The sequence below is a fragment of the Mus caroli genome, unplaced genomic scaffold (genome assembly GCF_978045245.1).
Source record: "Mus caroli unplaced genomic scaffold, Mus_caroli_1 scaffold_11, whole genome shotgun sequence".
NCBI classification, from domain to species: Eukaryota; Metazoa; Chordata; class Mammalia; order Rodentia; family Muridae; genus Mus; species Mus caroli.
In genome coordinates this window covers 101,564,337-101,708,515 of record NW_028227266.1, presented here as the reverse complement: position 1 = coordinate 101,708,515, position 144,179 = coordinate 101,564,337, and the positions used below count along the sequence as shown (strand labels likewise).

Below are 144,179 nucleotides of genomic sequence, written 5' to 3'. Positions count from 1 at the left end.
AGGTGGTCGGACCTGGGAGAGTGGAGCCAATAAATCAGGCAGACTAAGTCTCATGCAATAACCATTTTTTTCCTCAGACTCCTAGACAGTTTATACTCCGAGGGTTGAGAAGGGTCACCTGAGTAAAGTTCTCACGAGGCTGAGCTGTATACAACCACAAGGACAAGCCACATGTGGCAAAAACATGTTTTTCCACAGAAACCTAGAGACATTTAGTTGAAGGCCAGCGGCAAGCAGTAATGAGTAGTCTGCAGTAACCTCACTCCTGTCCACCACACCTGGGAGGAGCACGGAAACACATTCCAAGGACAGGTCCGTGTTCTGAAGAAACTGAGACCACAAGATTCTTGTTTTCTTGGAGTGTTCTCCCAAGCACTCAGAATTCTCACACGGTTCCATTCTTGGACTGTGTTTTGACATGTGTGTGGGGGTGTGTGCATATGTATATACATATGTGTGTGTGTGTGACCTCTGGCTTTGGCAAGCACCTGCATTCACACATACACACTGGCATACGTGTATGTGTATATGTGTATGTGTGTGCATATGTATATACCTATGTGCATGTGTGTGTGTGTGTGTGTGACCTCTGGCTTTGGCAAGCACCTGCATTCACACCCACACACCCACACACTGGCATACATGCATACACATAATTAAAACTAATGAACATTTTAAAAATGTGTGTGAGATGGTGAAATACTGAATGGAAAGTTAGAAATACATAGAAAAACAGGTCCATGAATTAAAGAAAGAGTTTTTCAGTCCTTCTTAGAAGGGGGAACAAAATACCCATGAGAGCAATACAGAGACAAAGTGTGGAGCAGAGACTGATGGAAAGGCCATCCAGAGACTGCCCTACCTGGGGATCCATCCAATATACAGTCACCAAACACAGACACTATTGTGGATGCCAAGAAGTGCTTGCTGACAGGAACCTGATATAGATGTCTTCTGAGAGGCTCTGCCAAAGTCTGACAAATACAGAGGTGGATGTTCACAGCCAACAATTGGACTGAGTACAGGGGCCCTGAAGGAAGAGTTAGAGAAGGAACTGAAAGGGATGAAGGGGTTTGCAACCCATAGGAAGAACAACAATATCCACCAACCAGACCCCCCAGAGCTCCCAGGGACTAAGCCATCAACCAACCAAGAAGTACACATGGAGAGACCCATAGCTCCAGCTGCATATGCAGCAGAGGATGGCCTTGTTGGGCATCAATGGGAGAGAAGAGGCCCTTAGTCCTGTGAAGGCTTGCTGCCACAGTGTAGGAGAACTGAGGGTGGGGAGGTGGGAGAGGGTGGGTGGGTGGGTGGGTGGGGGAGCACCCTCCTAGAAGCAGGGGCAAGGGGATGGGATAGGGGATTTCCAGGGGGAAAATCAGGAAAGGGGATAACATTTGAAATGTAAATAAAGAAAATATCCTATTAAAAAAAAAAGGCTTTAAAAAAAAGAAGAAGAAAGTTACAGGCCACATAGTGACATGGAATGGGATCTAATAACAAGCCTAATGAGACATTAAATAAGGTATGTAATAAAGATTACACTCAGTAACAAGAGCACACAGCGATTATAAGCCTTTACACCTGAACATGTTTCATACTCAGATGAAGATCGCAGGTGTGCATCGCAACTGTGTTACTGTTAGTACAGAAACAGGACTTCAAGGGCGCTCCTCAGCTTCCCTCAAATGTCTCTAAGGAACTAGGGCTCAGGCAGTTTTACCATAAGAGGTCATGGTTCAGAAAATTAAAAGGCAAAGTTGAGGGAAACCAAGATAAAGTTGGGAGATTTTACTCAAAAGAAAATGAACACGCTAATAAACAAACAACAATGACAACCAGCTGGCGTCATCACGAGACTTAGCATTATAGCAAAGCTTCTGAAAATAAGTCATGACCCCACCTGAGGTCACACAACCCACTGTGGGGGGTGTGAAAATCTGGCCGAGGTTAAAGGTTTCTGAATGCACACGGACTAAACCTGAACCCCAAGCCAACACGACATGAAACCCAAGCTGCTTCTGATCATGCGCACCCCTTCCGATCACGCTCACCCCTTCCGATCATGCTCACCCACGCTGCACAGGGCAACCTCCAACCTCCCGGAAGCTTTGCACCTTGCACTGTGCACACTACACACGACGACAAGGTCTCACTGAGATGCCTTGGCTCGAGTTTGACGCTACTGTGCTTTTCTGCTCTTTTAGAAACACATCGGTTTAATTATGTAATTAAAAAAAAAAAGACTAATTTTTTCACTGACAGTTCTTAGTGTGTATTTAACCGTTTTTTTTTAGATCTTCACACTGGAGTGTGTTAGACCTCTATACACACATCCCATTAGTATAATTTTGTCTTGAATAAGTGTCAAGGAATTGTTTTAAAATGATCTTCCTTATGATCTATTATTGATAAATGTCGATTTGGACACTTGTACCAATACACCCTGGGTGATCTAGAAGGAAATGATGAAGAGAGGCATGAATAGCAAATCCTATAATAAACTAATAAGAAAATCCTATAATAGACTACAAATCTCTTAAGCCCCACCCATATTCATGAATGGTAATTAAACATAATTACAAATTAGTAATAAAATTATAGCAAGGCACAAGCATATGGAAAAAATAATCTTCTGTTTCTTGTTATTTTTAGGTTACAAAAAAAAAAAAAAGACAAAACTCGCCCAAAATCATGTTTAAAATTATTTTGAAACTATTTGAACACTTTGAGGGAAATGATACGAACAAGATGTCGCACTAGGGTGCCTCAGCCACAACCACAGTCACAGCCACAGTTAGTAACAAGCCATGGGCCCGAATGCCTTTGGGAGAACGCCAGTGAACAAGGAGAAGCTACGGGCACACTGGCTGTCAGAAAACCAAAACCTCATTCCAGTGAAAGAGGGAGGGGCACTTTCGGAGATGGGTGGATTCGATCACGCCCCTCCCTCTACACGGCACAGCACAGGTTATCCAGGCAGACGCCCTACCAAGGTGTAGCTCCTCCCTGAGAAGGAAAACAAAAAGACGGACCTTACACCCAACGTCATGGATTATCTGAGGTTGCCTCTAAAGGTCTGCTTAAAAGGACTGCGGAGCAAAAAAGCCAGTCTGAGTACCGCTGAACAGAGCGTCACGTGACCACGGCAGTTCTTCAGACTGATAACACCAAGAACAAGAGATAAGAAAGATCTGTGAGGCCCTAAAACCCTTAAATTGGGCCAATCGACTCAAGAATGGAACTAGAAGGCTAGCTTAAAACACACACACACAAATATACATAAATAAGTAGAGCACAAAGAATACAGAGAAACAGAGAGACAAGGTCCAATGAAGCCCTCTGATGGGAAGAGGGCGGATGGAAGTTGTCCCCGCTAATGTTTGAGAACTGTCCTAGACAGTTTTCAAACAGGAATGAAGAAGCGGCGTGTCTGTCCAGACTATACAAACAAAGTTATCTGTTATTGTTGGCAATAAAATCACATACATTGGAAAGCCCCGTAAAAATAAACCACGTACTCAGAACAAGAGGTAGGGCAGCCTGACACAGATATGAGTTTGGAAATATAATGGAAAAATTACTATTCCATTTTCCAAAAATCTGTAAGACTTCTAATTCTGGGCCTTTAAAAGTATTATTATAAAATACTACTTAGACTTGTTGGCATTCCTTTATATATATGTAAAATAGACTGCATTTTTGAAGGACATGGGCTGGCAAGATGACTTGGTGGGTTAAGGCCCTTTCTGTATAAGCCTGGGGATCTGAGTTTGATCTCCAGACCCCACGGTGGGAAGAGGTAGACTACTCCTGCAAGCTGTCCTTTGACTGTGCACATGAGATAACATTACATGTGTGCGAGACACACAATAATAAATATAACGATAACAATAACTTGTATATAAAAGGTAATTTGTTATAATGGACAGTCACCATGGCATTGAATAGCATGGATATATGTCACCATGCTAACTCTCTAAAATGTCCTTGCAATGTTGCTTAGGCTTGGCTCCAGAATTCTCTCCTACGCCTTGGAAGCTCAAAGTCCTTTCTACAGAAGGCATGAGTGTTTGCATATAATTCTTACAAGTCCTCTCATGTTATTGAAGCCATCTCTAAATTACTTACTATGCCTAATGCAAATGCTAGAAGTAGTCGCTATACTGTATAATGGATACTGGCAAAAAAAAAAAATGTCCATATTTGGTACACATCCTTTTTTTTTTTTTTTTTTTTTTTTCAAAAAAGTATTTTAGACTGACATAAGATCCTGGGCTCATCAAGTAAAAATTTAAAAATCCATAAGGGCAGAATGAATCTTATAAGAAAGCATATTAATCAAGCTATAAATGTGTGTTTAATGCTGATTTGGGTATAAATAAGTTCCTAGTTAAAGTGAACATAAAACACAGAATTGAATTGATCTTGCGCACGCCTGACTGGCCAGCAAGAATGACGCTGCAACAGGATCCTTCTGCACATGTTTATTGGGAGAGCTTGATTGTAGAGGCGAAGAGACCCCAAGCCCAGAACTGGTGCTGCTTATATAGGCCTAGGAGAGGCGTGTCTCACACCTGGATTGGTTGTGCTTGGGTTATGCTTACCACCTCATTTGCATGCCTACATCTGATTGGTTAACTTGTCTCTCATCTGATTGGTTAACTTCTCTCTCATCTGATTGGTTAATTTTGGTTAATTCTCAAAACCTCATCTTGGCAAAAAAAAGACTTTACTGCCTATGTATGCGTGGTGGCCAGCGGTAGCCAGCGTCACCCTGCAACAGCTCATGTGGCTTCCCACAAATTGACACATAAAAGAGAAGTGAATTTATTAAAGGTGGTATGGCAGATGAGTTTTTCATTTTGCTTTGTGAGGTAGAGTACTGCTGTGTTGGCCCCAGAACTCACTATGTAGCCCAGGCTGACCTCAAATTCAGGATCCTTCTGCCTCAGTCTCCCAAGTGCTGGCATTATAGGTATCTGTCATCATGGCTGATGCTAACAAGCAGGCTATGTAATATTTGTAATATTTGATTTAATATCTAGTCGTTTGGGAACAATTGGATATAGAAGAAAGGGTAGGATAAATTCGCCTTCATCAATGCAATTATCCCTCCATCAATCAAAACTCTGGGAGAAACTGAGAACTAAATATAAAACAAAGCCAGAAAAAAATCTATAAAGGGACCCAGAGAAAATTTAGATTATTTATAGTTAGAAGATGAGAGAGAGAGAGAGAGAGAGAGAGAGAGAGAGAGAGAGAGAGAGAGTTCTCCGTGGCTAGAAATGAAGTTCTGTCGGCAGAGGCTTGCCCAGCATATACAAGGCCCTGGGTGCAATCCATGGGACTGTGTCAGCCATCTGAGACATCTGTCAAGAGAGAAAGGAAGGAAGGAGGGAGGGACAAAGGAAGGGAGGGATGGAAAGGGGTGCTGGAGAGATGGCTCAGTGGCTAAGAGCACTGCTTGCTGTTCTAGAGGACCCTGGTTCAATCCCCAGCATCCACAAGGCGCCTCACGACCATCTGTATCTCCAGATCCAGTGATTTCACATCTTCTCCTGCTTCCCATGTCTACCAGGCACTCACAGGTTGCTCAGACACACGCAGATGAAACACCCATATACATGAAATCATTTTAAAAAATAAGGATGAAGAAAAGAATTCATTAATTCCCACTACAAAAATTGGGAGAGAAAACCAGCGCGGTTTTTCGCCTACTGTGGTGGTATGTGCCTTTAGTCCTTGCACTTGGGAGGCAGGGGCTGGCAGATCTTTGTAAGTTTGAAGTTAGCCTGGTCTACATAGTGAGTTCCGGACAGTTAGGGCCCTGTCCATAGATAGACTGTGTCTCAAAAAAAAAAAAAAAAAAAAAAAAGGAAAACCACAAACAAATAAATGTAATTAAAAACCCTGACAGACTAGGAGACAAGTATTTTCATCATACAGATCAGATAACAAGTAACAGCCAAAAAGTATATCAGAAATTTTAGTGAAAAGAAGAAACAAAAGGTACCGACTCAAAAGGAAAATAAGCAAGTGTGACTACCAGACAGTCCTTAGGAAAAGACTCGGAAGGGGAGCAATCTACTTAGTTTTTAACTAGGTTTATTTTATTTTTTCTTTATGACTGTTTTGCCTGCACATATGTACGTTCAGCATATGCTCGCCTGGTACTTGAGGAGGTCAGAAGGAGTCAGATCCCCTGGAAATGGAGTTACAGAGTTGTAAGCGACCATGTGGTGCTGGGAGTCAAGCCCAGGTTCTCTGCAAGACCAGCCAGTGCTCTTAACCACCGAGTCATCTCTGTACCCCAGGAATATTATTCTTTTATTAAAGTGCTTAAAACTGTCCCCAGAGGATGAGAAACTCCAAATTGTTCTTGTCTTTCTGCGTTTTGGCCTAAACCAGGAGTGCAGCTGTGGGAAGTAGGAAACTAAAAGAGGGGCTTTAGTCATAGCCAGAAAACCAAGAAGAGAGGCTCTGGGAAACAGGACGTCAGAGGAAGGGTGCAAAGAGTAAGGAGCCTGGGTGCAGAGCCCCACAACACTTATAGATTATAGTATACAGTAATATAGTATATAGTAATATAATATACCAATAAATATATAATAAGATATAATAGAATGTTTTATACATTATACATATATAGTATATTATGGAATACACATTATATAATTATGTTAATAATTATATATTATATAATACAATAATAATACTGCTTATAGAATCTCATGTTTACATCTAACTGTGAGTGAATGGATATGACCTTAAAATCCACCAAAACATCTGGGTATCACAGGAAGGGTGGAGCTGGCTGTGCCAGGGTAGAGCACCTCACTAGCAACAGCAAAGTTTTGAAAACGGAGCTCGTTTCAAAACGCAAACACCGGAAGCTGGGTCGGAACTTGCAGGCAAAACCCAACTGAGTTGATTAACTCTAAAAGCCAAGAACAATGCATTCCAGAGAACTTAAAGCAGACTTGGAAGGAATCTGACATATTAGATTCAAAATGCCCAGAACACAACTGACAGCTCGCTCTCTCTCTCTCTCTCTCACACACACACACACACACACACACACACACACACACGAGAAGCTGAACTCTTTCCAAACGGTGTAAAACTTTAACTGTACAGATTGAAACTCGGTGAATTGAGAAAGGAAGCAGCAGGAAGTTGTCTCACCCAATTGCCCCAAGCTAATGACAAGGGGGGAAATCTCGCTATCAGCAAGTGAAAAAAAAAAACAAACATTTTTTTTTCAAAAACAGAAGATCAAACTGAATGTTTGTTTGTTTGTTTTTTAAAATCAAAAATCAAAGCAACATGGAGGGAATGGAATGACATTTTGAATGTTATGTGTCCTGATGGCACAGACGATCCTGAACCTCTGGCTATGTTGAAATTCATAAAATGACACACAGAAAAGAAGTAAAATTCTCTCGTGTTAAAAAAGGTAAATAAATAATAAAAGTCCATTCAAGTAGTTTTCTCCATCAAGCAAACATTATCATAACTCATAAAGAAGTATTTCTGCAGTTTCTACATTTACACTGTGGTCTTCCCGAGTAGATTATCAAACCTCCTAGAGGCGCTGGAAGCCACCTACTGACCCTTTTTGCATTGACTCTGGACACTGACACAGGGGATTCTGCCTTTTCTCTAAAGGCCTTCCCATATTACTAAGACTCCATTTTTAATAATAAGAAAGCTTGCCTCCTACAGCTTCAATGCACGAATGCACTGGGGCAAATCGTGCCCAGACTAATAGACATTATGGATTATTCTGACATCACCCCTCATCCATCACATGTGTGCTAACTGCTGTGAAGGAAATGTCTCACCGTGGAACAGCCTGCGCCTGAGAACCATGGGAAAGGAAAAAATGGATCTGAGAGCTGCAGAGCCACTGCCCAGGGAGTGGGTGAAGATGCTGATTAATATTCATTTTCAGAAAACCAAAGACGGCTATGATTGCCTGAAGAATGACTAACAACACACATGTGTACAATTGAAACCCTGCTTATTAAAACGTGCCCAGACGAGAGCAAGGAAATAGATACAGAGCACTGGGGCATGGAGTGAGAACTCAGATGTGAGCTATGTAGAAACAGGTTAACAATTAAGTGTCATACGGTAGCAAACAAGATACTTCTTAAAAGTAATGGATGCACAGGCACAGAAAGTGACTAAATCACCCATTATAAAGTGGCTTGCCACTACCTATAATTCTAGTTCTAGGGGACTTAACACCCTGTCCTGGCTGCCATGGGCACCTGCACATATGTAGCACACACACACACACACACACATACACACACTGAGACAGAGATACAGAGACAGAGAGACAGAGTGAGAGAGTGTGATAGAGACAGAGACAGAGAGACAGAATGAGAGAGGGTGAGAGACAGAGAGGGAGAGAGACAGAGAGGGAGAGAGAGCAATAAATTATTCTTTTAAAAAGGAAAGAAAGGGGCTGGAGAGATGGCTCAGTGGTTAAGTGCCCTAACTGCTCTTCCAGAGGTCCTGAGTTCAAATCCCAGCAACCACATGGTGGCTCACAACCATCTGTAATGAGATCTGACACCCTCTTCTGGGGTGTCTGAAGACAGCTACAGTGAACTTACATATAATAAATAAATAAGTCTTTAAAAAAAAAAAAGGAAAGAAAGAAGAAGCTGGCTTAGACTATTTTTAACTCATTGTACCTCTAACAGCTCTAGGATACCATCATCAACAAGATTCTGAGCTGATTTGAGCAATGCAATTAGCAAATGTGTAGCAACGGGCACATTTTGATGCACATTCTTTTCAAGCACACTTAGAATACTTGCTAAAATTTACCATTAAAACCATAAAAAAACAACACATTTTCTGTGACTAGAAATAGAGACTAAAAAACATTCTGTAGTCATTATGTAATTATTCTGGAAATTGATAAACTATAACTGAAATTTTTGTTTATTTGGTAATTAATTAATTAATTCACTTATAAATAACCAATATGTTAAATAATCACATTAGAAATCAGACATTATTTTGCATAGCAATGAAAATGAACAGCGAAGTCTTGGGATTCAACTAAAGCAACATGTGACAGAAAAGACAATGACTACAATAAATATATTTAAAAACACGAAAGGTAAATATTTTGGATAAGGAAAAGATATAAAATTAATTCAAATGAATACAAAGAAACAATACGCAATATGAAGGACAAAAAAACTATTATTTGATAGAATTTTTAAAAGTGATCAATTTTGCTAAGATCCATTGTTGAAGAATTGAATTTTTTTTTTTCCGAGACAGGGTTTCTCTGTGTATCCCTGGCTGTCCTGGAACTCACTTTGTAGACCAGGCTGGCCTCGAACTCAGAAATCCGCCTGCCTCTGCCTCCCAAGTGCTGGGATTAAAGGCGTATGCCACCTATGCCCGGAGAAGAATAGAAAATTTAAAACTACAATAAAATAATAAAAAAAAAGATGAAATAACCATGCCATAGACATTAAAACACAGTAAATATTAAAACTATATCACTTTGAAATTCTTAGAGGAAACAAAACAAACAAACAAACAAATAAACCCATAGCAAGAAGAAATAGAATGCTAGGGTAGTCCTACATCCTCTGAGAAATTAATCAGTAGTCATAGAGCTTGCCATAAAGAAAACTCTAGATCTAAGTTACTAATTAATCTAGAAATAAACAATTCCAGTACCTATTAGCCTTCTTCTAGAAAAAGAAAAACAAAAAATATTTCCATTATCCAAAAGAAGAAACACTTTTCCTTCGGAGGTGATACCGTAACCGGGACACCATGACCTGACAAAGTATAAGGAGAGAAACTAGGGGCCACTATCCCAGGAACAGAATCTCCCCCCAAAAGCATCCTTTCAAAAAATGCTACTGTATCAGATTCAACAATAAAATGATGTAAGCATAAAAATGATGTAAGGTGACAAAGTTGCATTTACCCACAGAATGTAAGATTGGGATGTTACTGTGTTACCAAGAAACTAGTCAGTAAATTGCTTCTCCATCTAAAAAGCTAAAAGAAAGACTATATGATACAATTAACAGGTGTGCAGGTAGAGAAGTTCATGATACATTCCTTCTGTTAGTCATTTTTCCTCCATCACTGTGGCACTAAACCCCTGAGCAAACCAACTTAGAAAGAGTTAAGATTTCTTTGGACCCGTGATTGTTTGGTGCCACTGTTGTGGGTCTGTGGGGAAACACAGCTCGGCAGAAAGGGCTTCGAAGAGGCAGAGCTGCTCGCCTCCTGTGAGCCCAGAAGCAGAGAGACCATGAGAAAGAAAAAGGCTAGTGAGACCTTACTATAAATTGAATTTTACTACATGTTTGTTTGAGTCTGTCTAGTTGGGTGGTGGTGGTGCACGCCTTTAATCCCAGCATCCAGGAAGCAGAGGCTAACCTGGTCTACAGAATGAGTTCCAGGTCAGCCAGGGCTACACAGAGATACCCTGTCTCGAAAAACAAAACAAAGCTCATTGTTTATTGCTAGTTGTACTGGCTGACTCTGTGTGTTAACTTGACACACAAGTTAGAGTCATCAAAGAGAAAGAAGTCTTAGTTGAGGCCAGCTGTAAGGCATTTTCTCAATTCATGATCAATGGGAGAGGGCCCAGTCCATTGTGGGTGGTGCCATCCTTGGGCTGGTGGTCCTGGGTTCTATAAGAAAGCAAGCTGAGCAAGCCAGGGAAGCAAGCCAGTAAGCAGCACCCTCCATGGCCTCTGCATCAGATCCTGCCTCTAGGTTCCTGCCCTGTGTGAGTTCCTGTCCTGACTTCCTCCAGTGATGGACTACATGATCTGGAAATTTAAGTTGAATAAACCCTTTCCTCTCCAACTTGCTTTTTGATCATGGTGTTTTCATCATAGCAATAGAAACCCTAACTAAAATACTAGTATATACGATATAATTGATTCTTGTATGTTGACCTTGTATACAGCCCTCTTGATATAAATGGTATTGCTTTCTTTTATATTGAACTTGTAGCCAGCAAATTTGGTAAACTCTTAATAACTCTACTACTTTTTCTTTGTATTATTTGGATTTTTTCTAAGTAAATTAGACTTACAAATATTAAATTTTGTTTGATCTATTCCATAATTACATACATAAATTAAATATACTACATTCAATTGCTCTCACAGTGAATGAGGGTGTACAAATACCTCATCTAGATCTACAGATTCAGTGTGATCACAGGCAAAGTCCTAGTTGGGTTTCCCCCCCACTCAGTAATTGGCAAATTGATTCTAAAATTCATATAGAAATGCAAGGGGCTCAGAATATCTCAAATAATCTTGCAAAAGGCTTAGGAGGCTCATGCTTTCTGGTTTCAGAAGTTACTATATGGGTTAGCGAGATGGCTCAGTTGGTAAAGCGCTTGCCTACAGATAATGAGGAAGTGAGTTCAATCCCCGGGACCTAAATAAAGATTCGAGTGTTCTGGCACATGCTCTTTACCCCAACACTGGGAGGGCAGAGTCTAGAGTCTGTCAGGTTGATAATTAACACTAGCCATCCCAAGAGTTTCTAGCTTGTTAGAGGCCCATATCCCCAAAGCCCAAGACTGATGGCCCCTGAACAACACCCTAGGGGTTGACCTCCAGCCTCCCAGACCATGTGCACTCCCACACATGCAAACTTACATATGGTAGTAAGATAATAACTGTGTTGGCAAAAGGATGGGCATATGGATCAACACAAGAGTCAAAAAGGGATCCACTCAGTTTTTCAGTCAAGAGAATCAAGAAAGAAAAATAGAATTATTTTAAACAAATAATGCATTGGAAATAATGAGATATGCACAGGACCTAGAGTTTTCACTTCAGGTCTTAAGTAAAAGCTAGTTTAAGTGGATCATGGTGTAAATGTTAAGAACTGTAAAATACTTAGAATTGAACTTAAACTGTAAAATTCTTAGACGGGAGCACTGGAGTAAGCTTAGCAATCCTGACATAGCAACTAGAGTAAGTCGGGAAACATTGTCATACACACATCACATAAATATAAGTAAATAAAGTAGATCAGTAATTAGGTGAATTAAAAATTAAAAGACGTTGTCTTCAAAGAACATTATCAAATAAATAAAAAGGCAACCACAAATTGAGAAAAACATTTGCAAATTATCTCCTGACAGAAGTTTCATATTGTGAGATATAGAAAAGAAGTCAGCTGGGTGTGGTAATATGTGCTTTTAATCCTGGCTCTTGAGAATCAGAGGGAGCTGGGTCTCTGTGAGTTGGAGGTCCTCTTGCTCTACATCGACAGTTCAGGGCAGCCAGGACTACATAGAGAGACCCTGTCTCAACAAAACAAAACAATCACAAACTCAGAAATAAATAAAGTAATTGTGGTAGCTGGTGTTAGTTGTCAACCTGACAATCCAGAGGCACCTGGAAGATGGACCTCCAGACATTCCAGTGGGCCCTTGGTTGCCATGATCACATCAAGTGATAGGGGAGCCCTTCCTACTGTGGGCCGTGCCATTCCCTAGCTGGGATCCCAGACTGCATAAGGGAGATGAGCAGTACCATGCATTCACGGCTGACGGCTTATTGCTTGTGACCCAACGTGCTCAGCATCTTCAAGCTCCTCCGGCTGCTTGGACTTCCCTGCTGTGATGGACTGTATGTAACCCTCTGGGACCCAAACTAAACTTTTTGTCCTTGAAATTGCTTTCCTTAGAGCATTTCATCATAATAGCAGGAAAAGAATGCAAGACACTAGTTTTAAGGTGGGAAAAGAATTGGAAGGCATTTTTTGAACAGAAATATACAAAGATAGTGATATACATGCTAGTCACATTTCTGTTGCCGTGATAAAAATACCATGACCAAGGCAACTTATAGAACAGCTTGTTTGGCTTATGGTTCCTAGGGGATAAATGTCCATCATGGTGGGGAATCACGGCAGCTGGTGACTACAGAATTGGAGCCATCAACCGTTGGTACTGGGTCAAGTCAGCAGTGATGAAGGCAGTGATGTCAGTCTTCCAGAGTCTATACAAAGCCAACAGTGCACAGGGAAAGGTTGGGCCCTGTGAGTCTTGCCCTTTCCTTGGCTGATGGTTGATATGCCCCAAGTTTTTAAGTAAATCCATTCTTTCACGTCTTTCTCTTCCCTTCCTCCCCCCTCCCTTTCTTTGTAGTTAAGAAGCACCCACTTTTAAAGAGTAAAACAACCTTTTGTTGTTCACTTGAAAAATTTAACCTGGCTTCATCTTTGACATGAGTACATTTTTTTTTTTTTCTGGGACAAAGAGTGTCGTCTGTAATTAGATTCCAGTAATGGCTGCACAAGTGTGTAAGTGTGTGTCCAAACCACTTAAGTTGTCCAGAGAAAATGACAAAGCTATGTTTAGAGAATTTCAAAAGGCCTTTTTAAAAAGCCATCTATATATATATATATATATATATATATATATATATATATATATTTGTTTTCTAGAAGGGCTTTTTCAAAAGAGACTTGTTTATTTTTATTTATGTGTATGAAGGTTTTGCCTGCATGTATGGATGTGAACCATGTGTGCCTGGTGCCAGAGAGGCCAGAAGAGGGCATTTATTCCCTGCAGTTACAGATGGTTGTGAACCACCATGCGGGTGCATGGCATCAGACTCAGGTCCTGTGCACGAGGTCTGTGTTAAAGCTGTAAGCGCTCCTAACCTCTGAGCATCTCTCCCCGTCTGACACAAAGATCATTTGTTTCTCTCATCCTCAGACAAAAGGATCAGACTGGATGTCAACCACTGTTCTTAGATCCATCATAGAAATGAAGCAACAGAGCAAGCTGTACTGAAAATCAAGGAGATGGACAAGTGGATTTGGAGGTCCACAGCTCGATAGGAAAGGCCCGGAGGTACAAGCCACAGCTGGAATCCGCAGGGGAAGGAATATTTAAATAGATGAGTTGGTGGACACTGGCACTGGTCAATTCCAGTAGGGAGTCTGGAGGGAGAAGAGAGTTGATACAGTGACCCGGATATAGCATAGACCACACCTGGACACCAGATTCTCACCACAGAGATTTTATTATTTGGAGGGACAAGGCAGTGGGGGTGGGGTGGGGGCGGACTCTGGATTGGACAGAGACAAGGATGACTGACTGGCACGTGGCCAGTTTTAAGGGCTCACGTGTAAGAAAGGCAAAAAAAAAAAAAAGGGGGCTGTGCTCCACACCCGGCCCCCCAGAGAGTTGGGCTTCTCAGACTGGCTAGGAGGAGAACAAAGCAGATGAGGTAGCAGCGGGCTTTCTGTCCTGTATCCGGGTGTTTTTCATCACGCAGCTTGGTGGGCTAGAGAGGACCAACAGTTGGTAGAAGTGATAGTGGCTAGTGATGGTAGTATATACTATTATCTTATTAGAGATAACAAGCTGGAAGATCACATGGTTGATGACATCAATGCTAGGAGACAATGAGGCAAATAGCCTGAAGCAATAGCCTGGCTCACTGGGGCCCAGGAATGTTGATTAGGTTTACCGGAGTCTTCAGGCTCAACAAGAAGTTGCCTGAAGGAATTTGGGCCTGTGGGGAAGCCCCAATCTGTTCCCTAATCTCCAACTGGCTTCCCGTCAGGCCCTGTAGCAGTTAGGTTGGTGATGGTGGTGATAGCAGTGGTGATAGCAGTGGAGGGAAAGAATGTGGCTGGGACCATGGAAGCCACAAAGGCTCGGCCAAAGAAACTCAGCGTCCTATCACACTTTGCTAGAGCCAGGGAACTAAGCCCAGGATTCCAAACAGGTAAGCAAGGTGTGCACTGCCAAGTTAATGAGGCTGCTAAGGTCTTATGAGCACAAAAATGGAATTTCAGGCACAAGACGGTTAGGGTAGCTGTGAAACCGCACCAGCAACAGCAGATGTGGGAAGAGGTCCCCAGAGCTCGCCCTCTCTCCTTCTGTGAATATCCCCAACTCGGGCATCCTGAGACAACTCCTTCTGGCTGTGTTGGTTTGCTCGAGCTGTTGATGATATCTACAGCACCTGTTTCCTTAAGAGGCCTCTCCCCACATAGTCCACAGCATTCCAATCTATGGTTCCCCGCAGCCAAGAACCCAGCTATCTCAGCCAAGAGGATTATAGGAAGATCTGAGGAGGTAAGAAGACACTTTACGCTGGGTCCTTAGGTACTTGTCCCAGGAAGAAATCAGCACATCAGGCTGTGGTCCCACAACATCCCGGTCATAGACTTTATAGCCCCCGGGGCCTTAGAGAAAGACAGTCTGAGACTGATGCCTGTGGGGAGTGTCCACAGAAGGGAAGGCGAGTGCTGAGAACTGTCTTTCCAGGCCAGTGTTCTTCTGGGTAATCTTCCCATTGGAGCACGTGGTTCCTATGAACTGAGCTCAGCCCTCCTGGGCCCCGCAGAGCCAGGCTATCTTAAGCACAGGTTGCAGCCGAAGGAAACAACAGCACTGCTTCGTTCTAGGGCTAAGGCGTGGCAGATGTGGCAACTGTCTCCTCACTGTCGCAGAAGGCCTTGTCTCAAGAGGCTGCGCTGCAAAGGGCTGGGGTTCCTGATGGGAATGTTGCTATGTCCTTCAAGGTCAGGCCACACTGCCTCAGGAAGTCCCGCCGGCCTGCCCATCTGAGTACCTGTTCTGTCTCACAGCTAGTTCTGTCTTCTGGGTTGTAACAAAGCCAGCCATCATGTGTGCATGTTGCTCTATTCAATCCTCCCTTCTCTCAGCTCCCTGAACTGGGCTGCGTTGTATACCAGGGATCTGCCCAGCTATGCCTAGCAGCCTTTTTACTTTGGGTTTGGCCTTTGTCTAAAGATTTGGGGGTGGAGGCTACATGGATACATCTAACATTTTGTATGCTCAGCATAGATTTAGTCCACAGGACAAACAGGTGAGGTCTACCTCCAAGCCCACAGGTCCATCCCACTAGGTTCTCCAGCTACTCCCCAGGGAAAAGTTGGCGAATACCATCTGCTCCACCATCACACTGAATTCAATATAACCCAGATGATCAGTGCAGCCGGTCTTCACTAAGGACACTTGGTGTGGTCGTGGGATTTGACTAAGATCTCAGAGCCCTCGGGAGAGGAAGAGAAGTCTTCATCCCATGACCTCTCCTCTCAGGCCTCAGGTTGGCCTCCAGCAAAGCAGGCTCTCATGACGACCAGAAGCCATTGCCAGCACTCATGAGTCCAGACTTGTGCTGTCACTGAGGCTATAGTTGGACCATCGCTAGGAGGCATTGAGCCCTCCACTTGCATAAACTCCCAAACTAGCTCAACTAAAACTCCTCAGCTCTCACAGTTATGTAAAGTGGGGATGGAGCACACTGAGAACACTTGGCTATTTTTGTAAGTCTGTGAACTCAGAAGAACAGAACGCTCTCTGCAAACCAGCCCTGCCGATCTCGGGGTCCCCACCACCCGCAATGCTGCCCAGACATTCTGACGCTGACATGGGTCAGCTAACACATTTTTCAACCTCAGAGCACCATGTACTTCTCAGGGATCTTTATCACCTGTAAGCGGTTTACCATAACAAGCAACACAGGTACGGAGCAAGTGCTCTTATTCCGGTTGGTTCCCAGATGCCGATCTCCAGCAGGCTGGCTCCCCTGGCTTTCCAACCATTTTAGAATAACAGTCACTAGTCACTTCTCTGGGCAGTTCTGGTTTTAAGGATCTTGTAACAATGACTACCAACCCAATGCAATCACAGAAACTCTAAACTCTGTGAACTGGAGATCTCTTCTCTCAGTGCCCCACCTCAACCCTCTATCAGCTTCTCTCTCCTGGGTTGTCATGTCCCCGAAGTGTTTGGGAAATGTGCCCTCTGTGTCTCAGTTTCCTAAGCTCCAAGACAGAAGTGTTAGGAATTGGTTCTAATGCTGTCTTGATTCAATTCCGTTTCCAAAAGCCGCCTTCTTCCCAGAAGCTGAGGGTCTCTGCCCTCAGCTAGATTTGATTGGCAATAAATAATTGCCATATAGCCAATGGCTGGGCAGGTAGACTGAGGTGAGACCAAGGGGGGTGGGGGAGAAAGGAGGAGATGGCCATGATGGGGAAGAAGGAAGACCAGACCTAAAAGTCTGCCGACATGTGAGAATCAGGGAAAGAGGCCACATGGGCCACTTCCCCAACATGTTAACTCAGGAGTACCAGAGCCAAGTGTTTTCTAGCAGTGGGAAGGATTAGAAATGCCCAACCTTTGAGCTAGTCAAGGCATTTTAAAATAACTGGCGCACGCGCACGTTTGTGTGTGTGTGTCTTTCATTTGCAAATCCAGATAGCTCCTGGGTGGGTGCTCGCATGGGACCCGCTAGGAGCCAGAGCGGTTAGCCAAAATTACCACTACACAGAAGAATTGCCATGTGCACTGTTTTACTGACCGGTTTCTCTTCCTGATAAATGTGAGAAGGCGTTTGCCAAGTCCGTGTTGTAACTAGCAAACTCGTGAAGGAGTGACGTGTTTATGATCTTGGATCTCCCCATCAGAAACACAGTCAGCATCACCATGTAATCAGAGCTGGGTTTGGCTTGCTAAGCCCTGCATGTGCTGCACATTCGTTCACTTGTTTATTCCTTATTTCTATCTGGCTGTTTTAAAAGCTATCTTTGCCCAGTTCGGTTTTTGTTGTTGTTTGTTTGTTTGTTTGTCTTTAATTCTACTATTATCTATTGGAAAGTAAGGCACTTAGGTAAATTCTCTTTGCCAGGTCTCTTAGTTATTAATATTTTAAATGTACTCTGATAGATGGTTGTTCCCCCCCCCCCTTTCTGGGCTCATTACGGAATCATCTGCAAATCACCCCGACCCCCATCACTTCTTGATCATGTCTCATCATCAGGATGAGTGTGCTGGCTAGTCTCATGTCACCTTGACACAAACTAGAGTTTTTTGCGAAGAGGAAACTGAGAAAACACCCCCCCACCACATTGGCCTGTGGGGCATTTTCTAACTAACAGTTGTCCTCCGGCCTCCACACATGCACCATGGAACACACATGCCCACACATGCTGTGCTCACTTAATCTCTGTCTGTTTGTCTCTCTTTTTCTTTCTCTCTCTGTGTCTGTCTGTTTGTCTCTCATAAACAAAAGTTGAAGAATAAAGAACTATTATATCAGTTATCAAGTTTGGCTACACATTGGAATTATGTAGGATATATATATGTGTGTGTGTGTGTGTGTATATATATATGTATATATATAATATAAAATACTGATATATTTATATAAATAAAGATGTCTAAAATTCTGATATAAGTGTTCTAGGTTTATAAAAAATTCTCTCAAGACTTTAGAAAAGCTGGCAGCTGTTGCACAGTGGCCATTGTGGTTTTCAGACTAACACAGCGGCAGCCTGGCACAATGGAAAGGCTAGCAGGCAGGCTCCATCCCAGACTCGAGGGTGAGGCTCAGGGCTCTGGGTCTAAACAGACTTTCTGGGTGGCTATGATGTTCACTCCGGTTTGAAACTACAGATCTAATAGATAGAAAACACAATCCTTGAGAAGGCAAGAAGGAACAAGGGCCAGACTGGCCTTTCTCAGGCTTTCTCACCCTAGGAGAGGCAGATGTGAAAGCACAGGCTGAGGGTGTTAGCATCTCTTCTAGGCTCTGCCCAAGTTACCTAGCAACAGTCAGGTAGGAGCCTGGTTTGCTATAAAAGGACTGTTTGCCCTCCCCACCCCATTACTTCCCCCACCCCATGTGTTCCTGGTCAGCCTCTTCCCTTCTTTCTCCTGTCCCTTTCCATCCCTCTCTGTCTGCTTTCTTCCCCTGCCCTCCATGCCCCAAATAAACTTCATTTCATACTAGACCCATCGTATGGCTGGTACCTGGGGGGGGGGGGCAGAAATGCCTCAGCATGGGTCTGCTAAAGCACCCCCTCCTGCCATACCATGCCACAGCAGCACAAAACATACCAATAGGTCCAGACATCTGGTAGCATAGAGAGCAAAGATATGCTTTCTGGTGTCGCCTACAGCTCCAGAATGACAAGAGGCTGAAAGTGAAGAAGGGAGCCAGGCATGCTGGCTTTCTTGGGAGGTTTTGAGGTCAGCCTGGGTAATACAGAAAACTGCAGAACAGCTTAAGGTGCAGAATAAAACTTGTCTCAGAGAGAGACAGACAGACAGACAGACAGATAGACAGACTAGGGAGAAGTGAACAGACTCCCCAGCGGCATGCCCAGTGATCGGTCTCCTCCAGCTAGACGCCACTTCCTGAAGTTCCTAAACCTTCCCAGGCAGCACCAGCAGCCGTGGACTGAACCTTCAACATGTGAACATTTTGTGGAGACATTCCAGATGCTAACCAGAGCAGCAGTGATCTTGGACAAGGATGCTAACGGCCATGGGAAGCTTGAGGTCTTTATTTGAAAGGAATGCTCCTAACCCAGGCTTGGAATTCCCAGAAATGTTCAGGCTGGGTTAGCCTCTTCTCTCCAACTGCCATTTTTCCCTTTTGTGTTTTCTATTTGTTTTGGTGAGACACGAGGCTTCCTTGTAGCTTGGGGTGGCCTCCATTAGGTTCCCTCCCGGGCTGGTGAGATGGCTCAGTGGGTAAGAGCACCCGATTGCTCTTCCAAAGGTCCAGAGTTCAAATCCCAGCAACCACATGGTGGCTCACAACCATCCGTAACGAGATCTGGCACCCTCTTCTGGAGTGTCTGAAGACAGCTACAATGTACTTACATATAATAATAAATAAATCTTAAAAAAAGAAAAAAAAAAAAAAAAAAGAAAGGCATAGGTTCCCTCCCTCCGCCTCTAGAGTTTCGGGGTTATAGACATGTGTAACTATGGCTGGCTTTCAAGATGGTTTTCAAGGCAAGGTGTAGATTCCAAGCACCTCACTGAAAGTGACCCAAGGAACCTGACCTAGCAGGAGTAAACAAACAAATGAAAACAAGCCTTCCTGGGCCTAAGTTATTGGTCGGGGGTTGGGGGTGGGGCAGGGCGAGGATAGAGGGTGGCCAGTGTCTAGGTTTCTTTTTCTGCCGTCATAAAATATTCTTGACAAAAGCAATTTATGGGGCTGGACGGTGGTTGCACACACCTTTAACCCCAGCATGTGGGAGGCAGAAGCAGGATGATTTCTGTGAGTTCAAGGCCAGCCTGGTCAACCAAGGGAGTTCCAGGACAGCCAGAGCTGCTTGATGAGACAGACTCTGTCTCTAAGTAAGTTAAGTGCAGCCTTTATTAAAGAAACAACCACTGAATTGTAAGACCTAAGTGTATTCTCTGTTAGTGGATAAGGAAGAGCTGAGGCAGACAGCTGATTATTGTCCCTCTGAAGGCAGAGTGAACATGAGGAATGGTATTTTAAAATAACCCTGAAAGGCAGGGTTGCTGTAATAGGAAAAGGCCATACCAGCCTTCAAAAATAGGTTTTTTTTTTTCCCTCACTGTTAAGATTTTATTGACCCAGCCATAAATCCCTAGCCTATATTCAGAGTTTGACATTTCCTCTCAAACAGGAAAGAAATCAAATGCTTATTGTAGTAAGTTCACAAGTGTATTTCAGTAGAACTTCAGTCAACAATTTCAAAGGAATTTCCTAGTAGCCTGTGCCTGGTAAGAAACTGTGGTTGTTAACTATGTAACAAGGTACCCTGCACTCATTTCACTACAAAAAAAATAAAATAAAAAAGTGACAAGGAACCTGATTTCTGAGATATGGAGGAGCCAGGCCACGAGTTTTCAACAGGGAGCCATGTATAGGGGTTTGTCTTTATTTTTTTATGAAAACCCTCCTGGTAGGAGCCTTTCCCACAGCCTGTCTTTACAGTACCACTCACACACCGGCCCCGTAATCACTCGGCCTACATACACAGTCCATAGAGCTGCTCTCCTGTGAAAGCAGAAACTTCCGCATATGACCTGATCTCTGCTTCCAGGCCTGAGACCACAGGGTGCCTGCTGGGGGTGAGCTGCAGCCTGTGGGCTGGGTGCCACTGAGGAAATGGCCTGTGACCTGATATCAGTCATGTCCCGCTTCATTGGCTCTCTCAAAAAACATCACCTAGAATGCTTCCGAAGAGGCGACACTGCTGGCTGACCTTCCCTGGGGCGGCCCTGAACCTACAACACGAGTTTTCTTTTCTTTTTCTTATTTTTTATTTTTGGTTTTTCCAGACAGGGTTTCTCTGTGTAGCTTTGGCTGTCCTGGAACTCACTCTGTAGACCAGGCTGACCTCAAACTCAGAAATCCGTCTGCCTCTGCCTCCCAAGTGCTGGGATTAAAGGCATGCGCCACCATGCTCAGCGTCATATGGCTCCCTCTGAAGGTCATTATTAAGGATAAAAGTCCATCTCTCTTTTTTTGGAGGTTTGCTAACTGTCTAGATAGATTCCTCTAAGCCTTTGGAGTGTATTTAGTTTTTGTTTTTTGCCAATACAAACTTTCAGAATATTGAACTCCATAAGTGTATTTTCTCAGTGAGAAGTAATGTTTAATAAATTCTAGGCTAAAGGAAATTGCAGAGGGGGTGGAGTAGCCCTTTGTTTCAGGAAAGACAACAATAGACAGCACACACACATATATATTCCCTACACACACAGACACACACACAGACATACACACAGACACACACACAGACACACACACACACACCTCTTAGTTCACATGGTCCTATGTATCACTGGATGAACAAAACTATCTCCCATAACAATTTTTCAGAGCCTGAGTGATTATCAAAACAGATAATCAAAAACCATGTATAACCAATGTGGGCGTAGAGGAGGGAAGCTGGCTGGGGCAATGGAGTCTGGAGAGAACTGGCAAGAGACCACAAGTTCTACCCACAGATAACTCAGGAAGCACTAGGAAGCAGTAAGGGTGGCTTCATGGTGGCCCTGTGGAGACTAAGGAGGGACTAAGTTCAATGTTGGGATTGAGGGGTGCCAGATGGTCCTGCAGAGGTGCTGAGCACAGAAAAGACCTGACGGGCAGGTGCTCAAGACTGACATCGGAACCATAGGAACCCAAAATTGGGGGGCTGGGGTGGGGGGAGGTAGACGCTTGAGCCGCAGAATTACTAAGTGTGGAAGGAAGGCTGAAGTGGAAACGTGGTTTTCTTTGGAAAGTCAGTTATGTCAAAGAATGTTTCACTGAAGCAGACACAGGTGAAAGGACATTTTACTGAAGCAAGCACATGAAAGGATGTGTGATGAAGAATTCTTCGCTAAGGACACACACGTATTGGCCCACATTACGTGCATTGTTGAGCACCATTTATCTTGACTCCACAGAGAAAGATGCACCAAAGAACTTGAGAGGCTCCTGTGGCTTCTTGCCGCTTCCACGGGCCGATCTGCAGAGTGATGTCAGCTGATACAGACCCATAGGGAGTTTTGCTAAGACAGACTTATGTGCTAAGGCAAGACGTGTGTAGGACACATGCCTGTGTAGGACACATGATGTTTGGGGGGAGCATACATAGGACTCAATGGACAGTGACGCCGGCTTGCTGTGCAACCCTTCTTCTCGAGTCTTCACTGATCTTGGCTTCGTTGGGAGAGGCACAGCCAAGAACTTCTGGTGTCCCTGCTGGTCTTGCTCCTTCCTGCTGACTGGTGAAGCCTTGCCTGAGGCCTGGCTGTCACTGCTAGGTTGGACTGCTGCTATATTGGTGAAGTGTTTGCGAGTGGATCGAGCTGCCCGCTGCTGATTCCTGTGAACTGAACTGCTGGTTTCCTGACAACGCAGATGGGATTTGCTTCAAAGAACAATTTCTAAACAGGCCCACTGCCCCTGTATCATAATAAGCTTTCTTTCCCATTACCTCTGGTGGGTGGTGGGCTAGAAGGGAGGTTGGAGCGTTTAAGAACAACTATTCAAAGTAGGATTTGAAAAGCCAAAGTTACAGAAGGCACTTCAAGGATGATATGCTGACACATGCCACGGAGAGAATGTCACTAAACCTGACACCTATGGTGTCTGGGGCCCGCAAAGGGAGCCATTACCCCAGGAAGGAAGGACCCTGGGCCCATGTCAGGGCAGACGCTGAGTGGAGTGGAGGCAACTCACTGAGAAGTGGTAACTCAATGCTAACAAGAAGGCAGGGAGGGAGGGGCGCAGGAAGCTGAGAAAGTCATTGGCAGAGAAAACCATGCATACAAGTCTGAGGGGTCCAGGAGAAGCATGGGAGGCTCTGACAGAAAGGATATCTAGGAACACTCTGTCCAGCAAGAAGGAGGAGCTGTTGACTAGGACGGAGTTCAAGGAAAGCTGGGAGCGGCTAGAGAGGAGGATGAGAGTGGGGAACAGGGTCAGAGTGCAAGAGAGAGGGGAAGATAATGACAAGAGTTGGGGTGCCAACTGGATAGTCCTGGTGATAAGAGGGCCAAGGGGCCTCTAGCATAGCCAGCTGCTTAGAAAACACACCCAAGCTTACAGCAGGCTTGCTGCTTTTGTGGTCTAAATGTGAGATGGCCTCCCATCTGCTCAAGTAACACTTATATGCTATAAATAACCTGATGATGGTGGGTGTGTGTGGATTTGATGGTGGTCAGACTGCAAGCAGAGGCTAAGGATACTGAAGGACCTGAGAGGTGGGTTTTCAAGAACAGGGAGCTTTGCTAGACTGCAGTAGGTATGGAACACCATTACAGACGAGATCACAAGTGAAAGCACAAGGCGGGTTGTGCGTATGTGTGATAAAGTAGAAAAGAAACCATATGTGAGGTAGAAGGCCAGGGACCAGATGATGCTAACGTTTAGGCTAATGTCCCCACAAAGGTCCATGTGTTAAAGCTTGATCCCCAGTTGAAGGCACTATTGTAAGGGGGTAGAGCCTTTAGGAGGTGGGGACTGCTTAGAGGCCTTCCAGTCAAAAGGGGGTATGCCTTTCAAGTAAGCATTCCGCGTCTCCTTTCTCTTTTGGATTCTGGCTCCCATACAGAAACTATTTAGTCCACCATGTGTGCCCTGCCATTCCATACTGCCTTGCTACTAACTCAAAAGCAAGAGGGTTGGTCCTGTGTGAACTGAAACCTCCACAAAACTGTAAGCGAACATACACTCTTCTCTTTCCTTCAGTCACCTCAGGTATTGTGTTAGAGCAAGCCAACATAGAGTAGAGGGTGCTGTTTGTTAGGATACCACTTCTGACCACACCATGCTGTGCCTGTTCCACTCCAAACCCTTGCCTCCCACACCATGACTGCAAGGGAGCTAGCTTATCTTCTGGAACGAAGACACTCTGGGCTCAAATCCAGATTCTCCTCTAGCCATACATGCCAGCTCTCATTCATCTACTTTCTGTCTCAGTCCAAGATTTACTCTGGAGACTTAGGCCCAAGGTATTCAGATCTTCAGTATCTTGGACCAGATACTTAACTGGAGCCCATGGTCAGGTAACACCTTTCCCCTATCAGCCTACACTCCAGAGTGCTGCTAGCTTCATACCTATCCGGAAAAACACAGCTTCTTGATTCTTCTCTCATTTCTCTTTGACAGACCACTGTTTGCAAACTGTTTTTTTTTTTTCCCCCAGCCAGCTGCCTAGGGAGACTCTTTTCTAAATGACGTCCTTGCTGCTGGTGCCCAAGTCTTTCCTGATGGATATCAGCAGAAGTGTCTTGGTGGCCTTTCTATCACTTACTGATAAAGGCTCCCTCTTCTGGGAGCCGCAGTGATGTGGTTGGAACCCAGCGCTGGCCATGCAGCCACATTAAAATGGCTGTTGATAGGAAGGGCAGGGCGAAAGGATGGCGGGTCCTTAGCCACCCTCCTCCCTTTGGACTACCATGTAAGAAGGAAACAATGACTTAACTACCATTTGTTATAGCAGACTCCACTGTAACCAAATTTCTGAAGAAAAATGCGCTGACCAACCAGGGCAGCCCCAATGTGACTTACACTGGCTGTGTGCCATTTGCTTCTAGGCAGCTCCCGTTTTAATTTCCCTCTACAACACTTCAAGTTCCTACGTAGCCCATCCCCAACCTGGTACTCCAAACACTAACACTACCTTTTATATCACTAGAAACGTTGGAGCCAACAAGCAGGGTCTCCTAAGGTGTCCTGCCTCCCTTGCAAACCTGTTCCTCCCGTCTCAGTAGCACAGGGTTTGGGGACAGTCTCCCTGGATTAGGACACAGCATTCATTACTTACACAACTAAGCTCAACTTTCATTTCCTCAATTGTAAAATGGGAGTAAGGCCACTCTGTAGGGCTTTTGGTGATTAGTACCATGCCTGATGTACGGTGGCAACATCTGCCTACCACAAACACGGCTAAAACACATGTGGGTGTATCTCTGATGTGAGCCTTTTACTGAGTTTCTATTACTCCAGACCAAAGTCGGAATTTCTTGACGTTAGACCCGTACGGCACTTCTGCCCATTTACCTTGGAACCTTCCCTCCCAGCAACATCATTTTTGAAGGTTTTTGGCCAATTATAGCACTCTGTTCACGGGTTCAGGAAACAAACAAACAAACAAAAATGCCTATTAACAGAGTGTTTGTTAGTCAGTGTCCTACCAAATTAATTTTCCTTCCTGAAAAGCACACCCACCTCCTATAATACACCAACATAAGAAACAGCCTGCTATACATCTTAGGTTTGCAACCAAAAGCGCCTTTCATTTCCTTCATTTGTAAAACAAGGGAGTTGCATTATCAGTTTGCCATCTCTACAACACAGCACTACACTGAGGCGGTGATGGGAAAATCCAGTATTTCTATCTACTTCCCGATCTTATGTTGTTTTAATGCACCTAAGGGCCACATCCTGTGGAAAGATATCAGTGTTCCTTCAATAGGGACATGCAAAGCGTGAGCCAGCAGGGCAGCCTAGAGCATGCAGAGGCCCGAGTGGCCAGCGGAGGAGGTACGGGGAGCTTCCCACCAAGTCCAGCAGGCCAGGCCCCTGTCTCTTCCTTTTCCTGCCTTCCCAGAAGGGGCGAGGATGACCATAAGGGAGCATTTATCACAGACCGAGAATCTGTTTAGGTGACGAGAATACACAACCCTCTCCTTCAGTGAAGGCAACTGTGGGTCCTGAGGGGAAAAGAGGAGCCAAGGCCAGAGGGACACTGCCTAGAGACTCCAACACAAAACTTAAAACACTCGCACTACGCACTCTGCTTCCTGACCCAGTCAGGCCAAGGCCATTCTGGCTCCAGACAAGATGGAGCCAAAGGATCTTTCCTCATAATAGTAACGCTGGTGATTATGTGAAGCCAGAGAAACACTGACTAACACCCCCGAGCCCACTGGTCACAGAAGCACCAGGATCTGAGTTTGATTCCCAGCACATACAGAAAAGTCAAGTGTGGCTGGAGAGGGAGAGACAGGAGAGTCCGCTTCCCAGTCAATCGGACTAGACTGAACTTCAGGTTCAGTAAGAGAATCTGCCTCAAAAAAATGATGTAATGGAAAGCCACCGAGGAAGACATCTGATGTTGACGCCTGGTGTGTGCACAAACACACACAACACACAAAGTTAATTTAAAATTAAATGTCGAGCTGGGCGTGGTACTGTACATCTGTAATTACGCTGCCCAGGAGGCTGAAACACACTCGTGGAGAGGAGGTAGGAGATAAGAGTTTAGTCTATACCATGAGATTTGGTCTCCAAAAGAAAACGTTAACAAACCTCTTATACATGCAGATAAAGACTCAAGACCTAGTCCAAGATTTGTATCACTAGACACAAGCTTAAGCCCATTTACCTCCAATTTTTGCAGAGGCATACGGCTGATTTCTACATTATTTCCATAGGCCAAAGGTCCTAGGTGGTTTAGGTCAGAGCCAAAGGGAAAGCACCCTGAGGTAGACTTTATAGACCAAGTACAGAGAACAAATTTCACTTTGCAAGCCCGAGGACAGGTTGGTACAAAAAGAGCAGAGGTCAAAGTGGCAGCAGCCATGATGTACTGTAGGGCTTTCAGGACCAGGAGCCAGAAGTTAAAAGCTCAGATGGTGGCTCCGACCAAGTTTTCTCCTCAGTAGTGGTCTCTGCTAACTTGAATCTTCCTAGACTCACCCTGCTTCCCTTCAAGTCTGACAACTCGTGGAGTGCGAAACCCAGTGCTGAAGGAAGCTGGGTCAAGAGTCCATCTCTACACTGTGGCTAACCCTGCTAGGAGCCACCTACAGCCATTCCCCACCCTTACCCACGGAAAGCCTCCTTTTTTGTTTTTTGTTTCCAGGTGACGATCTGATTAAACGAAAACTCAAGTGTCCCCAAGCAAGTGTCAACTGAGAATGTGGCATATCCTTACAAGGGAATACTTTTCAGTAGAACGAAGCATTTGCTGGCCATGCCACAACATGGAAACCCTGAAGACCATGTGCTAAGTAGAAGACAACAGACACAAAAGACCACTTACCACATGACTCCATGTAATGCAAAGTTCCGAATAGAGATCAGGAAATCAGTTACTTCCGGAAGCTGAGAGTGAGAAAGGAAGCGGGGTGACCACAAATGGGCATTGGGCTTTTTCTAGGGGCCACACATCTCAACAGGGGAGCTAGCACAGTGGTGTCCCCCTTTCTTCCAGCATTTGCAGGCTAAAGCAAGAAGGCTGCCAGGCAAGAGCAGCCTGGGCCACAGTCTGAGAACCTCCTGGACTACACAGTGAGGTCCTGCCTCAAAAATAAAACCATATGACAAAACCCAAAATGAAACAAATTGAATTCGACTGTGGTAATGACCGTTCAACACTGAATATATCAAAACCCATCTAGTTTATGGCGCAATGTTAATTATATCTCAGCAAAGCCACTTTTAAATTACAAAATACAACTTCTGGGCTGGAAAGATGGCTCAGTAACTAAGAGCACTCAATGCTCTAGCAAAGAAACCAGGTTTGATTCCTAGCATCCACAAGATGGCTTACAACCATCTGTAACTCCAGTTTCAGGGAGATCTGACACCCTCTTCTGGCCTCCACAGGTATCAGACACACACACTGTGCACATACACACATACATACATACACACAGGCAAACACCCACACACATAAAATAACTCTTAAAATGCTTTTTTCCTAGAATGTTTCATAGCCAGGCGTGCCCATGTGATACAGTTCCAGCGAGATGCTGTCAGAAACATCCTACAAGAACGTTAGTGGCATCCTCACACAAGGACTCAGCTAAGTGGTATTCCCATTTTCCTATCACAGAACATGAGGCTGGGGAGATGGCTCAAGTAGTAAAGTCCTTGTCATGCAAGGACAGAAAACTGAGTTATTGTCATAATCCTCTTTATGATATTCATCTGTTTATGTTCACAGGCATGTATGCTACGACACACGGGAGGTCAGAGGACAACTTGCAAGAGGCAGTTTTCTCTTGCCTAACGACTGAACTCCGGTCATCAGGTTTAATCAGAAGCCCTTTCAGAAAGTGAGCCACCTTACCAGGCCAGAGGTTCTAAATTCTATCCCTAGCACCCACCAAAGTAGAGAAGCAGTGTGGTGGCTTCCAGGACTGGGGAAGCACAAACAGCTGGATCCCCGGGGCCTATCTAGCAAACTGGTAAGTTTCAATGAGACACTCTGTCGTAAGAAACTAAGGCACGTGTCTTTAATCCCAGGACTCACTGTAGAGCGGGCAGATTTCTGAGTTCGAGGCCAAACTAGTCTACAAAGTGAGTTCTAGGACAGTGCTACACAGAGAAACCTTACCTTGAAAAGCCAAAGGTAGGTAGGTAGGTAGGTAGGTAGGTAGGTAGGTAGGTAGATAGATAGATAGATAGATAGATAGATAGATAGACAGACAGACAAAAACTAAGATGGAGAGATAGGAAGAAATTTAACATCCACCTCATGCTTTTACACACACACACACACACACACACACACACACACACACACACACACACAGAGACAGAGACAGAGACAGAGACAGAGAGAGACAGACCTAGAGAGGAGCCATCTATCTTCAGGGGCTTCAGCATCTGTGGAGTGAATAGTTTCTAGTCACCATGACTACGATGCAAGCCCCTATCTAGTATTAGTGCTAATTCTTGGTGGCAACAAAACAGAAGGCCAAAATATAAAGATAACTGGAAACATGGATTCCAGACGTAACTTTAAGGCACCATGGTATTTTATCTTAGGTTTTTGCTTAATGATGATGATTGTCAAGGTCAAGCTGTGTTTTTTGTTTTTTTGTTTGTTTGTTTTGTTTTAAATCCTGGAGCTCTCCTTACTACTTTAGAAACAAATCTTACTTTTAGCCACACATGGTGGTGTTTACTATCCTAGCACTTGTTTGAGCTTAGCCTGGGCTACACAGCAAGATACTGTATCAAAAAAACTTTTTAGTGTTGTCAGCAGAGACAGCTTATGGTCGCATCCTGCACTCCATCAATTTGCTTCTTAAAAACCTACATTTTTAGTGATGTGGGGGGCTGTGTTCGGCAGTATTCACAAGCTATACAAATCACTGGAGGAGGATCGGCCGTGGAAAGCGGACTCTTTCTTTCTTCCCTTGTCACTATCTCCACATAGTTCAGTAGAACAATCTACTGAAACGAGAGAGCATGCACATGTGTACAGGTAGCAAACCCCCAAGGGAAACAGAAGTGCGACTTAACCGGGACAGCCACACTTTACCTTAAAACAGTTCTGTCTAGATCTATGAATATACGTATATACTCAGATATGTTATATATGGGTATACATACTCACATGTTATATATATGGGTACATACATACGTATGTATATGAGTATGTGCCTTCATGAGTTTATGACACCATGTATATGCCTGGTGCCTGTGGAGGCCAGAGGGATTCAAACGCAGGTGCTCTAGAAGAGCTGTGAGCAGTCTGAGCCCACTTTCCAGCCCCAGAACAATGACTTTTAAAACAACTTCTATACAGAGAACTGTGATTTCTAAACATTGTTCTCATCTGAAACAAGAGTGCACTGAGTGTTGGATAAGAGGGGTGAGGGAAGCTGAGCTGCTCTCTGTAGGTAATGTACACACTGGCTGACTGGATGCTGAATTGAAGTACACACACTAGTACTTGTTGACTGAATCCCTTCTAAGATGCAGGCTATTAACAATGTGTCTTAAGTTACAAAAGGTTCAAAGGAGGCATTTTAAAACCCAGACATTTGAGGACAAAGCATATCATCAACAAGACACCATATGCAGGACGCCCTATGCGGGACACTGAGCTCCTGGCTTGCCTCCTGGAGCCTTGTACTGTGGAAGCTGTCTTTTCAGATACTCTCTTTATTCACAAGATTTATTTTAATAGGACAGACCCATGTTCTCCCTCACAACCCTGAGAGGACAGACACAGAGGCAGCAGCTGCAGGCCCAGTCACTTCACAGGCCCAGGTGACCAAACCTGTGTGTAGCTACATACATGTAGACTCTCCATGATAATTCCTTGTAGGAGTTATCATCCAACTTCTTAACAGGCCCTGGCGGCTGAGCAGAGTCAGCTGCTCTTCTGTTAGGGTTTTGGAACCTGAGTCAAGCTCTCAGGGGATAAAATGTGACTCCAAGACTTTCAGGACACAACCGACAGTCACACAAGTGGGCAGTATTTTGAATACCAGCATATAAAATGAGTCCTTTAATTTTTCAAGTGTTTTTAAAAAACCAATTTATACTTAAGCCAGCCTTGAAGATAAGCGTAAAAATTACCAATTTAAACCAAAAACCAAAACTAAAACCCCCCAAACCCACAACAACAGAAGCGCCGGCTCTGTGCGTAGCTCCGCCCAGGCGTGCACAGAGGGAACCCCAGCAGTAGAGAGGGGTCACTGTCTGGAACTGGGTCCCCTCCTTCCCCGGAGAGCAAAAATAAATAAGGTCACCACTGTTTTCTACAAGCCTGCCCCAGCCTTCTTCCAGCTCACAGGAAAGCTGACTGGGATGTGAACTCAGACCTGCTTCCCCAAACATGAGCAGAGCCATGGTCACTAAACAAGCGATTTTTCCATGCGGGGGCGATATGTTCTTTTTTTTATTTTTACTTTGTAATTTCTTTTTCTTTTTACTTTTTCAATTTTCCTTTTCCTAATATACTATCTTTCTTCGTATAAGGCAAACCAGACACCTTTGTAATGTTGTTTTTCCTAAGAAAAGTACCGCATTTTGAAGACAAACCACTCCCAAAAGTAGTGACCAAAATATTAAAATAGCTTTAAAGGTGAGTCACCTACATTACTTCAATGAAGTAAAACATTAAAAATAAAAGCAGTTGGCACTAAGACAGCTATTCCAAATATCTGTGTCTAAATAATTTTTAAAACTGTTTATTTATTTTTTAAAAAGACTGCACCCCCTAGTCCAAAGTCACTATATTTTAAAAAAATTTTTGGCCAAAAAATGTACAAAACCCCTTTTGGTTCAACCTAGTAAAAGTGGTATCTAGAAAACACTCTGCGTTATTACGTCATCGTTAAAAGCTGAGGTTTGGAAGCACTGCTAAGGCTGGGTGACCTGGAGACAGTGTGCCCCTGCAGGCATTGCGCTGCACGAGGGGCATCCATGACAGACAGGCACTTTCTTCTGAGTGGTGGAGCTGGGAGAGAAGTCAGACGTAGGCTCCCAGGGCAGCGTGGAACTCTGTGAGGCACTGGACCAGCTGCTGGAACTTAGGCCTCTCCTCAGGGTCCAAGGCCCAGCAACAGGCCATCACAGCAAACCTGCAGTGACATGGAAATGTGTCAGGCCTCCGTCAGCGTCCTGCCAGTTATGTGCTCTGTTCAATGGGCTGCTGGGGAGGACAGCCATGAGCAATCGCTTAGCTGTACTATGTTAGCAGCTTCAGGATTAAAGGAAGCTAAGTTATTTGGATTACACACAGCAATCTCAGTTCTTCATGAGAATACAATACTCAGAAAGTTCAGAGCTTTGTGTAAATACACAGAACAGTCAGAACAACGGGCTGCTGCGTTGTCCTGGACACTGTTGAGGAAGAACTAGGAAGAGGTGTTACCTGAAATTAAGACTCCTGGAGCTACAGCAAAGCTACTATCTAAAACTGGCAGGGAAACCTTTTAGGGCCTCTGTAGACAACACACTGCTGTGCCCACCATCCCAACCAGCCCCTGTGTACCCCACCGCCATGATGGAGGCAAGGAAGGAAGGCAAGGCCAGGATGAGAAAGGTGTCTGTCTGTGCATGTCTGTGTGTACTGTCATGTGGTCTATGTGCATGTTTGTGTGGTTGTATGCATGTGTCTGTGCATGTCTGTGGAGAGCAGAGGTCAGCACTGAGTTCTGTCCTCTACTTTCTTTACTCGGAAGGAGTATCTTACTGGACCTGGAGCTCAGAGATGCAGCTACAATGGCTGGCCAGCGAGCTCCTGGGACCTGCCTGTCCGCTCGCCCTGTGGGAGGGTCTCAGACGTGCACTGCCTTGGCGGGTGCATTTGGATCTCAAGAAAGGTCTCACTAAGTGCTGTATCTTTTCATCTGTTTAAACAAAACTCAGGTAACTGGCGTGGCACCCTATCAGTTTCCTCACTGGTGTATTAGATTCTCAGGTCAATTTTTAGTAATCAAGATTATGTACCCCTGATAAAAGAGGCCAAGCGGGTTAAAAAGTGACTGCTGTTTTCCACAAGGTCTCGGTCCTGTCTGAAGATTCATCAGTCTCCCAGGGGGGCGTCTGGGTGAACGTAGGAACGTGCTTTCCTGCTTTATAGTAACATAGTAAATGCATCAAGGCTCATGTCTGAGATCCAAAACACTCACAGTTCATCGGGGCAGTTGATTGGCTGGGCTATTCGGTAACCATCTTTCAGGTAAGCGGCCATCTCAAAGGGGTCGATGTCCACGTAGGGCGTCTGGCCCAGAGTCATGAGCTCCCACAGCGTCACTCCAAAGGCCCACTAGGAGAGGACAGCAGCACAATGAGGGGAACATTCTAAAACTGGGTGCTGGTGACTACAGACAGGTCAGAAATAGAAACTGGTCAAACTCCTAAATAAAGTGAGTACTGCTCATAAAACAAAAGCTGCCATACTGGTTACTTTCTCTAGCTGGTGTAGAAAAGAAAGCATTAAAATGCGTTAATTCTTCAATGTTAACATTTGTATCATCTGGTCTAAGTAACTAGGTCGGTTCAAAAAAACCATTTCTCTCACTGGCTATTCACCATGCTACCCCTAAGTTAACTAATTATGGTGGGAAATGGAGAACAACCTAGATGGACAGAACATCCATCCACTCATGGACAGAAGATTCACTCAGTAAGCGAGACATGCAGATTACATAACATATAAGCAGTCACGGGTTTCTGATCTGCTTATTTTGCAGAGCTAGGGATGGAACCCTAGCATGCACAGAGAGACAATGTGTTGTTGTCATCATTTACAACTTTTAGGAACACCCTGAAAAGATATTGTCCAGCTGAGGAGAAGTCAGAGTTACTTAAAACCAGTAAGGAGATGAACAGTAAGCACAGAGCCTAAGCAGAGGCACTGCAAGGCCCGGCCGGCTGACTCAGGCCTTCCCTTCATGAGAAGGACGAGCAGTGGAAGACAGGCTCCACTACCAACCCAGAGCTGTGGCTATGCTGCTGTCCAGGGCACGGTGGGGACAACCTGCTGCCACCTGCGAACCTGGGTTCACGTCAACGCTGGGGAGAGGGGGCAACACCTGTGCAGGAGCTAAAGGGTTCTCACCAGTGCTTCGCAATGAGCCTCCAATCACATTCAGTTTTCACAACAAACCCTAGAACCTCCCGCTGGCAGCTTAGGTTACCAGGTGAGGAAGCAGGTGAAACCTGTGGCTGGCCAAGCACACATCTCAGTGAGTGAAAGGGCAGAGCTGGGTGGGGCACACAGCACATCCACGCCCAAAGCACAAAGCTGGAGGTTACTGTTTCAGTACAAACAAAACCTGGAAACACTGTGTAAAGAACATGGATTTTTTTAAAAAAAGCCTTTCACAGGTTGAATATCCCTAATGCAAAACACACCAAAATCTAAGTTGTAGAGCTGACACTACAATAAAAAATTTCCATGCCATGAAACTGTTTCATGCACAAAATCATTAAAAATATTACACAAAACAGACCTGCGTTTAGATTTGAGTCCCATTTGTACAGCATATGTATGTATGTATATATTAAATCTAGGGAAAAAAAACCCAAGCATTTTGGATGAAGGCTATTCAACCTATATTAGTGAACAATAGCCACATTTTTAACAGAATCTATAAAACAAAACAAAACAAAAAATCTATAATGGAATGACATTAAATACTGCTGTAAAAGCTGATCCCTTCCTTCCTAATTCCAGCTTCTACTGGTCATTAGAAGTCCTGGGTGTTCTTAAAGTTATAGTCTTAGTCTCAGGGGGTAGCATTTCCCACCTGTTCACCCACGATCCATGTGCTCAGGGGCAGCACTGCCAGAACAGCAAAGCCTTTCAGAATCTGCTGTCCTTTCACCAGTGAGCATCAGGCCATGTCTGACAGGAAGAGGTATAAGTAACAGGTGCAGATGAATGCTAGTTTCTATTTTGCGAGTGGTGGTGGCACTGGTGGGGGGCAGGTCTCTCTCTGTAACCCAGGCTGGCCTGAATCTCCAACAACTTCCCTTCCCCAACTTCCTAAAGTGCTGAGACTACAGACATGCGCCAAGAGACATAGCTTCTGATCTTGTTATTTAAAATGAAGGACACAAACTAGGTTTTTTTAATGAACAATATATACTGGCATGGTTTGTTTTCATCTTAACGTATGAGGCTGAGGTCACTGAATGGGGCAGCTTCTGTGTGATTCCTCTGGGAATTTAAAATGCCAGACAGGCTTCAGCAGAGCAATCGCCCCTAGCCAGTTAACTGAGACGAAACCTTAGCACTCACTGGAAACGTGTGACGGGATACTCTCATGCTCTGCCCTGCCTTTCATGGGCAGCTGTTGATGAAGGGACCAGGGTCCTGGATGGCAAGGCACTGAGTTAGAGACCTGCTTGAGTCTAAGGTGCACTGTGTTTGTTGGGTTTGGCTTTTTTTCCATTGCTGTGTTGGCTTTCCCTTCCTGTTTTACCCTTTAGGAGACAGATGCACCGACTTGAACCCGTCCCACCACTGCGTTTCTGGAAGTCGGTAACTTGCTTCCTTTCCTAAACTCAGAGCTGAAAACAAATTCACCTGAGTATAAATCATACCTTGAGGCTCACTCAGATCTGATGAGACTGATTTTAGGCAAATGAGGAAGGAATGTCAGGAAGGAATGAAAGCAATCTACTACATGAGGGGTGTGAATTAGGAGGCCCAGTAGCAGAACATGAGAGACTCCACCATGCCTCCACCATGTGTACATTTTGAACTCCCGATGCCCAGTGTGAAAAAGCTAGCGGGTGGGGCTATGGAAGGAGTTAACACCATAAAGGTGGAGCTCCCAGGAATGGGAGCTTATAAAGTCTTATGAAGACCTCAGCAAACCCCACTCTTCCCTCTGCCATGTGAAGAAATAGCAGAAAGCAGGACGCTGATCAGTGCCCTCATGCTGGACTCCCCAGGCTTCAGAGCTGGAGGAATGCAGCCTGTGTCCTGCGCTACTGGGTCTACCCGCCTTCCTCTAAGACACTGCTTAACCTCCAAAGTTAGCATCTGCAGCTGCTGGTGTGACCAGTCCTCAGACACCTGCAGACCTACACACAACCGACGACTATCACAGAACTGGCTGCTCACGCCACTTTCTCCACCAGCAGACACTTGCACAGGGCTTCATCGGAATCCTGGGGTCTTCTAAGGGAGACGACGCAGAGAGCAGGAGCACATCTCCAAAGCACTCCAGAGGAGAGATGCTCAGAGACGCGTGAGATCCTGAGAGAGCAGTACTGCAGACAACACTGCCAGGGGAGTCGACCATGTCTGGAAATACAGCAACTGTTCTTAAAGTGATCCCTGTACTCCTTGTTCTTAAGAAACGCCAGGACAACCAACGCTAGAGCAATACAACGAAGCAGGACCCTAACATCAAGAACATTACATCTTAAATCTCTATTTCCTAAGCCATGGTCTAAACTGATCCTTTCATGTCTACATTGTTCTTCTGTCCCTACACTAATTCTCTTAATGTGAATGTGATACTAATAGGTCTAAGATTGTTGGTGTATAAAATCTGCAACCATGAAGCAAACACACAACTAGCTACTGAGGATCTTCTAAGCCCTACTCTAAAATTAGTAATGGAAAATATGAGACAGAAAGAATTCTCTGCTTTGGAAAATAGGAAGCATCTTTCAGAAACTCCAGCTTTCCCTTAGACACCACCTGCTGTACGTGAGTCTCCTGACTGAGCCTACTCAGTATCTGGCGATGGCCACTAGAGCGCTTGGCGGACTGGAGCAAGATGGAGCATGCTGCAGATGCAGGCTCTGAATGACTGCAGACTCTGCTCCCAGGACAATGTCCACTGGTGTCTAGAAAGAAACAGCAGGCACATGGGATGCATTTGATTTGCTCTATGGCCTAGTAACTATTCACAGGCCTTAAAAAGGAACCCCCGAGTGCCAGAAATCATGCTGATAAGATTAGCATGGGAGTCATTTCTTTGATTGTTTTTTTCCCAAGAAAATGCTTTTTAAACACAATGTAGTACCACAAAGACGAGAAAAACAACATGAAACTCTCAACTGTGCTTTCCTGATTGCATTCACCACTCAATCGGTGGCAGACTCTTGACAGCTGAACTGTGTTAGCTACTATAATTATCTAAATAATTCAAAGGAGGCATCAATCAAAATATATTTTTTCAAATAAAGGGGAAAAAGTCGTAACAGAAATCTGAAGTTGTGCCTACATTTGGCAAAAACAGAGAACAAGAACAATACCCAGGCGTCTTCAGAGTGCCTATGTGAAGTCACATCTTGGCATAGTAGACATTCGTAACTAGCTGGATCTGATTGTGTGTACTTCCTAAGCTGACAGCTAAGAGCTGATGTTAACGTTATTAGAATCTTAATGTACCAACATATTGGATGTTTCCAGATAGAATTACAGAAACAAAGCCCAAAGTGGCAATGCGTTACTATTATGAGAAAACAACCAACCAGTGTGTTTCTAAGCAAATCATGAAGACTCCTTAACTACAAAACTGCAGAACTATAAGGTTCTTTCAAGGAGAAAAAGGGGTCCTGAGCTACACCTGCAAGTGTGCACTTACACACCTGCAAGTGTGCACTTCCCATGTGCAGATTCAGTGGGAGCAGGGCTACAGTTCTTAGTGCATGATGGTGAAAACTGTTCAGCACCCTCTAGAAATGAGGTTTCAACCTCACTGTACAACCTTTACAACTACCTCTAGACTGAGTTTCAACCTCACTGTACAACCTTTACAACTACCTCCTAGTGCTCAGGAGATAGAGCTGCATGGATCCTTAAGTTCAAGACCAGCCTGGTTACAGAGCAAGTTCAAGGACAGCCAGGGTTAAACAGAGAAACTGTGCCTAGGAGAGAGAGAGAGAGAGAGAGAGAGAGAGAGAGAAGAGAGAGAACGAATATGAATCCCACCTCCACCCAAAGAGAGCAAAGTCAACATGTGTTCATGGAGTTGTTAGCATTTTTAACCCCAATGTTAGAATGTAACAATAACCTTTAAGAATTTGAAACAATATGCGATGCCCCAACTTGATGGCAGAATTTTAAACTAACAGGCTATCATAGTCACAGGAAAAGACCTAAGTATTTCTTTTAGTTCCAAGTATTCAAGGCAAAAGATACTTATAGGGCGTATGTATGCATATGAAATGCGTCTGGAAGAATTTAAGGGAAAAATTTGATCATTTTTAGGAGTTAGCCACGTTAAATTTAATGAAGGGACATTCTTACAATGATATGCTAAGCTCAATTCAAGAGAACTTGGAATAAGACAAAACACATGCCTGTAATCCTAGCACTTAGAAGGCTGAGGCAAGATTTCATGCTCAAGACCAGCATGGGCTGTCATGAGGGAGAACTTCATTGAACTGGGAGTTGGTATTCTAAATTTAGAGAATTCTGTTAAGATGTCCAGTACTGGACTCACAATGATCAAAACAAAATGAAGGAGGGCCATTTGAGGAGTCATATGGAAACCTACAACAGAGATTTCTTAAAATACATACATATATGAAAGAAATATAAATGGAGTCACCAAATAATGGAGGAGCGAATCCTCCAACTTGCCATCTCTCCACCAAGTGCCACCTCTGGTGACAGGATTTAAGGCCCACTCCATGAGACAAAACCCATGCCTAACACTGCTTGGGTGGCCAAGAACCTAGCTTAAATAGACCACAGACCTATAAGAAAACCAAGTACTATTGTTATGCAAAAGGAATTTAGCAATAAAATATTGCTGTAATTATTTAATCTCAAGTCGGGGTTTCTACCCCGCCTTTGATCATTCAGTTCCCAGATAAAATACACGAAACTTTTATTATCATAACAAGACTTAGTCAGCCCAAGAGTTGGGCAGCTATCTATCCTCTACACGACTAGAATCTATTTCCCCAGTAATAATGCTCCATCTGGGCTGCCCGTAACTTCACTGCCAGTCCTCATGGTTGTCCTTTTAGGACTGACTCACCTAATTCATGGCCCCTTCCTTCTTCCCTCCTTCTCCCTTTTCTCAACCCCAAGCTTGGAAACCCTGAGCCCTGCCCATCTCAATTCTGTCCAGCTACAGGCCGTAGGCATCTTTATTCCCCAATCAGAGATGACTTGGGGGCAAGGTCACAGCGTTGTCCGTCGGTTCTATGTGTAGATTCTCTAGTCCTTGAGATCTACCAGGCCTTGGGAGCTGATATTTAACCTTACAGTACATAGCAAAAGACCAAACCTCAACAATACTCCCCTTTTTAGTCCAACAAAAGGCTCTTTTTCCTCTCAGATATAAACTGAATACAATTATAACAATTATGAAAACTATAAGGCATGATATACACTTAGAATGTCTAGTCCATTTATATCTGAGCCCTGAGCAATTTGTTATAGAACCAGCAAAATCAATACACGGGGAAAAAGCATGTGCACTAATCAATGTAAGTAACGAGCAAGACCGGTGTCAGTAACCCACTATTAAAAGGGAGATGTGTGAAACATACAAACCGAAATGGAAAGGCAGCTCTGAATAATAAAATAAGTCAGAAGCCCAAACACAATCAACCCAGTTCTTTGATGTTGAAACATGAGATCAAATCCCAATTATTTTACAAGTAATGTAGTATTGTCAAATGATGATTTAGGGACCTTAATAGCCAAACTTTTTATCTAATTTCCGAATACCCAGCTACAGTGTGCAACAGTCAAGAGATAAAAACAAAACAAACAAAAAACACATTACTTTTTCATTCTTTCTTGATACACAGTCACTATGTACCGAAGGTGGGTCTAGAACTCACGATCCCCTCACTCTGCCTTCCCAGGCTGGGCTGATTATGATCTAGAGTAGAATAGATAGTAGTGGTACAGAACCTTACAACAGACGAGTAGATGCGGCTTCTGGAAGCACATCACTGAGCAGAAGGGCTCAACTCTGTGCTCTGGAAGAGGAGAAAGAACTACGCTGACACCTAACAGGAACAGTGTCAGGACTGCAGATGAGAGAGGCTGCAGACTGAGAAGAGACCATGCTCAGAAAGCAACCATTCTGCCTTTAGTAGCCACGCCGTCATCCTGAGACTTGTGCAAGGGAGATGATAGTGGCCATCAGCTCCCTAAATCTCAGAGCCCCTCAGTGGGAATGGTGCTGCCTCAGCTGGTGTGAGCAAGGAGAACACAGGATTTGGGCCGGTTGCTCTGCTTTAAGTGGGCCAAGAGGGAGCTAAGTACACAGGCTCTCGGGATGAAAATTTCAAGGAATAGCACCAAGATTTTTAAAAGAACAAAACACTGAGTGTAGTGGAACAGAAAGCTTTTCTCTACATGCTGATGACCTGGGCTCCAGTACTTACCACGTCACTAGCACTAGAGAACTCATTATTAACCAGACTTTCCAGAGCCATCCATCTCACTGGCCTGTTCTCGTTGTCCCCTAGGCAGTGATAGTCCATAGGAAACAAGTCTCTGGAAAGGGCATTGTCTGTGATTTTGACTTGAAGAGTGTCGTCGATGCTGAAGAGAGAGAGACATGAACATAGAAGGTAGCAGGGTGTTAAGATGCTGCATCACCACAGTCTGTGTGCCCCGTGACTCCCAGACAGAGGGCAAGCCCGGGGAGCATCGGACACCTACACACAGTTCCTAGCAGCCAGGTCTTTATGGATCACTTCTCTCCTCGCCAGGTAGCTCATCCCGCAGGCAATCTGAATAGCCATATGGACCAGATCTTGCTGGGAAATTGCCTGTGGTAACAGAGGAAAAGAAATGACACAGTCTGTAGATATTGCAGAACTAGTTTGGGATCTGATTACCTGAGTCTACAGTCCCACCCCACAACACTCCCTTGCACCCACTTACTGAGATTTTGAAAACCTATTTCTCAACCAAGATGTGCTCTGGCAGCACGGAATACTGTTCATCCATTACAAAAGCTCCTGTCGGGTAGCGGGATTTACCATCTATGCGACTTTATCCATGACACTTATCTTTTTCATGTGTCTCTCTAATGACTGGCTCTTTTCTTTTGTAGTAGTAGGTTTTATCAGATTATCACCACCACCACCACCACCCTGGGGTGGGGGCAGCATTAAGTCTCTCTGCAGACATGCTCCTAGAGCCCCTAGATGCCCGCCGGCGCTGCAGGCTGGGCAGGGAAGTCCCTCCCCTGGTGACACGCACAGACCACGACCTCTAACTACATGGTTCGAACCAGAGTCTTTCAGCTTAAACGACATATCCTATACACTAAGAGTCAAATACTCAGTGCAGATCTGAGTTTGTTTTTCTTATTAACTATAAGAAGTATGCTATTATAAGTCTTAAAATCAATTTAACAAGAACAGAAAATAGAGCAGACGGCAAAGCGCCCAGCAGACTCTCTGACCACTACCACAGCACGTCTGGAATCTGATGAAGGTTCACAGTAAGCACACGGGTAGTGACAAGAGAGAAACTGTTAAACGGTGGCGTCTCACGGTCAGGCACTTTAAGGATAGTCCTGATTATCTCCCATGATCCTGACCTCCAACCTTCAGTGCTGCTGGCACCATATGGTCAGACCGCTCTGCTAGGATTTCTATTCCAAGAAAGGAAATCCTAGACCATCTTCAGAAGTTACTCCGGAAGGGACTTTGAGCTGCTGTCATAGGGCATAAGAGGTGATTATGAATGAACCACAGGCCATCTTCACGGTCCTCTAAATCGACAGCTTCTAAATATCTCCTGGTTCATTCTGACGTCTTTTTTTTTTTAATCTTTAGACACTATGTGTATAGTTATTAATATCTACTTGCAAAAACATTAGGAAATTTTCACATTTAGGGAAATTTTCTCACCTGTGGATTATTGGCTTCTACTAATTTGCACTGCCGAAGAAATAATTTAAGATTCCCCCAATTCATGTATGGCAATACCACCATGGGCTTTTCTCCTTCTTCTATGCACACATGAGTAATAGGAAGGAGGTTTCTAGAAAATAATAAGAGATTTGGAAAAATGCAAGTGGAATCTAAAACCTTACTGGTTTATCTTAAATAAAAAGTAATAAAGATAATCGAAAGCAAAATGAAATTCCAAACACACTTAAAAAGATTATCATTAAAACATTTATTTACAAATGGCCTACTTCTTAAACCAGATGTGAAAAGTCCTCATAAGTATGAGCTTTCTTTGTAGAATTAAAAATGACTACCCAGAATGAATCCCTTTGTACTAGATTTGCTGACGGCCATGTTAAATCCCCGCCCTAAAGGACAGGCGCAGACAGCTGATGGTGGCTTGGCCAGGAGCTCATCATCACGCTGTCCCACTGACTTTACTGTCACGCTGGAAAACAAAAAGGCCCCATCCCCGCTTTGAATAAAACGGGACCATCAAAACTCTCCAACAGGTTGAAACTGTCACAAAGTCAAATGTTTGAGTAGAATTTGGAACCTGAGTATTGAAAACAAGATTCACTCTGTGTGTGTGTGTGTGTGTGTGTTTGTGCATGCTTGTGAGACTGGATATGGGAGTGCATGGGGGCCCTGCTCCCCTCCCCCACTTGGCCTTAGTTTTCAAACTTGTAACATGTGGATTTCAAACAATTCTTATGTACACAATAAACAAGAGTGCACTAAACAATCTTGCATACTTTACTTCTCATGGCGCTCACACACACACACACACACACGTCCCATCCTCCTGTGTAATGACACTCCAGCTGATATATGAAAATAACTCATTTTCCCCAAGGTTGTAAGTATTTAAATAATTACCTCCTCTCTATTAAGCCAGAAATAACATAGACTCAATTTACATACTCAGTGCCACCTCCTGTGTTGTTACGTTTAATGCATTTTTGAAACACATACATAACAATACCCTAAAAGCACTATTTATTAGTTCTTTATGGCTTCATAAAGAATGAATACATGGGGGCTAGAGAGATGGCTTGGGGATTAAGAGCACTGGCTGCTCTTCTAAAGGACCCAAGTTCAAATTCTAGCACCCACATGGCAGTTTACAACTGTTATTCCAGTTCTAGTGAATCTGACACCCTCACAAAGACACAATTGGAGGCAGAACACCAATGTCAAAAAGTTTTTTTAAAGAATTAATATGAAACATAAAAAGGTGCATTAACAAGAGGAGTCAATAGGATATCAACATTGAAAAGTTGCACATACTACGGATGCCCAAGAATGACAAAGTAACACCTTACAACTGAACGATCAAAAAATGAAAAGAGCGGGCTGAAGAGATGGCTGAGCGGTTAAGAGCAATGACTGCTCTTCCAGAGGTCCTGAGTTCAAATTCCAGCAACCACATGGTGGCTCACAACCATCCATAATGAGATCTGACACCCTCTTCTGGGGTGTCTGAAGATAGCTACAGTGTACTTACATATAATAAATAAATATCTTTAAAAAAATGAAAAGAATTCAAAGAAACTGAGGCACAACCCACACATTCACAGGACAACCACAAAGACAAAGGGAAAGCTGCAGAAATGTACCAAGAGGCGCTGTCTCTGACATGTGAGATGACAGTAAGTTTCTGCTTGGCCTTTATGTCCTAAGAGTGTCCCCACTGCAAGAAGTATCAGTCTCTAAGAGGCACTGGACGGACACATCAAAGACTTTAGCATTACAGCTGAAGAGTGGTTAAGAACCGATGGACAAAGATCAAGTATAAAGAGAAGAAAATTCAGGTGTCATCAGATTCCACGCCCCTGTGCTTTCCCCTGGGCTGCTGGTCATTTCCTTCAGAGGATAAAGGAGAATGCAGAAGGACTGCAGAGCCCCCTCCTTTCCAGAAGCACACACACAGACACACACACAGACACACACACAGACACACACAGACACACACACAGGCACACACACAGACACACACACAGGCACACACACAGACACACACACAGGCACACACACAGACACACACACAGGCACACACACAGACACACACACAGACACACACACAGGCACACGCACAGAAAGACACACACAGACACACACACTCCAACTCGAGCTTCACCTAGAGGATCAATCAGGGCTAACCCTGCTTCAGGATAAGCAGGTGAGCTGGCCACTTCCTTAACCCTAAAGGATTATCTCTGTCCCTTCACCCATGACTGAAATTGTTTAGCAGAATTAATGGCATTTGTCCAGACACAACAAATAAGATAAATAAAACCAAAATCTTTATTCTTGTGGTTACGTAGTTAAGAACACTGGCTGCTCTTGCAGAGGGACCAGGTTTGATTCCCAGAACCCATATGGTGGCTCACAATTGACTCTAAGTCCAGTCTCAGGGGACCCAATGCCTCGTCTGCCCCCCCCGTCAGGCCCTGCATAATGTGGTGCACAGACATACACACATAACATGCAAAACACCCATATACATAAAACAAAAAACCAAACCTGGAAAAACTCTGGAAATAGTAATAAGCTTTATGAAAGTGTTTCCAAGAATAAATGACTTTTCTTCACTGCCCATTTTACAAAAGAAAGGAGGACAAACAGAAAGGTTTGGGAAATCGAAGAATGGACAGATGGAGGTAAAGGAGAGGTGAGAAGGCGGAGCCGAGGTGGGGCTGCAGGGCTTCGGGGCTGGGCCTAACTGCCTCCCATGCTGAGCATGCTTACAACCCTAAAGCTGCATGTCATTGTGTATTAACACGTACCAGCCATCACTGGGCATCCTGGGCTAATGGGGACTTCAAACCACAAAAAAAAAAACAACAACAAAAAAACCAGGCCTAGGGGTTTTCAGACATGAAGTAATGAAAGCGGTTTTTTTTTAATTTAGGCAAGCATAATTATGAGAAAGTATGAGAAAACTCTTACAAGTTCCAGAAGAAAAACCAAAACTAACAAAAAAAAATAGAATTTCAAGATGCTTTCAAACGTGTCAGTGAGTCTTAACCCGTATCACAGAATGTAAAAACACAAAGCAAACCTGACTCACAGACTACAACCAATGAAAAGGTGACACCTGAAACAGGTGACATTTCTTGCTGAGTGCACTGAGCCTGCACAATAAACTCTATGGTACTGATCTTAAGATTACTCTTGGGCTAGAGAGATGGCTCAGCGGTTAGGAGCACTGACTGCTCTTCCAGAGGTCCTGAGTTCAAGTCCCAGCAACCACATGGTGGCTCACAATCATCTGTAATGAGATCTGATGCCCTCTTCTGGTGTGTCTGAAGACACCTACAGTATACTCACACACATGAAATAAATAAATAAATCTTTAAAAAAAACAAAACACCAGATGACTTTTTTTTTTAAATTATTATTCTACACCAACCTGAATCCTAAGTACAAACGGGCAGTTAGTGAATGAAATTGAAGCAAGCAAGCACACAGCCATGGGTATTCCGTTAACAAGTGCGTGTGGTCAGATGGAGGACTACAGGGAATAGAGCATACTAGCAGATTTACTGACACAACTAGGGATCTTAATGTCACTTCACAGCCGAGATGACATGAACTCTGACCAACTTGCTTTGGCGAGCTTCGCCTCTCCTTCTGTGAGGTGTCTGGGACTGCTAGCCCATCGTGGCAGATGCTGTGAAGCAGTGCAGCCTAAAGCTGCATGAGAGAATGTAAGTGCCTGCCTGGAAGGTTGCTCAGCCAAGGTATGCACAGGGCTAGGGTAGATCTAAAGCTCCTTCTTGGGAAAAGTCTGTGGCTTTGTCTGCATTAACTCCTGCCACGTGCTTCTGTCCTGACGGTTACAGCTTCACGGGGTCAGGGAACTGGCCAGGAGCATAAGTGATCAGCCGGAAGGTGTTTCCTCTAGAGTCTGCGTTGGCATCAAGCACTCACTCACAACACTGTTAAAAAGGGTATAAAAGCTCCAGACATGTTTCTGGCTTTTAGCAAATATAACTTAGTTTCTTTCTTCCCTCCCTCTCTTTTTCTTTCTTCCTTTCCTTCCTTCCTTTCTTAAAGCAAATATAGCCTGGGGGGGGGGGTGCTGTCAATTTCCCAACAAGTGAGGACTTCTACTCTTGGGGCTGAATCTGGCCAACTGAAGGCAACATTCTTGAGTTAAATTATTCAACTCTTCCAAGGAATAACCTCACTGTTCCTCAATATTGCGTTCAACTTTTTCTTCAAAAGCCTCGTTTTTCAATGATGTTTTAGAAAATGAATATTTACTTTTATATTATCAGTATCTACATTAAATAATGAACCTAATGCAAACCTCTGTCTTGGGATCTGAGACTAAAAGAGCTTTTTAACAACGTGCTTTCTCTTCCCCCTGCTTCTGAGACTTAGAGACTCTAATGTCACCTTCATCTCAGCTGATCAGAAGCCAAGAATTATGCTGTGTTTAATCTCAGTCCAAACAGTTGTCTTCTCCTCTTGGCTTATTTTCTTTACACCACCACAATGCCAAAAATCTGTCTCATTTTCATTACCGCTGAACTCATTTTCATGTGGCTGTCATCTTTTTAGGTCATCAAAAACCAAAGTAAAAACAAAATGAAAAGAAGAAATTTCTGTGTGTTCATACTTTTATCAGAGCTCAGTAACTGCCCAAGTCCAAATGGAAGTCAATGGTGCCCTCTGCACACATCACACGTCCTTCCCAGAAGTCCACAGACCCTTCTAACATGCAGAGTCAGGGTTCACTTTTCAGATATGTGAAACTCTCAGTAGTCATACAAACTAAGCAGAGTCTACACAATACTTGTACATACATGTAGGAATATATAAGTATGTACATGTCTAAGCATGTGCATAGAGGTCAACATCGTGTGCCTTCCTTAACTGCTATCTACTTTGGTCTCTGTCTGGCCTGGAACACAATGGTTCAGCTAGGCTGCCCAATGAGCTCCAGGTATCTACTTGTCTGCACCCCTCCAACTCTGGGTCGGTGTCATGACCACCTCCTAGACCTCTCTATATGATGCTTCAAACAAACCAACAAACAAACCCAGACTGCCAGCTCAGCTTGGTGGAAAGTGCCTTTAATAATACCAGCACGCGGGTGGCAGAGACAGTGGAGTCTAAATAGTGAGTTCCAGAAGAGCCTGGGCTATATAGAAACTATGTCAACAAACATGCAAAAACTTTGCCTTGATACTGATGCTGCTGTCCCCAATCATTCCTGGTCTAGAAGAAGTTGTTAAAAGTTCTTCCAATAGGTACATTTTGTGAAATCATACTATGATTTTAAGAGCATACATAAGAGATAAATTAAATAAAATGTGGTACAGTTATTCAGTAAACCACTAAGTGGCCTATTAAAATGGGGACAGGGATTTATAGTTACAACATGAAAACCTAGAAACGGGTTTTTTTTTTATTGTTACATAAAGAAATTAATTTTATTAAAGGTAAAAAACATTGTCCTTTTTAAAAGTACACTGGAAACACACTAAAGTGTTGAGATACCTAATTTATTGTAAAATATCTCTACAGACAAATGCATAGATGGCTATTTCTAGATACAAGATCTCAGGTAGTTACACACACACACACACACACACACACGGGCATGCATACACACGCATGAGTGCACACTCAACAATACATGGCAGACCATTAACCTCATTGTATCTAAGGATAGTTGATTATTTTTGGCATTGGTGTTCCATAGATGTAAATTTTTGTAGCAATTTTCTTTAATGTATGCATCACTCTATCATATTTGTTAAAGGGAGACAGGCACATAATACAGAGACTCTTTTAGAAAGCTTAGCTGTGCACATTTATTATTTACATAGCTTACATCCTGTTCTCTACCGTCTTCGTCCTTTGCTGTTTGCAAGTTGCTTTCAATGAGCACGCATTTACCTTTATACTCAGAAGGAAAACAAATAAAGAATTTCCAAAAGAATTCAGTTCTGAACAAGACATAACATTCTTAAAAAGTGAGTAAGTGTGCGGAGTCGCACTGTGCTCGGTGCTGAAGGGCAGCCTCGCTCTCACCTGTGGTGCAGACCTCGAAGCTTGCAGCTCTCGGTGAGCATCATCGTCACCTGAACTTCAGAAGCTTGGTCTATGTAGTAAAAACAACAAAAACCACTGCCGTGATTAATACTGTATGTGTTACACTAACATTTCGTTATCTAGGGTCAATTTTCATTGTAAGTTACAAGCAGCCTCCAGCCCTGGCTGGAGACGTCAGCTTTCACAGAAACTCCGGAGCAGATGACAGAATCTGGTAAGGTTCCATAAGGCACATTACATTTTAAAACAAAATTACTTGGAAAATCAAAGCTACCTGGGGACCATGTTGTCCCCTGACGGTGGGAAGAACCATGTCACACGCTTTCTGTGGGCTCCGGGGATGAGAGAACTTAGATTTCACACTTTGCTGCACTGTTACAAAGTCTTAGTACGTAGCCTAAGGTGGCCTCCAACTTCTGATCCTCCTGCCTCCACCTCCTAAGCACTGTGTGTTGTGCCTGGCTCCATTTTATTTCTAGTATCTAAATTCATGGGTGTTGATCCAGGTGACATATCTGACTTCAGTCTTTGGAAATTGACACTGGATGTCTATTAGATCTCTGAACAAAATTATTAAACTTAAAAAAAAAAGGCTCCAATTTTCCCCATAAAAAAATTTGCATTCTCTAAAACAAAACCCCAAACCCCAAAACCTATTCTTTGTTGAGCTATCTGTGCAGCACGCATTAAGATGAAATAATGCTCACAAGCCTGTGAGGGATGTTTGTCAGCAGTACACAACATCAACTGAGAATCAATACTCTAAAAGATAAACATGGAGCAACTCAGCCATGTGGCCTATGCAAACGAGCACCACTGCATGCCCCCAGCATGTTCCCAGCCCCACATAAGCCATGGCTGGGTGCTAAGGGCTCACTGTGTTCGCTCCTGTTTCCCTCCAGTCGGGGAGAACACAGTAGTTACGGGGGTTGGGGGTGGAGGGGGGCATGGTGGCCACAGCTCCAGCACAGAAGCGAAGGCTTATCACAGAGCTGCAGGATCTGTGCTGTGCTCTCTTATCACTATTATTTCCTTTCCACACTAACTCAGGATTGAATTCAGGACTCACTATGATGCATAGAGTATTTTATAAATCCAAAAGTACTGCCATTAAAATAAAAGTATTTCCTGAAGAAAAATAAGAAAACAAAAAGCAGTTCCTTTACAATACTTGTGGCTCAAACCTTATAATTATAAAGAGTAAAATGTAAAAAGAGTCATGTAAGTTATCCTTCAAAATTAGTCAGAAAGCCCACTATCGTCTAACAAAATATTAAATGTTTTGGGAGCTAAGGAGAGGAAACAAACACAAAACAAAATAGCAAGTTGAACCGTTTGAGTGCAGAGGGGTTTAAGGATTTGTAGAAGCTCTAAACGGGCAATTTTGTTAAACTACAGGCAGTAAATTCTAGATGTTTTAGTTATGACTAGTAAAACCTAAAATTTTAGAAAAAATATACATAAGCCCTCCATCCTTCCCACCTACTCCTTTAAGTACATTTAGAAACAGTTATTGTAAATCTCAAAAAAATTTTACATCTTCTACTCAAAAATAATTTCCTCTCAATCTCTGTCAAATGCTTAATTTCTTTCTCAGAAAGGAGCACTCCTTAGACTGGAGAGAAGGACAGGTCTGTAAGGCACTTGCCTTCCTAGCAAATCTGATGGTCATGAAGAAGAGCCAGGCACGCCAGCACGTGCTTACAGCCCTCGCACTGTGGAGGCAGATCCAGGTGGATCTCTGGAGCTCACTGACCAGTCTGCCTAGCCTAACTGGAAAGCCCTAGGTCCCAGAGAGAGAGAGAGATCTCAAAGATCAAGGTGGATTTGGGGAGAGATGGCTCAGTGGTTTGGAGTACTAGCTGCTTTTCCAGAGAACTTGGGTTCAAATCCTAGCACCTACCCATTGGTGGCTGACAACCGTCTGTTCCGGGGGATCTAACACCCTCCCAGGGGCCCAGAGGTGGTACAAATACACACATGCAAGCAAAACATTCATATACATAAAATAAAATAAAATAAAATAAAATAAAATAAAATAAAACAAAATAAAGATAATTTAAAAAGAAAACAAAAAGGTGGATAACACTTGATTAGAGAATCCTAAGGCTGACTCCTGGGATCTCTTCATGTATGCATGTATGCACACATGTACATGAACACCTGCTTACCTAACACAGGGGTGAGGGTAGAGGGTGGCAGTCAGGGTAAGGGTTGAAGAAACAGGCATTTCTTGGGGCACTACACAGCATGTAAGAGATCAAGTGGAGGAGAGAACAAAAGGTAAGCAATGTATATCTATATGAGGCACTGTGGATCTGAGCACAGCTCGTTATCTTCTTTATAAATGTGTTGAAAAGAAAACTAATGACAATGTTTTCTTACATCTGATTAAGGATGGTATAAGGGAGTTTCAACGGGAAAAAACCCTCAAAGTTAGACACAGACAGGTTAAGCGCATGCAATTATGCAATTTAACTACTGTTGGAATCATTTCTAATAAATGTTTAGTAAGTTAGAAAACTATTTTCTATACCTGGTGAGAAAAACCTAATTTGCAAAAATTAGCCTGTGAGTCACACTAATATAGACTCATTCCAAAGGTCTGGCACACACTGAGACAGGGGACAGAGTTTTGCTAGTTTGAGTGATAGACAAAAAACACAAACCAAAAACTCTTATGAAAACAGCATGTAAAAATCCCTACCTTTAACTGTTTTTACAAATGTTTGCTTCTCTTTATTTGGATCTTTTTCATCTACTAAAATCCCATGGAAAATACGCCCAAAGGTACCTAAAAGGAAAAATAACAGTTTTAATGAGTCCATATGATAATCTTCACAGTATCACAAAGCTTTCTAGTAACTTGACTAAGCTGACAGGTGTGGCTGCTGTTCATTCTCGCTCCAGAATAAACCGGACTAAAGCTGTTAAGAGCAATTCAAGCCCACAAAGCAGGTTGCTTTGAGAAATCCTATAGCTAGACTAAGTATCTGAGACTATTTTCCTTAATTTCTCTAAATAAACTAGTAACACAGTCGGTCAGGTGTGCTGTCGCAGTTAACAGGTGCCAGCCAGGGCATCTGAGTCTCTGGTAGTTGCCTCAAAGCAACGACGGAGGGAGAGAACGGCCTCTCTTTCTGAGATGCAGACTTCAATGATGAAAGAGTGAGGAACGCTAACCCTGGCTCAGAGAGGCCTCGGTGCCTCTACCTCTCAGTTTCAGGCGAGGCAACCCAACTCTCAGGTCACTGAGGGCCAAGTGTGCTCCTAAGGAGCTCTTACAGCAAAGAAATTATGACATTCCTGAGGGGCAAAGCAGTGTAAAACAGAAATGCAAAAATCCATACAGATTTATTAGTAATTTCCTGATTGCTAAAAATACTTTTAATTTTTAAAAGGCTTTCTAATGAGATGATCCTCAAAAAAAAGAAAAAGACTACTGACATGCTATTCTTTCGCACAAGACCATTTTTTTTTTTTTTCATAATTTAAAAGAAATGCCTGAAAAGAGTTTAGCTTTACTGTGGACACTACACACACCTTGGCTTTAATATCTCACTGTGTGTGCTAAAGGTACTCGTGCTCCTGTGGAAGGTCCCACTGAGTCACAGAGTCTGAGTGACATCGGTGCTGCAGGCAGAAGGGTTTGGAGAATCTTTGCCTGGAAATGTCCAAACACCTCCGAGTCTCTGTACCTCCCTTCCACCCCTGCCCAGCAGGACAGACCTGGTCCTTCCTTCCACCCCTGCCCATCAGGACAGACCTGGTCCTTCTTTTTACCCCTGCCCAGCAGGATAGACCTGGTCCTTCCTTCCACCCCTGCCCAGCAGGACAGACCTGGTCCTTCCTTCCACCCCTGCCCATCAGGACAGACCTGGTCCTTCCTTCCACCCCTGCCCAGCAGGACAGACCTGGTCCTTCTTTTTACCCCTGCCCAGCAGGACAGACCTGGTCCTTCTTTTTACCCCTGCCCAGCAGGATAGACCTGGTCCTTCCTTCCACCCCTGCCCAGCAGGACAGACCTGGTCCTTCTTTTTACCCCTGCCCAGCAGGATAGACCTGGTCCTTCCTTCCACCCCTGCCCAGCAGGACAGACCTGGTCCTTCCTTCCACCCCTGCTGCTGTCTCCTTTTCCCCATACCTAGTCCCCTTTAGATATTCCAAACACAAACTTTAAAGGCAAAAGTAACTGGGCAAACCCCACACTAAAGCACATGTGTACCCAGATTACCTTGCCACAGGTCAGGGTGCATAACCGTTTATCACCCTGTAACCGTATCTGGATATCTAGCTATCTCTTTTTAACTTCACCCACTCTCACAGATGAAAAGTGTTTGATTTATACTTAGTCAGATCTCCAGTGAACCTCACCACTTTTCAAAATATTAGCCAGTCATGTTTTCTTTCCTAAAAGCCAAAGTTCTTAAAAAACAATAACAACAAAAAACAAGCAAACAAACAAAAAACCATTATGGCTCCAAAAATTATCAAGGAAAACATGGCTCCAAATTTCCTCAAAGTATGAGCACCCTGTTTGGAAACACAGGAAATTGGAAGCATAACCACTAACTCTGTAGGAAATGCTGTCTGGCCTGGTTTCTCTCCTTAGACTGCAGATGATCTGTCTAGTTATCTGAGTCAGGAAGCAGACGACCGCAGGAGCAGTGTTCCTACTCTGAAGAACAGACAGAAATAAGAGTCTGCGTCAACTGAGCGCCACTCTCTCAGAAGGCATCCTAGGTCCTCACTTAGCTGAGGCTAGCTTCCAGGAGGCCCAGCGCACAGAACAGTTGTGTGGACCAAACACATTCCAGAACAAACTGCAGCGAGGAAACAAGCACCTGCCATCTAACTGCGAGTGATGCAGTATTTCACTATTAATTTCTGTCCTCCGATCTCACCATCTCCTTAATCGAGACCTAAAACTCAAAGCCGAGAGCAAGGGCCTGCAAGACCGGGTGGAAAGAGCCCTGGACATGTCAAATACAAACTATGAGAAGTCTCCTGCATGTACCGTTTCATGTCGCCTCTCAGCTAGTCTCAGAGTGATCAAGACTCGTGTGAACGCTACAGAAATTCTGAGATACTGTGTAATTTCTCTAAGGTCACTCAAGGCTACAAACGCTGAGCCTAACCCCAATGCCCATCCATACACCTGATCATCCACAAGCCATGAGAGAATAAACTAATTTAAGTATTGTAAATACAGGTGCTGGGTACTGACCACGTGAAATAAGGATAAAATACACTTATAGGTCACAAATACTTGTCTGTTTTATCACACTTCAAAATCAAGATGTTCATCAAAGCTGCTACGACACTGTATAAAGTCTAAAGAAGTAGAAAATGAAGACAATTTTTTAACAGAACTGAAACTGTAGCGAGCACGAGTACCTTCTTGGAGGACATCTTTCAGTGTGATCCTTTCCCTGGATATTGCGATATCCTTCACCTTGGCTTTGGCTTCCAGAAGAGTGACACTTCGCAAGTCGTTCTTCTCTATCCGCAAGGTAGGATAACCTGAGGAGCCAACAAAGCCAGACCAAGCAATATAAATACCCTACTGCGGCACTGGGCTCACCTAGGCACCCCAGCCTGTGGGCTTAAGTCATAGCAAAGAATAATGAAACAAACAACTATACACACAGATCAGAGATGTTAAGGAAAGGGGTTGGAGATGTGGCTCGGCAGTTAAGAGCACTGTCTACTCTTCAAATCCCACATGGCAGCTTATAGCTGTCTCTAACTCCAGATCCAGGGACCCGACACCCTCACAACAGACATATAGTCAGGCAAAACATCAGTATGAATAAAATAAAAATAAATTTTTTAAAAATTAAGGAAAAACAGTGCCATCTATGACACTACTACTTCCAAATGCTAAAACAAGAAATACTAAAAATATTATTGTCATTTGGAATGCCTTTGAGACAAATGACACAAGGTTTGAATAACAGACTCTAATCCCTCTCTAGTTTTCCCTCCCAAAAGATTTTTTCAATAAATCACGTGACAAAAGATCTTTTCAAATACAAAGAAGTTTGAAAAGCATCACTTCTGATAAACTACATCTTCACTTTGACCATTCTCGTTAGCATTCTCGAAGCCCAGTATTTAAGTTTGTTTTCTGCCCCCACCCCTTTTTTTCTTTTTGAGACAAGTCTCACTAGGCAGCCCATGCTGGCTCAGAACCTATGATCTGCCTCAGTTTCCCAAATATTGGGATTATAGGTATGATCCACTACACCCCATCCCTTTTGTTGTTATTCCTATTTTGTTTTGTTTGAGGTAGGGTCTCACTATGTATCCCTGGTTGGCCTGGAACTCACTATGTAGAGCTGGCTGGCCTCAGATTCACAGAGAGCTATTTGCCTCTGTTTCTTGAGCACTAGGATTAAAAGTGTGTACCACTATGTCTGGCCTTCCTTTTTTAGTCATAAAACAACTGTATTTATATTGAGTTTTTAAGACAACTTGTTGGGGGTGGGGCAAAGAGAAAGCTCAGTATTTAAGAACACTTGATATTCTTAGACAGACCCAGGTGGGATTCCCAGTACCCACGACAGCTTACAACTGCTGTAAAGGCTGGTCCCAGGGGACCCAATGCCCTCTTCTGACCTCTGCAGAGACTTCATGCACATGGTCACATACACACACAGCAACGCACTCATACATGTAAAAGTTAAAGGTTTCCAGTGTTTTGTTTTAGCATCTATTGATACATGAACTACCTGTTTCTCTGTGATAATGTCCACAATGAAAAACAAAAAAATAGGTAAATTTCACCTTAAGAACAAATTTTTAATATGTAAATTATTTTCATTGGTATATAGTCTCTTTCACAAGGTCATATCCATCAGTAAGGACAGCCCTAATATCAATGCTAAAAGTAACATTAAAGGTTTGCCTTTTCTGAGCAGAAATGACCTTCCTGCCTACCACAGCATTTTCACGAAGGGCTGGTCGCCTTTCTTTCTTGAGAGTGACCAAAGGTGCTGCTCCGATTTCTCTGAGGTTTCTTGATGCCCCTTGTTTCTTGCCACAATCAATGATGCAGAACTGCCCTCCTTGCTTCTGGCATGTCCTTCACCTTCTTCCCCTGTCTCTGTATTACAAGACAGCTCCAAGCTCTAGCCTTGATTAAATCCAGGCTAATTATTTGGGGGTTGGAACTTCATATCCTTGGGTATAAAATACCTGGGTGTTGCACTTTTTTGTACTGCTAAGTTTATCTATCAGTGGATCCAGGGAAGGATTTGACTGGCCAGTGGTGAAGCCTCCATTTCCTTTGTGCTTAGGGCTTTCATCAATGATGGTCTTTCCTAGACTAAGTATTTTATTAAATGTTCTTGTCTAATTATACCATTCCTTTCACAGTCGTTAGCTGGGAGCCTTCTGTAAGGAAATGCTTGTTCTAAGCAACCGGCGCTACCTCATTACCCTGCAATATAATTCATCCAGCCAGTTGTCAGATACTAAGGTATTGATGGAGCCCCAGTTAATAATTATGCTGAGCAATTATAAGCATTATACATTTATGGATTATTACACATATTTTGTTCCAAATCACTGCAGTCATTATTCTCTTGTATGAGTGGCTCCATCCTTGGTAAGTGGGATATGTTGCTCAATCGTATGTCTCAGACTTGTCTCGTTCATTCCCTGACCCACACCTGGAACCCGCTCTGTCTCCTAACACGCTGGACTCTTTTTGTTGGAAACAGTTTAGAAAAACCACCGCAGGGCACTGAGAGTGTGGTGGTTTGGGTATGAATGGCCTCCACAGGCTCATAATTAAACAGTCTCCAGGCACTGTTTGTAAAAATTAGAAGGATTAGGAGGTATGGCCTTGTTAGAGGAGTGTGTCACTGGGAGGTATGGGGGTTGGCTTTAAGGTTTCAAAAGCCCATGCCAGGCCTAGGCATGTCTGTCTGTCTGTCTCTGGCTCAGGTCTTGCCTTGGAAAGGCTTACTGATTATAGGACATCAGTAGCCTTCTTTACACTGACATCCTCTTGGTAATAACATTAGATCAAGGCTGTCTTCCTCCCCGTCTTGGCCATTTATTGCTACAAAGAGGCACCATCACCAAGGCAACTGTTATAAAAGAGAACATTTAATTGGGGTCTTGCTTACAGTTTCAGAAGGTTAATCTATTCTCATCACGGCCGGGAGTGCGTTAACCGATTCCCCACTATATCTAAAGTATAGTCCAATAACAACTACATTATTACATGCATATTTTATATCACACTGTATATAACTTGTCAGTTAAATATTTTTTTTAAAGATTTATTTTAGTTGGGCAGTAATAATGCACAACTTTAATCCCGGCCTTTAGAAGGCAGAGGAAGACAGATCTCTGAGTTTGAGGCTAGCCTGGTTTACAGAGCGAGTTCCAGGACAGCCAGGACTACACAGAGCAACCTTATCTCAAGAAAACCAAAAGAAAGAATGAAAAAAAAAGAAAAAAGAAAAAAACTTTCCCCAAAATTCCTAACCCTGAAGTGTATGAAAATAAAAATGGGCTGGTAATGGTGGCCCATATAAGGCCAATCTAATCTACATGCTAGAGTTCCAAGCCAACCTGAGCTAAAAAACAAAATTCTGCTAATAAGAAGGAAATTAGGGCTAAAGAGATGGCTCTGTGGCTAAGAGCACTCAATGCTCCTCCAAATGACCCAAGTTCAATTCCAACTAACTATAACTCCAGCTCAAGGGGGATCCCACACCTCTGGCATCTGTAGACACTAGAACTCATATATATAAAGACACACAGACACACAGGTTGATTTTTTTTTTTTTTTAAAGAAGGAAACTAAAAGCTAGGGATGTCACTCAGTGGTAAAGTACTTGTAACATGTGTGAGGGCCCTTTGGTTTGATTCCAGCATGGCACACAAAAGAAGGAAGGAAGGAAGGAAGGAAGGAAGGAAGGAAGGAAGGAAGGAAGGAAGGAAGGAAGGAGAAAAGGAAAAGGAAAAGGAAAAGGAAAAGGAAAAAGAAAAAGAAAGTTAAGGAAAGGAAATGAAAGGAAAGAAACGAAACGAAACGAAAAGAAAAGAAGGGGACAGGAAAGGAAAGGAATTAAAATTCCAAACACCTCCACAAAAAAGTTGGGCTGTGGTGGGAAACACTTTTAATCCTAGTACTCGCAGAGGCAGAGTGTCAGAGAGTCAGAGAGTCAGAGAGTCAGAGAGGCAGGAGAGGCAGAGGCAGAGGCAGAGGCAAGGATCTCTGAGTTTGAGGCCAGCCTAGTCTACAAAGCAAGTTCTAGGATAGCCAGAGCTACACAGAGAAACCCTGTTTTGAAAAACCATAGATAGACAGGCAGACCATACCAATGGTAACGAAACTTGAATTAGGATTAGAAGACAGCAGCATGGACTGGTGGACTGCTCCTGACACAGTACAGCAGGCATGCTGGAGACCCTGGCTTCTATCTCCAACATCAGATGAGTAAAACCAATGCCAAGTCTCTATGTACCCCATGAGAGTATTAGCTTATTCCATCTAACTAACCTGAAAACCTTCAGTTTGGATTTGTATAAAATTGATTTATTAGCTCTTTTAATAAAATTAACTATGGAAATCTCCCCACAGCAAAACTAGCTCTAGCAATTATTTTTACTTTAAATACCCCAACTTTTTTTTTTACTCAGTGCTCTAAAAAACAAAAATTGAAGATCAAACCAACTTTTACACAAGTTACACACTGGTACATTACATTAATTCCACAAATACTCTAACCACAGACAGAGAGCATACAGCTTTAGGATTAAATTGACTCTTACTGGTGATAGGAGTTGCATTGTTGGGAGTGTCAGCTCTCAGATACTGGGTCGTCTGGGTAGACGGCTGAGACAGCCCCTGGGAACTACTGCTGGCACTGATGCTGCAAAGAATTTGAAGACAGAAATACTTGATTAGTGAGCCTCAGTGAGAGATGTCTTTCCCATACATATAAGGTACATGTGGCTTTATAAGTTGATCGAGATAACAATGCAATAAAGGCACGCATCTCTATCAGCGTTCCAAACTGGATTCCTGAGGGACGTGACGATGGAGGGCATGCCATCAGAGCAAAATTATTCAGGAGTGCGGGTAGACGTGCTCAGAGAGCAATTCTGAACCTCACACAGGGTATGTCAGGAACTATGGCTCGGCTGTCTAGAAAAGACCCCATGCTGTTCAGTTGAACTGGCTTTCAGAAAAGGAGAAAAACAAGTTCATTTCAGCAATGGCCCAAATCAAATGGACTTGAGATGAAGTAGCCACAGATTAAATCAGAGTGCCATGCTCAACGGGGGCAGGGGTGTCCTCACAGGCTCACTGTTTAATCATACATGTTGTCCCTCTTCACCCCTCCCATGCCACTAGAATTCATGGTTCTCAGAAATCTCTAGAACTTGAAACATCACATTACCCCATACTTTCTAAGTAAGAGGAGCCCCTGAAGGTGGTGGGCACAAATCTTGTCACTCACGTGTTGTAATTACTCTAAATCAACAGTTCCCAAGCATATTCTTCCATCTTTTCAATGGGTAGAACCCTTGTCCCAGGTCACCCTGGGGCACATTTCAATCTCACTGGCCTATTCCTTTTAATTTTGTAGCCGTGGAGATGTTAAAGCAGAGAGAGTAAAACCAGAGAGCCAGACAGAACTCCTGTCACCACAGAGGTGGTGGAGCCCACTATTACATATGAAGAACCTTGTGATTGATTGATAGTTTGTACCTTATCATCGTAGTTTCAAACCCCAGTGATTACAATGAAACTGGTGACCACCTGCTATATAATCTGGATACTTACACATGGATTTGTATTTTGCCAATTTCAAGAGCCCAAACACACATGTGAAAAACGTACAGACATCTAAGTAGTGAGTTCTGGAGGCTATGTATCCTTTTACCGCTAACACACTTTAGAATGACCTACTGTCATGGCTGAAGTACTAAGATAGAGGTGTCCTCCAATAAACATTCAGAGAGCATGTGTACACAGGAGCCACTCTGCACAGTACAATCTCCACGTGAAATGCCTGTTCATTTAATGTGCCCTCAACATGCCTTCCTTCCCTGGAGGCGCTCACATTTCAGACTGTTATTTCTTCCTGGGAGCTTACAGTCAGCTTTGTTTCCCCGCAACTCTGCTGAGGGGACTTTCAATTCATAGAATGTAACAAAGATTTGTGAGGCCATTGTGTGGTCGGAGTTCTGGAAGTTATTAAATGGTGATTTATGTGAGTTTACATATGTAGTTGGTCATAAGCAAATGCTGCGCATAAACCTGTAAATCATAATTGCCCACATCACCAGCTGTGTGGCTTAGGCAAAGTATTCAATCCTTCTGGAGCCTCAAACTCTGTGGGGATAGAAGGAAGCATAAAGCTACTCCCAACAAGACGGCTAAAAGGGTCTTACGCGGAAGACGTCTAAGTACATCACTGAGGATACTGCTTGGCTCTCGGGCATGCATTTATAAACGACTACTCTTTTATCATGAGGAATACTGCGCATCATGTCTCCAACCTTAGAACGGTGACCGTCAGGTACATGTTTTTGCAGAGTACTTGGCAAAGATGTGACTAAAAGTCCTATTTGTTAGAAGTCCAGTCTTCAGTACAGAGGAGGGAAGGGCTGCATCACAGAAGGGGAACAGATAAGGAGCTCCTCCACAGAAGAGGACTGAGGAGACCTGCCTCACAGGATGTGAGGCTCAAATGTATGATGTATGTGAAAACTCAGATATTCCCTGCAAGCGACAATGTGTCCGGGTGAGTAAACTTTGACAACTGAACAGTAGGTGGTGCTCTTGCGTCAGCTAAAAGTGACTGAGAGCCGTCGAGCTTGATGGCTAGTTAAGTCAGAGTTTCATTTCCTTAAGAGAAGTGAACAAGTGAAAGAAGAGCAAAGCAACAGTGGAGCAAGAAACTTTCTTTGGAGCCGAACGTACTATTATAAGAGAAGCAAGGACAGTCAGACAGCCCGACACCATCACAGGAGGTAGGAAAGAGATTAAAATGTATATTTACTAACATTTAGTAGCGTATGACTCGCCTAAATAAATTTGATTTTCATAAGCAAGAAAGCACCTAGATTTAGGATAAGCTAAGAATTTAAACAAAGATCTTCAAAATAATAAATCTTACTGTCTATTTTCATATTTTATTCAATAAATACTTATCAAGTGTCTATGAGTGACAGGAGGTGCTCTGCTGCTGAGGAGGCAGCACTGAACACCACAGAGCTTCCCACCCTCTTTCCAGTTGGGACTTCTTGCTGAACGTCTCATCTGGGCAGACCACAAGCTCCATGGGGACAGCTAAGTGCCTTCTCACTCCACCTCCCCAACACTTACACCGGTGCCCAGCACAGGAAGCAAACTGGGACCCCCGAGAGAGCCCAAAGCACAGTGGGTTAGCTATTCAGTGAAAGAAGCCACACCCATGGACTGGGAAGACGTGGGCCGGGCAGAATGCTTGCTGCCGACTCCAGCTGCTGATACGTGATGTGGAGGTAACGGTTGAGCGTAGTAACTGACTTTTCTGCTTCTGTTCATTCTTCACGCATGCCTTCAATCCCATCACTCAGAGGCCAGAGGCAGGAGGATCTCTGTGTTCAAGGCTAGCCTGGTCTACAGAGCAAATTACAGAGATACAGAGAAACACAGAGAAACCATGTCAGAAGAAGATAGAAGAAGAGGAGGAGGAGGAAGAGGAGGAAGAGGAGGAGAAGGAGGAGGAGGAGGAAGAAGAGGAAGAGGAGGAGGAGGAGGAAGAGGAAGAGAAGAAGGAGGAGGAGGAGAAGAAGGAGGAGGAGGAGAAGAAGGAGGAGGAGGAGGAGAAGGAGGAGGAGGAGGAGGAAGAGAAGGAGGAGGAGGAGACTCTAAGACTCTGTATATTACTATGTATGCCAGTTTGTTACGACAGCAAGGGTAAAAACAAATACAGAAAAGAAAAAACAAAAAGCTCCCACTCCCACCCTAATGGTGAAGGTAGTGAGGTGCTAGGAAGCAGTAAGTAGAAGAGAAAAAGAAAATACTACCAAATAACACAGGCAAGCACCCCATACTCGAGGAATGGATTTTCCATTCCCTGAGGGGGAGACCACAGAGAGAGCAGCTACAGACCGATCTCTGCAGGAGACCACTCAGCCCCTTCAGGGCAGACTCTGCTGTAATGGACTACAGATCAATGTGCTGTATTGGGAGAGAGGGAAAGCCTCATGCGTGAACTCCATGTGTCCTTGTTGAGAGCACGTCTCAGACAGCTATACCCTCTGCCTCCAGAGAAACTTTATATGTAACAGAACACTGGCTCTTCCCAAGAGTTCACAGCACCACTAAGCCTCCCGAGGAACAGAGCTTGTCAGGCAGCAAGCATTTGATGTAACTACAATACAGAAATGGCAGAATGTAGCCCTCCTGCTTTGTACTGGTGTATTGCTACAATCCCACAAGTCTGTCTTTACATCTGTCTCTGAGTCTTAATTACACAACCATGTAGTGTAGAGAGGAGCAGCAGGTGTCTCCAGTGCTATCAGAGCACGGCATAGGAACCTGGTCACCACCATTAGCTTGCCTGGTGTGTTGTAAGCAAGCCAGGAATAATGGGAACGCCAGATTATCCACTGTATCGTTCTGGGGATGAACTCGGCATGGGCACTTACTGCATGTAGCTACGGCTAAGATCTGCTACCCACCCCTCTAGCATCCTTTCTTCACAGCCCACAATCTCTGCTTTACATGTGAGAAGGCTGAGAGGCTGGTAAATAGAACAGCTGTATATCAGATACAGATGGCCTGGCCCCAGAGGCTAGCTCCTAACTACTAGGCTGTGCCCTGAAAACAAGCAATCATATAATTGCTTTTATTCAGACAGTATCTAGAAACCTAGAGAGTTTGCTTATGAGTGCTGAATACTTAGCAGGAAGACACGTATGCTTCATGGAATCTATGAGTTACAGCACAATTTTGGCCTGTGTGAACCCATGGCCTTAACACACACATCAGCAGTCAAGGAAAACTCAACTCGATGAGTATATAACAGTATGTGCCTGTTAGGGGGTAGAGCAGGAGAATCAAAAGTTCAAGACCAGCCTGGGCTACATGAGACCCTGCCTCAAAAAACAAAAAGCACAAAGTATGACTTCTGACTATTCTACTCTTCCGTAACTCTCATCATTTATATCATCTGTCGAAATTGTTTACAGGATGTCTAGTGCCACTTTTCTCCCTTCAACTGCTTCCAAATGCCAGTTCTTCCTCTGTAAAATCAATGAACTCCATGATCCCAGTGTACACTCTGAAACACAGCATCCACTACCCTAGTGAGCTGGCTGCCAACTTGACACAGCCTAGAGTCTCATGAAGGAGTCTCAGTTGAGGAATTGCCCAGATCAGATGGGCCCGTGACTATGTAAACGAGATGTTTTGGTTAATGACAGATGTGAGAGGGTCCAGCCGACCCTGAGCTTCACCCCTAGGCAGGTGGGCCTTCAGTGCCTAAGGAAGCAAGGCAGTGGCAGCCATGCCCTATGGTTCAGCCTTCCAGTTCCTACCTTGACATCCTCTAGTGATAGATGGTGACCTGACAGTGTGAACTGAGATGAACCCATCCCTCCTCCACAATGGTTTTGGCCAGTGTTTTATCACGGCAACAGAAAGCAGGTTAGAGCGCCTGTGTGCACTCCGCCATGTTCACTCCTCTCTTCTTTCGACTCAAGGAAGGGAAGGAGCACAGTGGAGACTAAGTCATGAGTACTGGATCCAAAGTACTTAAAGAGTGCTGGATCCAACCAGCTCCCAGATCTTTTATAAAGGGAATGCTGATATCATGGCTCTACTGTACAGTGTTAGGGCTGAGTTTAGGGAGAGAAGGGTCTCTCCTCCTCTCTGCCTGGAAAAAGCTTATATTTTAGTTGTGGGAAAGACGGTGATGGATCTGGAGTACAAAGAATGGGTCTGGATTAGCAAGAAGTCCCATGGCCCCAGTATGAACAAAAGCTCTCAAAGGGCAGCGTCACCTGACAAGTTGCAACTACGGATCGAGACAGGTAGAAAGGGTTCAAAGTTCAAAGCCAAAAACAATGCTGAGAATGCCTTTCGTCGCTAAGGATTGTGGGTTATGAGCACGTATCTCCCATTCCATCTTTACCCTTCACTGTAGTCTGGCTATAATGTGTGTGACTCACCCGGGTTAAGCCAGGACCTTCTGCATTCCCACACTATATTATGCATACCACAATCATCAATTCAATACTATAATTATGGGTTAACATCAAAGAACCTTGATACCATGAAGAGTATCATTAATCTTTATAGTCCCAACACTTAGTGTAATTATCTACCCAGAGTGTCTCTACTCTGCTACACATTAGGGTCAGCCAAGAAACTTTAAAGTGCAGCAGGTACTCAAGTGGGAAGTCAGGAGAGAAGGCAGGAGGGAGGGAGGGAAAGAGGGAGGGAGGGAGGGAGGGATGAAGGGAAGGAGGGAAGGAGGGACGGGGAGGGGCAGGAGGACGTAGAAGGAAGGAATAGTTTCGAAAAGGCAATTGGACCTGGAGGCGAATCAGGATAACAAACATGAAAAACATATCTGACCTTTATTTCTCCCCCAGGTTATAACTCCACAAACTTTAAAAGATGAAGATAAAAACATAAAGGCAGTAATAACCGAGGCATCTGAGTTCCTCTTTGGCTTGAGCTTCAACACTCTCCCTCCTCTCCTGCACAGAGTGCATGGATGGGGGGGAGGGGGTGTGGGGGGAGGGGCACTCATGCACATGCAAGTAACATGTTCCCCAAAACATCAACAGTACCTGTCATCCAGTTCAATTCTTTTCATGCTATGAAGGTGCAAAACGGCTAATATTATTGCTACAAGAAATATCACTGCACAGCAAACCCCTACACTGATGTAAAACACACGCGTGGAAGTCGTTGGAGCTGCATGGACAGGGTCATCTGAAACAGAAATGAGAGGCACGTCAGGTTTTTACAGAGCTAGTGAGGTGCTCCGTGGCCTAACATGGGGAGTGCCCTGCTCCTCACGGGAAGGCCTGCACTGCATCACACTCGTCCTTTGATAAAACCAGATACCCGCAGTGCGGTACTCACACAAATTTTGGTGGTTTTGTTATCGTTTTAAGACTTTAAAATTTCTGGTTAATATGAACCACAGTCAGACCCTCACAAGTGGTAGATACAAAACACCCCAGTATACAAGACACTCATGTCCTTCAGTAAAGCTATGTTCTATAGCATAGTTGCAGAAACAGATGGAATGTACCGCCCAGCACAGAAGCCACTTGCTACCTTAACTGTGTGATATGAAAAACAACCAGAATAACTTCACTGTATTCTACTTTATATCGTGTTAATGTATTTATAGCCTCAAAGCTACACACAGTTAATAGTCACCCTGCTGGGCAGACTGCACAGTTCTCTTGATCAATATAATTTTGCTTCTTTGATTTTTTAAAAGGGTTCTATTGATTAAATATGATTATACCCAGCTACATTATTTTAGGAAACACCACAGGAATAGAAAAATTAACTGAATGCTTAAGTGAGCATACTACACACACACACACACACACACACACACACACACACACAGAGGCAGGCAGGGATTGTGTGTGTGTATGGGAAACCTAGTAGGAACTATAGGGGGAGTGGATAAGATGAAAATACATTGTATACACATGTGATTTTTTTTTTTAAACAGTAAAAGGAGAACCAAGGCTTCTTTCAGGCTGGATACAGTGGCACAAGCTCGGGAGCCTAACACTGGGAAGAAGGCTGAGCAGAAGGATCCTAAGCTACCAACAACCAAACAACTAAACATGGAGTAAAAAAACAAAAAGTAAATAAAAATCTAAAAGATTAATGCAAGTGGGACAGCTAGATTTGGGTCAAGTGAAAACAAGACTCCCAGGAGTATCTGTTGAAACGTCTCAGGAGGGGTAGAAAAGCCCCAAGCCTGCGTGGATGGACACTGCAGCCCAAGCATTGGCCGGAGCAGACAGGTCCACTGGGCAGGCTGTCCGCCCGCACTCTGCCCAGCCACTCAGCTTCCAGCGGGTGTAGCTCTGCTCCTACTCCTCTCTGACACTACCCTGTCAGAACACAGCTGCCCTTCCTTTAGCTGCTGTCGCTCTCCTTCAGAGGCAGTGACAAGTCCCTCCTCAGGATGCTCCCCTGCTCACTCAGCCTACCATGCTGTCCTATCTCCCCTGGAACACTCTAAGTCCTTAAAGGCTGGGGCTGTTTCTCAGTTCAATCCTCCGCCTCAGTCACACCAGCTAGTATACTGCAGATTCAATAAATGCTGGATAGGAGTGATAAAAGTTGGAAGAAAAAGAGCAAGGAAGAGAGAGACAGAGGCCAAGAGCATCCTACGTTGTTCTTAGTGAGAAATACCTTGTGAGCATTTAAATTAAAAAAAAGAGAGAGAGAGAAAAGAGGAGAGGAGAGGAGAGGAGAGGAGAGGAGAGGAGAGGAGAGGAGAGGAGAGGAGAGGAGAGGAGAGGAGAGGAGAGGAGAGGAGAGGAGAGGAGAGGAGAGGAGAGGAGAGGAGAGGAGAGGAGAGGAGAGAAAAAGTTTAAGGTCAGCCTAGTCTACAAAGTGAGTTCCAGGACATCCAGGGCTACACAGAGAAAAACAAAAACAGAAACAATCAATCAAACAAACAAACAAACAAACAAACAAACGCCTACATTAGGGCAGACGCTCGGTGCTCTGAGGTGCTAAAACAAAGAATAAGAAGCACTCAGGACACCCGTGAATTGCTCTTACCAAAAGAAGTGGTCCTAAATCTAATCAAGTACAAAATTTAACTACCAGTTATAAGAAAGAGTTAAAAGCAGGTTAAATAACACAAGAAGAATGTTTACTTTGGCAAATTCTATGGGAAAAAAAGACAATTTGATCAACTAATAAAGAAGTGGTGTATGGCCTAGTCGGCCATCATTGGGAAGAGAAGCCCCTTGGTCTTGCAAACTTTATATGCCTCAGTACAGGGGAACACCAGGGCCAAGAAGTGGGAGTGGAGGGGGCGGGGGTCTGGGGGACTTTTGGGATAGCATTTGAAATGTAAATGAAGAAAATACCTAATTAAAAAAAATTTTTAAAAATGTAATAAAAAAAGAAGTGGTGTGGGACTGGAGAGATGGCTCAACGGTTAAAGCACTGACTGATCTTCCAGAGGTTCTGAGTTCAATTCCCAGCAACCACATGGTGGCTCACAACCATCTGTAATAAGATCTGATGCCCTCTTCTGGTGTGTCTGAAGACAGTTACAATGTACTGACATAAATAAAATAAATAAAATAAAAAATAAAAAAATAAATTAAGAAGAAGAAGAGGAAGAGGAGGACGAGATGGTGGTGGTGATGTGTGTGTGTGTCATGGCTCCATTTAGATCCTGATTTTGAAGAAGGAACCTATAGAAAGATAGTTTGGCACAATTATGTAAGTCTGAACACAGACTAGATAGAAGAGATGCTATATGTGATAAATCAACATGTGGGTGTGTTGGGTAACTAGGGGCTTTTTAAGTGACCTACAGTGACATACTTAGGGGTCAAATGATGTGATGTTTAGACTGTGCTTTAAAACTCGAATCCCCTATCCATCAAATTCGGAGTTAGCAATGCACGGAAGAACACATGCAATAGTTACTGAGGACATAAATGTCCACAGCACATACTCTGAACTTCAGTATACTTGCACCTTTCCCCTGAAAATATTATCTATTTCTATAAAGATCATTTGGTGCTAATGATACCATAATGTGTTCATAAGAGAAAAAAGAAGCTTGTTAATAGTGTATAAAATAATCAATACCAAGAGTAAACAAATAAATAAATCTAACTGACCTAACAAAATTTTTTTTCTCCGTGTATTTAAATAATCTATGCCTGGACTGGGAGTGTGGCTCAGTTAGTAGGTATTTACCTAGCATGTGTGAGGCCCTGAGTTCAATTCCCACCACTCCTGAGGTAGAGAAAGAGGAATCAGAAACTCAAGGTTACCCTCAACAACATACAGATCTCCAGACCAGCCTGAACCAGAGTGTTCATCTGTCTGTCTGTCTGTCTATCTGTCTGTCTTTCCCCCTGTGTGTGTGTGTGTGTGCGCAGATGTTTATGTGTGTGCATATGTGTGTACACGTGTATGCACAGACCAGGGGCTGACATTCTGTATCTTCCTCTATCACTTCCTACCTTGCTTGTTAAGTCAGAATCTCTCACTGAACCTGGAATGCATTAGCTAACTAGGCTGATGGGTCAGGAGGCTTTGAAGATCTGCCTGCCTCTGCCCCTCTCCCACCTTCCCATCCCCCACAGTGCAACATTACAGGAGTATACGCAGCACCTGCCTTTTACATGGGTGCTAGGAATCGGAACAAGTCTTCATGCTTACAGAGCAAGCACTTTACCAACTAAGTCATCTCGCTATATCAAAATAAAATATAGAATAAATGATGCAAATTTTCATTTTCACCTAGATGAAATTAGTTAAGGGCTCGGCCCAGGCCACAAGTCAGATTCTTAAACACTCTGCTAATGGAGGTCTCACATTAACTTTTTAATATCCTTTCCTTTATTGGTCCTGCCTAAGAAAAACCACAATATAAATTCTTGTTTCTAAAAGGTATTTGTTAGCTTCCTATAAAGTATGTTTAAGTTTGAATTCTCAAACAGCTTCATTTGGTCTACATATCACTCTGCAAACCAGACAGCACACTGACACTGGCGCTGGCACCTGGCTTCAGGCCTCACGCAGTCATGCTCACACTCACAGGGTGGAGAACGCGAACACAGTGACACTTACAAATAGTTCTGCTAGTGTTTTTGTCCAAGGCTGAAGTTTTTACTTCTTCAAGTTCTGGATCAAAAGAGGAATAAAAAGCACTTTAGAGGTTGTTTTCTGTAACAATCCTTACATACTAACTAACATACCGCTGAACACTGCGTGAGCTAAGTCACAGCTGTCTGCAGTAAGATCATGAGAACTGCCGTCCTGCCATCAGTGCAGTCACTAGTCAAGGGACAGTCTCTGCCAGTCACTTACAGATTCCCAATGAGATGGGCTTCTGTGGTAAAGAGTGTAGGGAAACCCACCAACTTATACTGTCGTCATGGAAACCGCACCACCAGCTGCGGGGAAAGGCTCTGGAGTTCTAGAAAACTTCCTGACCTGTAATTCTCACCCATAAGACACAGAACCCCCTCCCGGGAGTAACAGCTATTCCACACAGCTCGGGGATGCTTACTAGTTCAGTTAAGTGCCATAGGCTAGGAAACCAGATAAATACAACAGAATCACACGTTAAAAGTAAGAGTCGGAAACAAAAACTACACAATCCAAGTGCACAAAATATGACCACCAAATTAAGATGGTGATATACATTAAATCTCAAATGGGTCAGTTTCCACAAGTCAGGCATGGTGGTGCACACCTTAGTCTCAGCTACTCAGAGGCTGAGGCAGGAGAAACACAAGTTCAAGGCTTGACTAGGATACATAGTGAGTTCAAAACCAGCTTGGATAAGTTAGCAAAACCCTGTCTCAAAATAAAAATTCTAAAATATGAGTTTTGGATATAGCTCGATGGAAAAGCATTCTCCTAGCACACCTTAGGTCCAACCCTAGTATTAATCCTCCATCCATCTATCTTCTATCCATCCATCCATCCATTCTCTATCCTTTCTTCCTTCCATTCATACATACATAATCTTCTATCCTTCCTTCCATCCATTCATCCATCTTCTATCCATCCAGCCATTCTCTATCCATCCACCTATACATACATCCTTCTTTCCATCTATCCACTCTCCATCCATCCATTCTCCATTGATCCATTCTCTATCCTTCCATCTATCCATTCATCCACCTATCCGTCCATCTGTTCTATATCCATCCACCCACCCTGTATCCATCCATCCATCCCCACTGAGTAGTTATACAAACCTAGGAGGCCTCCCACTCTCGAGGACCAGTGTCCTCATGCCAATCACAAAAAGATTAGGTTGGAGTAAAGCCTCTACAGTCCCTACAGTCTCTACAGGCTTTACACTTACATTGAAGTAGGTATATAATTCACAGAACTAAAGCTAAGGGTGTTAATTTTTTTTTATTTTAAAAATGTCTCTTTTCAATGCAATATAGCTTCTTAATTGGCCTGTATCTCTGGCCTGTCTCTTGGCATCTGCCACTGTAACTCACTTGCTAATTTCAACTGGAAACTGTAAACAGTTTCACAAAGCAGTGGAGAGCACAGGCTGCAGCACGTTGTCTGACCTCGGTCAGGCCACTCAGACTTTTTGAAACCATACCACCTAAAGCTGGGTTTAGCGCGTGTAAGGTGTATAGATCACGGGAAACATCCACTGAGTTTACAGTTTCTACGTTAAACAGTAAACAATTCTACCTATTTGTAAATTCTGGGAATTTTATCTCTAGGCTACATGGAGATTAGAAAACCTTTAAGAATCTTAAAATTGGAGCTAGAGAAATGGCTCGGGGGTTAAGAGCACTGACTGCTCTTCCAGAGGTCCTGAGTTCAATTCCTAGCAAGCATATGGTGGTTCACAACCATCTGTAATGGGATCTGATGCCTTCTTCTGGTGTGTCTGAAGGCAGCAACAGTGTACTCATATACATAAAATATTTAAGTCTTAAAACAGAATCTTAACATTTCAAACCTCAGCCTTGGTGTTCTAGAACTCACTACTATCTATGGCGATTTCCTGGGTAATGGATGATATAAGTCAAACCTAATTATTAAGTGCCCACACGTGACTTCCTAATTCTGGACTAGGTTTTGTTACCCTTTAAAACCTCTCTGAAACAGCAACACGCACATCTCACAGACAAGAATCTCAGCCCCGCAGAGGTGCAATATTTCCCCTGTCCTGAAAACACAGAGATAAGGTTCAACTCAGGCCCATGTGACCCCCAACACAAAGGTCCTGCAGAGTCCAAGCCCACCGAGCGAATGCTGGGCTCTGTGTTGCTCGCTCTGCAAACACCCACAGAGCTCCAATGGGATGGAGAGCCAGAGGCCGACCCGGAGTTTCATCCACGAATGCGCTTTTCTCAGAACCATAATCAAGACTTGGTCATGCTTAAATCTCTATACAGAAAATGCAGTCTTCTATTGACCTCTTAGCTACATGAAACACATTTTGTTAAATAAATTCCTTACTTTTGTAGCACATTTTCCTTCGTTTAAAATTTAAAACTGTAAAATTTTTTGAGGAATTCACTGTCAGATTGAGCTGCATTAGAATCATGACTTCAGAGTCGACTTTGCCGGTACAGGAAAGCTCGACCCGAAACACTGTTAAAAGAAACGAGAGAAAACACTTTAGTGTCCTAAAGATTAGGATCAATGCTATACAACATTTTCATCTATTTCTGCTCAAATAAAATAAACAAGCACATCTAAACAAGCGGATCAGACAGGCGCTTCCGGAGACCCCTTCACCACCGCTCTGGACACCTGCATTTCCTTCACTGCAGATCCAGAGGACTGAAGCAGAGCACAGGACACAGATGAAGGGACAGTTACTTCCGAGCCTTCCTTGTGACTTTGTTTTTAATATCAGTTTGTTGTCTGTGTTCTGCTTTCCAACACACTGAATCTCAAGAATCACGAGGCAAACTCGGCTGAGCTTACCAGTCTCCACAGCAACAGTAACAAAACTACACCACGGAAGGGAAGACTGTGCAGCACCAAATGCATTTGTGCATCGCTCCTAGCAACGTGAAGGGTATGAATGTCAAGAAGGTAGTGCTGACCACACCGTGTGGACTGCGGCCTGCAGGGCAGACATGAGATACCCAGAATGAAGCATGCCATCATTGTATCCCAAGGCAGGGAAAGCCTTTCCTGCTGTCTGGCTAAGAAAATGTAGGGAAACCAAAGCTGCACTGAACTGGGTGCCAGAGAGTTCCTGTTGGGCTTGGAGCCACGCCATAACAGATGGCCAAAAATACACATCAGCACACCACCAATAACAACTATATCCATAGTATGAGCAGACAGGTGCATGACATGTTTAGAAGTACTCTCTGTGGAAAATGTATATGTCATATGTGTATTTAGTAACCACATTTAAAAATTGTATCAGGGCTGGAGAGATGGCTCAGTGGTTAAGAGCACTGACTGTCCTTCCGGAGGTCCTGAGTTCAATTCCCAACAACCACAATGGTGGCTCACAACCGTCTGTAATGAGATCTAATGCCCTCTTCTGGTGTGTCTGAAGATAGTAACAGTGTACTCATATACATAAATAAATGAATCAATAAGTAAATAAATAAATCTTTAAAAAATAAAATAAAATAAAAATTGTACCATTCAAAAGCAGTACCCCTAGGAAATAAAGACATTGTTACTGGGGGAAATTATAATAAACCTATAAAGCCGGACGTGGTGGCGCACGCCTTTAATCCCAGCACTCGGGAGGCAGAGGCAGGCGGATTTCTGAGTTCGAGGCCAGCCTGGTCTACAAAGTGAGTGCCAGGACAGCCAGGGCTACACAGAGAAACCCTGTCTCGAAAAACCGAAAAACCAAAAAAAAAAAAAAAATAAACCTATAAACAAAGCTAACATGTTCTTGGCTATGAATTAAAAACAACACTGCCCTTCTAAATAGGCTTGGCTTCTAGAGGTATCAGGAATGTTAATGACGAAGTAGTAGATTTTAGAACATTTTGCCTTTTTAATTTATGATTCCTTTCTTACAAATTTCAAAGATATTCCACCATCTATGAGTAGTGGATCAGAGATTTAGATATTTCTGAAACTCTTGCTGACCCTCAAAAATTAACTTGCCCCCAGATCTGTCTTAAAGCCTCACTAAACTTGTGCCAATAATTATGGTAAATAAAACTGCCAGGAAAAGCCCTACAACATTCTTTAAAAATAAATAGACAATAAAGATGACAATAATAATTACACATCTACTTCCCCAACCCCTGCCTCCCAACCCCTGGAATCTTGAGTTTGTCTGTGGGGCACTCTCTTGATTAACGATTGATGTGGGAGGGCCCGGCACTCAGTGAACTATCCTTGTAGGGATAGGATGGAGGCAGCTGAAAGCAGTACGCTAAGTCTGTCTTTCCTGGCTCACCTGATAAAGTGCGTGGGACCTCCCCTTGAGCAGAAATATTGACCTGGGGCATGCCCATAGCCACAAAGTTGTCTACTTGGAATCCCAGCTTATATTCAACCTGCAAAATGAAGAGAGATAAAACATTATACCTGTGACAACAGAAAAAGACTTCATTAGTAAGTTCATTAACTAAGCAGTATGAAAGCTATTCACAGGTGGAATAAAAATCCACTCCCAAAAAGATTCCAAGAGCAGTCCTTTAATTCTAGCAGTCAGCCGTGAGCAGTAGATGGATCTCTGTGAGTTTGAGGCCAGTGTGGATTTTATAGTGAGTTCAAGATCAACCTGGGCTACAAAGTGAGACCCTGTCTCAAAAATAAATAAATAAAAATAATAAAACTGAAATCATACTAGGACTTTTCAGTCAGACAGAAATTCAACCTGAAGGCTACTGTCCATTTGGTACCTGGAACTGAACCACCCTTTCCCCTAAAATCAACAGTCTGGAAGGAAGCATTCAATCTCTCAGCTCATCACATCGCCATGGCTGCCACCAAGGGGTGCTAGAGAGCCATCACTTAGGTACCCTGGGCTTTCCAGCACTAAAACCTCAAGAGGATGCACTGACTATAAGGTATGGCACGTTATCTCTGCACAGGACCATAAAGCCGGGGGCGGGTGTGTGTGTGCCTGAGACAGATCAGCATGGGATCTAGAACCAGGAGGCCACGTGACCTGCACAAATGAGCAACTTTTCCAAGCTGATGACACAACAGGCCTGTGACACTGGCTCGGGACCCTAGGGCCTCGGCAGCCTCTCCCACTGCCAAGCTGCACTCCTTTGTGGTCATCAGCCTCCTGCCAACCCAAGGGTTTGCAGCAAACCCTCCTGAGCTGTCAGCACTGGTGGGATTGGTTTTGTTCCTGGTGTGAGGAACCCCACTGGCTGCACAGCCTCTCATACTCTCATCTCCCTCATGTTCTCCCTCAGTGTGGCTTTCCCCTCAGGCTCCTCCTCTTCTGGCTCATGTCCACTTTCTAGACCTGAGCACTGGGTCTGCACATGTGGCCAGTATCCCTGCCAGGCTCTAAGGCCCTCTCTAGACGTCCTGCGTGAAATCAGCCCCTCTACTCTGAAGCTCTCTTCTACTCAGTGCATGTCTCGGCCACTCACATGTCACACACAAGACTCTACACAGGTTTCGAAGGCTGGCTCATTCCGTCTCCTCCCATCTTTCTGTTAACTCTGAAATTCAGTGTTCGTTCTGACATACCACTCAACTTCTCTATGTCCAAAACAGACACAAAAATACTGTCCATTCCATCCAAGCCGCCAGCACTGCCTCTGACCACCAAGCCGCCAGCACTGCCTCTGACCACCCACCTCTGGTCCCTGCAAAAGCAGCTCTTTGTGCTCACTACTCTAAGTCGGACAACATTTACGAGGCATGTTTATGAGCCGAGGGCTGCGCTTGTAGAGGGGGAAAGCAGTGGTCAATTAAACTACTTCCTTCCTTCCCAGCACAGCCAGGATGCCGGGTTTCATGTTCCCACAGCCTGTGCCCCAGCAGGGACATCACTGACACAGTCATTCTGACACCTTCAGCTGGTTCACTCCCTCTTCTTCACACTTGCATGGCAGTGCCTGCAACCCCATGACCCTTGGCTCAGCTTGCTGAAGAGATGATGCACAGGATGACCCCCCCAGCCCTGTGCTCAATGGCTGCTCCTCTTCAAGCTCACCCGTGCTCCTCGCTGGTGCACCACACGCTACCTGCTCGGCTTCTTCACGTCCAGGAGAAACTCTTATTCCTTTCAGCATCAGGCTGACCTATCAGAACATCAACCCTCTGCACTCCAGTCCCAAGGATAAACCTTTCAACTTGTCTCTCCCTCTCCTTTTCCTCCAACTACCTACCTACTAGGCATACCCATCTGGGAACCTCAAAGGCTGAGGTTATAGGGTTATCAGACAGAGTTGAGCTTACCTGATTGCCAAGCTCCTCTCACAGATAAACACAGGCGCCTCACTGGGATACTGTCTGTGGGTTCTGACATACATAGGGGAGCCCCCTCTCATAGGTAGGCAGGCACCCCACTGGGACAGTGTGTGTTCCTAGCTAACAGACATCCTGGAGCCAGGATTTCTCACCTGGGAAGTGAGTTACTTGATGCCACATCCAGCTCCCCCTCTTGTCCCTGCCTCCTGCCAGGGAATCAGAGACCCCACTTCTATCACATGGGCTCGATGCCTCTCCCCAGAGACCCTGCCAGGACGTCCGTTTCTAGTGCCAGGGCCTGAGCTGTGCTTGAGGCCCACGTCAGCTTGCTGCCTCTGTCTGTCTGTCCACGGCATCAACGCTCTTCCTGAAGCTCCTTACCCCAGCAGCGCCCCTCAGTGCCCCTCTTGGACATCTGCTCTAACCTTTCCGTCTCCTTTACGACGTTCTGGTTATAAGCAGAGGAACAGCTGTCCGGGGACCAAAGCTAGGAAAGCAAAGAGAGGGCTCTGACGGCAGAGCCGAGGGCGAGCGAGGGCGAGCGGCAAGAGGAGTGGCAGGGCCATCTCAGTCTAAGCACACGGGAAAGGGAGAAAGGGAGGAAATGATGTTGCAAGTGGCGGGGACAAAACAAGGAGCGGAGCACAGGCAGAGGTGGCAAAGAGGCTGAGGGAAGGACTGAGAGAATCAGCAGCGGCTCAGAGGAACCCAAGGCAAGAAGCATGGAAGCCTGCCCTTTGCCTAAGACTTCCTTTGGACGGAGGATGAATGAACACGGGAAGCATCAGAAGGCAGTTCCCCCCTCACACTGGTGTCCTGAGGACAGCTGTTTTGTTTTGTTTTTTAATGTAGTTTTTGGAGTCAGAGAAGAAAGTGCCAATCACTGGAATACAACTGTCTCAACTTTGGTGTGTACTGATCTGTAAGGAATGCCATTTGTCGATCACCTTGGAAGAAAGAGATCTATTTAGAAAGTGCACCACAGCCTTACCCTGCGCCCCCCCCAAAAGCAAATCTGTGCAGCAGCTGTTTATCAGAAAATAAATGAGCCAAAATACTTCAGAAAAGTAACTAGAGAAAATATAAATATTTGAATAAGCTAAAAAATAAACATGTTTGGTATTTTTCCTTACTTGGAACACATGGCTGTGTGAAGAGGCAGATGATGAATAAAGCAACCCCCTTCTGGAACACATCTAAAGTGAATGTGCTTGCCTACAGTCAACGGCCTTTTAATTTCTCTGAAATTGCCAGAACTGCCTTTCTCACAGCTACTTCACTCCACTGGGACACAGCAGGCTGGCCCCCAGAGGCAGCTGCTGGAGCTCTGACAAGCTCCCCGCAGAATCTCCTGGACGGAGACCAAGGGAGTGGGTGGTGGAGTCCTCTGCCACATCCTACTGAGCCTCCCTCTGCCTTTTGGCTCTCTAGCATATCTACTGACACTTAGCAGACACAGTTGCATGTTTTTTCTTGAACACTGGGGAATGTTCTGGAACATACAAGAAACTAATTATCTGTTAAGACCGCCTCGCCGTCTACTCCTGTGAGAGAATCAATACCAGAGTTCTCCTCCCATCTTAAAATACAATTAACACATTCTCAACCACTCAGCAAGGCACGCGTGACATAGATGTTAAGAAAAGACACACACAGCTCCAGCCGCTGAGGAAACTAAAATCTCTGGCAAGACCGGTCACGTAAACACACTGGAGAACTCTACCAGCAAAAGCTCTGATGTGGGAACACTGATGTTAAAATGCCTGCAGTGTTCAAGTGATACACTGGCGAGTGTGGAGATCTCGGAAGCCAACAGTTCATCTTCTGGCAAGAGCTCAAACAGCCCAAACAGAGATTCTGACAGAGTGTTAGAAACTGAGAGAGACAGCCTTCCTTCTGAAGTCTGACTGTATCTCAGAATCAAGTGATAAGAGACCCCACCTTACTACGCCTGCCTTCTCGGGTGACTGCCATGTGAGCTCACCCCTAGCACCTGTTTCTTCAGCCTCCAGACTCATTTAAGCAAGTCCTTCCCAAACCTGGGTGTCAGTTTCCTCTTGCAGAGAATGACCAGAGCACAACTATGCGAGAAAATGATACAGTTATTTGAAGGGGGGAACACACAAAACAACACCAAGGAACAAGGAACAGTGCCCCTTTACCAGGACACACTGCTCACAACTCCACACTACACGAAAGCAGGAAGCACTTAGGTGTACATGTGCACACTGCACACACACATACACTACCTTTCTTTAGGACACAAGACTCAGGCAACAATGCCTGATGAAGACAGAGATCTAGATGGGCTTGCTCAGCATGCTCCCTATGACAACGGAAAACCTTCCTTTTCACTGTATACCTTTACAGGCTTCGGAATTTACATCATATCCATGTACTACCTACTCATACGATTAACTTTTTAAATAAACAAACTGCAATTAATCAGCTGTGCCAAAAATCACCAGATACTAGGACCTAAGAACTAGAGTTGGGGACTGTAATATCATCAAGAAGAAGCCCAAATGTATAGTTAAATACATGCTGCTAGCCAGGTGTAGTGGTGCACACCTTTAATCCCAGAACTTGGTAGGCAGATATCTGAGTCCAAGGCCAGCTGAGTCTACACATAGCCAGAGCTATAGAGTAAAACCCTGCCTCAAGAAGAGAGAGAGAAGGATTGGGGCGGGGGGAGGGAAAGGGAGGAAAGAGAGGAGAGGGAGGAGAGGGAGGAAAGGGAGGAGAGGAGGGAGGAGAGGGGGAAGGGGGAAGGAGAGGGGAAGAAGGGGGAGGGGGAGGAGGGGAAGGGGAGGAGGGGAGGGGGGAGGAGGGAGGGGGGAAGGAGAGGAGAGGAGAGGAGAGGAGAGGAGAGGAGAGGAGAGGAGAGGAGAGGAGAGGAGAGGAGAGGAGAGGAGAGGAGAGGAGAGGAATTTACCAGATAATTAGAGTTATACCAGTCCCTTCAGTGTTCCCTCTGCAAGCATATAGATTCATAGACGACCCTTCCAAGCTAGCTTCCACCATGACAGGTTCTCCACTCCCAACAACTTGAGGCTGAAGCCCATGGACAGGGCATCAAAACTTCAGATTGACACAAACTGAAACAACATCAGTCTCTAGTGAAACCTTAGTGATAAAGATGCTGAGGGTACCTGATGAGTGAGTTAGAACTCAGTTACCTGAGTGCTGTGAGTTAGAACACCAAACTTCCTGGTTTTGATTTAGGAGAGAGAGGACATGATGCTTTCAATGCACTTTGAAACAGCTCAAGGATTCATAGGCAGGCAGGGAGGGGAGTAAATGGTACAAACAGTATCATCTGGCAAATCTGGGGAACAAGCACATAAGGTCCCTTGGCAGTCAGAGGTGAAGAATTCACCAAAACATAAACGGCAGAAGTTGATAAGGGCCCCCTTCAGTATCTATGGTTACCAGGGGGACTCAGAACGGTGAACGTGGGAAGCTGCACTTCCACTGTGAATGAGAAACTTAGTTCAAGTCACCAAGTGTGTGTGGAAGAGCCAGCCAGCTCAGCCATGCTCCTTTCAGAGGAGCAGGCTCAAGACTGTATCTGTCAGCTATACACCTGAAAAGACCCAGTGCTCTATACCACCACTGACCCTTCTGTGGAGAAGAAGGCCCATCCTCAGGGACAGCCCTCGCCTCTGCAGACTGGGTGACCTGTCACGTGGCCTGCCGGCAGCGCTTACCTTGGACTTTGCATGCCAAGTGAAGTGCAGGAAGTTTGTCTCACTGGGCACCAGCAGGTTAAAGGACAGAGCGTAGTGACTGATGAGGTCATTCCTCACATAGTAAAGCTCTGCGTCAAGACCTAGGGGGAAAAGAAGGAAACGTAGTTAACCATCCAAATGTCTTCCGTGTCACAGATTCTTGCAGAGGGCAGAGAGCATGCATGAGAGCATGCACTGACGCACAAGTGTGCAGTGCAGTGAAGCTGCAGCCTGTGTGGCATGTGAGCTGCCTTGTGAAGCAGGATGCTACAGCTTCACAGCCCACAGAGAAACTGGCACTCAAAATCTAGCTCCCCCTCTGTGCCAGGATCACCTAAAACCACTCTGCCTTCTAGATTCGGTGCCTCTCCAAAGAGCACCAAAGAAGAAACATAAATCCTTCTCGATTGCTGGCCCACACTTAGATTCAAAAAGGAGGGAGACTACCTGCCCTGAAGTTACAGAAGGCTGTGAGCTACATGTGGGTCTGTGTTCTTAACTGCGAAGCTGTCTATCCAGGCTCTGAGGAAAACCTTTAAGCACTGCCTTCAGTGGAAAATTAACCTACTGTGAAAAAGATGTAAGATAATAATAGTAATAATAATAATAAAAACCCAAAACAACAAAAAGGAAAAGAAAACACCAGTAATGACAAAGCTAATGACTGATGCTACCAAGTCAGTGACCTTGAGTCCTGGGCACTGTAGACAAAAGTGGGAGGGAGGTATTATCAGCAAGTGTTAGAGACAGGCAAAAAGCCAAAGAACTGAAAGAACGGGGGCCTGTTAACTCCCTTTAAACATAGTTACTGTTAAAGTTTAGTCCAGATGTCCCTAGTGCTCAGACAGGACAAACAGAAACTTAAATGGCACATCCACTGAGCATGCACTGCAGGTCTGTATCTAAGGGGTGGCACTAAGGAGGTCACCTGGATACCTCAGACCCCTCAGTACACACAGAGAGACCAACAGCTCTGCCACAGACAGCTTATCTGTCAAAGCTCCTTCATTTCTGACCCAGATATGATTAGTCAAAAACGAGATCTGTGTAGCACTGTTTTATGCATCCTGCGCAGGGTGCCAGATATAACATGGGTGAGCTGGAAGCCTGTGCAGAAGGCTCTGCCTGCTGAAGGCAGAAAATGCTAAGGAACATAAGGTGGGGGGCTGGTGTTGTTAGAGAAAGATGTAGAGGAGGCAGGAAGACGGAAAGATTGAATGGAAAAGGAAAATGAATTCAAAGAAAACATCAGTAATCACAATAATACAGTTTAAATTCATTTAAGAGGCTGGAGAGATGGCTTGGCAATTAAGAGAACTGACTTCTCTGTCAAGGGCCTGAGTTTGATTCCCAGCACCCACATGGCACCTCCCAACAATCCATTACAGTCCCAGAGATTAAACGCCCTCCCTGGCTTCTGTGGGTACTACACACATGAGGTACACACACACACATACATGCAGGCAAAACACTTATACACATAAAAATAATAAACCTTTTATAAGAATTCACTCAAGCCTGAGATATGCTAGTCTAGAGAGACTGATTAAAACAAAGTTCAGAAATATGTCAAGTAACAAAAAGAAAAAGACACATGAGGCAGAATGACAACACACAACTATAGCTCAAGGTAACAAAACTTACAACTGAGATCCTCGATACACAAAAGATGCAGCACTGTAACAAGCAAAGCTTCCTATACAGAAAGCAAAAGCCAAGAGCCACAGCCACAGACTAACAGCCCCATACCCAAGGGGTAGACGCACGGACAATCATAAACCACGAAAAGCATGAAAAAAGGGAAGCGCAGCATAACCAAGTGACCACTAAGAAGTCAGTAAGTCACCACATTAGTAGAAAAGGAAAAACAACAAAGGCGAGTGTGGTGACTCACAGCAGTGACTCCAGCACAGGCAAAGTGCTGCAAGTTCAGGGGTTCAAAGTCATCCTCAGCTATTTAACAAGTTTGAGGCCAACCTGGGCAACACGAGACCCTGTTTTGAAACGAAACAGTGATGGCATATCAGATTGAAAATCTATACTGATAAAACAGACAGCAAAATAGTAAACGGACAGATACTTTCTCTGTCTTTATCAAAGGGCACTTGCAAAGCCACACAGCTCGCATGCGCAAGGATGAATTTTCACGTTCTCATTTCTAAAATCAGTAACAAGGTAAGGATGTCCCTACTCCTACTCAATTTCACACTTATAATAGTAATACATTATAGCTGTGGAACTGTTAAACACACTGAAAAGCAAGGAGTGGAAAGGCTGTGCTAGACAAGTGCTTTTAGGAGAAAACTTATGGGGAAAAACCAGCTGCCCCTTTAAATGCTGGTTAGCCTTCTTCCAAGAAACTGTATGTTTTAGATAGGGCTGTGCAGAGAGAAACCACAAGGAATGGGCCTGAAGAGGCCCGGGCCTCTTCTCAAGACCTAAGTAAACTTTGCTCTCAACCACATTCTATGAGTAGAAGGGAGGGAGATTGGTGCACTTCGTAGTAAGATACACACGAGGCCATGAAAATGTGAAGAGGTGCTAAAACAGACCATTAATCTTCAGACAGACAAAGGTTAGAAGTACGATGAAAACCACTAGCACCCAAGAGAATAACTACAATTGATGCTGGCAAGTCAGCTCAGAACATCCCTGCCAGGGTGAAAAACCGCTCAACTGCTTTGAAAAGCTAGCAGTTGCTTATAAATTAAACACACACCTACTCTACGGCCAGCAATTCCTCTTGAGGTAATTCTGCAAAGGAAATGAAAACACTGTATCCACAAAACACTTGTGCAGATGTTCACAGGCCTTTTACTACCAATAAGCAGAAGTGGAAACATCGCAAATGTTCCTCAGCAGACACTGAACTTGATACCAATTGTTTACATTCAACAATGGACTACTACTCTACAATCAAAACCAGACTCTGTAACAAGGATGGACTTTTCAGAATAAAAGAAACGTGACACATGAGAATATCAAACTATTGGACTTTATTTAGATAAAACTTCTAGCACTAATTGGGATAAAACTCTGAACTGTGCTCATCTAGAAAGAAGGATGGGAGATGGGAGTACAGGGGACTTCTTGCAAAGATGGCGATGTTCAATATCTTGATTTGAGTCTAGGTCATAAAGCCGTATATAAAGAATTTGTTTTCTTTTTAACTGGAGGCAGAAGGGTGTGTACACACGTGAGTGCAAGTGCTTGCAGAATCCAGGAGAGGGTATTGGATCCCCTGGAGCTAGAGTTACAGGCAGTTGTTAGCCTCCTGATATGGGTGCTGAGAACTGAACTCGGGTCCTCTCCAAGGGTTTTATGTGTTCTTAACAACTGAGCCACCTCCCCAACCTCGAGGCAGGCATGTGTACGCAGCAAGCCCTTTCAGCTCCATTTCAAGAATATTAAGGGTGAGCACGTGCACAAGAGCTCTATCCCCAGAGGACCACTGTCTGGGCTGTGCATGTGTCCTGGCAGAGCAAGCTGCACTCCCCCTGTACCACTCTCTGGCCAACCCCACAGCTCACAACCACGAGGCCTGCAATTTCCATCCTCTTACACTTTAATAGCTTTACTCTGCTCTCAGGGAGCCTCAGCCACAATAAGTGGTTTGACTAGGCGACCCACCTTACCTCATAAGGTACCAATTATGCTATTGTTAGTTCTCTCTGGTCTGAAATAGTAGAAGTCTTGAATGGTCTGCCTTGAACCTTCTTTTCACCATAATCCTGTTATTTTTAGTGAATAAGCACTCTTGAAAGTTTTCTTAGGAGTGGATTTGATATTATAACAGAAATGCTTATGTTCTTTAAATATAACTCTGAATGCTGAGCAGGGAGCGGCAGCAATTTGTGACTCTAAACTTGTGAGTAATATAAATTCCTAGCAAGACAGCAGTGGTTAATAATCAACAGTCATGCCAGGCAGTGATGGTGTATGCCTTTAATCCCAACACTCAGGAGGCAGAGAGGCAGGTGGGTCTCTGTGAGTTCGTGCCCAGTCCCAGCTTGTGTCTTGATTCTAAAGATGTGGAAGAAGCTTTCAGGGAGCAGACCCTGCCTGTCAGAAGTAAGTCACTAAGAGCAGGCCTCCGAAGATTGTGTCTGCACTGGCTGCAGCCTGCCTTTTCTGCTTCCTGTCTGTTGCCATGTGAAGAGGCCGCTGCCTGCACTCCTGCTGTCCTGACGGACTGGACCCTCTACAATGGAACAAAACAAGTCTATCCTTCCTCTGCTTGCTTCCATCAGGTTTTTTGGTACCAGCAACACAAAAATAACTCTGATGACAAAAGAAGGAAAGAGAAAGGAAGGGAGGGAGGGAGGGAAGGAGGGAAAGGGAGGGGAGGGAAGGATTGAACTATAAAACCCTGAAAAGAGTTATGACACTCTGAGCAGGACTTCTACAAGCACAGTGTGGTGAACCAGTTTTGTCCAGACCTTAACACTAAGTGAAAGCAGGCAAGATGTAAACTATATACAGCAAAATTTAAAAACTGCCTGGCACCTCAAAGTGTTCAATACATATCCAAGAAATTAAAGTCAGACATGGATATGAATATATGAATGTGCACATTATATATGTTCCATTTTTAAAAAAGAAAGTGAATACCAAAATATACTAAGTAGTGTGGTGGTTTGAATAGGCTTGGCCCCCGGCCTCCATAGACTCACATGTTTGAATGCCTGGCCCATGAGGAATAGCATAATTAGGAGGTGTGGCCTTGATAGAGGAAGTGTGTCACTGTGGGGGTGGGCTTTGAGGTCATATATCTGTGCAAGCTCTGCCCAGTCCCCTTCTGCTGCCTGCGGATCAAGATGTCAAACTCGGGGCTGGTGAGATGGCTCAGTGGGTAAGAGCACCCGACTGCTCTTCCGAAGGTCCAGAGTTCAAATCCCAGCAACCACATGGTGGCTCACAACCATCCGTAACGAGATCTGGTGCCCTCTTCTGGAGTGTCTGAAGACAGCTACAGTGTACTTAGATATAATAAATAAATCTTTAAAAAAAAAAAAAAAAAAGATGTCAAACTCTTGGCTCCTTCTCCAGCCCCATGTGTGCCTGACACTGCCGTGCTTCCCACCGTGGTGATAATGGACTGAACCTCTGAAATGGTCAGCCAGCACCAGCCCCAGTGAGCTGTTGTTCTTTATGAGTTGTCTTGGTCATGATGTCTCTTCTCAGCAATAAAACCCTAACTAAGACAGAAATGAATAGTAGATTGGTTATACTTGATTTTTATGTACCCTGTATTCTTTTCTTTCTCCTTAAGTTTTCTATGAAGGGTGGGCAAGGTGGTACATGCCTTGAACCCCAGCATTTAGAAGGAGAGGCAGAGGCAGAGGCAGGTAGATACTACACAGTGAGTTCCAGGCCAGGCCATCCAAGACAATACATTAAGACTTCATCTAACAACAACAACAATAACAACGTTTACATATTCTATGAAGTGTAAGTAGAAAAAAAAAAGTTTTTAAAAAGCATTTAAATATGCATACAGCATTTTGAAAGTCACTAAAACCAAATTCAATGACTTTCTGTGGCAGTTTAAATGAGAATGGCCCTTACTGGCTCATTTGAATGTTTGATCCACAGTTGATGGAGCTGTTTAGTAAGGGTGGGGAGGTATGGCCTTGTTAGAGGAGGTGTGTCACTGGCTTTGAGGTAATTTGTTCTCGATGGGCCTTGTGGGTGTGGGAGATGTAAGCTCTCAGCTACTGCGCCAGTGCCGTGCCCACTTGCCTGCTGCCTTGCTCCCTGCCATGATGACCATGGACTCATCCTCTGAAACTGAAGCGAGTCCTCAATTAAATGCTTTCTTTTCTAAGTTGCCTTGGTCAAGTATTTCCTCACAACAACAGCAAAGCAACTAAGATACTTTCTATTAAAAACCCATTAAAGTTAATAAGAGCTAGGAAAAAAGGCTGTACATGCTCACCCATCCCAATTATTTTTCAATTAAAAAAATTACTGTGAAGATGTCATCTTTGGTATATTAAAGTTGACACTAGTAATGACAAATCATTAATAACTAAAAGTCCTTCCTCCACCATCCCTTGAAATTCCAAGATATAGCAAAAGGCAAAATCTGGTAAAGTACTAAAACGAAAGACCAAAGTTCAGGAAGAATCTCCACCTACAGCACTGACAGAGGACTGATGGGAAGACACATGTCAGACTGGCCGTGTTCACTAGCTGTGGAGACTGGCCGTGTTCACTAGCTGTGGAGACTGGCCTTGTTCACTAGCTGTGGAGACTGGCCTTGTTCACTAGCTGTGGAGACTGGCCGTGTTCACTAGCTGTGGAGACTGGCCTTGTTCACTAGCTGTGGAGACTGGCCGTGTTCACTAGCTGTGGAGACTGGCCTTGTTCACTAGCTGTGGAGACTGGCCTTGTTCACTAGCTGTGGAGACTGGCCGTGTTCACTAGCTGTGGAGACTGGCCGTGTTCACTAGCTGTGGAGACTGGCCTTGTTCACTAGCTGTGGAGACTGTCATGGAAAACTCTAGGATGCTGGAACAAAGCAAGAGTTTTCCAGGGAAGAAAAGGCCAGCAAGAAAGTCCATTTCCAGACAAATTCTGATCCTATGCAAAGAAAGCATATTCTCAGAAGCCTCAGAAAACAGCCGATTACATATTCATACCCCAGTAAGGAACTCTAAATCATACCAAGAAAGAATAAATTTTTTGTTTTTAACAGGGATCAAAGAATCCTTTATACCAAGGAGAAACTTACGATGATAAAATAACTGTCAATCTTTGCTGATTAAATCAAAGCATAAAGTGTTTCAGAGGCTCGAGAGATGGCTTGGTGGTTAAGTCCACTGGCTGCTCTTGCAGAAAACCCAGGTTTGATTCCCAGCATCCACAACTGTCTGCAATTACTGTTCAAGGCAATCTGATGCCCTCTTCTGGTCTTTATAGGCACCACACTCACATGAAGCACATATACATGCAGACAGTCATACACATCAATCAAAATAAATAAATCATTTTTAATGTAAAGCATTTCTAAACATAGAGACATAAAGACTGTCAATTAGGGTGTGAAATTAGGATACAGAGAATAGAAGACATGAATATCCATAATTAGTATAATCATAAGTAAGACACGCATCAAGATGACAGATACACTACAGAAACTGTCTCCTCTCAAATCACCCACCCGACAGTTATATAAAGCTATCAGCAACCAGGTTGGTCACACCCTAGTAACAGGCTGCTGAGTTCAAGGCATCTCAGTCACTTACTGAATTTTCAGTTAGCCTGGACTACGTAAAATAGTGTTCTCAAATAAAAACAAAACATTGGGCTAATAAGCTAGCCTTGTAGGTAAAGGGACTTGCTAGACAAGCATTGGTCAGCTAAGTGTAATGCTCAGATCCCAGAGTGGAAGAAGCCCCTCAAGGTTGTCCTCTGACTGCCACATATATACCAACCACATTCCTCCCCATGTACATAAATAATAATATTATTTATTTTAAAAGTTATCGGTTGTAAAGAAATGTGAAACCAACTTTCTAAGGCAGAAAATTTGGTCAGAAACTTTTCCAGGCCAAAATTTGGTCAGCAGTAGATAAGAAGAAGGCACAGAGACAGGAAACACATGAAGGTTACGGAAGTACAATCTGCCTGCTTTCTTCACCTTTTATAAGAAAATCAAGAAGGCAAAAATAGGCTAGGAGGATTGTTTACCAAAAGTTAATAATGAGTGTTTAATGTTTTTCTTCTTCTTTATGATATGAACATATATTTTCCAAATGATCAATGAAGTCTATGTTTTGCATTGACATCCATAAAATAAAATTAAGGAAATAAAAAATTTTTAACAATTTTATCTTGGGTTTTTTTTTTGGACAAACACTAAATTTATAAGGAGTATCATATTTTATATTTCTGGATTTAATCTCCTTTCTTTTTCACTCAAAGTGAAACCCAGGCAAGTGAAGACAGTAAAGGCTGCCCCTTCCGACTATCACCAGTTATCCGTGCGTCATCTGTAACCACTGTGACCACACGCACACTGAGCTCAGAGACAGGGGCTGGCACAGGTTATGCTGATGGGCAATGGTGGGCAAACATCAACCAGGTTAAATGGACACTGAGGAGTGGTGCTGAGGAAAAGAACACATTCCACAACGCAGCAATGAGCCAGTCTCATAGCAAGCCAGAGTAGAGGAATGTTAGAAAATCAGGGACCAGGAAAGGGGATAAGACTCGGTGAGTCTCAGGGTTAATTACCCCAGCAGGCGCCTTGAGAAACGTCTCCTGGAAACTGGGACCATTGTGGTCCAAAGAGGAACAGCTAAAAGAAAATCAGAACAGGTTCTGACATTTTCGGGAATAGAAGAAGGTAAATAAAGAAATTTTGATTTAGAGAATAAAGTCTTTGGAAATCACTTTTTGGGGGCCTTTTTCCCCAATACTAGTGTGTATAAGGTTATATACAGTAAAGACCATACAACAAAAGAGAGGAGGGTTTGGAGTCCACCATCCTGAGGCAAAACAACAGATGGAAAGATAGAAAGCATAAGAGTCAGTTCCTCAAAGAACAATTCCAAAGGGAAATTAAGAAACCAATTCCACCGGGTGTGGTGGCACACGCCTTTAATCCCAGCACTCGGGAGGCAGAGGCAGGCAGATTTCTGAGTTGGAGGCCAGCCTGGTCTTCAAAGTGAGTTCCAGGACAGCCAGGACTATTACAGAGAAACCCTGTCTGGAAAAAACAAAACAAAACAAAACAAAACAAAACAAAACAAAAGAAAGAAAGAAAGAAAGAAAGAAAGAAAGAAACCAATTCCATTCATAGCTGCATCGAAAAGAATAAAATACTTAGGACGCAATGTAACCAAAGAAATGAAAATCTAAGTTAAAAAACACAAAGTACTGAAACAACTGAATAAACAGAAAAAATATCACATGCTTACAGATGGGAAGACAGCAGGGTTAGTCAAATGGCAATATATAACCCAAATGTACAATGTCAGTGTAGTCTCTACCAAAATTCCACCTGCCTTTTATGCAGAAATAGAAAAGTAGATAGTCAAGTGGATATGAAACTGCAAAGTTGCTCCAAATAGCCAAAACAATCTTTTAAAAGCACATAAAAGAAGATTCGCATTTCACAGTTTCAAAACTCACTACAAAGCTACGCAAATCAAGACAGTGCAGAAGTGGCACATGTACCTCGGCGGTAACCAGCACTCTCTAATTGGACTGAAGACCTGCTCAACAAGAGGGAACTCATGCCTGGTCCTGGAAACCCAGCCAACTACCCACAGCTAGTAAAATCATGGGTCTTGGAGGAGAACCTACGACTTCTACTTTACTAAATCATCATGATCCCTAACCACATCCTAAATATTTCCCCACACCCACAGGTAAGTCCTCACCCCTCAGCAAGGAAACGTTTTACAACGAAAGGAGACCATTATAGAAAACCACAACCAAGCAAAATGCAGAGTTATGGCGCCCAATCCCAACAGACACATCTACAACATGACTCCTGTCACTATGGCTCAGGGATCACTGTGGAAGAGGAAAAGGAAAGATTCTAAGAATCAGAGGAACAGGAAGCTTGCCGTGAGAATGTCATAAGTGACAGCCATAAAGTCTCACCAACATGACTGCTTAAACACAAACTGAACAAGAAAAACAACAGACATCTAATGTAGACAAGGGAAAGCTCATGAGGCCTGGAAACACAGATAAGTAACATCACAGTTAGAGCAGATTGTATTTATGTATTTAGGCGCGCTCTCTGTCTGTCTCTGTCTCTCTCTCTCTTTCATTAAAAACAAACAAACAAACAAAAGAAACCAAGAGACCATAAATTTGAACAAGGAATGAGGAATATATGGGAATATTGAGGGAGAAATTATATGATTATAATCTCAGAAAAATTTAAAAAGTATGATTCTAACATAATGGCAGCTGTGTAAACTAACAGAATTGATGCCAGAAATAAAGTTATAAAATTCTGAAGACTTGCCAGGCAGTGGGCAGTGGTAGTTAGCACACAACTTTAATCCCAGAACTCCAGAGGCAAAGGCAGGCAGGTCTCCGTGAGTTTGAGCCCAGCTCTGGTCTACAGAGTGAGTTCCAGGATAGTCAAGACTATACAGAAATACTTTGTCCTAAAGCCACCTCCAACCCCCACCACCCAAAACTGAAGACTCAAGTTTTGATAAGGGTACCAAAACCACCATCAACAAACAATGGTAGGACAATGGATATTCTATAAGAATGCAACTGGGTCCCTACCTCACACCACAGACAAAGATTAGTTTAAAATAGATGTTCCAAACATAAGACTTAAAACCATAAAACCAGGCCAGCCTGGCCTACCAAGTGAGTTCCAGGACAGCCAGGGCTATACAGAGAAACCCTGTCTCGAAAAAAACAAAACAAAACAAAACAAAAAACCCATAAAACTCTTGGGAAAATATTAAAGATATATCTTCATAACCTTGGTAGCGAGTTCTTACACTAGGATAGCAAAAGCCCAAGCAAGGGATGGAAAAGGAAGATAAACTAGGCAGGCGGTGGTGGCACACACCCTTAGTCCCAGTTCTAGGGAGGCAGAGGAAGGTGGATCTCTGAGTTCAAGGCCAGCATGGTCTACAGAACCAGTTCCAGGACAGCCAGGGATACATAAAGATACCCTGTCTCCAAAACAAAACAAAACAAAGAAAGAAGGAAGGAAAGAAAGAGTAGATAAGCCAAAATTCATATTTAAAAAAGTTTTAATTCTTTGCAAAAACCAGAAAGAAAGAAACAAACAAACAAAAAACCGAACAACCTACTATTACAAAGACAAGAACACAGAGACTGGAGGATGGCACCCATAAATCACACCTGGCAAGCGTGTGAATTCTGGATATGTAAATAATTCTTACAATTCAGCAAACACCACCAGTCCAATCTAAAAGTGTACAACAGACTTGAACACCCATTTCTCCAAAGAAGACAGACATATAATCAACTACATGTAAAGATGCTCCACATCATTCAATACCAGGAAAACAGAATCAAAACAAAAATGAGGTACTTCATACTGCCTAGAATAACCACAACCAAAGAAGCAGAAAATAGCAAGAGCTGGCAACGCGCAGAGAAACAAGATCCCTGCAGTCTTGGTAGGAATACAAAACAGTCAGCCACTGAAAATGCCCCTAGCAGTGCCTTAAAAAGTTAAGACAGTTACCAGATAACCCTCAATTCTAGTCTATGTACCGAACTTGAACATGGATCCTGTCGGGTACTTGCATATTCTCAGCACCATTATTCATAACAGCCAAAATATGTAAGTAACTCGAAGGTCCCTGAACAGAGAAAAAGTAAATTATGGTATGGAAATAGAATGAAAAGATGTATGGGAACCTCCATAACATTATGCTACACGAAAATGGTCAGAAAAAAACATCCCATAGTGTGTAAATCCACTTATGTAAAGATACAGAACAGGTCAGCGAGATGTTCAACAGGTAAGGGTGCCTGCCACCAAAGATGACCCCAGAAGCCAAACAGTGGAGAAACCCATTCCTGCAGGCTGTCCTCAAACCTTCTGTTTGCATAGCACATACATACATACATACATACATACACACACACACACTAGACAGATAGGTAATAGGTAGGTAGGTATGTAGGTAGGTAGATGGATGACATGGATGGATGATAAATAGATAGGTAGATGATAGATAGATAGATTAGATAGAGATAGAGAGAGACAGAGAGAGAGATAGATGATAGATAATAGACAGATATAGATGGATGATATAGATAGAAGATATAGATGGATGATAGATGGATAGATGATAAGACAGACAGACAGACTGATTTTTGAAAGAAGCAGCACTTTGGAGACTCAAGAGCTGAAACGCTACCATATAAAGAGGGAGGGCCAAGAGAGAAGGGAACAAAGCAGGGAAAGGAGAACAGGCAGAGAGTGGAAAGGGCTCTGTGGAGGGAGAGAGGGCAAAGGCCACAGGCCATGGACTGACTAGGTTGCATTTTGTCATCAGAACACACAGAACACTGCCATTCTGACTCAGGATAAGCACTTCAGCGGCTCAACTTCATCAGCTCGACTTAAGCTTCTTGCTGCCAATTCCAGCAAAGTAGGGAAGTAGCGTGTGTCTCTCTCTAAGAAAGGATAACATTTGTTCATAATTTGATGTTAAACAACCCACTTTTGATGCTATAAAATTTGTTACTCTTGCAAAATTCTCATGACCCTATCAAGAAAAATAAGTTCTTCACTATTTTAAGTCCCAAATTAATAATCCACTAATTAAAAATTTTCCAAATGACTTTGAAAGTTAACTACAGATTCCAATGCTGTCATCCTGTTGGTGAGTTGCATGTCACATAAAGAGTGCACCTGACAGGACACATGTCGGAGAGCTGCTCACAGGACCGGCAGTCTCCTCTACCTAGGGTAACATTGTAGCATTCAGCGGCAGACGCATGAATAGCTGGCTGTTGACAAAAAAAGTTATTTTACAACCTGTCAGGCATCAGTTAAAATAAGAAAACAGAGCAGCTTTAGCGGTGCAGACCTCTCTTCCTGGCTGAGACTAAGCAGGTGAGAGGCCTTTGGCACTCACTTCCTAAGCCATCTTCATAAGTCAACTTTCAAAACTATATGACAAAAGAGGTAGACCAGATGATGCTAATCCCCTCCTCCGCTAAAAATGCTATCATTTTATGACATCAGCAGTAGTTTCCAAATGTCACCTAAAACATAAGTATTCTATGATACATCCATGACTCCCACGTACCAATCAAAACTTTAAAAAAATTTCAAGTCAAGACAATCTTCTAAATCTAATCAGAAAAAAGTAATCAATGTATTTTTTTCTTGGAATTTATTTATTTTTTGTGTTTATCTGTAAGCAATGTATAGCCACTAAATACACTTACTGATACAAAATAAAAATAAAAAGCTCTTACTTCTAATGTTTCTAATTTATATAAAATAATAAACTGAAATAAGTTTGTTCATCAAAATCTAGCTATGCCCCGTGCACAGCCAAACAATTTCTTGAGAAGCAACATTTAACTACACACAGCAGACAGAGACTGCCAGAGCTGGAGAGGCTGCTTTTGCAGAGCTTCTGAGTTTAGGTCCCAGAAGAACGTGGCCGCCCTCAGCAGAGAACTGCGACATTTGATGGCAGGAAAGGAGCGCCTTCTTCCACCACTACAAAGGTCTCTTCAAGCCTTGTGGCTCCTGGAGCAGGAACACTGGGAACAACTCTCAGGTACTCCACCACACAGTGTTCGCTTCATGCATCTCTTTCTCTGTCTCTGTCTCTGTCTCTGTCTCTGTCTCTATCTCAAACATCTTGGCAGAGCTGGGGTAACAATGCATAGCTGCATACAGAAAAACCAAGACAAGCATGGGTGCTGAGAAAGACAGCTCTGACCAGCAAAAGGCCATTACTCCCCCCCTCTGCTCCTCATATTTTAGGCTCCCTCCTTCAGACCAAGACCTGCCTTCTCAAAACCCATAGTAATTCTCTGATACCTGATCACAGACACTCAAGCCATCCACCACAAAAGCTGTGCTCTGCTTTGTCTCTGCTAGTGCTCTGGAAGAAGTTATGCAGGCGTGGTTTCAAATAGATGTGCTGTCACCTTCCCCGCCTCATCAAACACTGTAGCAAATGTAGCAAACACACTTTAAATTAAAACAACCAAACACTTCACTCCCAAGGAAAATATAGGTCAAAGAGAAATGCATAAGAGGATTCCCCTAAAAACTGTGATTACATATGATCTGTACAATAGCCAAGAGTGTAGAAGGTACTTCCCAACTCCCTCTCAAGGATACACAAGCTTCAGCATTAACACATAAAACACGACTTCCCTGCCACAGAGCCGTAATCCCCAGCATCTGGTAAAACAGCGACTCTAGACAATAGCTTGGTGTGTTCCCTGACCTAGAAGAAGAAAGTGATATGACCAGTTTATACCTGTACCACCGACACAGCCACAGAAATGGAGCCACATACCCAGGGCTTCATGCCAGCACTGCCCGACTTCTTTGACCTCCACTGCTAACAGGAGCACACTTTACTTCAGAGGCTGGACTGACTCAGACTTGCCTGGTAATAATGTAGGCTGTTATCATAAAACACAGAGAACTCACAAGCATCGCTTCTTCTCCCTGCCAGCGACAGGCAGCAGGGTGCTACTATCTCAGGAATCCAATCCCAAAGCTAATTTCAAAGGCAAATCACATAGGTCCCTGTCAAAAGTTAGTTCCACAAGGCCAGGTCCTTTATCTGTTTTAGTCACCAAAGATATACCCCATGCTCCTAAAATAAGCTCATATTACTCTTGTAAAAGAATATTGTTACGAAAGACAACCAACCAAATTATCTAAATGACCCGGTGACTTGAGGCCTCCAGTGTGTTGTGCTTAAGTGGTCTATTGTCTTAGGCCAGGAATTGTGTTTCCTCACACAGTTAAATGTGAGGAAAGGGGCTCAGGGGCTACAGGTATCTGGCTCTTCCTGGGGAGGATCAGCAGGCTCCTTCCCTGTGTCCTGCAGCTTACTCCCACCCCAGTCCTTCCTCAGAACCAAACAGATGAGCCATTCTACCTTCCTCAGCAGAGCCCAACCAGAAATGAAACAGCTCAAAATGTCTAGGGTATTTGTTTTTAATGCAAAGATACAGAAATCGCCAGCAGTGACTAACATAGGCTGTTGTGAGGCTCATTCAGCATATTCAAATGCATGACAGCACATTGGAGAAGAGCAACCCATCTTACATAGGCAGATCATTCGTTACAGCTTGCTTTTCTGTGGGTCTGATAAACAACTATAACCCAAAGCAACTCGGGGAAGAAGACTGCAGGTCACAGCCAATCAGTGAGGGAGTCCAGGCAGGAAATGAAGCTGACCCACTGAGAAACAGAGAAACTCTCTTACACGTACTGGCCCGCTCACTAGCTCATGCTTAAATAACTTTTTTGGCGGGGAGGGGAATTTTGAGACAAGGTTTCTCTCTGTAGCCCTGGATGTCCTGGAATTCACTTTGTAGACCAGGCTGTCCTTGAAGTCAGAGATTCACCTGCCACTACCTCCTGAGCGCTGGGATAAAGGTGTGCACCACCACTACCCACCTCAGATAGTTTTCCTATGCAGCCCAGACCCACATGCCCAGAGGTGACACAGCACACACTGTGGTAGGCCTTCCCACATCAGTAACTAATCAAGAAAATGCCCCCCCAAATATGTCCACACGCCGAGCTGATGGAAGCAATTCTTGAATTGAGGGTCCCTCTTTCCAGGTGGGTTAAGCTGACCATCAAGATTTGCCACTACACATGCCTAACCACTCAAATTGGAAGGAAGGGATGCAACTAACATGAAAACATATGGGCTCCCACACTCTCCCACACTTGCCACCTACCATATGCTCACAAGTGTGCTTGCACAAACAGATCCAAGCCTTACACAACTGCTTCTTTCAGCAGGGCTACTTTTTCCTCTAATTGATCATTAAGGAATTAACCTTAGGGGAGACATGAACAACGAGCATTTGATGAGAATGTTGGGAGACTGACTGATTCTCTCATCTGATATAATCAAGACTGGACACAACTGATTCATTAATTTAAAGGACCCATCAGGAGGCAGCAGTGACCCATCCCTAGAACAAAGACCACATGTAGTGAGCGCTACAGTTACAGTGCAGAGAAGGATGCTGAAGTCAAGAGAGATGGCTCAGCAGGTGACCGCTCACCACAGAGTCTCAGGACTGAGCCTGATGCCCAAAGCTCACTCAATACAGCGCAGAGAGAACTGGCTCCTCAAAGCTGTCCTTTGACCTCCCCATGAATGCTGTGGCATGTGTGTGTACACAGATAGATGGGTAGATGGACAATGGATAGATGGATGGACAGATGGATGGATGTGGGGGGTGGGGCTCAAGGAAGAACAGAGGTGACGAAGGCTTGTGGTACACACTTATAAAGAGGCTAAGGCAAAAGGGTTGCTGTGTCTTTTAGAAGCTGGTGCGAGCAGGAGTGAGATCTAAACCAAAAGATTAAGAATAAGATTCTAGAGGTATGGTGCACAGAGAGCTAAACAAAGTGGAAAATCCAAGGTCCAGAGTGTTGAGCTCCAGAGCCCATCTGAGTCGTGACTCGACATGCAAATGTGGAAGCCAGAAGGGGGCAGAGAGAGGGTAAAAGGGAACAGTGCCCAATACTCAAAATCTGGATCCTCCCACCAGCCAGACTGGAGGCTCGCACTTCACGCACTTCATGGTTTAGTGGGATAAGTGCAGAGGGTCTTAACTCACCTGTGGGGAACAATGAGCCTGACAACAAGCCTTATAAGTAACACCCAGAAGGCTCAAACTGTTTCCAAGTCATTTAACTGCATCCCACAACAAAATCCAAGGATATTTAAAAGAATCCATAAACGTTCAGTAGTCATGAACCCTGGTACACACCTACAATTCCAGCATGTGGGAAGAATGAAGCAGGAGGCTAGCCTGAATTTCAGAACAAGTGTCTGTCTAAAACAAACCAACCAACAAACAAAAGCAAAAACAGAAAAGAAGGCAAAGAAAGAAAGGCAGGTAGGCAGGCTGAGAAGATGCTCAGCTGGTACCACGCTTGCTACAGGAGAGAGCTGGAGTTTAGATCCCAGCACCCACATAAAAGCTGGATGCCGTGGCACACACTTGTAATTCCAGCCCTGAGGAGGTGGGGACAGGAGGTTCCCTGGAGCTTCCTGGCCGGCCACCCAGCTGAGCCTCATCAGTGAGTTCTAGGGCAAGCAATAGATCTGTCTCAAAAAATTTCTCTCTCTCACACACACACACATACACACACAGCACCCAGAAATGTTCACAGTATCTGCCATCCAAACATATATTTATAGACACACACATTTTTTTTAAAGGAAAGAATGCACAGAGCACTAGATAACAACTAAAACTCGCCAACAGGCACTGGGGCGCTAGCAATAAGTATGTAACCGTATTCCACATGGCCAAAAATGTCAGCACAAACAAAGAATAAGTAATACAGATAGTAAAAAAAAAAGACTATAAAGTCTAATTTCTAGAAATGAGAACTACAATGTAAGAGATAAGAAAAATGCACTGGGTTAGAGGAACAGGAGGACTTCAGAAAAATGAACACTGGAAATTTTCTTTCCCGGCTCTCTTGGCTTTTGTTTGGTTGACTGGTTGGGTTTTTGTTGTTACTATAAATGCAAATGGCCCTTCCTACGATGTTTTTTTTATTAAGAAAAGTAAAACTACCCTGTATATCTGATATTCTCTTTATATACTGTATGATGAAATACACAGAAGGCATTATGCACTTGTCAAAGCCCATAAAAGCTTATAGCAGAGTGAACTTTTTAATTGCATACATACATTTATTCACTTGTTTGTTTGTTTGTTTGTTTGTTTATGGGAAGGGCTCAGATGTGAGGAAAACTTGTTGACGTCATTCATTCCTCCCAGGTGGGTCCTGGTGATCAAACTGAGATCTCCAGCCTTGTACAACACATATTTATCCTCAGAGCCATTTTTCCAGCTCCAGAATTAATTCTTAAAGACAACTTTTTATTTAAATTTTATTTTCTGTTTATTTTATTTTATGTGTATAAGTATTTTGCTCACAGGCTTATCTGAGCATCACATGTGTGTCTGGTACCAAGATCAGAAGAGCGCAATGGATCCCCTGGAACTAGTTATTGACAGTTGTGAGCTGTCATGCAGCTGCCAGGAGTCAAATCTCAGTCTTCTGCAGAAACCAGTGCTCTCAACTGCTGAGCCATCTCTCCAACCCCATCATAACTGTTTTAACTCTTGTAAGAAATTAGAATACAGCTGGGCAGTGCTGGCACACACTTTTAATCACAGCACTTGGGAGGCAGAGGCAGGTGGATCTCTGTGAGTTCAAGGCCAGCCTGGTCTACAAAGCAAATTCTAGGACAGCCAGGGCTAAACAGAAAAACCCTGTCTCGAAAATCCAAAAGACTCAGAGATACCCATGAACTTCACCAGGAGTTCTCTGAGGCCCCAGGCCTAAGGACTTTCTAGCAAAGTATGCAGTCTTACTATGGCGACCCCCTTTACCAGGTATGCAGTCTTACTATGGAGACCCCCTTTACCAGGTATGCAGTCTTACTATGGAGACCCCCTTTACCAGGTATGCAGTCTTACTATGGAGACCCCCTTTACCAGGAAGGAGAAAACCACGGGCATTTCCCAGGACAGCACCTGGACTTTTTGAAATGCTATGCTGGTTATGTTGTTACAGTGTCACCCGTGATAACGGGGCGTGTCACTTTAATCTGAGGTATGGGGGAAAGCAGCCTGTTAACTAGGACTCCCACTAAGTCAGCTGCAAATTTACAAGCTGTGCATCTTACAGTCGGTGACGCATTCAGAAGTCAAAGGGCTGAGTCATCACTTCAGATCAACTACAAGGGCTGAGGACCTGGCTCTGGGGTACAGCATTCACGGAACCCTGGTTTGATCTCCAGCACCACGTGAACCAGGAGTTGTAAACACTTGGAATTCCAGAGCTTGGGAGGGGAAGGCAGGAGGATCAGAAGTTCAGGATCACTACACCAGTTGGTAAGGGTACAGCCAGGACTCCGGGTGTTGTTGCAGCTCCCCAGGTGAGTTCAGTGGGAGCCGGGTAGACTACTACCCTTCCCAGAAATAGAGTAGAGAGCGTGCACTTCAGAGCTTCGTAACTGCATGCATCTGAGACCTCCAGCAAATTGTGTATTTTTTCACAATCTTGGTTTTTATCTATTTAAAAAGTAAACAATGTGCCAGATGCTGCTGACGAACATGTGTGAAATAGCTGGTGTGCATAAGATGTGTTAGTTCTCTCTAGATTATGGGTATCTCCCAAATTAAGAACTGTGTGCTTTCTATTATAGCTTAAAACGTAAGGATGACAGTCACTCGACATTGTCATTACTGGGAACAGCAAAACAGACCCTTCAGTAAACGTTTAGTATACATCTCAGCCCCCCACACACATTAGTTTTAGCACGTTAACGTTTTAGGAGGCCCTACACAATGGAATGTTGTTTAGTAACATCCAGATTAGAACACACATACATCAACAAGGATAACACAAACAGAAAGTACGGTACTTTTGCCGTAGTTTAAGAGTCACTTAATAGTTTGGTCTCAAGTGCAGGTTTTTCTTATCTCTCAGGCTGGCAAGATCTAAAAGGACAGTTGATGTACAGCATCAAAACCCCAAAGCAAAGCTGGGGAGGTTCTCAGTTCTGAGCATTTGAGGAACGAAACGTGCCCCTTCCACTTACTCTTGGAGTGGACTTAAAACCCGAGCAGCACTGAGGCAGCACCTTCAGAACTCGCTCATTAACTAGGGATGTGACTCACATGGGACAAGTTTAGCCATAATTGGACAGAATTTTCCCCCATATGTGCAGGGAGAAAGAAACTCAAACCCACAATTGCACAATGTCTCAGCCCCGGTCTCCCAATGAAGAACACATGGGCTCAGATTCAGCTGTGCCAATACCACCAACCCCAACCCAACGCCTAGGGTTAAGGGTTCACTTCAGGATGCTAACCCACTCCTGCCAAAGCTGCCCCTAGCAGGTTATACCAGTGCCACCAGCAGGGAGGACACCACCCCTGTCCAGTCAAGCGTTTGGCCTGAGACTCTGCAGGAACAAAAGGAGCTTGGCTGGGGAGAACACTTGGCTCATCTCAACTGCCTTTCTCATAGAGACAGGGTCCTTTGGCTCAGACACCCAAATCTAAAAAAGTGGACTCTAGAGAACAGCTTCTCCTTAGCCCTGAGGTCTCATAGAGGTAAACCTCCCAACTCATTGCTCCTTCCTGATAAATCCATCCCACCTCTTCACCTGCTCCCCAACCCATGTGCCCCGACAGGTGTCTTAACTACAGACAAGGAGCCACACACTATCTTTCCTACAACCCACTACGACTGCATACTCCTTTCTGAACTCTGCTTTATTTGTTGTGGGGTATGTTGTATTTTGATGGCTGGGTTTTGTTGTTATTTTGTTTGGGGGAGGGGAGTAAGTCAGACTCTCACATATACAAGGCTAGCCAGGAAGTCCTGATCCCCCTGCCTCCACCTCTGGAGTGCTGCCTAACTACTCCAATGGCTTTCCATCCCCAGGGGAACAGCTCCGATGATCCGCTGATCTCCCAGCTGTCTTCTCTGCCTCCTCTCCTTGGCTCCCGGCTCTCATCCCAGCCATGTCAGAGTTATGCAGTGTCTGCCCCCACACTCCATGCCACGCTCTCTGCCTGGCCCTAAGTGCTACTCTCTTCTGTCTGCCTGTCCAGCTCAACCTGGAGATGAGGTGTAAATGTTTCCTTTCCTGGGATCCCTTCCCAAAATCTCCAAGTCTCTCTTTCCTCTCTCAAAAGTAACCATTCCTACAAAACAAAAACAAAACCACCCTCCCATCAACCATAGTGAAAAATGAAAAATAACCCTGCCTATCACCATCATCAATCACAATCAAAGTGACCACTCCTCCAATAATCTTATCCCAGAGCTACAGTCCTACATGGGACAATCATACACACACGCACACACACACACACACACACACACACACTTCATTAAGGAAAGGAATCTAATCACTTTTTGTCATTATCTCCATATATATAATCCTTCCATTTTCCATCCCTACACTGCTCTGAGGAGCAAGTGCCTAAACGAGTGTGAACCGTCTTTAAATAAGCTGTGAGTGAGCAAGCATGGCTTTCCCAGAAGCAATTTAGTTTGAAAGGAGAAGCAAGCTAGCCAGAGGAAATGCTTAACTGCTTCCTTCTCTCCGAAGCTGTCTTCGCCGCCATGGACCACAGCTCCCTATCACGGCCATCACTGTCACCACGCCTTCCCAGCCACCGGCATCTTATTCCCAAACCTCTGGCACTGCTCCAGCAGTTGCAGAGCACAGGGCTACATTAGTGAACCTAGGAGGACACTGACAGTAACCAGGTCCACAAACCAGCACTGTTTGAGTTCTGGCTTAACTGCGGCGGCTCCAGGGCTGCCGGAAACAGCAGGGATCCAGATTTCAGGCACAACTGAGTCAAGACCTGGCCTTCTACTCGCTGTCCACAACACGCTGAATCAAGATCCCACCCTTCACATATGAACACAGTAGCCAGTACTGTAGTCTGCTAAGGACAGTAATGAGAGCAGTGAGGCAGGGCCTGGTGACACGGGAAACCACACAGACACAGTTCAGAAAGAACATAGGCGGACTTCCACAGGAAGACTGCATGCAGCAGGCACACACCAAGGACCCACTCCAAGTCTGCTTCCTCAGTGCTAAGGTAAAAACCTCTGTATTCCCCAAGAATCCATGTTACAATTCTAACCCCCAAGGCGGGCAGATAAACAACAGGGTTTTGGGAGAGGATTAGGTCTTAAAGACACCGAGGAGGATCAGTGCCCTGATAATGAAGACCACAGAGCTCATTTCACCCTCCCACTGTGTGAGAACGGATACATCTAGGAACCAGAAAACAGGCCCTGACCAGAAACCAAGCCATCAGCACTTTGATGTTGGCTTTCCCAGCATCCAGAACTGTGAAAAATACATTTCTGTTGCTTCTAAGGGCCTCAGTTGATGGAATCTTGTTTCAGCCTGCTTGGGTACAGGGTGGAAGTGTCAGCACCGGCCTGCAAGGACTATGTATCTGACACGGGGAAACTTCTACCACACATCATGAGCACTCTGTCCACCACTACTGACCACCACTGTCCTTACAAAACAACTGCCAAATGACACAGCTCAGAATGACCAAAGCATTTGGATGGTAAGGGAACCGAATTATCAAGCCAAGAAGGAAGAAAACTCATCTACTTTATCAGACTTCTGCATGATGGTAGAGGAGCGATCAGAACCCCCTTAAGAGGCTCTGCCCTAGAGGTACCTGGGAGGTACCAAAGGTCACCCTGAAGCTCAGGCTGCACAGGGAGGGAGCCACTGTGCAAATACCCACAGCAGCAGGTCCCCAGGTTCAGTAGGAGACCCCAGGTCTAGGGAAATTGCGTCATAAGGGCAGGGAATTATAACCAGAAGTCAAAGTCTACAGCCTGAGGGTGAAAACTTCCATTCCTCCCCAACCAGGTAACCCAAGGCCTGGCAGCTGATTTATCACCCGGCATTCCAGAGGCAGGAAGTTTCCTGGGGCTTCTTTACAGACACTGAGCAGAGAGTCCTAATTAGATACAAAATTCTGTACTGTGTTTCGGGACAGGCTTCCAGCGAAATGTCCACCTGTACTCCGGCAGACAGCAAGGATGGTCAGCACGCAAGTGTGACCTCTCACTCCTAACAATATTAGCATCTCACTACACAAAGCCAAGGATCAGACAGCCAGAACCACAAGCAGAAGAATTCTGTTTAATTCTGGCAACAACAACAACAATAATAATAATAATAAAGTTAAGATAAAACATTCACAAGATGCAATCAAATACAGAAAAAAGAAATTCTAAAACTTACAAGCATTAGTAACATTTTAACTTTTTTTTTTCCCCGAGACAAGGTTTCTCTGTATAGCTCTGGCTATCCTGGAACTCACTTTGTAGACCAGGCTGGCCTCGAACTCAGAAATCTGCCTGCCTCTGCCTCCCGAGTGCTGGGATTAAAGGCGTGGCCACCATGCCCGGCTAGTAACATTTTAAAAATGAAAGCTGGGAAGACAAAATTGAGGAGAACTCTCTGTCCACTCACTGGTTTCAATACAAAGCAATAAAGGTAAGATAAGAAGCATGAAGTTCAACTTAAGGAGAATCAACAGACACACGACAGCCATCTCAGGAAAGAAAGAAAAAAAAAAACCTACATAGGAAGAAAAGAGGCATAGGATATTATTTAAAAAGCGAACAAACATTCCCCAAAACTGAAGGCTTTGCAACCCAATTAACAAACTTCAGAATACCAGAGTAATTCCAGAGTAAACCACTCTGGAATTCTAAAAACTGTGAAGGGGGAGAAAAAGGAGCTAGAAAGACATGGCTTTGGACTCTTTATCTGAAATCCTTACAAGAGAAAATAACCCTCCAAATTGTGAACAAAAATTATGTTCCACCTAATATTCTAAAGTCATCCAGACCCATCAACAAAGTGTGAGGGTAAAATGAAAATTTTCAGACATAAAGGACCTCAAATAATATCTCTTTCCCACGAACCCCATCCTTCGTTCCACTGAGGATACACACAACCAGCAAAGAAAAAGGAGGACAAGAGACCAAGAGAGGGCCGGGCGTGGTGGCGCACGCCTTTAATCCCAGCACTCGGGAGGCAGAGGCAGGCGGATTTCTGAGTTCGAGGCCAGCCTGGTCTACAAAGTGAGTGCCAGGACAGCCAGGGCTACACAGAGAAACCCTGTCTCAAAAACCAAAAAAAAAAAAAAAAGAGACCAAGAGAGGACAGAGAGGTATAAAGTGCTACTGTCCAGCCTGAAGCAAGGGATGGATGACAATAAATCAAGGTACCACTGAGAAGAGTCCAATGGAACTAACAGATGTCTTAAAGTGCTGCCTGAAGGGGGCTGGGGATCAAAAGGCACTCAGCGTGCTTCTTGGGGTACCCGAGAGAATATATGTACAGACACAAAGCAAGCTAATCAAAAAAAGTTTAAGATCCAAAGGGAAAACCCTTGGGGGTGAGTGTGGAAGGGGGTGTCTACCAGTTCATATCGAACTCAGAAAAGGGCACTGTATTTGTACGCTATAGCATCAATACTGACCGGCTGAGGGCACAGACCAGACCACTGTGGCAACTGACTGCTGGTTTAAACATGCACTGGAGGATTAGAGATGGCTCTGTGGTTAAGAGTGCTGGCAGCTCTTCCAGAGGACCCACGTTCAATACCCAGAACCCACACGGCAACTCGCAACTGTCTGTAACTCCAGTTGCAAGGGATCCTATACCCTCATACAGGCAAAACTCCAATGCCCATGAAATAAAAATAAATGTTTTTTTAAAATTAAAAAAAAAAAAAAAAAAAAAAGGAGAGCCGGGCGTGGTGGCGCACGCCTTTAATCCCAGCACTTGGGAGGCAGAGGCAGGCGGATTTCTGAGTTCGAGGCCAGCCTGGTCTACAAAGTGAGTTCCAGGACAGCCAGGGCTACACAGAGAAACCCTGTCTCGAAAAACCAAAAAAAAAAAAAAAAAGGAGCACAAGGAGGACCCCAGAGGACAAATGTTCAGTCCACACTAGTCTAGAAATTCCAAAGACAACAGGGAAAGACAAACTCCACCACAGTTGTGTGAACTACGCCCACTGGGGCAGTGGGACCTGGAGGACAAAAAGCCCAAAGGCAGGGTGCTGATGGCTTCTGGTTCAAGGCCTTTTTGCTATTATTCAATTGATTTCTATTATGTGCAGCTAATGACTGGATTAAAAGCACTTTTCCTATCAAGTACAGCTAGCCCCACAGAGTTGTCACTTCCAACTTCCAAGTTCTCACCTGGCATTCGGAACCCTGGGTCTCAGCAACACTGTAAAATTGACACTAGCTTGCCTGAGCTTCTGGAAGTCACTTAACCCTTTACGCAAAGGAAAACGTGGTGGAAAGCACTATCTCCAACAGTCTCACACGCACACACCATCACAGCCACACTCAGGAGGCCCAGCAAACATCCCAGTACTTGCACTTTGCCACCCAGACAAAGCCAGATGGGAATCCTTCAACAGCAGCACAGCTGAGGGAAACCTAAAGGGACAGAAAGAGGCCCTGGTTCTGCAAGAGGACTATCTAGAGACCACACTGTGACAGGACAACTCAGCTTGCACTGAACTGAAATACCTAAGGGTGGATGGGAGCATTAATGAGCCATGCTCCCCGCTCTATTTCACAAGCTACTGGGCCAGGTGCTCATCCATCAGGTGCCCCCTCAGCTACTGCCCTAAGAAAATCAGTTCCAGGCTACAAAGGTATCACTTCAAGTACTAATGAACAACAGTCTCTTTTTTAACATGCCATAATCAAACTTCTAAATGCACATGCCCTTCAATAACTTAGTCTGCAGCCAGGAAACACTGTCTTGTGTGGGTATATATTATATATGTAATATATGAAATAAACCATGTTACCTTAAGCAAGTTACTTAAAGCCTTACTTTTCTCATCTCCTGTAATTGCCCCACTGGGTAACAAGAAACTAAAAACAACATGTTCAAGTCCATATCAGGCCCCAGCTAGATGGCTCAGCAGGTAAAGGCACTTGTCGTCCAGTCAAATGACATGAGTTCGAGCCCTGGGACCCCCCTATTAATAGTGGAAAGACAGCCCACACCTTCAAGGTGTCCTCTGACCTCCACAGAACACATCGTGGTACACACACACAAAAATAAATAAAAGTAACAGCAAAACTCTATCACGCAACAGTAGGCACATGTACTCGTCCCTGTCTGCTGCCAGCTATCTCTGCCTCCCTGCTTCCATCCTGGCTAAGGCAGGAGGAGAGGAAATACATGTCAATAAAGTCACAATTACGTAAGTTCTTTTAACAACAACAAAAACAACCCTTTACAAAAGCACGCCTAGGAGCAGCACTACAAATCGTTATTTTTCCCAAGCCTTTCTCCCATGCTCCAGGCGTAACTCAGATGCCGTTTCAATCCACTAGACTAAATTCAGCTAATTCAACTAGACTATAAGGAAGGTTAAATTAGGATGTTATGAAAACACAGTTCTTTAGTTAAAGCCGATAAACCTACACATACAACTATGTCTAAACAGTCTGCTAAAAGCAGTTTTCATTCCGAGGCTAAACTCTCTCAACAGACCCTAAGAAACTCTTCTAACAGGCAGAAGGCTGCTGCTCTCTGTGAGCTTGAGGCCAACCTGGTCTACATAGTGGATTCCAAAACAGCCCAGGCTACATAAAGTCCCTGTCTGGAAAAGAAAAAAAAAAAAAAAAAAAAAAAAAAACTCTTCTAATACACACATACACACGCGCGCACGGGCGCGCGCACACACACACACTGGGGGGGGGGGATGCGGAGGGGGAGGCATACTCGCCCACTAAAAAAGTGACACTTAATGGATATTTAGGAGACCTTTCCAGTTCCAACACTTCACTCTAAAACACCCCGAGAAAAAGTGAAGGGACTGCCTTCATGCACAAAAGACGGCAAAAGCTGGGTATCCCTAACTATCAGAGACTTCCTTTTGATGGCTGGCCAGGCCTTCCTTCAAGGGCTGATTTTCAGAATGCACAGAGTTCCAAGCGGAGGGCAGACTCGGACTCCCCAAACAACGGGGCTAAACAGGTAAACGGAACCACCGCCGACGGACCCAAAGCCGCCAAGTTCTCCTCTCGCTTCAGGGTCTGCAGAGTAGGCGAGTGGCCTGGAACGGCAGCATCAGGTCACACTCAACGAACCCAAGGCAAAGCCCGATGCTTGGGGTCCGGTCGGCCCGAAGGTGTGCAGGATGCCACACAACCCCAGGGCGCCCGGCTCACCTTGCCCCCCACTCGCTAACCAGAAAGCACGCGCGCGGCGGCGGCGTGGCCTGTGGGCCACCCACAGCAGGCTAAGGAGCGGCCACCCGTGTCCCGAGCGCCGACTCCGAGGCTCCGGAGCTCCGCGGCCTAGAGTGACACGCGCAGGGAGGCTGCAGAGAGGGAGAGAGAGAGAGCGCGCGCGGGCGGCGCAGCGGCAGCACCGCGGGCTCACGAGGCCCCGGGAGCCGCGCCACTCACCAAGCAGCCGGCGCACCTCGTCCTCGCTCAGGTAGAGGCTCACGCTGGGTCCCGCAGGAGCGGCGGCCAGGGCCGGGGACCGCGGGGCGGCGGCGGGCAGCATCGCCAGCAGCAGCAGCAGCAGCGGCGGCGGCGGGGCCCTCAGGCCGCCGCTCCCCGGGACGCCGCCCCGGCCCGCGCGCATGGCCGCCGCGGAGCAGGAGCGTCCGCCGCCCGCCGCGCCGCCGCGCACCCCGGCCCCGAGCGCCTCACAGCCCCGAGCCGGGGGCGGCCGGCCAGCTCATCGCGCCGCCGCTTCAGACCCGCCGCCCGGGAACGGGAGGGGGTGGGGGGGTAAGCTGCTGGCGGAGACGCGCGCGTGCGCGTGTCCGCCGTGCGCGAGGGCGCGCACGCATGTGCTGCCCGACCGAGAGCGCCTGGTTCTGGGGCGCGCGTGCACGGGAGAGCGTCGCAGACCTGAGGTCGGGGTGGGGGCCGCGAGTAGGGGTTGGTATAAATAACATTACGTTGTTTGCCAGGGTGAAACGCGCGAAGAATGAAGAAAATGAGATAAAGAGACACAAGCTAATCAAAAACAATAATGAAGTGCCCTGGCCAGGCGAAGGGCTCTAGGCTAATATAGCCAGTCCCCAGCCCAAGTCGTTGAGGCCTAGAGTCGGTTGGTCCCTTTATTCTTCCCCAGGTACGCCCTGAGTCTTGGATGCTGTTTCAAAAGAAAAGAATGCTGTTTTATTTAGTGAGAAGTGACGGGGACGTAGAAATCTTCCCTTATCCCACCATCAGAGGTCAGCCTCTAGTTAGCGTGTCTGTTCCCTGAAATTCACATGCCACACACTTTCCAGAAAACAAACAAACAAACAAAAAACCTCATAAAACCTTAGTAAACTTTTTATTTTGTATTTTGGTTTACTGTTTGTTTGTTTGTTTGTTTGTTTTGAGACAGGGTCTCACTATGTAGCCCTGGCCAGCATGGAACTTGCTATGTAGACCAAGCTGGCCTTGAACTCAGAGATCTGCCTGCCTCTGCTTCCCAAGTGCCAGGATTAAAGGCCTGTGCCACCCATGCCCAGCAAGCTTGTTTTTACATGTGATGAATTTTTATTATCCTAACTGTAAACCAACCTGTATCTGGGCTTTTAACCTGTGGTCCATGCCAGCCCCTCCCTCCAAAACATGGAATGTATGTGAGTGTGTGCTTATGGCTGTACATGACTGTCTGTGTGCATGGGTGCTTTCACATACTGGGGAGTGGTTTTTACATTTCATCCCTTGCTCTAGGAAGCCCTTGTCTCCCTAAACCGGTTAAGAATCTCTGATACATCCCAGAGACTCTGATGAAGAATTTGGGGAAGCCCCAGTCAAGCTTACTCCACCAGCCATCACTCAGGCTGGCTCCCAAGCATCCCTTCTCACTTCCTCCAGACCAGGGCCATCCCATCCCTGTGACCCGTTCACTGACCTTACACCTCCCTCCTTGCCTGTGGAGAGCAGCTGCTTTCTGCCCGGCCTAGCTTCAAGCTCCCAGTTGCCCATCCACACTCAGGCCCTGAGAGATACTACCTGTATCCCCTGCCAGGGCAGGGAGAGAGACCGAAGAGGAGGATAGTTGGATCTTGATATTTTTTCCCCCTCTCTCCTGTAGTGAGAGGGATGGATTCCATTTGGAGACAAGCTGGCCTCAATTTGTCAAGCTTCAGTTCCCCAGCACAGAATACAGTGCCCTGCAGGAAGAGACCAGGAAGTGGGCATGAACTGAACAAAAGCACAGCCATCAGTGAATGATGAAAAACACAAGTCACCTGTGGCCACAGCTACCTCGTAGGGAACCAGGGCCCTTCCAGAAAGGACTCTGGGAACCTATGCTGTGAACAGGGCTCTCTACTCAAGAAAACAAAGCGGGGGTTGGGGGCGGAGCCGTCTTGAAAGCAATGGTTTGCTGTCTACATTTTTGCAGCAAGCTAATAATCTCCAAGAATGGCAGCTGAGTCTTCTAGAGGCGGGTTTTACTTCCACATCTTTAGCCAGTAACATCTTGAGATACTATGATACAATGTATCCCAAAGGTGTCAGTCAAGCGGGACTAAGCACTGGTATTTATCAATGGTGTGGCCTTGGGAAAATTAAACTCTCCTAGCCTCGGTTAAGCACCAGCGCTAAGGCCTGACTTGCAGGGCTTTTACAAGGATTTAATTGGAGAAGCTATAAATAAAACACCTGGGCGGACACTGGGTGACTGCTATGAGTGTTATGATTACTGTTGACATAATGAACCCTTCCTTCTAATGGCCACTTCTGTGTAGTTTCATCACCAAACAGTTCAAATGAGGTATCCTCCCAGAGTCTCTTCACTAACCCCCCTGCATAACCCAGAGCCTGTACCCAACAGGAATTTTTGCTGTATGAAGCACACTAGGGTGCAGGAATGCCAAAGAGCTTCCTTCAGTACTTACAAGGATGTGAGCTTTCATCAGTGCTATGGGGGAAAACTTAAGGGTCTCTGCGTGTGACTCCCAAACCAGCTGCTTCACCAGGGAATTATAGAAATGCAAAGTCCTAGGCTCAACCCCGACTAAGGAGATAAGGAGAGGAACAGCTGGAATTGGGGAGCCAAGCTGTGTTTCTGTGAACCCTAAAGGTGATTCTGGTATTGGCCCCTCAGCTAAGAAAGGCTCAGCTCCTGCCTCTCCTTTGATCTGTTATGGGTGCCTCCCCACGCCCATATCCACACCCCCACACCCCTACCACTCCCAGGGCACCTGCCTGCTACTGTCTCGCTCACTCAGTCTGTTCCCAACAGCCAAAGCCATCCTGTAAAACACCAGCCGGATGCATTATTCACTGGCCTTCTGACTGCCAATATCTCCCTGGCTCATCTAAAATAAAAGGCCACGTTCTTGCAAGGAGAGAAGGCGGGTCTCAAGCCCTACCTCTCCCTTGCCTTCTGACTGTATCTCCTACCCTTCAGCTACCATGGCTTCAATTATGGCTTTCTCTCTCTTCCAGTCTTAGGTGCAATCCTTCCTCAGGAATGTTTGTTCTGCCAACATCTTTATTGCTTCTTTTCCTACCTCCTTCACATCTATATTCACATATTAATCTCTGAATAAGAAGAAAATTGCAACATTCTTATTGAACTCTCAGACTCCAGACTCTTCCTATGTCAGACAGAGGTCTCTAAGACTCTTCTCACCCCTGCCAAGGTGTGGGTGGCAGTCTCTGACATTTCCCAGTAAGCCTCAGCATCTAGATGCTGGGAAGTTCTGACCTCTGCCTGAGGTTTCTTTGTCCCCAGGGAAAATGGAGGCCACAGCCATGACCACACTCTGCCCACCCACCGCCAACCTCCTTGGTTTTTCCTGTCACTGTGGCTGAAGACATAGTTAAGAAAAGTCAGGACATAACACTTGGTGTTCACTGTTCTAGACACAGGCCAGCTTTAGGCTTGAAATACCACAGGATGGATGCATGGAAACACAGCAGGCTGGTCACAGGCTGTGAGATGAAGTGACAGGTGTCCCATGCACGGCGCTGGCATAGCCTCAGCATCTCCACTGGTTGGCACCCACAAAGATATTCTGGCAGCCCAGAGTTCACAGAGCCAGGGGCGCCCCACCCCTACCCCTGACTGATTTATATTCCCACTAGGGTCCTCTGCTGGATTACCTAAGAAGGCCACTCTATAAACCATCTCTTTCCTCACGTAAGCCAACCCAGTTCCACTATAAGCAGGTCAAACATTAGAGAAGTTCATGGCACAGAAGATGAACTTTCCTCCTCACATACACCTTGATTGTTCTTCCTAAACATCCAACTCGGTGCTTGTTCCCATAGTCTTTTGTGTAGGATTTACACATCCATACATATATATATTAGATCCACAGCTGGGCTTAATTTTTTTCATATATAAAATCATGATTCACATGATTGTGGGTTGGTTTTTTTTTTTAGGTGGAGGACAGGGCCACTACCCCCAAGCTGACCTCAAACTCAATATATAGTTGAGGAAGGTCTTGAACTTCTGATCTCCTTTCCTTCACTTCTGGGGTGCTGGGTATTACACACATGCTCCACCATGCCTGGTTTATGTGCACGCTGGAAAATAAGCCCTGGACCTCATGCGTTCTCTATAAGTATCCTACTGGCCAAGGCTCCGTTCCTGGCCCTGTGGTTTGCTTCTTTAAGTCATCAAAATAACTTGAGATGTTGAGGAGTCTTGTGTGACAGGGAACCCAGAGCTCCTCCCAGGGTGTGCCCAGTTGGGATGAGCCCTGGGAGATCTTACCTGCCCTGGGACTACACTTCACTTCCTTGCACACACATCCTGGTGCACATAGGTAGATGTTTCAAAGGGTGGATCCCATGAAAGGAAATCACTGGGCCAAAGGAAGTTCTATTTTAATTTTGATAGATTTAATTTTAGTTTTAATTGTGTTCAGTTGCCCTTCAAAAGATTTTACCAAAGTGCCTGGTTTTTTTTTTTTACCAGAAAGCTTAATAGCTAAATTGTACTGGTTAGTTATTGTCAACCTGATACAAGTTAGAGTCACCAATTGAGGAATTGCCTCCATCAGACTGGCCTTTGGTCACGACGTCCACAGGGCATTTTCTTGATGGATGATTGATGAGACTCGGCCTCACCCATTGTGGGTGGTTCCCTGGGTTTATAAGAATGAAAACTGAGCAAACCACTAAATAACATTCCTCCATGGGGTCTCTTTCCATTCCTGCCTTAAGTTCCTGCCTCAAGTTCCTGCCTTGGATTCCCTCAGTGGCGGACTGTAAGCTGCAAGCCAATTCAACCCTTCCTCCTCCCAAGTGTCTTTGTGTTTTGTTGTGGTAGTTGCTGCTGCTGTCTTTTGTTGGTGTTGTTTGGTTTGGTTGTTGTTTTATCACAGCCACTGGAAAAAGAAAATTGGTTTATTATTGTTTGATCTTTATTGCCTTCCATAACTGGTGAGCTTGAGCATTCTGTACATGTGTGTCCTTCATAGAGCCAATATATATAGAGAGAATTTTCTATGCACTTTAATTTACATTTTAAAGTGTTGGGTTTCAGGGTAGGCTGTGAGATGCTCAGAGGGTAAAGTGCCTGCCTCGAAAGCCTGATGGTTAGGATTCGGTCCCTGGAACAGACTGTCTCTGGGGCTGATGTACAGGTGAAAGGATGACCGAGTGCTCCACACATGTGCCGGTGTGTGCTCATGCGCCCCCCCCCCCCCACTGAAATAAATAAAATACCGAGTATAATAAAATATATGCAACTTTTGCATGGGTTTTGGTTGGCTGATTGTCTTCTAACTCATTTGTATTCCTTCTCCTGTATCCATTGTCCTTTAACTTTGCTTACTATTTTGCTTAAAATTTGGATTTTTATCTTCCATGACCGACGATCCTTTCCGTTATGGTTTCTGTATCTTGTGTCTGTGCTTCAAAATGAACTTCCAATTAATAACACTTATATTTTTAATGCTTTTGTGCTTTTCTCCTTTAAAAAATCGTTTCTTCATCCATCTGGAACGTATGTTTATGCGCAGCACATGACACGATTTTATTTTTTCCATATGGGGAGCCGTTTGTCGAAAATACCATGTATTATACATCACATATTGCATATTCCACTCAGTAGCTCTGCAGAATTTTAAGTAAAATAAGAACTTTCACCTGCTTCCACCTCCATATAGAGCTCTCCGGAACTCCACCCCTGGCACCAGACATTTTAGCCATGCACGCACGATGACTGAGTGTTTGGCATATGGCTGGTAGGAACTGAAATAGGCTAGCAGTGAAGTAGACGCCAGATTTTGAAGAATGTACAAGTGTTATTAATCTGTATTATATTGGTTACATGTCAGTGATACTATTTTAAATATTCTGTGCTAAATTATACTGTTGAAATTTAGTTCACTTCTTTTTTAAAAATAAAGATTTATTTATTATTATATGTAAGTACACTGTAGCTGTCGTCGGACACACCAGAAGAAGGCATCAGATCTCATTACAGATGGTTGTGAGCCACCATATGGTTGCTGGGATTTGAACTCAGGACCTCTGGAAGAGGAGTCAGTGCTCTTAACTGCTGAGCCATCTCTCCAGCCCTCACTTCTTTTTAAAAAAGATTTATTTGTTTTATGTATGAGTGCTCTACCTACATGTACACCTGCATGCCAGAAGTGGGCATCAGATTGCTTTGTAAATGGTTGTGAGTCACCAAGTGGTTGCTGGGAATTGAACTCAGGACTTCTGGAAGAACAGCAGGTGTGCTGAGCCATCTCTCCAGCTCCAACTTGTTTCTTTTCTTTCTTTCTCCCTCCCCCCGCCCCCCCTCCCCCCTCTTGAAAGCCACATAAGATAGCTCACATGCGTTTCTCCTAGGGAGTGATGGTTTTGCTTGGACTTCCAGATTGTTTAGGATTTCATTTTAATGGGTTACATTGTTTTACATGGTACTTTAAACAGTTGACCAGTTTCGTGAGTTACACAATAGCAGAAACTAAAACAGGTAGGTGATTATAACAGCCACAGTATCTAGGTGATCTTTATCTCTTAAAACATTACACACACACACACACACACACACACACACACACACACCAAAGTTATTAAAGTTGGCCCAGAGTATTTTTTAAAAAAAACCTACAAAAATGCTACAACTTTGCTCAAAGTAAGTAACTGAGGACTACTCCGCTCCTTTGGCAAAGGGAGCCCCTTTGCCACACAAGCCTGAGGACTTGGGTTTGAGCCTCCAGAAGCCACATAAAAAGCCAGGTGTGGTGGGACAGGCTTCTAACTCCCGAGCTAGGAGACGAGAGACAGGAGGATCTCTGGGGCTTGCGGGCCAACTACCCCAGCCAAGCCAGCAAGCATAGTCTCAGTGAGAGAACCTGTTCCAAAAAGATAAGCAGCTGGACAGATGACGCCAAACATCAGCCCTGTCTCTACATGTGTGCATGTGTGCGTGTACACACATACACATACACACTTGGGTACACAAATACATGCATGCGTATGCATAGTCATTATTTTCAATTTTATTTTTAGATTTCTTTTTCTTTCTTTCTTTTTTTTTCTTTTCTTTTCGTCTTTTTTTTTGGGGGGGGGGTTGGTTTTTTTTTTTTTGGTTTTTTGAGACAGGGTTTCTCTGTGTAGCCCTGGCTGTCCTGGAACTCACTTTGTAGACCAGGCTGGCCTCGAACTCAGAAATCCACCTGCCTCTGCCTCCCAAGTGCTGGGATTAAAGGTATGTGCCACCACGCCCAGCTTCTAGATTTCTTTTATCGTCTGTGAATGAGCATTTTCTTCACATGTATGTCTGGGCACCATGTGAGTGTCTGGTGCCTGAGGTCAGAAGAGAGCAGCAGATCCCCTGGAACTGGAGCTATGGACAGTTGTGAGGTGCCTGTGGGTGCTGGGAATTGAACCCAGGTTCTGTGCCAAAACACTTAAGTTCTCTTAACTGCTGGGCCTCGCTCCAGCCCTCCCCTCCCCTCCTTGTTTTTAGAAAAGGGGGCAGAGAAAAACAAGGGAAGAGGACCTGTCCTACTCCGTGCCTTGGGCTAAAGCCCGGAGATGCCTATTTCTGATACTAAAAAAGAACTAGGAAGCTTGGCTGGGTTAGAAGTCATATAAAAACTGCAGTGAGGACTCATTTCTCTCCAGTACACCAAAAGTCAAAAGGTTTTTCTTTTTTTAAAAAAATGCATTCTTTTGGCACAAATGTGGAGAAACTGAGACTTTAATACATGATTGCTTGGGGTTTCTGCTGATGCAAATCCCCCAGAGGGCAGTTTGACAATGACATCACAGCTGTAAAGGCGTGTGCCTCCTGACCCAGTACATTCAGCACCAAGGAAGTGACCTTATGCATATATCTGTATATTTGTGTAAGAGTTTATATTATAGATAACTTTTGCAGTGCTGTCTGCCAAAAGATTGAAAACCTGGAGGTCTGGCAGTAGGAGGTGTCCATATTTATGATCTATCTCAAGTATCTTAAAAAGATGTAAGTGGGTGACCACCTGGACCCTGGGTTGGAGATATGATTAGAGCCAAGGGAAGCGACATTTGTGTTCCTGACAGGCGCGAGTTGTCCCCTGAATCCATTCTCCCCTTTGATAACACTAATAAAAGTTTTGGCTAGGCTGATTTCCCAGCCTCCCTTGCAATTTACCTAAGTTCTCACCGGATGGACTGTGAGAAAAAAACAGTATCTACTCTCGTTCAGGATGTTGGTTTCATCCATGATCTGCTAGCCATTGATTATCTGCCACCCTGGTCTTGTGTATTGCGAACTTTAAAAAAAAAGCAATCTCTGTATGGGTGTTTTGCCTGCATGTAAGTCTGAGCATCATTTTTATGACTGGTGCCCATGGAGCCAGAAAAACCTGGAAATGAAATTACAGACAGTTGTGGGCACCATGTGGGTGCAGGGAAACAAATCTAGGGCCTCTTGAAGAGCAGTGAGTGTCCCTAACTACTGGACTATCTCCCCAGCCACTTGTGTCCTATGAGTGTGTTAGTCTTGGAGGTGCAGGTTCTAGAGATAGTGGTGTGCTCTGGGGAGAACCTGGTCCCTCTGCTGGCTTGTCTCCTGTCCACATGCTCTCTGTCCTGGGGTGACTTGCTGCTAAGACATCATTCCACCTCTCTGGTCCCAGCTCACAGTCCCCAGGGCACAACTCTGCTGCTAATGCCTGCTCAGTACAGGAGGAACAAACAGAATGAAGATTCCTCCAACAAACACTCCACATTCAATATGCTGGTGTTTGCCCAGGGGCAACCCCCGCCCCCCTCCTTGAGTCCCTTAACCCAGAACTTGGAGCTGTCCCAAAGTCACTCCCACCTCCAAAGTAGGACCTTCTCTGGGTGTGTTTTACAATGTGGTTTTCTCTGATCTTGTTTTGCTGTTAATTTGATACCATCTGCTTTCTTTTACATGATTTCTCATTTTGTGTGTGTGTGTGTGTTATCCATTCATAAAAAAATAAAATGTTTCTGCATGACAAAATCACTATAAACAATGGCAAAAAACAGAAGACAGACTGAAGGAAATCTTTGCAGTCTCACCACCGTCAAAGAACTGTCTTTTATGAGGAACTTTTCCCAGCTGACATAAACAGACACTGGTGTGCACATGTACACACACACACACACACACGCAACAATACCTATAATTCAACAACAATAAAAATATATTTTATTGAAACAGACAATTCACAGAAAAATGAAAACAATTTGAAAATGTGTTAAAATGCTTAATTTTAGAGGCATTTGAAAATATTTTTAATATGTGTATGTGAATTTTGTCTGCCTGTATACCTGTGCACCATTTGCATGCAGGGCCCACAGACGACAGAAGAAAAAGTCAGATGCCCCGGAACCGGAGTTACAGATGGCTGTGAGCCACCATGTGGATGCTGGGAATCAAACCTTGGGGCAGCAATCAATGTCTGTCCAGCCTCCTTCATCACAGTCAAGAGAAAAATACAAATTTAACCTTCCCTGATCAATAGCCCATACTTTAACCCATCATAATCTAATCTAATGATTAGATGGTCCAGTCTCTAACAGCTTGACAACATGGTACTCGTCACACTGTGGGGAAAATGGTACTTTTATAATTGGTTGAGTGGAAATCACTAGTATCCTATGCAGACAATTTGGCAGTCATTGATCCATTTCACAAGAGCGTCTTCTCTGCAGTTCAGCTATTCCACTTCTCGTACGTGCTTCAGTCAGAAGGAGTGTGTGCACCTTCGGTGTACTAGCAAAGCTACTGTCCCGTTCTGTTTTCTATTACTGCGAAACACCATGACCAAAAGCAACATATTTATTTCATCTTACCCTTTCACATAAGCACAGCTCATCATTGAGGAGATTCAGGATAGCAACACAAGCAGAAAGCTGGACACAGAAACTAAAGGAGAGACCATGAAACATCTCTCTGACCTGTTCAACTTGTTTTCGTAGATAATCCACTTGCCCAGGGGTAGCACTGCCTACAGTGGGCTGGACCCTCCTGCTCTAATCATTAATCAAGAAATAGCCCCCACAGAGTTGCTCATAGGCCAGTCTGATGAAGGTGATTCCTTAGCTGAGTTTCTCTCTCCCCAAATGACTTGTTTGTATCAAGTTGAAAAATGCTGCCGGGCGTGGTGGCGCACGCCTTTAATCCCAGCACTCAGGAAGCAGAGGCAGGTGGATTTCTGAGTTCGAGGCCAGCCTGGTCTACAAAGTGAGTTCCAGGACAGCCAGGGCTATACAGATAAATCCTATCTTGAAAAGAAAGAAAGAAAGGAAGGAAGGAAGGAAGCAAGCAAGCAAGCAAGCAAGCAAGCAAGCAAGCAAGCAAGCCAGCCTGTGTTTTCATATGATTACAAAAGGCAGTGGGAAGCATCGGCACTCAGCAGCGCAGAGTTAGACAGACAAGTCACAGTGAGTACACCTGGGTTTGTGGCTGCAAAGAAAACTGAGTGTATGGAAAACTGAGTGTATGGATGTGGAGCCGCCTCCATTCTATAGGGGAGCAAGAGAAAGTGCCGGAAGGCCGGGCAGTGGTGGCGCACGCCTTTAATCCCAGCATCTGGGAGGCAGAGGCAGGTGGATTTCTGAGTTCTAGGCCATTCTGGTCTACAGAGGGAGTTACAGGACAGCCACGGCTACACAGAGAAACCCTGTCTCAGAAAAAAAAAAAAAAAAAAAGGAAGGAGAAGGAGGAGGAAAGGAGGGAAGGTAGACAGAGCAAGAAGAGGGAGAAAATACAGTTTGAAGGCTTGCATTTGCAGCATGCCATCGCCACCAACACAAACAGAGAATGGCTGCCTGGGGAAATTATTTCGGACCAGAACGAAAGAGAACTTCCTTGCAGACCTGTGGTACTTTCTAGACTTTCAAATCCAGCTGACTATTTTTCCTCAAGTTTGTTTTAGGATTCTCAGAACCCAGAGATTCTGTGGCACTGATTGAACACTTTCTTGGTTTTTGTTGTTGTCGTTGTTGTTTTTGTTTTTGTGTGTGTTTTGTTTTGTTTTGTTTTTTGCCTCTATTGTAAGTTTTCCTCCCTGCCCTCCCCGCCCCCCTCCCCCACCTCTCTTCTCATTCCTATGTTCCTATGTTGTTCCTGACGTCAGGAAAGGGGTTTGGGATTTGGGAGGGGATAATAAGCATGCACCCCTCTTTGCTCGCTGCTTCTATGTGATCTTTTAATTTCTCTTTCATTTTTATTTATATATGTATGAATTTGTTTGTTTTTGCAGTGTCAGGAATGAAACCCAGGTTCGCATTCACCCCAGAATCCCTTGAATTCTTAACCTATTGAATCCAGACATGCTCAAAATAGTACAAACGCACACATATGGAGAAAGACAGAAGAGAGACACAGACAGTGAGACAGAAAGGGATTTTTAAGGAATTAGCTCACAGTGGGACAGGTAAGGCTGAAACCTGCAGTAGCCAAAGGTACCTCATAACTTTTGAGCTACCTCAAACTTTTGTTCCAGGGGATCCAAGCCTCTCACACAGACATGGTTGCAGGGAAAACACCAATGTACATAATAAATAAATTAATTAATTTTAAAGAGAAAAGAAGAACATTGAGGGAATAGTTAACATTCAAGCCTTGAGGCTGAAACCTGTGGGCTACAAACTCAGCCCGTATTTCTTTGTTGTCTGGAAACCAGTCTCTGCCGTTAGGGTTACAACTAATGAGACAGGGCCCACACACCCTGTGGAAGGCAATCTCAGAGTCTACAGATTTGAAAGTTAATTACATCTAAAATATACTTTCATGGCGTTCGTTAGGTACAGTGGTGTTTACCAAACAACTGGGCACCATAGTTCCATCACGTCAGCGTGCTTCAGGCATCATGGCAGCCTTCCTTTGACTGCCGTATTTACGTTATCCTCTGCCGCTGCCATCAACATGGTCGCTCCTATGCTCAGCAGTGACACTTTCCAGACACCTGAGCTACAGCAGAGATCATAGGCCTGTCACTGTCACTCATGTCAGAATCATTCCACAGTTTCCTCTAAAATGTGAACAGAAGGATTTCCCTCCGGAACTAGGGAGCCCTTAAAGCCTTTCTTTTTGCTGGCTTCGTTATTGAATGAATTCATCTTGACATGATGGCAGCCATCTTGAGTTGTAGCAGACAGCATCAGCCCCAGAATAACCTGGTTGGGGTTTCCCACATAGTTTCCCAGCTAACTGTAAAAGGACACAACCGTTAGAGAAGCATTGCAGTTTTACAGCTGGGCCATGGTGCTAGGAATGCGCCTGTCTGTTTGATACTAGCTTGTGATAAACCAGGTACATTCCCCTTTAATGAGGTCACTTTTGTCCTAACCAACATATGCACTTCTCCTTCTGACCCAAACTGTGAGTATCCACTTGGCCTCATTGCAACCCAGGACCTCACCTCTGTCAGTAAGTCACATGCTAAACTACATTCCGTGGAATCCAGAGTCTGTCTGCCTCTTTGTTTGTTTGTTTGTTGTTATTGCTGTTGTTGAGTCTTGCTCTTCACCCCCAGATGGTTGGGGTTTTTTGGTTTAGGGAGTTTTCTTGCTTTTTATTTTGGAGACTAGGTTGTTTCAAAGCAATATAATGATAATAAAAATATAATGATAGCCACTATAAGAGTCTTCCCTGGGTTTTTGTGATTTTTAGAAAACACAGATCAACTCAGTGGCCACCCAGGCCCAGATCCAGACCTTCGAGTTGGCCTGCCCCAACATCTACCCCATCTATGAACTGATGGAGGGTATGAAAGGGCCGGTCCTGCAGAACCAAAGCTGCAGGATCTCCATGACACAAGGCAACAACAGGATATCTGAGAGGAGTCTAGGTGAGGATCCAGTACTGAAAATGCAGCAGAAGCCGGAGGCCTTGAACCAGACCAATGACTCAATGCAATTAACATTTGCAAGTGTGTGGACCAAAGGGTAGACTGCATGACACACTTGCAACTTCCAAAACAAGGTGGGTTCTTTTTCGTTTTGTTTTTTAGTTGTGAGGTTGCAAGGGTGGATATGGAAGGATGGGCAGATGAGCCGGACTGGGGTGCATGGAGTGAGACTCACAAAGAATCAATAAGAAAAGTTTTTTGTTTTTTTTAAAGACTCTACCTTTTAAAAACTGGTGCTTTCAGAGAGATATCTGCTATATTTTTTAGCCAACGAAAGAAGAAACATCATCCCCCATTCAGGAGGGTTACTGAGCAGGGGATGCGGTTTAGTCAGTAGAGTGCCTTCCTAGTGTGCATGCAGTTTGATCCTTTATAAAGCGTAAAGCAGACCTGTGAGACATTGCCTATGGTCCCAGTATTTGGGAGGTAGAGGCAGGAAGATTGTAAGCTAAAGGTTATATTTGACTGCATAGTAAGCTCGAGACAACCCTGGGCTATGGCTGTATAAGACCCTATATAAAGAATAAATAAGACTCTTTAGCTCATGCTGCCTTTGCATGCTCAAGGTTGGGTTGGCTCTCTTGGACCCCAGGAGAACATCTGCAAACCTCTACATTCAAAAGCTGAAGGGGGTGAATTAGATGTACCGGGAGTAGTAGTGAGACTGGGGTGCGATGAGATTGAACCTTCCAGGCAAGAAGATGTAGACCATGCAGACTGAGGCTTTGAGGGGAGCGTAACAGATACTATGAGGGGCTTTGATGTCTACGGACATTGGGCAGATACCCTAGGAGCTGCAAGGCTCTCTCTCTCTCTCTCTCTCTCTCTCTCTCTCTCTCTCTCTCTCTCTCTCTCTCTCTTTCTCCCTCTCTCTCTCTCTCTCTTTCTCCCTCTCTCTCTCTCCCTTTCTCTCTCTCTCTCTCTCTCTCTCTCTCTCTCTCTCTCTCTGTGTGTGTGTGTGTGTGTGTGTAAGATACAGCACAAGGAGGATCATCTCAGACTCCTAACTAGAGACACAATGGCATTCTAAGCTCAATCCCACAATTCAGCAAGGGTTATTATCCTAGTGACCATCCTGGGGCTACCCCAAGACCAGAACTCATCTCCCTCAAGTGTTACTGACTTGACAAGCTTAGTTTCCAGAATGATCTAAGAGACGGAGAGAACACTCAGGAAATGGCTGTCATGGGATTGGCTGCAGACTGTGGTGAGTGGGCCTCAAGACACTGATTTATGTACTGGAGAAAACAAAACAAAGGTGCCATCCTTCTTGTGCTTAGAGCGATCCTTGCTAGTTAGAAGGTGTGTGCTCTTTGATACCTAGCTTTGCTCTCAGACCCCTCCCACTAAGTTGTATTTACTCCAAGCCTATCCCATGTCGTGACTTGTTGCTTCAATGCTCTTTTTCTTTGAAGTCCATCTCTACCCAGGACTCTGGAGATTCCCTTCTTCCTGCAGAAATAAAATCTCTTCCACAGTCAGTTTATGTTAGTAGAAGCTCTGGCTTTTCGCAGTGTTCTTCCCTCAAATCAAGCATTCTTCTGCATGGAAAGCTGGAGTTCTCAGACTATTCTGGATTACACCAGCTTCATAAGAGGTTAACTGCTGTTCCAGGAAACTCGTTGTCCCCGCATCTGCATTGTTTTTGTTTTTTGTTTGTTTGTTTGTTTGTTAGTTGTTTTGTTTTGTTTTGTTTTGTTAAGGAGGTCCTAGCAAGCCGGGCGTGGTGGCGCATGCCTGTAATCCCAGCACGCGGGAGGCAGAGGCAGGCGGATTTCTGAGTTCGAGGCCAGCCTGGTCTACAAAGTGAGTTCCAGGACAGCCAGGGCTATACAGAGAAACCCTGTCTCGTAAAACCAAAAAAAAAAAAAAAAAAGGAGGTCCTAGCAGAGTTATATGAATACAAGAAGAAATATTCAGACACTGACATTGAACCGTTTCTGAAAAATTCCTTACAGTTCTTTCAGAGTTAGGTTGAGAGAGGCCTTCGGGTGCTTGAGATGGAGAGAGAAAGCCAAGGCCTCAGTCCCACTTCAACAACCATTTCCCCTCAGATGGAGATCACATTGTGCCCACCCGACCTCTCGAGGTAACACAAATGGAGAAGAACGGGGGCCTTCTGTCTACCTGGAAAGGCTAAAACTTCTCCGGCAGCGGTGTGGTCTTGACAACGCAAAGCAGGATGACTGGCCTCCACTGGCCTCGTTGCTCTCCAAACCATCAGTTCCTCCAGTCGCCTCTTCCACAGACGCGCTCCACAGCAAGCATTCACAGCTTCGGGGTTCCCGGGGACAGCGCCAGCACTCAGACCTGGATTCCAACCAGACCCACTCCGCAGGAACCATGACCACCTCCTCCTCCTCCTCACCCCCTCCTCCTCTTCCTCCTCCTTCTCCACAATGAACACTGATGACTTAAAAAAAGAGACTGGCGAGCATAAAGAGCAGTTGCAAAAGACGCTGCCCGTCCTCAGCATTGGGCAGCTTTAGTTTACTGATCTACAAGCCCCATAGTGTGAAGCGGCCACTGCAGGCGCAAACTGGTTGTATGTACCAGATGGGGAGGAGCAGCAGTGGCTCAAGTCTGCGCATGCTCTGTTTCCAGAAGCCTGACTGTGGGTTAGGTTAGTGTACAGACTTCTAAACAGCTGCTCCCTCAGCTCAGAATTAAGTTCCATATCTGTTTTGTTTTGTTTTGTTTTAATGGCTCATTGTAAATTGTCCTAAAATGTCCTAGCTTCCAGCCACTAGAAACTCTTTTAATAGTTCCTTTTGAGTTGTGAGCTCTTCTTCTGTAACCCTGAAGGGACACTGTATTCTGTATGAATGCATGGCATGACACAACTAATTTAAGAGTCTTTTATAAATAAAGTTTGCATTAAGTATAAAACAAGACAAAACAAAAAACCTGGAGCTGAACATTTACCCAAGAATAAAGGGCAAGCACTGACGAGCAAGCAGGGGGATCCTCCGGGGTCTGACGGCTGATCTGACTTCAGACCCCAATACCTAGAGTCTTCCAGATCTATGACTCCAGGCACACTATAAACCCTTGTCAGTGGAATTGATAATGCCAGCTCCACAGCGGGCCCTAGGAGATGGTGACAAGAGATTGTACTTGCAAATCTCAATCTATGTCTGGTCCCAAGGAAACATGGCTACCATATATCACCATGGCAACACTGTCAGAGTAAGGCTATCTCTGAGAAGAAGACTTGAAGGCACCATGAAATTTAAACAGGATGTATTTGAAACCCTACCTTCGCTTACATCAGGCTTGCCCCTCCCTGTACCTCTCTGCTCCTCCAGTGACCATGATTCAATTCCATCCTACTGAAAATTCCCAGAGGCCCCTTCCCACCTCAGGTTTTCATCTCTGCTCTTAGCAGATCCAAACAGAACCTAGGTCTCTTCTTCCATCAGTGAGAGATCATATACGGCAGTGTTTGTGTAATGAGCTTCATTTAAGATGTAAAGTGATAGGCATAATGTGCTTTAGCATAATGGAAAACTGTCTGCGTCTTGGAAGCTCATACTTGACATTTGTGTTTTTTACATGACATTCCCTACTCCCAGCCCAGCCTAATTTCCCTCCAGCTTCCCCTGGAGATAATGAGGTGGCATTTTCCCCTCCAAGGCTTTCATCTATAGTCTTCTCTTTCTAGACATCCTCCAGTACCTACAGCCCCTATCTGTTTCCTCTGCAGAGAAGTCTGGCTCTCTGTTTTATATCCAGAGCTGTTTACCTTCTGTGTCCAGGTGTTTTGCTGAACAAAGAGCCTTGTACTGAAGAGGAATGTCTGCCTTAGGGGAAGATGCAGCTGTGGTCTGTTATGACTTTAAATATTAGCTTTCCTCTTCTCTACTGCAGTTCTAATTACCATGGAAACATGCCTAGGAGAGATGTGACACACTAAACAAAAATGTTGGATGGATTATTGCAGCAGAGATTTAGAAGATGCACTGAAGGGAAAATGGTGGAACCAGAGGCTGGGAACCAGGCTGCATGGCTTTCCCAGGTAGACCAGATGGCTGGGGACCAGGCTACATGGCTTTCCCAGGTAGACCAGAAGGCTGAAGACCAGGCTACATGGCTTTCCCAGGTAGACCAGATGGATGAGGATTAGGAGTGAACAGGGAGGACAATGGAGAAGAAAACAGAGGTCTGGGTGTAGAATGGGATCCATAACCTTGATGACAGATTGAATAATACTGAGCATGTAGGTGATAAACACTGATAGGCAGAGAGGATAAGGATGAATCCTAAGTAGTGAACTGGGTATAGCTGGCATGGTGCCAGGCTAGTGAAAAGAATAATGGTCATATTAATATCAGTGTCTTCCCTCTGTGTCTTAGTTAGGGTTCCATTGCTGTGAAGAGATACCATGACCAAGGCAACTCCTAAAGGACAAGCATCTCGTTAGGACTAGTTTCAGAGGTACAGTTCATTATCATCACAGAGAGATGCAGGGCAGTGAACAGGCAGGCATGTGTCTGGAAAAGCTGCTGAGAATTCTGCATTTTGATCTGAAGGCAGCCAAAAGGAGACTGTCATCTGCAGGCAGCTGGGAGGAGAGCATCTTCCACACTGGAGTTTATGCCTAGGATCCCTCAAAGCCCACCTACACAGTGACACACTTCCTTCAACAAGGCCACACCTCCTAATAGTATCATTTCCCATGGGTCAAGCAGATTCAAAACACCACATTCTGCAACTCTTACTACCAATAATAGTTGGACCCCGTATTGAGCACAGACAGTATGTCAGACACTTGATGAGTCCTTGGTGCGGGCCTTGGTCCATGCTACATTGTTAGAATAGTACACAGGCTGGGGAATACCCTATCTTATCTTATCTTATTTATTTATTTATTTATTTGCCTGTGTTTGAATTTTTTTTTAATTTAATATACCCTGATTATGGTTTCTCCTCCCAGTTCCTACCCGCCTCCCCTCTCATTCAAATCTGTCTCATTAGAAAACAAACAGGTTTCAAAAAAATAATAATATAAAATAAAATCTAATAATATAAAACAAATACATTAGACTAGGACAAAAACAAACAGAAGAAAGAAAAAGAGCCAAGAAAAGGCTCAAGAAACAAATATAGACTCAGAGACCCACTCATTCACACACTCAGGAACCCCATAAAAAAACAGAAAAACCATATATATATGTATGTATGTATGCATATATGTATATATATATATGTGTGTGTGTGTGTGTGTGTATATATATATGTGTGTGTGTGTGTGTGTGTAAAAGACCTGTGTGGTTAAAAAAGGGGGGATAGAAAAATAAAAATAGAGCCAAAGGAGAGAAGAGAAAAGAGAGAGAGAGAGAGAGAGAGAAGAACTGTAGAGATAGCTCAGCGGTTAAGAGCACTGACTGCTCTTCTGCAGATCTTGAGTTCAATTCCCAGTAATTACATGGTGGCTCACACTCATCTTTAATGAGATTTGATACCCTTTTCTGGGGTGTCTGAAGATAGCTACAATGTACTTACATATAATAAATAAATATGAAAAAGAAAGAAAGAGATAGAAAGAAAGAAAGAGAAAGAGGAAAGAAAGAGAAAGAGAGAGAAAGAAAGAGAAAAGAAAGAAAGAAAGAAAGAAAGAAAGAAAGAGAAAGAGGAAAGAACGAGAAAGAGAGAGAAAGAAAGAAAAGAAAGAGAGAGAGAGGAAGGAAGGAAGGGAGAGAGAGAGAGAAAGAAAGAAGGGAGGGAGGGAAGGAAGGAAGGAAGGAAGGAAGGAAGGAAGGAAGGAAGGAAGGAAGGAAGGAAGAAAGAAAAAAGAAAGAAAGAAAGAAAGAAAGAAAGAAAGAAAGAAAGAAAGAAAAGAAAAAAAGAAAAGAAAAGAAAAGAAAAGAAAAGAAAAGAAAAGAAAAGAAAAGAAAAGAAAGAAGAAAGAAAGGACGAACCCCGACAGGACATTATGAGACAAAGAACCTCCAAAGACACTGTGGAGTTTATTTTCTTTTGGCCGTGCTGGGCTTGTAGCCTTAATGGTAGTGTGTTACCCTAGTAAGACTCCTTGGGAGGAAACTAAAGTTTTATTTTTAAGTGGTTAACAATTAGAGATAGCTTCTGGGTTAGGGATAGAGGCAGGTGTCCACTTCTCTCAACTCTAAGACACTAACTAGTGCATATCTGTGCAGGCCCTGCACATGCCGCTTCAGTCTCTGAGTTCATGTGTGCCTTGATCTGCTGTTTTTTAGAAGGCATTGTTTTCTCGGTGTCCTCCATCCCCTCTGGCTCTTGCACTCTTTCCACCTCTTCCTTAGAAGCCTCGGAGCCCTGAGAGGAGGGATTTGACTCTTTTTTTTTGTTTGTTTGTTTGTTTTGGCTTTTCGAGACAGGGTTTCTCTGTGTAGCTCTGGCTGTCCTGGAACTCACTTTGTAGACCAGGCTGGCCTCGAACTCAGAAATCCGCCTGCCTCTGCCTCCCGAGTGCTGGGATTAAAGGTGTGCACCACCATGCCCGGCTGGGATTTGACTCTTTGCATATTGTCTGCCTGTGGGTCTTTGTATTTGCTCCCATGTGCTGCTAGAGGAAGCCTCTCTGATGACAGTCAAGAAAGACACTGATCTATGCGTATTGCACAATGTCATTGGGAGTCATTTTGTCGCTACATTCCTTTAGTAGTATTTGGTTTTACTCTGGGTCCCTGGGCTATCTAGTTTCAGGTTCTTGGTCATCCAAGCAGCATCGAGTATGGGCTCCGTCTCATGAAGTGGGTCTTATGTTAAATCAGATATTGGTGGGTTACTTTCACAAGCTTTTTGTCATATCTTGCCGGCATGACAGCTTTGTAGATCAAAGGGTTTGTAGCTGGGCTGCTGTTTACATTTCCCCCTTGGTAGCATGCAGAGTACCTCTCAACACCAAGAACACTAGCCCATCGGGAGAAAGGACCTAGTCAGGCACCAGCTCAGCTTCTCTGCGTTCAGTGAGTTGTACAGATCATCTTCAGCCATAGGAGCTTACTATCAGTTTGTGGAGAGGAACCTATTCCCTTCGCAACAGCCTGGGCTGTTTGGGGCTTCCCATGGGACCCCTTTGGTCAATTACTCAATTAGATGTAGCAAGCCTCATTTGGTGACAATACATTCAGCTGGAACTTTGACTCCCCCATTATTTGTCAATTTCATTTGGATCACCTTCATATATGTATATATTTTAGGAAGTTTCTATTATATTAGACTTCCATACTCCCTCTTAAATGGACTTAATTTTATCTGTCTCTTCCTGTATTCCCTCCCCCAGCCCCCAGCCACTCCCCCCTCTGCTTGATTGATCCTCCAATCCAAGTCCTCCCCACCCCACCTTGTCCATCCAAAACTATTTTAGTTTGGACTGGGAAATTTATAATGAATAGAAACAGACTTACTCATGGTTCTGGAGGATGGGAAGGAAGTTCAAGAAGCAAGAGTCATGTAGAGGGGGCTTGCTGTTATATCCTATGGAAGACAGGGTGGGGGAGGGAAGAGAAGTGGGAGGGAAAGGAAGAGGGAGACAAACATCCTTTCATATGGAATGAACTCATTCCTGTAATAAAGAAATTAATCCATCCATGAGGGTAGTGCCCCTGTGTCATAATCTTCCATCAGGCACCACTTCCTAAGACTGTCACATGGGGAATTAAATTCCCAGCACTTTTTGGGGACACCTTCGAGCCATAACAGTATACGTCATGAGATATACTGGTGCCCTTTCATTCTATAAGGAAGGAATATATTGTCATCTAACTTTTCAGACAGGAATACAGTAGCTCTCGCAAGTTTTCAGAGATAACAAAAGCGCATCATTACAGTTTTAAGTACTGAAGTTATGACTCCAGTTTGGAATACACTGAGCTTCAGTTTCCTGTAGAATGTTGTTGGGAAAGCTTTATGCAGAGCAAAAGGAAAAGATGGCTGAGATGGAGCACTGTGAGTGGATGACTGAGATGGAGCACTGTGAGTGGATGACTGAGATGGAGCACTGTGAGTGGATGACTGAGATGGAGCACTGTGAGTGGATGACTGAGATGGAGCACTGTGAGTGGATGACTGAGATGGAGCACTGTGGGTGGATGGCTGAGATGGAGCACTGTGGGTGGATGGCTGAGATGGAGCACTAAGGGTAGATGTTGGCTGAGATGGAGCACTGTGGGTATCGATATTCAAGGAAAGAAAAGGAAAGGATAGAAAAGGAGTGGCTGAAGACATAGGCAAAGCAAGACGGGGTTGTAGGGTCTGCACAAGGGGTAGTGGCCAATTGTGTGAAGACTTCCAGGAGGAAGCAAGGCTGCCCGAGTACACACCAAAACACAGAGAGGTGTTGAGGAAGACTATGTCAAGCAAAGGTCATGACAGAAAAAGGGGCAAAGAAGCAGACAAAGTGAACGCAGAAGAGAATTCAAAATATAATAATAAGAAGGGGAGGGGAGGGTGTGAGGGAGGGAAGGGAGGGAGGCAATAAAGATTTTTGTTTGTCTGTCTGGTTTTTTGGGTTTTGTTGTTGTTGTTGTTTTAAGATAAGTTTTCTCTGTGTAGCCTTGACTGTCTAGAAGTCATTCCTTAGGCCAGGCTGGCCTCTAACTCAGAGATCCTTCTGCCTCTGCCTCCTGAGTGCTGGGGTTAAAGGCGTGCGCCAGCACCAGGGGACTCATTAAGGATCTAGAGGGCTTCTTTAATGGGGGAAAACCCTAGGGCTGGGGATGTGGCTCAGCCTTAGAGCATTTGTGGAATACATGGCAGTGTTTCATCCTGGGTTCCATCCCTATCACCACAAACACACACACACACAGACACACACACACAGACACACACACACACAGACACACACACACACACACAGACACACACAGACACACACACACACACACACAGACACACACACACCCAGACACACACACACACACAGAAACACACACACACACAGACACACACACACACAGACACACACACACACAGACACACACACACACAGACACACACACACACACAGACACACACACACAGACACACACACACACACAGACACACACACACACACAGACACACACACAGACACAGACACACACACACACACAGACACACACACACACAGAGAGAGAGAGAGAGAGAGAGAGAGAGAGACATGGAAATTTTTAAGCTGTTCCTAAGTTGAAAGGAATGTGCTAAAGAGGTCAAAGACACACAGCACAAGAGGAAAGGAGGAAATCTTCCAAAGAGAGCCTGGGCCTGAAAGCCACCCATGGCCTCTGTGGTGGGAGAGACATCCGAGGACTCCCAGACAGCCTTAAAAAGAGACTATTAGAGAGACGGGACAGCGTGTGCTGGGTAGGGAGACCTGAATGGCTGCAGATGTGGATGGTGTCCTGGGGTAAGAAAGAGAGTGAAGACAGGCACATTCGGTTGCTTCTATTTTTTTTTTCTGGAATAAGACTCAAAGTTATTTCTGAGTTAAAACCCAAGAGAAAGGAAGCAGTGGGGACTTCGTAGCGAGATCAAGTGTGTAACTGCCAGTGAAGTTGGTGGAAGCTGGTAAAGAACTGTAGACTCTGTTCGTAGTTGAAAGCGAAGATGGAACTGGGGGAAGCCTCTGAGGTGACACCAAGCCCCATGTTAAACAGTCTGGTGGCAAAGCAGAAGTTGGTCTATGAGACTGGACTATTGTGCACAGAACCCGAGCCTCAGAGGGAAAATGAACAAGGCAACAGAGGAGATTTAACACGCTGCATCGGCCCATCTAGTCTGGAGAGTTTCCAAATTAGATCAGGAGACCAAAAAGAATGAGACCCCTTTGCTTTAAAAAAAAAAAAAGGCAAGTCTAGAGCATGGTGCCGAGATGCCAAGCAGACACAAGCCTAGCACTGGGAGGTGGGTGCAGGAGCATCCCTGAAGCTCACCTGGCCAATTGGAAAGCTCCGGAATTACTTTTTAGTTTGATGTGTGTATGTGTGTGTCTGTGTGTGTATGTGTGTGCATGTGTGTGTGTCTGTGTATGTGTGTCTGTCTCTCTGTGTCTGTGTATCTGTCTGTTTGTGTATGTGTGTCTGTCTGTCTGTCTCTGTCTGTGTGTGTGTGTCTGCCTGTCTGCCTGTCTGTGTCTGTCTTCATGACACACACTCACGCACAGGCACATGCCCATACAATGGCACACATGCAAAGGTTTCAGGACAAACTACAGAAGTCAGTTCTCTCTTTCCACTGTGTGGATTCCAGGGATCAAACTGCAGTGTCAGTTGAGGGCCAGTGCCCTTCTTCACCGAGGGCAGGTTTAGCGAGGGACCCCATCTGAAAACAGAAGGTGGGGAACAATGGAAGAAAGCCCCCTAGCATTGGCATCTGGCCTCCAAATGTGCACACATAGGTGCACACATACAATAAACACACACGACACCAGAATAAAGAGAGAAAGAACAAAACTGTTAAATTGTGCTTTAAATAAAATGGAGGCAAATTAAACACAGATTCTTATCTCAGCCATCTCCACAGACTTTTATGAAATAGCAGGAAGTGGATTTTACTCAAACCCAGATGACAAAGGGAAACGGGAACAGAGAGAGTGGTGACTGGCTGCATCTCGAAAGCTGAAGGCAGATGGGTGACTTAGCTAAATTCGGGAGTTAGAGCCTGCGGGTGTCTCTGAAAGGGGCATTCAAGAACTAAGAATGGGAGGCTAGGTTGTCTCAGGGAGAAACATAGAGACCCAGTCTCCTTGATCTGAAGATGGTGCTCTGGGAAGGACAAACAAGTCCACAAGCAGAAGGACAGCAAGAGCCGATGACAGCTGAGATGTGACAGCTGAGATGTGACAGCTGAGATGGGAGCTTCCGGATAAGCGAGATACTGAACAGGAAGACCCCTGCTTGCACCTTCAGCTCTCTTCTCACCTTCATCCTCGGGAACCCGAAAGGGAACTTTTCCCCGGGATGTCTGATCTGAGAGAAAATACCTAAAGATACTGGTCCATGGTGTTCTCTTACTCAGACGACTCTGGTTAAAGGTCAACAGTCAAAGGTCATCAGAGTTTGAGCACTACACTCCTAAACGTGAAAGGGAAATTGAGGACAACTGAGGTACTTCTTCAACATAAAAAGCAGAGAGTAAATCAGATAGAAAGGAGTCTATAAAAGTCAAGGTAGAAAAATACCTAACATATGGTTACTGGTTCCTAGAGAAACCAGGGATAATACAAAGCCCATGAAAGGGCAAGTCTGTAAGGTGCGAAGAGTGTTCATAGCAAAGCTTGGCAGGAGGGACGAAAAAGGCAATATTAAAGTCAGGACATAAAATTAAAGGAATGTCCTAGAAAGAGACATGAAAACAAAGAAATCAGAGAGAAGGGAGCAGAGATTCACTAGGGTGTGTGTCAATGAGCTGTGCAGAGATTCACTAGGGTGTGTGTCACTGAGCTGTGTCCTCTCAATCAGCAAGGGCTCCAGGAAAGACGACAAAGGAGATCTTTGTTAATGAGCGTTGTCAAGAAAAGTTTCCCAAATCCAAGGACATAATTTTATAGCTTGAGATGTTTTGCCAGATCCTTAGGAAAATATGTATTTTATCAATATATCAAATAATATTCTAAGACCTTCAGTAGAGATCCTTAAAGGTTGGTGGTGGAGTCATTCTTTAGTAGTATTATTAAGGAGAGACTAATAGTGGAGTTCATGGGTATTGGCCAAAATAATCTAAAGGTGTGAAATGGCTGGGCCAATTCAGATCACATGATGCATGGATTTCAGGAAACTTGGACTTTTTATACAGGAGAGAGGCAAAGAGACTCCTTGGAAGATGGTGAAGGGATTCAACAGAACAGTAGCTCCACTGCAGGCCAAGAGAGCTTGAGACAGACATGTGGGAGTTAACGGCTCCACAAAGAGAACACTGGTGTCATCGGGAAGTACTGCCTTGAAAACTTTAAAAGGCAACCATTTCTGACTTGGAATTCCATCCCCAGCCAAACTATCCACTGATGGGGGAGGCCGAATAAAGATACTTTCAATCAAGATCTCAAAATGTATCATAAGATAACAAAAGGGTTAAATTATTTTTTTCCCATGAATCATTCCTTAGGAAGTTTTTTTAAAAATAGGATTTGTTGCATTGTAATGAGGAAATAAACCAAGAACAAGAAGGTGTACTGTTACATTGTATGAAAATGTAACAACACTAATATACACTTGTATATACGTTAATGTCAGTCTACATCACAGAGACACTGAATTGGCATTTCAAACACACCCAATGAATTAAGCACTTACACCCCAAGAGTGTTGGCATCTAATTCTTTTAGCTATTAAAATCTATTCTTGTGGGCTGGCAAGATGGCTCAGCGAGTAAGAGCACTGACTGCTCTTCCGAAGGTCCTGAGTTCAAATCCCAGCAACTACATGGTAGCTCACAATCACCCGTAATGAGATCTGACGCCCTCTTCTGGTGTATCTGAAGTCAGTTACAGTGTACTTATGTATAATAATAAATCTTTGGGCCGGAGCAAGCAGGGACTGAGCAAGAGGGGTTGACCAGAGTGAGCAGAGGTCCTGAAAATTCAATTCCCAACAACCACATGAAGACTCACAACCATCTGTAAAGCTACAGCATTCTCACATACATTAAATAAATAAATAAATAAATCTTATTTAAAAATTCTCTTCTTGTACAGGTAAAGAATCTCAAGCTCACAAGCCTCGCACCTTCAAAACAGTTTTTGTGGTCTAGCATCTCATTGATCCTGTGCCTCAAACATACAAACATACACACACACATACATCATGGACCCATGCTACCTAATCCTACTACGATGTAGGCTGTTCTGTTGTCAAAATACATTGCATCTGCCTTAGACTGACTAAAAAAAAAAAAAAAAAAGATTTTCATCAGGATATCCATAGATAGAAATGGAGAACATCACCCAGAAGGTCTCTGTAATTCTTTATGCCTGTTTGTTAAAAAACCAAACAAAACAAAACAAAACAACAACAACAACAACAACCCCTGAACACTGGCAGAATTTGCTCTAGTATACATTAGTAATGTGTGTACACACACACACACACACACACACATATATATATACTTCCTATTCCAAGTAATAGGAAGAAACATACACTAGAAGCCATACGTCTTTACTGAAAGAATCTAGACCATGTGGAATGGCCAAGCCAATTCAGATTACCCAACACATGGGATCTAGAAAACAAAAAGCTCGATAGTCAGAAGAAGACAGAGTCCTCAGAGAGAGCACGAGGGTCCCAAGAAGAGAGCACTGGTTTAGAGTTAAGTGTACAGGAAAGTATGGAAAGGGCACTATCTAACACCAGGAAGAAGAAAGGGTTGTTAAATAGGGAAGGCAATTATAAAAATACGACATTATCACACAATTAGTGTTTATATTGTTACAGTAATATAAATTCTAAGTGTAGTGTAGGGAGAGGAAGCTAGTAGTATGTGACAGAGTTTTTTCAAAAACAAAACAAAACAAAATGAACAAACAAATAAACAACAAACCCTCTGTCTTTCATACTATAAACTTGGCAGATAATGCCTACATTGAAAACCCCGGAAGCAGCAATAGAGCCCAATTCTTTGGCAATGTAGTGGGAAATAGCACAGCAGTCAGCTGGGGGAACGAAATGGGTTGGGAAAGTTCCAGGAAAGGCAGAGGGGCACTGTTTGCCCTGCTTGTCTTGTTGTTTGTTTGGTTGGTTTTAACTACATAACTTTGATGACAATAAACTCAGTGAAAGGTCAGAGGGAGATGTGGAGTGTGAACTGAGCTTGCAGGGGGAGGTTCTGTGCACTCCGGGGACAGAGCAACCAGGCACTCTTTCCAACATGAGCTTACTGAGATCCGGAGCGACTTAGGAGACAAGTTAGAGTGTGAAGTATCCATTGAGGGCAGCTGATAGCTGGGCCCTCGTGTAGCCTGGCAATCCCCTCAACCACCGTAGATGGCTGTTGATAACAAGAGGAGCAAACGCCGAAGCATAGCATGTCAAAAAGTTTTACTCTCTGCTGGTTGGGAGATAAAGTAGCCAGAAAAGCACTCGAGAATGTAATGCCCTGCAATTTACACAAAGTATTTAAGCTTTGTGCTGAGAGAAAGAGAGAGACAGAGAGACAGAGACAGAGAGACAGAGACAGAGAGACAGAGACAGACAGAGACAGAGACAGAGTGGTAAATAGTCAAATATCCCTTCTTTTTTCACTGTGAGCTCTGCTATGAGGTGAGAAGGCCCCATCCCTGGGAGAGCATGGCTTTGTGACTGAAGGATGAGCAGGCGCTTGGCTTCCCGGTTGTGCTTGCTCACCCAGGCCTTTACCCTCTGGTAAAGAGAAGCCCAACGAATGGTGGCTTGAGGCCTTTAGACTTAAGTGAACCCAGTTTTTCATACCCCCAAATGTGGCTTGTAGAGCTTCTGTGAGCTCACAGTCAGCTGATTGTAGGAGCTACAGTGACCTACAGGGTGATACCCGTCCACTGGAAGGATGAGCTTGGCCAGCCCTAGATAAAGGAAGGGACAGGCCTGGCTGCTGTGACTGAGGGAAGGGCAGGAGAGGAACTGTAGGATGGGACGGAATATGCCACTGACTAGAGATCACATTACTACAGGCCACAGAAGGTCAGCAGCCAACAACAGCATGGCTCCCAAACCATGGGTAACCTAGAGACCAAAAGGAGTTACTTTTCTCTCCTCAAGGTGTCTGATGGAAAAGCCCTCAGATCACACCTGGACCCAGGAGGAGTACAGAGGACGTGGAGTGGGAGTACTGAACATAGCAACACACATTTCACCTAGGAATCATGGAGTGAGATTGATCACAGCAGGGGTCAGGCTGGAGTCATAGGAATGAATAACATTCCACTTATGCACAACTTTTATTAGTGGCCATAACTAGGTATCATTTCTGATGTATTTATTTACTTATTTGTGTATTCATTCATTCATCTATTCATTCATTCAAGATACGGTCTCATTCTGTTCTGGTCTAGAACTTTACTATTTAGCCTAGGCTGGCCTCAACCCCATGATAATTCTCCTGCCTCTGCCCTCCAGGCACTGAGATTATAAGCATGAGCCACTACTCCTGGCTTTGGGATATTTACTAATATCCTTGAACTTGAAGTACCACACTGGCCTGAAACCCCAGCTTTCATAATTCTTTGAATTGTTGTTTACTGTTAATTGCCAGTTGATAGGACCAATGCCCAGAAGTTCATTCAGTTTTTACACACCCAGTAATGTAGCCCCAATAAAGCCCGACTTTGCAGGTGAAGGAAGCAGAGTTGAGCAGGTGACATAACTTGACCAAAATTGGTAGCAAGGAGCTGAGCCAGAACTCAGACTCTGTCTGCACAGATTCCAAAGCCTGTATTGACTTTCAGGAGTGGTATGTTCAGCCCGGGCTCAGCCACAAAGCACGCCTTCTTGGAGACAACTGGTGTCTGGCATCTGCACGTGAGTGTGTGCATCTGAGTTCTGGGTCTGCTGGAGCCACGAAGGCCCGACAGGGATGTGGAATGGCAGCCAGGTGAGGCCCTGATGTGCACTTGGGTGCTTCGGCTTGTTGATAGTAGCAGAGGTGGCAGTGAACCAGAGTGCCTTTTAGCTCCAGGCGTGCATTTTCTTAACATGATTTTGAAACAGTTGAGGAATTTCTTAATTTTGGAATCTGTTCAATAAATTGCTGCAAAGTGAGGTATTTAGCTCCACTTCTTTAAACTTGTGCCAAGGAGCTGTCAAGTTAAATCCCCCCCAAATCATAACATTAACAGCTCTGTGTTCTGGCAAGATCCATCAAGCCCTGTGTTCTCCCTATTAAATTCCTCCACATCTGTCTTCTCTCTCCCGGCTCAGGGCTCTCTCTGCATTTGCACATAACTTTACTGTACCAGCCTAGACCACTTCTGTGGCCTCATCTACTCTGAAAATAGGAGTGGAGTTTCACCCTGGGTTATCACTGGCTCATCACTAGGGACCAAGACGAACATGTGGCTCTTGCCTAGACTCAGCTCCCAGACTGAGAAAAAAATAAGAACTTGTGACCCAACTTGTGCCACTGCCCTCCCAATGTCCTGTTTTGTCCATTGCCTCCTGGACTACATTTTCCATTTTCCTTTGGGCTTAGGGGAGGTCATGGGATCAAGGTCTTGGCAAGGACTGGAGGGAACTGATGAAGCCACTTTCAGGCATTGGTGATGACTCCTCCTCTTCCTCCTCCTCCTCCTTCTCCTTCCCCTCCCCCTCCTTGATTCCTTTTTCCATATTGTCTAGAAGCCTAAACCTGATGGTGACAATGTGGTGGTCACATCTGAATAGCAGAGTGATGATTAGAGGATCAGGGTCCCCGAGTGACCATGAAAGCCAGTCTCAGAGCTGTTCCACAGGTGATGCTAAATGGTTCGTAGTTTATCCTGTTATTGACTGGAAGTTCATCTAATCTCAGCTGGATCCCCATATCCTGGGCTCCTCACAGAACTGTACAGGGGTCCAGAAAGACTGCAGTGAGGACTGTGCAGAGCCTATTGTGACTTCGCTTCAAGAAACCCAGAACTTACTCTACATTTCATTAGTCGATACACTTCTGCTAGCCTGGGGAGATGCCTCTTCTCTATGCAAGTGCATTTAGAGAGATAGGGGATTGCCGGCAGCCATCTTTGGAGACTATCTCATCATGCCTTATGAATGCCAGAACCTGGAGTTGACTCTCAGAGCAAAGGAGGTGAGTATTCTGCAGTCTCTCATCTAGAAGCGGTGCTGTCCTCCCTCCACGAATGAGGAGAACTTTACAATATTCTGAGTCACTCCACTGCTAAGATGTTCACCAACATCTAGATGGCGCAGTGCCTGTGAGTCAGGAGGTTGCAGAGGTCAGGGAAAGCCAATGTTTCTGAATTAGAGATAAAGGAATTATCTGTTCATCACCCACCTTTACTCCTTAGTGTGGAGCCTAAAGCCAAGAACTGGAGCTGAGATAATATTGGGGGAAAGTTTACACAGTTCTGAACATGGCGAAAGGCTTGTCCTAGCTCCTTAGCCACATGATGCAGTTGGGCTTAGGGCCCAGCCTGGTTGTTCTTCTACCTCACCTTCAGATGTTGAAGGAGGAAACCATTACTCTCTTTCACACCTAACTCCCACCAGCCTTACTGGCTTTTGAGCCCTATGATAGATTGCATCATGGCTCCCTCACATTATGTGAATATACTATTTTTACGTGGCAAATGGGAGTTAGGTTTGTCATAGCACCCTCTTGTGTAGATGGCTTCTCCCCTCAATTCTCTACATAGCCTCTGCCTTAAGAGTTGATTTTTTCATTAATTTATTATTTATTCACTTTATATCTTAATCACAGCCCCCCTCTTCTGGGTCTCCCCTCACATACTCCTTCCCTTCACCTCTGATAAGCACCCCCCCCATTATCACCCCACCCTGGCACATCAAATCACTGCAAGACTAGGCACACAATCTCCCACTGATGCCAGACAAGGTGGCCCAGTTAGGAAAGTGGGATCCATGGGTGTAGGGAAAGGTTTCTGATGCTTTGATCGGGGAGTCTGTGTGGCCATACACTAAGGTCCTTGTTCCCAATTATTTCTTGATCAATCAATAAAGATCTAGCAGCCAGTGGTTGGGAGGGAAGGAAGAGGCAGGACTTCCAGGTTCCCACAGACTAGGAGAGAGGAGAAGACAGGAAGAGGAGACTCAAGATACTTGGGGGAGAGAGAAGAAACAGACTCGGAGATGCAGGTGGAGGTCTTCCAAAATGTAGGCTGAAAGGGAAAGCAGCCCAGAGAAGGGCAGCCCGAAAGCGTCTTGGGCATCAAGACCAATGGAATTCACAGAAGGTAACCGGGCAACAAACTGAGGGAAGATTTAGAAGTGTTGACCTAGGAGTAAAGGGAAGGCCAAGCTAGCTACAAGAGGCTTAGAAGAACCCAGCCAGCAGGGCAGTGGTAGCACATGCCTTTAATCCCAGCACTTGGGAGGCAGAGGTAGGCGAATTTCTGAGGTGGAGGCCAGCCTGGTCTACGTAGTGAGTTCCAGGACAGCCAGGGCTACACAGAGAAACCCTGTCTGGAAAAACCAAAAGAACCCAGCCACTGAGCCAGTAAATGAGCTAATGTGTGTGTGTGTGTGTGTGTGTGTGTGTGTGTGTGTGTGTGTGTGTGTGTCTTTTATCCTCAGACCCAAGAGAATCTGGGCCGGTGACTGATAGCATGGCCTACCCAGGAGCATCAAAGTAGTGCAACCAAAAACTCACCACAACACACAGGCAGGCAACAGAGTCAGGCACAGTCCTCCCTCCAGTTGTGGGTCCTGCATGAAGACCAAGCTGCACATCTGCTACCTGTGTGCAGGCAGCTTAGATCCAATCCATGCATGCTAGCTTTTCAGTTGGTGGTTCAGTCTCTGAGAACCCCAAAGAGTCCAGGTCAGTTGACTCTATTGGTCTTCTTGTGGCCCCCCTATCCTTTTCTGGTTCGCCAATCCTTCCCCCAACTCTTCCAAAACACTCCTTATGCTCCATCTAATGTTTGGCTGTGGGTCTCTGCATCTGTTCTCATCAGATGCTGGGTGGAGCCTCTCAGTAGACAGTCATGCCCAAAGAAGCCAAATAACAAGGAGGGCCCAAGGAAGGATGCTTGAATCATTCTCAGAAGGGGAAATAAAATAGATATCAGATGTGAACGGAGGGAGAAAACTGGGTGGGAGAGAGGATGGGGAGATGAAAGGGGATCAGGTGTAGGGAGTAGGGAAGAATGGAAATTGTCAGGCAAGGGGGCATCTCTAGGATGTGCCAGAGACCTGGGATGGGGGTAAAGGGGTGGGGAGAGGGATGTCCCATAGTGTCTATGGGGTGACTTCAGCTGAGACTTCTAGACATGGGGGATATGGAGTCTGAAGTGGCCACCTCCTATAGCCAGGCAAGACTCCTAGTGGAGGGATAAGGACAGCAACCTACTCACAAAATCCAAAGATGTGCAGGAACAAAGATGGAGCAGAGACAGAGGGAATGGCCAACCAATGACTGACCCAAATTGAGACCCATCCCATGGTCAAGAACCAATCCCTGACAATATTAATAACATTTCATTACACTTACAGATAAGAGTTGATTCTTCCTTTTAAAAAAAAAAAGTATGAGACCAGAGAGATGGATCAGAGATTAAGAGCACAGGCTCTTCCAGAGGACTCAGGTTTAATTGCTAGCCCCACCACCATGGTGGTTCACAACTGTCTGTAACTTCAGCCCCTGCAGATTTGATGTCCACTTCTGGCCTCTATAGGTACCAGGAACAAAAGTGGTACACAGACACATTCAGGCAAAATAACCATAAATATAAAATACAATAGTAAAATAATTAAAAAAGAATCAGGCTGGGCATGGTGTCAAGTGCCTTTAATTTCAGCACCAGGCAGGCAGCTCTCTATGAGTTTGAGGCCAGTCTGATCTACAGAGTGAATTTCAGGCCAATGAGACTCTTTCTCAATAACAATAATAATAATAATAACAAATTATAAAATGGCATGACCCTAAAATGTTTCATTTAGTCCAAACATTTATTACATCTACATATATTTAATATAATATATAATGATATATAACACACATGTGACAATGTAGAGGAAAACAGAATCAAATACTAATTAATACTTTTTGCAAAGGAAATATATTTGTAAGCTCTGTTGTAAAAACAAAGAAGAGAGAGAGAGAAAAGCCACAAAAGACTGACAGATTTGTGTAAATGAAAATTTAAAACTTCTGTATTACAAAAATAAAAATGAAAATAAAACAAAACAATAAAAATTAAGTAACCAAAATAAAAAACAGAGACCAGAATGTGTGTGGTTGTACAGAAGCTCAAAGATGCAATCACCACAAACAGAAGCCTGATCTCTTTGTTATACAAAGAGCTTCCCAAAATTAGTTTAAGAAATTAAGGCCTGGAGCTGGAGAGATGGCTCAGCAGTTAAGAGCACTGACTGCTCTTGCAGAGGTCCTGAGTTCAATTCTCAACAACCACATGGTGGCTCACAACCATCTGTGATGGGATCCGATGCCCTCTTCTGGTGTGTCTGAAAAGAATGACAGTGTACTCACATACATAAAATAAATGAATAAACCAAGAGAGAGAGAGAGGGAGAGGGAGAGGGAGAGGGAGAGGGAGAGGGAGAGGGAGAGGGAGAGGGAGAGGGAGAGGGAGAGGGAGAGGGAGAGGGAGAGGGAGAGGGAGAGGGAGAGGGAGAGAAGGAAAGAAAGAAAGAAAGAAAGAAAGAAAGAAAGAAAGAAAGAAAGAAAGAAAGAAAGAAAGAAAGAAAGAAGGAAGGAAGGAAGGAAGGAAGGAAGGAAGGAAGGAAGGAAAGAAAAAGAAAGAAAGAAAGAAAGAAAGAAAGAAAGAAAGAAAGAAAGAAAGAAAGAAAGAAAGAAAGAAAGAAAGGCCTGAAGAAGTTACCCAACATCTGCACTCACAAATCCCCTGCGTGGAGAAAAGCTTGGGAAGGATGAAAGCCTGTAGGCACCTCAGAAACATGAATCAAAACAAGGAGAAACGTCACCATCCAGGACAATGGCAGAAATTAAAACAATCGCTACTCCTGGATACTGCGAGGATTAGGTGTAAGAACCATGAACAATATTGTTATGCTTGGGCCGTGATACCCTACTTCTGGGAATTTACTCCCAAAAATAGTCTAAGTGAAGTCTGGTGGTTAACATTAGCGATGTCCAGAAAGTTCTGGATGGCCAGTGCAGGAGTGAGTGATTTTAGGGCAGCGCTTCTCAACCTTCCCAATCTTGTGACCCTTTAATGCAATTCCTCACGTGGTGGTGACCCCCAACCATAACATTATTTTCGTTGCTACTTCATAACTAATTTTTCTACCGTTATGAATTGTAATGTAAATATTTTTGGAAATAAGGTTGCCAAAGGGATCGCACACAGCCACGGGTTGAGAACCGCTGTGTTAGAGGATGGCTGTCTATGCAAGGAGACATTTATATCTACTAATATTCGGGGTTGCTTAGGGATTTGGGGTGAAGAATGAGTAAGACCTACCTAGGAAGGACAACACTGAAGTTTGTGATCTTTAATCTTAACTGGCAATGTGAAGGCATTGAGAAGGTCTCATGAGACTAGAAGCACACCTGTGGGCTGAGACTTTGTTTCCATTTGTCAGTGGGAAGACCTGTCCTGAATGTGTGTGGGAGCCTGGACAGACTAAGAGAAAGAAGAAGGAAGCTGGCATCCTCTCTCTGCTTCCTGGCCGTTGGGGTCTGTGCTCTGCCATGCCCTTTCCACTGTGACACACTGAAGCTTATTAAGCCATGAACTCAAATCAACCCTTCCTCCTGTTACAGGCATCCACCAGGCATTTGGTCATAGTGGTGATGAAAGTAACTGCCACCAGGATAAAGCGCCTAAGAAAGAAGAACCCATCACAAAACGAACCGAGTTAGAATGTTATTTCAAGCAAAAATGGTTTCAAGAACTGTAACTTCAGAAATGGCCATTTGGGCTGGCTGCAGGGTGCAGAGCTTCAATCCCAGTGCTGCAGAAGCAGAGGCTGGCTGATCTCTATGATTTTGAGGCCAACCGGGTCTCATACTGAGCTCCAGGCCAACTGAAGATACATAGTGAGACCATGTCTCAAAATAAAAAATGGTGTGTGTGTGTTGGGGGAGGGGCTGGGAAGATGGCTAGGTTATTAAGATCATTTTGTTGTTCTTATAGAGGATCCAGGTTTAAATTGCCAGCACCCTTGGGCTGGCGAGATGGCTCAGTGGTTAAGAGCGCCAACTGCTCTTCCGAAGGTCCGGAGTTCAAATCCCAGCAACCACATGGTGGCTCACAACCATCCATAACGAAATTTGATACCCTCTTCTGGAGTGTCTGAAGACAGCTACGCTGTACTTACATATAATAAATAAGTAAAACTTAAAAGGAAAAAAGAACAATGTAAAAACTAAAAAAATAAAAAATAAATAAATTGCCAGCACCCACATGACAGCTTACAACTGTTTATAACTCCAGTTCCATGGGGTTTAATACCCTCTTTGGACTTGTACAGGCACCAGGTACACGTGTGGTACCAGACATATATGCAGGCAAAACACCCATATGCATGAGGTAAACTAATTTATTTTAAATAATAATTTAAAAAAATCTTTTGGGGGAGGAGTGTGTTTCACATACTGTATCATTCATGGTTTTCTATAGAGTCAGAACCAATAGAATGACTGTATATCACAAAAAAGCATTTATTAGATTGGTATGCACCATAGGGACTGGATAGTCCTATCAACTCGCTAAATGGACAGAGAACATGATAACTGCTCAGTCCGCAGACATTGATCCCAGGTAGTGTTAAAGGCCTGGGATCACCCGGGAGAGCAGTTGGCATTCAGTCCACACTGGGAGGCCAAAGAAACTGATGTGTGACGGCAGTGGTGGATGGGAGCAAAGGCAGGCAAGGTGACCCTGATGTTTCGCCAGACCCCTCTATATCTGGACTACCCACTGGGAGGAAGGTGCTGCCTGCATGGGAGGGAGCCCTCCCCCTCGGTCAATCCTCTCTGGAAATCCTTCCCAGGCATGTCCTTCACTTCCTGAGATGTGTCTGCTAGGTGACTCCAAATACTACCAAGCTGACAATCGAGATTACACAGTCTACAAGGCTAGGAAATGGCCCCGGTCCTGGAGGCTGGTAAGGCTGCAGTGATCCTGAACACACAAATGTAGAATTAACTTTATCTTCTAGTAGGTTCTTCATTGCCCCCATTCATCTTAGCGATGTCTCTAGAAGCTATTACCTCATCCAGGTCTCCACTGCCCGGCCATTCCTTCACAACTCTAATGTTCTTTGTCTAGAAAGCATAAAACCCACACTTTTTTTTTCTTTTGCAATTCACACTCTGGTGAAGATTCCCATGTGCATGTAGGGTTAATAACATGTTCTCTCTTTTCTGTCCTTAACCCCCTTTTATATTTATTTATTGAGCTCCTCGATTCAACCAGACAGGACACATAAAAATGGAGAGAGCTGAGCTCTCTCTAAGTGAGGGCCTTGGGAGGTGACAATGATTGAGTCATCAGACTCATCATCCCCCTAAGAATAGGTGGCTCAGCTTGGGTTGAGCATTTTTGGGAGAAGCTACAGGAGCAGAGGTGATGACGGACTGTGTGAGGGCCCATGTCCAAACAATGCAGCTTCAGGCCCCATGCAGCCAAGTTTGTACAGAGCCAGCCAAGGCACACTGTTGTGCCAAGGGCCAACCTCAGTTCAGAGAGGGGTTTTGAGGAAGGGGTATTTGAGAGTAGCTAAAGAACTGTTCAAAGTCAATTGTGGGGTACAAGAACCTGTGTTCTGCTCAAAACAGCTTTTTTTTTTACAGACCTCCAGACAGCTCATTCAGATAGTTCAGCTCTCCCAGACCAAAGCCCAGTCTTAATTACATATTAATTCAGTCATTTACTCCAGGTTCCCTTTTGATTATCTCATGAATCAGTATTCCATGACCCCAGCCCCTTAATTCTTAGAAAGAGACAGCTTTTTTTTTTAACATCACAAATGAATACAGAGATCTGCCTGCCTCTGTAAGCACAGACAATAAAGTAGCTGGGTGAGATCCTGTCCTGAGATTACCATTCTCACCACACCTGGGTCCAAACTAGCTCTGTTCTGGGTTGATCTTGAACTCATAAATCTGCCTGCTTTTTAAAGCACAAACAATAAACTTAACTAGGATCTTGCCCTGTGATCACCACTCCCCAAATCTCTTTTGTCTCTTTCCTTAATAGTTTTCTGACAAGCTGGCTCATAGTGCAGCTGCCTTTGTTCTTTTAGGTCTGTGAAGCCCCTCATGTAGTTCATATTGCATCCTTATATTTTACATAGTTGAGAAATTATATATTTTTGAATTCATGTTTTCAGAGTTCTTTCCCACAGCCTTAAGGGATATCCTGAAGGTCCCAGTGTTTACCATTTTGCTGAGACATTAGACTCACCCTCGCCTCCCAGACTATGCTGTCTCTAATTATCACGGAATCGTTAACTTGGCAGAGAGGACATTCTCCAATAACCATGGCAAGGAGAATATTTCCTGAAGGAGGAAGGCCTCACACCCAGCAACTGTCAACACTTGTGGAGTGTTGACTTGTCATCCCATCCCTTCCGTAGCCAGGCAGGACTCAGCACTGTTGTACCTCTGCATGGTGCCACAGACCAGCATGCTGTGTGTGCAGAATTCTCAGCATCACTCTGTGAAGCTCCCTCCAGTAGAGGTGGTGTGGGTAGAGGCTGCAGGATGGATGGATGGACTATATCTGTCCCATGTGCTGACCAATACCCGCAAGGGTGTCAGGCCCAGAGCCTCACGTGCAACTCTTGATGCAGATTTCTGGTTGAGAAGTTGGATGGTGACCCCCAGCCCATGCAAACAGTATGATTTGGGGCAATGGGGATGGGAGCAGTCCTCTGCCCAAAGCTGGTGGTTCCCAGATCTGATAATAACACACTGTCAAAGCTAGTGCCGATTCTAACTACAACTCCAGCAAAACTTGGAGAGCCAAGTTATATTTGTGATACTGAAAAACTAGCAAGAGTCAAAATGTCTAAACATGAATTATGGAGTTCATTGGAGGTATGCAAATCTAAAGCTGAAGACATTACTCTGTGGTGCTCTCAATTTTCTTCTTCCTGGACCCTGGCTGGCTGCATTTGCAGCCCTCCCCACTCTCTGTCTTGCCTCAAGGACTAGTTCTGACCATCACCAGGAGGTGGGAGGTGATAAATATTTATTCTGAACTCAAGCCTTCCAGACCCTCTGAATTCTCTATTACATCAAGACCTGTGCTCAGCCAAAGATGCCACGGGTTTAAGAGGTCTCCATTGTTAAGTCATCTTATGGAGGGCAGCCTGTGTGAGGTCACTCTGTGCTACAGGGGACACTGAATGAACAAGGAATGAGCCTCTGACTTAGAGGTTGCTTGGTGCTAAACCTGTCTTATTCCTTGATAGCAATATAGAAAAAGTTTCAAGACACAGTATCTAGAGGATTTAAGCTTATTTATAAACAAAATATTTTGGTCGCCAATAATGCAAAATGGGTATTTGTTCTCTTATTTCCTTCTTTCCCCTAAACTTCTTCATTTGCATTAGGGCAGCATATCATTACTACTGTTACTGATGATGATGATGACGACGACGACGATGATGATGATGATGACGATAGTGGTGGTGGTATGACAATGACGATGATGATGATAATGGAGAAGATGGAGAAAGAAAGGGAGGAAAGGGAAGGAAATGTTTGGAAGCCCCCTCTGGCTTCTTTCACTCTTCCTTCTAAATCTCACAGTCTCTCCAGCTTCCTCTTAACCTACCCAACAACATTTAACAGCTGCCTTTAACAGAAGGCCAGCCGTGTGCTGAGTTCCATGTGAGCTCGCAGCATGTCCACCCAACCCCCAGAAAGCAGATGCTGTAAAGATCATTTATGGGCTTGGGAAGTAATTCGGTAAGGACGCTACTCACATGAGGTTGATTGGCAAGCAGGTGACAGAGCCAGGACCCAAACTCAGGATGCCCTTGCTGGCTGCCAATCTGCTCAACTTAGCATCTCTGCTCTCTGGGCAAGTAGAGAGGAGTGTGATAAGATTGAATTTTTCCTAATCTCTATGCTTCGGATCTCCTCCACTTTGCCCCACCTCCCATGTGGTGAGACAATTTCTGTTTCCTACGCTGAGCTTTATAGTGCTTCTAAGTCACCTTTGTGTGAGTTGTGCAGGGTTTGCAGTGAGTGTTTCCCGCCAATGTCGCTGGAGAGACCTGAAGGGACAGTTAGGTTCTCTCCTGTGACAGTCACTTATAGTTGTCAATTCAACACAACCTAGAATCACCTGAGAGGTGACTCTCAATGACAGATTGTTTATAGGCCTGGCATGGAAGAGCATGCCTTTAATCCCAGCATTTGGGGGGCAGAGGTAGGTGGATCTCTGTGACTTTGAAGCCAGCCTACAGAGTGAGTTCCAGGACATAGTAAGACCCTGCCTCAAAAACAAAACAAAGTTTACAGTGGATTTGACCTTTGGGCATGTCAATAGGAGATTTTCTTAATTAAGTTAAAAGATGTGGGAAGACCCAGGCCACTGTGGGCAGCGCCATTCCCTAGGCAAGGGATCCTGAACTGTGTGAGAGTGAAGAAATCCACCAAGTGAGCATGCATACATTTATTCTCTTGACTGTGGACATAATGCAACTAGCTGTTTGAAGTTCCTGCCTTGACTTCTCCAAAATGATGGACTGTAACCTGGAATAACTATAAACTAAAAACAAACAAACAAACAAAAAACCCTTTCTCTCCTGAGTTGCCTTTTTATCCAGGACTTTTGTTTTTCTGAGATAGCCCTGGCTGTCCTGAAACTTGCTATGTAGACAAGACTTGCCTTGGTCTCACAGAGATCCACTTGCTTCTACCTCTTGTGTTTTAGGAGTAAAGGTGTGTGTCGGGGCATTTTTATTCCAGCAACAGGAATGAAGTTAGAACAGTTAGAACATTCCCTCAGAGGAACTGTGGGGCGGCTCAACTGAATCACTGAGATACCAGCACAGTCCTTGGTTCTCTTAACCTTTCTGAGCCTTCAAAGTTCCCTCTGCATACTTACTGCAGAAAGAAAGAAAGAAAGAAAGAAAGAAAGAAAGAAAGAAAGAAAGAAAGAAAGAAAGAAAGAGAAAGAAAGAAAGAAAGAAAGAAAAAAGAAAGAGAGAGAGAGAGGGAGGGAGGGAGGGAAGGAGGGAGGGAGGGAGGGAGGGAGGAAGGAAGGAAGGAAGGAAGGAAGGAAGGAAGGAAGGAAGGAAGGAAGGAAGGAAGGAAGGAAGGAAGGAAGGAAGTGCCGGCTCCTGGAAAATGAAAGATGATGCTGTCCTAATTCTCTGGTATCATCTGAGAGGTAGGATGGGTAAGTAGAGATCTCTGCATTTGAACAGGCTTCTTGTGTTCCTCTGCCTCTCTCACAAGAGTATACTGGGGAAGAGACAGTTACCCCTTCCCAAGGATGTAGAGCTACCTGATGGATTCTGGACAATGAGAAGGCGTTCACTCACATGCAAATAAGGTTAGGAGCCTGCGAGTGTGTCCTCTATGTCCCTTCTTGCTCTAAAGAGGATGACCAGACGATGCGACCATACTTCAGAA

General features: G+C 44.5%; 1 protein-coding gene across 2 annotated transcripts; it reads right to left on the bottom strand.

Annotated features, from left to right (window-relative positions):
- Positions 1 to 30,522: 30,522 nt before the first annotated feature.
- Ryk (receptor like tyrosine kinase) lies at positions 30,523 to 104,427 on the bottom strand. Of its 2 annotated transcripts, none has more exons than XM_021171648.3 (15): positions 104,086 to 104,427; positions 77,313 to 77,434; positions 71,621 to 71,720; positions 69,691 to 69,825; positions 67,315 to 67,368; positions 63,297 to 63,441; positions 57,270 to 57,370; positions 52,872 to 53,006; positions 50,182 to 50,268; positions 47,454 to 47,523; positions 41,361 to 41,493; positions 40,159 to 40,268; positions 39,879 to 40,038; positions 32,684 to 32,820; positions 30,523 to 31,630 (listed from the first exon to the last, which is right to left on the bottom strand). In XM_021171648.3, the coding sequence occupies exons 1-15, from the start codon at positions 104,267 to 104,269 to the stop codon at positions 31,519 to 31,521; spliced, it is 1,785 nt and encodes a 594-aa protein (XP_021027307.1). In that variant the 5' UTR covers positions 104,270 to 104,427; the 3' UTR covers positions 30,523 to 31,518. The 2 variants fall into 2 exon arrangements, with proteins under 2 accessions (XP_021027307.1, XP_021027308.1); XM_021171649.2 differs by having other exon boundaries at positions 52,872 to 52,997.
- Between the last annotated feature and the right edge of the window lie 39,752 nt (positions 104,428 to 144,179).

Bases quoted from the DNA above. Each gene is read 5' to 3' on its own strand.
- Ryk (XM_021171648.3), bottom strand. From the start codon at position 104,269: ATGCGCGCGGGCCGGGGCGGCGTCCCGGGGAGCGGCGGCCTGAGGGCC. The intron at 63,442-67,314 runs GTAAGTGTCACT...TTTCTGTTTCAG, and splicing joins AAACACTAGCAGAACTATTT to ATGACCCTGTCCATGCAGCT. The intron at 57,371-63,296 runs GTACTGTTGATG...AATTCTTTGCAG, and splicing joins AGAATTGAACTGGATGACAG to CATCAGTGCCAGCAGTAGTT.